General features: G+C 42.0%; 7 protein-coding genes across 17 annotated transcripts in view; 2 read left to right on the top strand and 5 right to left on the bottom strand.

The window, feature by feature from the left end:
- The first annotated feature begins 26,349 nt into the window (after nt 1-26,349).
- glis3 (GLIS family zinc finger 3) lies at nt 26,350-45,634 on the top strand. Of its 3 annotated transcripts, none has more exons than XM_047161069.2 (11): nt 26,354-26,575; nt 27,743-28,130; nt 29,339-29,516; nt 29,683-30,850; nt 36,864-37,025; nt 37,120-37,230; nt 39,984-40,116; nt 40,202-40,307; nt 42,483-42,631; nt 43,175-43,354; nt 43,465-43,603. In XM_047161069.2, exons 2-11 carry the CDS (start codon nt 27,794-27,796, stop codon nt 43,473-43,475), a joined length of 2,535 nt encoding a protein of 844 aa, XP_047017025.1. In that variant the 5' UTR covers nt 26,354-26,575; nt 27,743-27,793; the 3' UTR covers nt 43,476-43,603. The 3 variants fall into 3 exon arrangements, with proteins under 3 accessions (XP_047017027.1, XP_047017025.1, XP_017344737.1); XM_017489248.3 differs by having other exon boundaries at nt 26,356-26,575; nt 43,451-45,634; XM_047161071.2 differs by lacking the exons at nt 43,175-43,354; nt 43,465-43,603 and having other exon boundaries at nt 26,350-26,575; nt 40,222-40,307; nt 42,483-42,620.
- A 782-nt stretch (nt 45,635-46,416) lies between these two features.
- On the top strand, nt 46,417-72,127 carry rfx3 (regulatory factor X, 3 (influences HLA class II expression)). 5 transcript variants are annotated; one of them, XM_017489253.3, is made up of 17 exons: nt 46,417-46,573; nt 58,120-58,244; nt 58,333-58,421; nt 60,358-60,625; nt 61,507-61,581; nt 62,082-62,263; nt 62,343-62,462; nt 62,545-62,669; nt 62,756-62,871; nt 63,102-63,217; nt 63,330-63,484; nt 63,659-63,756; nt 64,192-64,341; nt 64,770-64,978; nt 66,694-66,847; nt 67,595-67,637; nt 67,806-72,127. In XM_017489253.3, exons 2-17 carry the CDS (start codon nt 58,125-58,127, stop codon nt 68,042-68,044), a joined length of 2,259 nt encoding a protein of 752 aa, XP_017344742.1. In that variant the 5' UTR covers nt 46,417-46,573; nt 58,120-58,124; the 3' UTR covers nt 68,045-72,127. The 5 variants fall into 5 exon arrangements, with proteins under 5 accessions (XP_017344742.1, XP_017344745.1, XP_017344741.1 ...); XM_017489256.3 differs by lacking the exon at nt 46,417-46,573 and adding an exon at nt 46,581-46,936; XM_017489252.3 differs by lacking the exon at nt 46,417-46,573 and adding an exon at nt 48,618-52,649.
- Nucleotides 72,128-72,695: 568 nt separating this feature from the next.
- Nucleotides 72,696-81,974, bottom strand: smad4a (SMAD family member 4a). 2 transcript variants are annotated; one of them, XM_017489261.3, is made up of 12 exons: nt 81,658-81,974; nt 80,142-80,485; nt 79,255-79,423; nt 79,127-79,156; nt 78,754-78,963; nt 77,559-77,681; nt 77,288-77,395; nt 77,144-77,194; nt 76,036-76,219; nt 75,579-75,747; nt 75,228-75,366; nt 72,696-74,741 (listed from the first exon to the last, which is right to left on the bottom strand). In XM_017489261.3, the coding sequence occupies exons 2-12, from the start codon at nt 80,379-80,381 to the stop codon at nt 74,530-74,532; spliced, it is 1,635 nt and encodes a 544-aa protein (XP_017344750.1). In that variant the 5' UTR covers nt 80,382-80,485; nt 81,658-81,974; the 3' UTR covers nt 72,696-74,529. The 2 variants fall into 2 exon arrangements, with proteins under 2 accessions (XP_017344750.1, XP_017344748.1); XM_017489259.3 differs by having other exon boundaries at nt 79,249-79,423; nt 81,658-81,973.
- Nucleotides 81,975-83,229: 1,255 nt separating this feature from the next.
- Nucleotides 83,230-87,574, bottom strand: LOC108276621 (bone morphogenetic protein 10). Of its 2 annotated transcripts, none has more exons than XM_017488424.3 (2): nt 87,025-87,574; nt 83,230-86,426 (listed from the first exon to the last, which is right to left on the bottom strand). In XM_017488424.3, the coding sequence occupies exons 1-2, from the start codon at nt 87,380-87,382 to the stop codon at nt 85,504-85,506; spliced, it is 1,281 nt and encodes a 426-aa protein (XP_017343913.1). In that variant the 5' UTR covers nt 87,383-87,574; the 3' UTR covers nt 83,230-85,503. The 2 variants fall into 2 exon arrangements, with proteins under 2 accessions (XP_017343913.1, XP_017343912.1); XM_017488423.3 differs by having other exon boundaries at nt 83,232-86,492; nt 87,025-87,572.
- Nucleotides 87,575-92,664: 5,090 nt separating this feature from the next.
- On the bottom strand, nt 92,665-103,903 carry npffr1l3 (neuropeptide FF receptor 1 like 3). Its single transcript, XM_017488427.3, has 4 exons — nt 103,746-103,903; nt 101,766-102,147; nt 100,506-100,605; nt 92,665-97,879 (listed from the first exon to the last, which is right to left on the bottom strand). Exons 2-4 carry the CDS (start codon nt 102,094-102,096, stop codon nt 96,934-96,936), a joined length of 1,377 nt encoding a protein of 458 aa, XP_017343916.1. The 5' UTR covers nt 102,097-102,147; nt 103,746-103,903; the 3' UTR covers nt 92,665-96,933.
- An 8,661-nt stretch (nt 103,904-112,564) lies between these two features.
- On the bottom strand, nt 112,565-128,115 carry arvcfa (ARVCF delta catenin family member a). 3 transcript variants are annotated; one of them, XM_017488321.3, is made up of 17 exons: nt 127,900-128,115; nt 122,521-122,679; nt 121,518-121,628; nt 119,857-120,799; nt 119,525-119,708; nt 119,217-119,334; nt 118,622-118,790; nt 118,253-118,270; nt 117,936-118,007; nt 115,993-116,120; nt 115,665-115,815; nt 115,119-115,311; nt 114,361-114,472; nt 114,111-114,198; nt 113,818-113,894; nt 113,547-113,650; nt 112,565-113,184 (listed from the first exon to the last, which is right to left on the bottom strand). In XM_017488321.3, the coding sequence occupies exons 1-16, from the start codon at nt 127,918-127,920 to the stop codon at nt 113,558-113,560; spliced, it is 2,637 nt and encodes an 878-aa protein (XP_017343810.1). In that variant the 5' UTR covers nt 127,921-128,115; the 3' UTR covers nt 112,565-113,184; nt 113,547-113,557. The 3 variants fall into 3 exon arrangements, with proteins under 3 accessions (XP_017343810.1, XP_017343811.1, XP_017343817.1); XM_017488322.3 differs by lacking the exon at nt 118,253-118,270; XM_017488328.3 differs by lacking the exons at nt 121,518-121,628; nt 122,521-122,679.
- Nucleotides 128,116-138,799: 10,684 nt separating this feature from the next.
- zdhhc8a (zinc finger DHHC-type palmitoyltransferase 8a) overlaps nt 138,800-143,688 on the bottom strand; it is a 13,866-nt gene continuing 8,977 nt past the window's right edge. Inside the window, exons 3-10 of the mRNA XM_017489865.3 lie at nt 143,568-143,688; nt 142,281-142,453; nt 142,012-142,114; nt 141,771-141,862; nt 141,544-141,673; nt 141,058-141,172; nt 140,832-140,932; nt 138,800-139,743 (exon numbers count right to left, since the gene is read on the bottom strand). The exon at nt 143,568-143,688 is cut by the window's right edge and continues 37 nt beyond it. Of these exons, the coding sequence (XP_017345354.1) occupies nt 138,892-139,743; nt 140,832-140,932; nt 141,058-141,172; nt 141,544-141,673; nt 141,771-141,862; nt 142,012-142,114; nt 142,281-142,453; nt 143,568-143,688 (1,687 nt within the window). The 3' untranslated portion in view covers nt 138,800-138,891. The remainder of the gene's footprint in view (nt 139,744-140,831; nt 140,933-141,057; nt 141,173-141,543; nt 141,674-141,770; nt 141,863-142,011; nt 142,115-142,280; nt 142,454-143,567) is intronic.

Below are 143,688 nucleotides of genomic sequence, written 5' to 3'. Positions count from 1 at the left end.
GTGTTTGGGTCCCTATGTCGGTGCTGTAGTGTGTGTGTGTGTGTGTGTGTGTGTGTGTGTGTGCGTATTCACATGGAGCTAGCATGGACCCAGGCGATGACAAGGCGATCACATTGCACGTGTCAAATATAAATTGCCTTGACCTGTTCCCTCTCGGACTCGTGGCTCGGTGTCAGCAAAGGGGAATTTTTAATACGGACCCAAAATAGTGCTAAAGTCCGCAAAATATCAGCAAGACGAGGAAAAAAAATAATAAATAAATAAAAATAAGGTGCCATTTGCCCTCAAACTTGTACGGAGTTCACCTTGAACGATAAACTATAATGCAGCATCAGCTAGAAGATGATAAACACTAAATATGGCATTACAGCTAATGAAAGAAAAATGAAAGATTGTGCTTATCGAGCAAATGGCAAACCAATTAGAAATAATGACCACGAAAAATAAATAAACGAATGAATAAATAAAAAAACGCAATTTATTGCTGGGCTTTGTCCAAACGGGTGGAGAGCACTCCTCCAAATGAAAGGCCATTTATAATGTATCTATATAGATCTATATTCCTTTCTTCTGTTCTTATGAAAAATGCTTGCCCTTGATATCCAGCGATATTCTCCAGAATGAAGCCTCGTTTTCAGAAGCCCATCGATTTGTGTGCTAGAATAGCCAATACCAGGCTTCGTGTTTAAAGGCTGCCGGGGAAGCCTTGAAAAACCAAGTGCGCACTGTACAAATGGGCCACAATTTAGGAAATTGCAAGCCTAAAAAAACTCCTCACCGGGCCGTGGAACTGTTTTGCTGCTGAATTATTTTAGTCTGGTTGTTTTGTGCTTCGGGTTGTTCAGGCTTTATCCGTGTAAAATTGCACAAAACTTAAGTTTAAATGTGCAGAAAGTCATTCGGGAAGCCGGTTAAATCTCATTTGCTGCCACTCGATCAGTCAGGACTATACAAATACAAGTGGTGGTGAATAGGAAGAGCCTCTTGAAGCCAGCAGCGGAGCATGTCGAGGTCATGTTTTCGCTAATGTGTCTGGATTAAACTCTCTGAGAAGAAATGCTCCTCTGGAACGAGAAATCCTTGGGCACGGATGAGATGAGCGCAGCAGCAGCTTGCCCAGGTGAGTGGTCTTCCAGATTTCTGTAATTAATACAGAATACAGAACATTCCTTCTGAAGGTGAGTTGGTTGTCTCTTCTGACTTTTAGCAGAAGCTAAAAAGACATCAATATAAGGTTTTTGGGTTTTTTTTTTTGTTGTTGGTATATTATTTATTATAATAAATAAAAAACAAAATAAAAGCAGATTCGGTAGATTGATTTGGAAAACCAGTCGCAACAAGCGCCTCCAACGGTCGCAATCAAAATACACGGTACGGTTTGAAGAAGCGAAGCTGGGGCTGATTTCTTCCTAGCCCGGACTGTTGATTCAAGTCATGTCCCGTGATTGCACAGAGTGAGTGACACGTCCTCCTAGATTTACGTGTCCATGATACATCATCGGCAGTGATCGAGAATACAGTCGCAGGGGTAATGAACCGTATCATCGTTTTTCCCCCAACAGAATGCCTTTGGAGGAGAAAGGAACAAATTCATATTAGAATCCACATTCCAGGCCGTTCAGTTCAGAGAACAGGCACATAATATAATCCAAGAGTAATCTATAATCTGTTTATTTTCCCTACCGGTTATCCTACACAGGGTCACGGGGGAGCCTGGGAACTCGGGGCACAAAGCCAAACGCATGTCTTTGGACTGGGAAACCGGAGTGCCCAGATGAAACCTCGGGGAGAACATGTAAACACCCCGCAAACAGGGTGGAGGCGGGATTTGAACCCCCAACCTCGGAGGTGCGAAGCAAATGGTGAAAGCCAGGAAGTATGTGGAACTAGCAAACAAGGAGCTGGGAACGAGGGCTCAGTATCATAGACAAAGCATAGGCAAACCATTTGTGAGCTAAGCACAGAACACTGGGAAAACACCACAAACAAGTGCTCCACATCAGTCTAATTACGCCATCAATCGCACCGCAGGATATAATGCATTGCCGAACACTAATAGTTTAATTGTCCAGATATTAATAAATATTACAATTTCAGTCTCTAATAGCACAAGCAGTCGTGCACCGTTCTCTAAAGTTTTTTATTTTCTGCCAATGTATAGTGTTTTATAACAGACCTGACTTGACTTATGAAACAGCACAGAAGAAGAAGAAGAAGAAGAAGAAGAAGAAGAAGAAGAAGAAGAAGAGAGTGAAGACATAGTGCATTTGACCAGTGGATGGCTGTTAAAGTGGCCATCACTCAAGCCTGGCTCTGCAATTACTATAGTAAGTGTTATTTTCACTCCCAGGCCCCTGTGCCCAAATACACAGCTATGGTTTTTCTTCATACATTAGTTCCATTAGATGTAGTGCATACTCTCTCCTGCAAGTGCAGCAAGCTTCTTTTTTTTTTTTTTCTTCCCTTTCCTCTCGCTCTCTCTTGGCCATGTGTTGCCATGCCAACATAGCATCCCTCAACAATCTAGGGAAGATGGATTTGTAAGGAGTGTTTGGGCTGTGAAGAAGGTTTGCCTGTAAGGCCAAGACTAGAATCGAGGGCATTTTGAAAAATGAAAGAATGAAAAGAAAATAAAAAAAATATAGAGAGGGAATGAGAAAGCAACTTTCCTTCATTTGGATTTCAGTCTTCTTGTTATCCTTGGAATAAAAGGACTTCTCCTCGATGCATTATTTGCGGCTGAAATAACTGACATGAGCCCCGACGTGATGGACTGGTGTCCTATTCAAGGCACTTCATGCCCAGAGTTCAGCATGGCCATGACCAGGATAAAGTGTTTTCTAAGAATGAATGGTAAACGGATTAATAAACAGCTCAGCCAAGTCAATTAGATCTGCAAATCACATAAGGAGCCAACGTGAGCTTACTTTAACCGTCCAGAAGGCTGTGACAAGAAAGCCAACAAGTGTTGGCAGTGGACCCATATCTTAAACTTTTATTCAAAGTCTCATAAAGCTCTGACATAAGTGCACTCGTCGTCTTCTGTGGCCATCTGGTCCAGACGCCTGGGTATGAATCCATCCAGGCCTTGCTATGGCTGACACTGTATTTATCAGCTGCGATTACTGCCTCGGCCTTATACAATATTCATGCAATAGACCAGACAGACGCCGATGCTCTCTCTTTCTCTCTCTCCTCTTCTCGTGTTGCAGGCAGTAATTGAAATTTCTGAGGTGAAACGTGTTTAATAATGGAATTAATTTCCCATGAAAAGAATTCAGACTGACAGTCAAGAAGAAAAAATGCTCCCTAGACTATGCAGGGATTAGGAAGACGGAAAGAAATGTAAAGACTTTTGTGTTTTCTTTCTACCACTTTTTTTTTTTCTCTCTTTTTTTTTTTCCAGCGAATATTTTATAGCAGAGTTCGCTATAAAAGGGTCAGAGTATGGACTCTATGTGAACCATTTCTTCTCTTTCAACTTTTACTGTGTTAGCGTGTCCGCTAGGAAATGCTCGGCTCAACCCGGGAGTTTAGTGCGGATTTGTAGACAGCGCATTAATACAACGGAATTTACCATGAGTTCATCACCTGCTCACTTGCATTAAAAAAGTCTCTTTTTTTTTAAAGAAAAAAAAAAAAAAACAGCACAGTGGAAGCTTTCTCTCACCTTCACTCTCTTGTTGCACTCTAGACTCAGATCCCTCATGCACCAGTGATACCCATGAGGACACTTCAAAGACTGTAATTCTAACTCTGGATACTAACCCCAGGATCTTCTTTTACTTTGTTCCTATCACATATTTCCATTCATCTCAGCAGCCGCAGAACTAAATCCGATCTCCTAGTAACCCGTGAACTCACGTCCACCAACCGGCCTTGTGATGAGAGACATCGGAAGGTGAAATTGGATCTGATGAAGAATGGGTGGCTAATGTAACGAGAGCAGGTCGGAATTCGTATAAATGATGCGCTGAGGAAAGCTATAACCCTTGAGTGTACTCCTTCGTAAGATTTTCGGTTTGACATGGTTTATAGGAAGACACGCAAATGTGCGAGCCTGGTCTGGGAGAGAAGCAAATCTGGTGCTCTCGTCCATCCATCCATTTTCCGTACCGCTTATCCTACACAGGGTCTTGGGGAAACCTGGAGCCTATTCCAGGGAACTCGGGGCATAAGGCGGGGGACACCCTGGACGGGGTGCTAACCCATCGCAGGGCACAATCGCACACACTCACACACAACAGACAATTTGGAAACGCCTGTCAGCCTACAGTGCATGTCTCTCGATTGGGGAAGGAAACCGGAGTACCCGGAGGAAACCCCCCGAAGCACGGGGAGAGCATGCTAGCTCTGCGCACACGTTATACGATATATAACGTATAATGTACTACGTTAAAAGGTCTTATGTGATAAGGCTCCTTATTTAATACTTTTTAATACTTTTATTCAAACTAATTTACGAGCGAAACAGAACTCACGAATGTATCTCGAGGGTCTTGCTCCAGAACCCGTTAGCGTCTCACTGCCAATTTTTAATAAGTAAAGAAACCTAAACGCTAACGTTCTCTGATCTGACCATTCTGGCATGGTAAGATCAAGATTTGTTGTTGTTGTTGTTGATGATGATCCCCCTCCCTCCCCCATCCACCCCCTCCCGATTTTCTCCCCGATATGATCTCGGCCAATTCTCATCCACCAACCGATTCTTTCAAGCATACGACTGTTGTTTGGGAAGACGAGGGCTAACACATGCTTCCTCCGAGATACGTGAAGCCAGCCAACCAGATCTTTTTTGAACTGCAGCTCGTGCTGCGTCACAGGGCAGCATAACAGACTCTGAGGAGAGGATGTACGCCATGCATCCTGTTCAGTGAGCATGGCCAGTTTTGCTCTTTTGGACTCCAGGCCATTGATGGCTGGGGTATTGTCTGGAGTCAAACTCGTGATTATTAGATTATGGGGGAACGCTTTTTGGTTGTGCCACTAAAGCACCCACTAAGATCATGATTTATTTATACATTTATTTATTTATCTATCTATTTTTGCATTTGTGTGTAACATTTTTCAGATATGTTCAGGGGCAAGCAATGAACATTTATTTTTTTTATTTTTTTTTTATGTATAATGTTATTTATAATTATTGTATATAAATGTTAAAACAAACTAATTTTGCACAAACAAACCTTAAAATCCTAAAAAGGGTCTTGAAATGCCAGCCTCAGTTGACCGTTAGCTTTGCTTTTTCTCTGCCCATTGCCTTAAACTCAGGCCTTGACTGGTGAAGTGCTGTGATTTCAGCAGCACCAACAGGCCGGAAGCAATTCTTGTAATAAATCCAAAAATAGGTATCTGACTGAAAGCCTTGGTCCCCCACAACCGAAGCTAATAATCAAATTCACTTGACCTTTGAAACAGTTAATTCCAAGCAGCTTTTTCCTTCTGTGTGAGTGCCTGCGATGAATAGAGTGCAAATTAAAGAGCATCAGCATCCTGCCAAGAAAAAAGGAGCTCAGCCTACGGAGGCTCTCTGCACAGCGTGATTTCTGAACAGGAAAGAATTCTGGGAGGGGAGGGGAGGGGAGGGGGGAGAGGAGGGGGTGAGTACCTGGGCCTGGTAAAAAAAAAAAAAAAGTGTAAGGAACCTTGAGTCTGCATTCAATCACATTCACACCTTAACTGGTTCGGAAACCAGAGGACGAAGCCTTTTTTCTGCTTTTTGTTTGCCCACCACCTGTTATTTAGCGCTGATGGCTTGTCTAATGTGGCAGCATGGTTAAGCAGGCAGCGGAGAAGAATAGGTTCCAGCTGGGCAATGTGTTCACAGCACTCTGATCCCGCACAGATATTAGTTTAATGAAATGTGTGCAGATTGTAATTGTAGTAATGGAGGGGCCTTCCCCTGAGGCGGCTGGGGAGAAAAGGCAGAGACGCCCATCTGGAAAAAAACAAGAGATAGAGGGGGCGCACGATGGCTTAGTGATTAGCACGTTCGCCTCACGCCTCCAGGGTCGGGGGTTCGATTCCCAGCGTGTGTGTGTGCGGAGTTTGCATGTTCTCCCCGTGCTGCGGGGGTTTCCTCCGGGTACTCCGGTTTCCTCCCCCAGTCCAAAGACATGCATGGTAGGCTGATGGGCGTGTCTAAAGTGTCCGTAGTGTATGAATGGGTGTGTGAGTGTGTGTGTGATTGTGCCCTGCGATGGATTGTACCGCGATGCTCCCTCCAGGTTCCCCGTGACCCTGAAAAGGATAAGCGGTATAGATGGATGGAAGAGTGTGTGAGCATATGTGCATGAATGTGTGTGTGTGTGTGTGTGTGTTTAGAGGCGTGTGAAAGAAAACGAGAACGGGAGTGAAAGTAATGCTAATGTAGAGAGTTTATAAGTACCCTGCAAACACAATCAACGAATGAATCATCTTGCCGGGCTTAACTAATGCGAGCCACATGTAGAGAGCTGGAATCGAGCGCTTTCTCCTCAGTATTCATATCTTTTGGCTTTGAATACGAGTGTTTCACACTCAATTGAATCCTTTCTTAATGTTTAATAAAGCAGAGGCATATCGGATGTTCAACGCTTGTCAGGGAGTAATAATAAAAACGTATCTGCTCCTTCTGACTTTTCACAGCGGCGGCAAACGCCACCGTTTATTTTCCTGCATTAAAAAACGAAAAAAAATGTTAATCTGGACAGATTCACTTCATGGTAGATGCTTGGTTTTACCCTACAGAGAAACATGTTCTGCGCACTCCTACACTCAAATTGAGTTAATGCAATATATATATAGAGAGAGAGGAAATAAAACAACGCAGGGATCCTGTAGAAACCGGGATTGGACGAGGCGGAAAAATGGGGGGAAAAAGGGTGGAAAGGGACGGAACGAGGGTGCAGGGAACATGAGGGCGGACTCGGTCGCATCCTAATGCACCGTGATTGCATCTCCTCCTAAAATGTCAAGTGCATTTACATTTAAAGTGCTTGGCTAAACACCCATGAAGTGGGACACACACACACACACACACACACACACACACACACACACACTCGAGTCTCATTGCATAAAAGCATTATTAGGGAGTCTCTTAAAGCCCTGGTGGCCATAAGCAAATCACCTCTCGTCCCCTACTGAACAATGCCTGCTACAGTTGCACATCCTCCGTAAGGTATCAGGGAAGGTTCGCACTCCTGGTTCCACAGCTGACTGAAAGCAAACGAATAAAAAAAGTTAAATAAATCTAAAATGCAAGTGCCGAGGGCAAGCTCTCGAGCTGAGATGAATCATCCGTGTTGAGTTTGTCACTCGAGGAAAAGGACATCTGTGGTCTTAACGCCGTTTAACAACGAAGAGAACGAGCGGCACTGGGTCTGGTACGGAATTTTATGAAATACTAGACGCGTGACCGGAGACGTGTGCCGCTTGAGCAACAGTGGCTTAAAACAACTGCATATCAAGCAATTAGTAATGCATGACATTCAACACGCAGCCTTAGATCGCATGTGTCCAGAATGCAAAAGGGCCTCTCGTGCCATCCATCACCCCACAGTGTCCTTCCTCCTTTCCTCCTGCAGCCCGTAAACAACATAAATAACACACCATATGGACACATCATAATAGAGATTTATTCAGTGACACAATTCAGTTATGCATCGGCATCCTCGTTTGATTCGTTCCATTTAATTAGTTTCCGCGTGTAAGAAAATGTCGGGTGTAATGAAAAGGTAAAGAAGCGCACGCACGTGCTATAAATAAGGCAGGAAGGGCTAAACAATGACAGGAGTTTAATGTTCAATTAGGTTAAAAGGGTCCAGGAAACAATGGCAGGATGGCAGCGTTGTAAGCACGTCGCTCGATGAGGCCTTGAGCGCCATTGATTAAAAGCTAAACAGATCCATTACTACCATCAGCGCATTGCTTATCAACAGCTCTGTCCATCTTAATCACTATCTCGCACTCTTGCCTGGTGTGTTTCTGAGAAAGACCCCGAGCTCTGCGGTGCTGCTTTAACACCTTTAGAAATGTTGTAGTCTTCTACATCTTCTACACCGCTTATCCTTCCTTCAGGGTCACGGGGAAACCTGGAGTCTATCCCAGGGAGCATGGGGCACAAGGCGGGGTACACCCTGGACATCGTGCCAATCCATCGCATCACATACACACTCACACACCCATTCATACACTACGGACACTTTGGACACGCCAATCAGCCTACCATGCACGTCTTTGGACTGGGGGAGGAAACCGGAGTACCGGCGGAAACCCCCTCAGCACGGGGAGAACATGCGGACTCCGCACACACAGGGCCACGGGAATCGAACCCCCGACCCTGGAGGTGTGAGGTGAGCGTGCTAACCACTAAGGAATTTCAAAAGCAATTAACACTGCTTCCCGGAACAGGACGGAAGTTAGTGGTTCTCAGGAGCTCGTATTTGTTTTGGTTTCTGCCCTGTCACTGGATTGTTGCCTGATTGTGTTCACCTGTTTTGGGTTAGTTTTTGATTAGTTTGTTTTTTAGGTAAGTCCACTCTGTGTCAGTGTTAGTAATGAAGTCTTACCGCATTGTTGTCCAAGCCTTGGTGTCTGTGGATCAAAGTGTTTTCTAGTTCACTGTTCTGTGTTTCATCATTTGCCTGGTTTTGATTACGCAATATCCCTGTTAACCACAGCGGCTTTGCATTCTGAGAGTCATTTGGTCAGAAGGCGCTAATTAATTTTTTATAAAAGCAGCTCTGACAGATGTTCTGGCTGTTAAGGATTCATCTAATATGTTATTGTTTCGATAAGAACAACTTACACAGGGACTTGCATGACGGATGCTTGTCATAAATGTATAAAAACAAATTTGCGTCATTGTTGTTTTTAATGTTTATATAGCATTTTTCGAAGGAGTCTCCAGTATCAGCACTATCAGCACTTTGTAACAGTCCCTTTATAACAGTCTTCATTTTGCGCTAGCATGACAACACATATTTTCTAGCATTTTCTATGAGTGCATGCCCTCATCCTTTGTCTGTCTGCGTTTTGACCCCTACTTACAGCATGAAAATCATCGCCTGTCTGTCACATTTCCTATTAATTTTGCATGAGATCGACTGCATTCACAAATATCTCTGCTTGTATTACATTTTGCAACTACTGTACAGCATATTCTCATTAATGGATTGACCTCTAAGACGGATTTCTCCTCTGCAAGCACCCACTTCCTTTTCTCTAGCCTTCTTTGACCACGTCTGGAAAAGATCTTTTTAAATATTCTGTTTCTAGACACGCTGTTAGCCTGCGGCCGCGTCCCGCCGACAGCCACAGTCTACCGATCAGGACGGTCAGGTTTGAAGCAGCTTGTATTGAGCATATGTCCCTCAATGGGTTGATGGGAAAGGAAATTGCATGGCCAAGTCTCTCTGCCCCTACTCCTCCGGCTCCGTCGGTCTCTTCAGTGCCCCCGCTGAGTGATCGCTGCCTCCCTGGTGCGGCCTGTCAACACCTCCTACTAATCAAATGGCTGCCTGCACTTCTCCAAAGAGAGCTCAGAGGAAGTGGACAGCATTTCCCAGCAGCTCCACAAAGGTGTCCAGAGCTTCCGCTGGGAGAAAGCGAATGAGCTGTGGGATCCCTACAATGAAGAATCCGATGACACGTGTTGTGCTAACACATACTGCGCGGCATCTGCTTCAGCCCTGGGGGTAGCCTACAAGTTGAAGTGGAGAATTTCTGTCAGAAGTAGACTTCACAATCTGACTCTACTTCCTAGAAATAAACATCAATTCCACAAACATCAATTATCATTCTTAAATACTTAAAAGCAGTAACAACTACAACACACGGGGAGCGTGTTATTCATGTTTTACTCAGGTTTTAATAACTTAGAAAATATATCACTTCACACCATGTTCGGAACATATATAGCTGTTTGGCCATTTGAATGAAATGTATATGTGCGTATGGTGTCCTGTAATGGACCGGATTTCCCATTCGGCTTGCATTCTCACCTCACGCCCGGCGTTCCCTGGATAGACTTCGGAGCCACCACAACCCTGCCCAGGAACAAAGCTGTTACTAAGGACAAATTAATGCATGAATATATGTGTAAGAAGGGTGACTTTAGAATTCATATGCAGCAGTTAATTAATTAACTTCCAAACACATAAGCCAAGAGGCAGTCTGATGAGTAATATCATAAAGCAATAGACAAATCCACAAGCAGACAGGAATAATCCAGAACCATAATACTTACTGGAGAAAGCAAGTTTAAAACCCAGGCAAGGCAGAAACAGAATAACCAGCCTCAGTACCTACTGAATACAATTCTTTGTGCGTTGTCTGTGTGGGTGTGCGAAGTGAATAACCAGACCTATGGACTGACATTTAAAAACAATAAATAAATAAATAAATAAATAAATAAAGCAAATAGTATCGCGCTGGCTATGCCAGGTGAATAGCAATATCCAACGCACACCACACACACGTTTGATTAAATACAAAACTCACTGCTTTATAGTAAATCCAAAATACCATTTGAAAGCAAAATCAGAGCATTCCACATGACTTCTGGGATTCTTAATCCTCTTAAACTTCTCAAACAGACAGAGTGTGGTTGAAAAACTGTTTGTGTTCATCAGTCCACGACCTCACTGACCTTTAGCCTCACCTCTGTCTATTTCCCCTAGATCTAGGAATCTGTGTGCAGTGCCCGGTATGCCCACACGGGGCAGGTTTTTGTGCAAGTACAAAGGTAAGTATTTCGTCTCGTAGCTAGGTGAACAAACGACAACCACAATTAAACAAATGTTAATACAACTTAAATTCAGTCTCCAACAAATAGTATTTCAAGACTTCCATCTCAGACTGTGCTGTATCAAATTCCTAATTTCTTATTTCATGGCAATACCTCGGGTGGAGGAATTGAGGTATCTGAGGGCTTTGCTCACGGGTAATCGGAAGACCGCATGTTAGGTTAGATTCACATGTAGGTTAGGTACAGTGGTGGGAGTAATGCAGTCCCAGTCCCAGATCATAGTCATGGAGAGAGATCTGACCTCAGACACCATTACTTTCAGCTTTGTCAAAAGATTTGTGGTAGTGACCACATGATTTAGGTCAAAGATACAAGTGGACAAAATGCGTTTTATCTGCAAGGTTGCTAGAATCACCTTTTGCGATGATGTCGCAAGGAGTTCTGCAACCCTAGAGGAGCCTGGAGTAGAAGCCAGGTCAGGGGGTTCATCATTTGAAGGTATTCAAGACCCTGGTTTGATCCAGAATTCGCTGGGGGATTATATTTCCCAGTTGAACTGGGATCCATGGGGAATCTGGAGGAAGTTGGCAGGGATAGAGATAGTTGCTGTGCTTCTCTGCTTCCATGACCCTGAATAATAGTAGTTTGGAAGATGGAGATTGTTGGGAGTTAACAAATTTGAACGGCAACTCCAGGCAATCTGTGGCCTGAAGTTCAAGACAGCCATGCAGTTTCGCAAGGAAGCATATCGTTCTTCTTTCTCCTTTAAAACAAAGTGATGCTGGCCAGTTACCGGTGTCTGGTGGCTCACGTATACAAAATAGGGCTGCTTTGTGTCGTTACATGAAAGATGGGGTCATCACATATTAACCTTTGCTCTACAGGATTGTTAGATGTAGTGTGAAAGGGAAGACTCAGCCAGTAGGCGCCTGGGAGAACACTGGGGAGAAATAAAAGAGCATCACACAACATCCTCCTTTTCTCTCTGGCTTTCTTTCTTGGTTCTCAAACCTAGCTCTAGTGGTCTTTCATTAGATACTTATACTGTTTATAAGCTCAGAATCAGACAAGCACTGGCTAAGCATTCACATTTACTCACCAAAGCATCACCAAGGCAGTTTTGGTATGTATGAAGGGGTTCTCTATCTTTGGCATTTTACAAAGTCAAGATTTTGCCTTCAACCGTGCAGTGGCTCCTGGATTGTGCATTTCCTGTTCTTACCGTACTTCCTGCAGTTTCATATGCTTCCTGGTATAGACCACATCAGTCTGATATAGTCTGTCTAATGGGACTTTTTTTCTTTTATCAGAAAAGAACCAAGGCAGTGACTCACATCTCTAAAAATACCCAGAATCATCATTAATTTTGTCATGTCAGAACACGAGCCCTTGGCACAAAACGAAATAACTCATTTCTAAAATTAGCCCTGTGATGAAACATCTCATTATTAAAACGGATGAGTGTTCAGTGCGATGCCATAATCTTCACTTCAGAAGCAGCTCTTCGCAGGTCCCGGCACTAGACGAGTTCTCTAATCGTAATATTAAGTAATTAAGCCGCACGTCCCATAGGATGCTTACCAAACAGTGCTTCACAACCTGGGCTCTGACGCGTCAGGTCATAGCAAAGATGCGCAGTTTCCGTTTCCTTATGATTACTCGTCATGGATAAAAGAGCTGCAGGGGGACCTATAGCGAGTTTTAAATGCACTGTCAGTTAATTATTCTTTGTAAAACAGCCTCATAGATGGCTCGAAACTACTTGTTAATAGCTGTGGAGGCTGTGGTGTGAAGTGAGAATGTTGATTCAGTGAAGCACCTCTGCTGGGTTAATTACCACTCGTGCTTTATTCGTATCAGCTCAGACAACAGGCCTCTTCATAAATCCTGTAAATGGCATTCCACAACAGCGGCATATTGGTGTTAGGTCTTCATTTGCAATTTCTGAGTGACTAGATAATTCAAGATGATATATGAACTCGGATCCGTTGGAACAACCTATTAAAAAGGCTCGGTACTCCTGAAACCACATTCATCATCCATCAAAACTCTGTAAAGCAGCACGTATACGTGTACAATTATACACTAGAATAATCCCAGAGTGGAAATAACGGTACAAGAATTACATTTCATACTCTTGTTTGTTTCTTTAATGCCCTTGAATGAAAAATCATAAGCCGTGAATCTCAAATGCCATCTCCTAATCAAAAATCCTGTCTCGTTAATCAGGCCTGACGATCAGGCATAAAAGACTCGTTTCGCCGCAGGAGTAGAAGAAGGCGACGTGGGGATAGGAGGAGTCTTTAAGACCTGCTGAAGCTCCATAGGCGATATTGAGCGTCTGAGATGGGGAAACATGCGATTCAAAAACCGGGAGGGGGGGAAAAAGTTAATTACCCAGGTAAGCCTGAGGGTGAGCATGGAATGCCCGTGGAAGCAGGAGCAGCAGGCGGTAGATGACCCCGAGCTAGTACGGCCCTGCTTACCGAGTCAGAAAATTTGATTGCTTTTTTTTTATTATTATTTATTTATTTTTTTAAATTTCATTGCAAATGTTCTTATTTTAGCCCTGGGACATGGAGTCACCCAGAACACATTAGAATAAGTGCATGTTTCTAAAGTGGTGTTAGCAAGGAAAAGGCAGAGCACCGTTACTTGACGTGCAGTAGACGTGCGATGGAATAACAGTGAAACCGCTATTAGAAAGGAATAAAAGACCAACTGGAAATGTAGGCTGTGTGTGTTAATAACCAAACGGTCTCACACACAGTATATTTCACAATATACTGTATATTCCAGTGCTTGTGAAGTATGCGAATCTTATAGTTATAGGAATCAATAGGTTCCCGGCTCATGAAGACTCCAATTTAACTATCCCAATTAAACTTTGGTATATTTGGTGGTACCAGTAATGCAGAATACCTTACTTGTTTTCTACTGTAATATGTGACTTATTTTGCTCAAACAGGCCTATTGATGGATCCACTAAGCCCTCGACCAAAACCAGGCTAGGAATATCTTCTCCTGTTTTCCCCCAAGGTGGCAATGCTGAATGATTTATCAGGCAAGACTCGCTGTAAAGTACTGCTTTAAACCCTTACCAATAAACCCAGTATGAGCTTGCAGTGAGCAAATAAATAAATGAGCTAGCCATTTGCCTATGTAGTTTTTAGCCAGTGTAACTATTTAACATACATATAAAATGCTTTTATGTCTTTCGTTTTAAGAAAAAGGCATTTCAAGTGAAGTGAAAGCCTGCCGATATAACCTGCCCCTTCAGACCCTAATGTCATGAGCTCCTTGGTTCAAGATATGCAAGAGCCAAGGGCTGAACAATATTTTCTCTCCAAAATGCATTGCTTTGCAACGAAAACAACTCCACTGACACCATGTTGGTGGAAATTCTTTTACTACCAACGTTCATACCCATGGCCATAACAATCTTTGCTGGAGAAAAAAAAAGAAAACAACCATGGATGATCAATGACCCCAGGCCAATTTGAACAAAGAGCATTTCTAAAGTGTTGTCAGTCATCTCATGGAAAATATACCAGCCCATCCATCCATTTTCCATACCGCTTTTACGACACAGGGTTGAGGGTGAGCCTGGAGCCTATCCCAGGGAACTCGGGGCACAGGGCAGGGGACACTCTGGACGGTGTGCCAACCCATCGCAGGGCACATTCATACCTACATTCACACACTATGAACAATTTGGAAATGCCAATCAGCCTACAACACATGTCTTTGGACTGGACGAGGAAACCGGAGTACCCGGAGGAAACCCCTAAAGCACTGTTAGAACATACAGACTCACAGGGCGGAGGTAGGACTCGAACACCCAACTCCGGAGATGCGAGGCAAACATACTAACCACCAAGCCAACGTGCCACCTTTACTTTTTAGATCTCCCTCTTGTATTCTAAACATGCCATGTCATTGTGTTTATGTCCCTGAACTTGCCAGCTCTTGGTTGTCACTATGATCTTTCACTAGTTGCCTGATATGTTCTTCAAACAGTCCCACATAGCCAGAAGTACAGTGACTTGGATCTGTCTTGTCGAGCTTCATCAATTCTGAAAAGCAAAGGACTTCACAAGTCCCTCATCCATCAATGCGACAGTGTGCAGAACAATAAGCAAAAAAACACATCAGCCTCGTGGCCTCCCCTGCAGTGAGAACACTGACACCCAGCACTTTGCGAAACCTTAACAAGCCAAGCTTGCCTCGTGATGACCTCCAGAGTCTGTCAGCTTCTCTGGGATTTAAGCGTCACTCACTCGGGCTAATGCAGAGAAAGTACAGAGGACAGACTTCCATCTGCTGTAAACTAAAATAGCTGATTAAGATGGAAAGCTGACAGCGAGCGTGCCTTGTTCTCCTCCGATGTATGATTAAATCAACGGAAAGAAGCGAAACAGAAAGGGAACCTTCCAGAAGCTTTAAAGCACTTGCGACATTTGTAGTGATTAGCAAGAATGATTGATTCTTGATGAGATTTTCATGCACAACAGTCTCTCACAGAATAGTGCAAATAAGCAAAAACCGTCCAGCGTCCAGCTTTAGGGCAGAAATGCCTTTTTAATGGAAGAAGTCGGAGGAGAATGGACAGACTGCAGGTTTGATGGCTACCGTAACTCAAACGACCACTCTTTACAACTGTGGTAAGCGGAAAAGCATCTCAGAGTGGAAGACCACATCGGGTTCTGGGAATCGGAGGATACAGTGGGTGCAGGATCAGCAAAACCGGACACTGGAAAAAGACCAGAAGTTGCTTGTGTAATCTTTAACTAATTCATTCCATCCCTATGTATCGTTCTCCTTCAAGTCAAGATGCAATGGTGACGTTCTTGTGAATGAAGGGAAAGCAATAAATCACTGTAGATGAGATGTGAATTAGTAGAACATTAAGCTGACCTCTGAGAAGACTCGGGTCAGGTCAAACGGGTCGAAAAAAACAATTAGTTTTTAAGGAAAATCCAGAGTTGATGGGTGAGGTGCCAAAAAATATCTTCATTTAGTCATTACTCTTCAAGCATCGCCTTCGCCCTGTGTGAACAATGTACTCCCATGAACTGGAACAGCCTTAGGGCCACTTATCATGCCTTAATTCAGTTCCTGCCCTTTCAGCTGCCCTCAAACACCTGCCCCACACACACACACACACACACACACACACACACACACACACACACACAAGCCCATCAAAAAGTAAGAGGGAGAAGAGAAAGAGAGATCAGAGCTAAGAACATAACAAAATCCATCTAAGGGTGGACAAAGTCTAGACAGACTCGATGCGCTCAGTCTGCTTCTCATCCCCTGGATTACAATAATATGGGGAATTTTTTTTTTTTACACGTCAGCAAAAAGACAGGTAGAAGGAGGTTTTTTTTTTTCATATATTTCCAATATTCTAGAAGACAAGTGTAACTAAATGAAAGCACAAACACTACATAATGTAGAAAGAAAAACAAGGCACACTGTATCAAATTGTGTGTAATGTGTGAAACCACAGTGTTTACACCACAGTGCTGCTGAATTCTACCTTCTGATTGGTCTTGAGGTATTGATTCATTTTCTATAACAGCAGCTCTGACAGCCAGTGTTGGCTATAATGAAAGTCACAGGTTTATATTAAAGCACTCGATCCAGTGATGTGCTAGCACTTCTATAGTCACAGCTCATTCACAGGGACATATATGGAGGAAGCTGTACATAAAATCTTTGAAAAATACTCTTCGAAAGGCCGAGCTGGCCGAAATGGTAGGAAAAAGAAATAAAAAATCTTTGCCAGCTAGTAAATGCTGGTACAAAGGAAGAAAAAAAAAAAGTTTCCTCATAGGCAGGTTGTTTTTTTTTTTTGCACAACAGGAAAATAATTAGAATTAATAAGGATTTTTTTTCAGCAGGGAATCGATAATTAGCATGCTAGTCACACTTGTGCTTGCTAGCTTCATCTAGCTGTTTAAGTTTAGCTTCTTCATCGACAGACTGAAAGCTAGCTCTAGCCCAGTCTGACAAGCTACCAGAACACCTTTACAGCATTTGGCAGGTTCCCAACTGAGCACATTACGATTTAAAGCTTTGCTCAAGGGTTCAGCGGGAGCTGCTTAGCAGTGCTGGGATTTGAACGTACAATCTTCCGATGAGTACTCCAATGCCGTAACCACCGAGCTACCACTGACAAACATGTGCTGCGTCGTTTTCTTTCTTGCAGCTTGACTAGCTTAAGATGTGTTTTGGCCTCTGGTCAAAACAAGCTGGATTTTTCAGGAGAGTTAGAAAACTTACTCCAATGATAACCCCTTATTTCAACTCTAGATAGCCTATGTAGAGTAATAGCCAGTTAGTTATAGCAGCTTAAGTCAATCTTGTACATAAATATAATGCCTGTGTAATGGACATTCATGTAAGCAGGGCAGTTAACCATGATGGTGATTTCAGCCAGTGAACAGATCTACAGTGCGAATAGCTCAACACGTGTGGGCAAGACCACCACGATTACCACCAGCTAGCGCCAAATGGATCACTGCTAAAGATTCCAAACCTACGGACACTATAGTGACACTATTTTGTCGCCTACCGACTGAGGAAAATGCTAAAAATAAATAAATAAATAAATAAATAAATAAATAAATGCCGCTGTTACATAAAGGAAGTGGAAATCTTTTGTGTACCCTTGAAAGGTCATGAAAGGTGTTTGAATTCATCTTAGCATTCATGAAACCATGCTTGAATCTGTTTAGCGATGCGTACACTACGGGGGCATTATCATATTGAAATTGGGAAACAACATGTCTGACAGCAGACACTGTAAGTCAAAGAGTGAAAGATTTCAATGCGGGTTTTGCGCTCTTTGCTCCAGGTAATGTGTTGTGCATATAAGTAGTTTCCGAACTGAAGTCCTGCCATACATTTCAGCTTTGAGAATGAACAGTCACAGAGGTCTGGATTCATTATCACGACTATTTCTGAGGCTATAATTTTGTGTCATTTTTTAAAAAAAATGATCTTGTGTCCATTTCTTTCTGTCCACGTTTTTTTTCTTCTTCTTTGTACTTTGTCCATGTCTGGCTTGTTGCTTTGCTTTATTAAGCACTGACAGCTTAGATCATTTTGAAGTTTTTTTTATTTTTTGACGTTGCCTTGCATATTCTAACTTGCAAATTGATTGTCAGATCGCTGGTACAGGCTGCAAATTAGCACGCAAGCTAATGTGACTCACCTGATTAGCCAGCCTGTAATTATGATTAAGTTACTTAGATGTTGGATCTTTTTCTCTTTTTTTTCTTTCTTTTTCTTTTTTTTTCTTTCATGTTTTAATTTTATCCTATGATTTATAGGATACAGTATATGCAACTATTGCTGAGAAAAAGTTGAGATAATTATGACATTTTGCACAGGAATGTGGTGTAAAGTTTCCGAACACTTGTTAGGTCAGAAATCTTGTGTCTGCTCTAAATGTTATATAAAGTCGTTATGTGGTTGAAATGGATCTAAACAACAATCTGGCTCAGTTACCTGCTAAACAGCTTCTTGGGCACAAGCCCAGATGTACTTAAATGCTGAACCTTTAGGCACAAAACTGTCCGGCTGTTGAATGTCTGTGCAATATGTCATGCAATGTAGATGTCTGGTAGATATCCCAGCGTGCACATGCTGCAAATAAATAATTACTCAATGACCTCATTTCCAGTATATCTGAAGCAATAATCAGCCTTCAATTAAAATCATCTACTCAAAGCTTAGTAGAAACAGAATGTAGGGTCAGAATGGTGCATGTGTGTGAGATCCACTTGCGTTCCAGCGGGGTTATGCCATGGTACTGCAGCTATCTCGGGGTGACGCGTGACCTCCAGGTAGCGTCCCCTGGCCAGAGTGGGCACGTTAATGACCATCTGCTCAGTAAGACCCAGTCAACATCTCTTTAATGAAGACGAATGGGAGGACCAGGAGGCGACCAGCAGGGGGCTAATGACACACCTTCAGCTTCTAACCTGCCACCCTACTGTGACTGATGGGTGGATGCACTCCAGGCACTGTACTGCTACTTCCAGAACCTCTGTTAAACTCTTCGGGCCTGTTTGTTTAGACGCTCGAGGGCTATAAAACCGAGAGGAATAGTTGTTTCTCCACAAACCATATAGCATATGTCCTTCCTGAAACCTAAGGTGCTTTGCTGCCCTTTAGCAGGTTTTTGCAACTTCACTTATGTTAGAAGATTATTATTGAATTGCAAGGTCTCAGTGTAATGTACAGTACACACAAGTGTGTAAACACAGTGTGGGATTTATTCATGGCAATACTCAGTTGTGGTTCATAACAGAGGTCAAAAGATTGGCAGCAGGCAGCATCAAAAAAAAAAAAAAAAAGAACATCGATAATAGAAAAAAGGACGAAAACAAGAGAGGTTCAATCTTAGAAACACAGAAAATTAGAAAATAACAGGGAATAAGCTGAAAATGAATCAAAGGCTTAACACAGAACAGGTGAACACGTTAGGGTAATCGAGCCGTAACAGGACAACACAGGCTTGTACCATGAAGACAGTTTAGGTGGCTAATCAGGTAAGTTTCCGTTTAGTTTGTGCCAACCCTGGGTTTTAGGTACAATGAAAATGGCTCGGCTTTTACCAGTGTTCATCGCCATAGTAACCTACGCTCCACAGCTAACCTGGTTATGTTCTGGGTAAGAAAACTCAAACCCAACTTGGACCAATCAGCTGTGAGCAAAGTGACATATACAGCGCCGTCCAATAATATTGGCACCCGAAGCCACCGTAACCGGTATGTGTTTTGCGGTCCGTGTAGGTTTAAATTCCTCATATTTCCACATAAAAAATTCCTTCCTCTTCAACCAGAAGTATGCTGTGTTTTTCCGTGTCGAACGCTAGTGATTGTTTAGTGCTGACGTCAGGCTTTCGCGCACACACGCTCGTGGACTAATCCTAGCTTAAGGATCAAAGACTGAGCTGATAGAGAAAGTTGATAGCCAGCGTCATACGGTACCAATCACTCCTGATTGGAGTGGTTCGGTTTTGATAACTCGAAAGTAATCCCGTAACCCTGGGTTTGTTCAACTACCTTCGCAGTACAGCCCCCTGGACTAAAGCGGGAACAAAAACGCATGGCATAGCAAACGCATGGAGTGAACTTAAACGCCGTGCTACGCACCATATAGTTCAGACGGGGAAATCGATCGTGACGCGTAGCAGGCACTTTCCGGGCCTCATTGTGGGATTAAGGTCGTGATTGTAGGAAAGGCTTCATCTCGGGAAACATTACATTGTTACGTGTGACTACACGGTTTCAGCTGGATAAAGGATAAAGGAACAACGTGAGCTTACTATAAACATTTCCTCAGCATAAACCTGCATTATACATTAGATCAGATACCGGTAGGAGGGAAAAACAGTTCAAGAATAGTCGTGGCATTTTAAGATGAGCTAAATACATTTTCAAACTTGTCTGGACATGTCCTTAATATGAACAAGGCTTCTATCCAAACCTATTATCATATCATATAAATCATCATATGTAAAAGGAAAAGAATTGACCATTTTTTAAAAAATAAATAAATAAATCGTTGTTCTAACCCTTACCACTTTAGAACCAGCGTGCTGATATTGGAACGCAGGACTGGAAATTGCAAAACACTGCTACTGCTTGGATTGCTTTAATTGACATTGTTTTACATTTGTTTCTGAGCCCTGGACCACAGATTTGTCCCGCTACTGAGCTGTCAGAAAAGCCGTTCCATTGTCTGTAAAATATGGCAGGCATCACGAGGTTTATTATTTGTTTTGCCAGATTTGGGCCTACGGGTAAACACAAGGTAATAGTACGAATTGCTGACCTGAAATCCCAACGCACGAGGAAGGTCAGTTGTTGTCAACGACGTGGTTTGCGATGTTGTTAATTACAAATAAAATGTTAGGTATAAGTTGAGAAAGAATGAGAGAGAGAAAGAGAGAGAGAGAGAGAGAGAGAGAGAGAGAGAGAATGTTTTCTGGAACAATACGTCTGATAAATAGCCCCCACACACACACACACACACACAGATATTCACGCATACACACAAACACAGACTCCACATCTGTCCCTTTTAAAATATCTGTCTACTTTATTGCGTTTTATGAAACCCGAGCTGACGTGTCTTTCCGAGCTTTATGAGAAGTGTCAGCATTGAAGCAGAGATTTTCACAGGATGTTTACTGTCATTCTCAGATTTCACCTTATCGTTTCCCCCCACAAAATTCACCACCATCACACACACACACACAAAAAAAAAAAAAACATTTTTTTACAGCTAGCAAAGTGACTTTGATCAAGCAGTGGCATGTATAACACCAGCTTAGTCTTATGATATGTCTTTTACTTTGATGTGTTTGATCTCACATGAATCGCTATTCATTTGTTTCTGTCTGCGACTGCGGCGTGACTGCAGCGCGTTACTGTGTCGTTTTCCCTTTGCTCACACGTAGTTGCAAATCCTTACGTGTCGATAAAGTCAGCGAGAGACGGAACCCGTAATCGCTGGTCCGTAGAGTGAGCTTCCAGAACACAAAAAATGGGGGAATTACTTTTGAACTTCGGGGCAAAAATCTTGAGCGTTCACCGAATGAAAAGCGACGGCTGTCTAAACAACGGAGATCATGAGTCAGCGCTAGTCCGTCTGTGTCATGCACTCAGAAAGACATTAGGTAGCAAAGCATGATGGGATGGAAGTATGGCTTCATCAGTATGCCTATTCACTGTGTCCAAAAACTGGCTGTTGCTGCAAAAAAAAATGGAGATGTTTATTAAAGGAAACTTCAAAAAATGCTAAAATGGCTAGATAGCAGGGGCGTGTTAGCCTGATCGCACATGCAGAATGCAGACTGGACAGTATTCCCTTCAGCAAGGCCTTTTTTTTCCCCTTTCATTCTCTCTTTCTTTTTGCAGACGGACAAAAAGGAAAAGGCGGAGAACGTTTCTTGATGTCTTGATGAGAATATCTGAACAGAGCTGCTGCTGCTCATTACCTTGACATTCACACAGCAGGTGACATTAGCCATGCTAGAGAGAATTAAGCTCTCTGAACCTTTCAAAAGTGGGGGTTGCTCATACTGCTAATCACTTTGAAATCTGTCGCTGTTTCTTTAGAAACGCAGAAACACAGGTAATGAGGAAGAGACCTCTGGTTGTGAAAGGTCACGGGCTTAGCCGACGGAGAGTGGGGGACGTCTGAGAGGTCACTCTTTAGAATCCATGGATAATTTCACAAACACAATCACACTCATGGATGCGTCATGATGAATCCCGACACACACGGTGATGCTGTTATCCAGCGCACGTTCAGTGAGGGCTGACCGCTCAGGTGCAATGAAAGAGACCGAAATGAAGGAATTAATGAAAACACAGAAATTGATTAGCTGCCTCGCGTCTAACACCACGTGCCCCAAAACAGACTCACAGTCTGCATTGGATGTGGAATGGGAACAGAGTTGAATAATAACAGCCTGTATTTTTTTTTTAATGCTGTTAGATGTGCCTGCCAATTACCAGTTGTCATTTTCATTAGCATTGAAATGGATGAATAAGATGATTGGCCACTTCCTGAAATGATACAGTAGTTATAATGACCCGCTGCCGTCTTCACCCTCACTGTCTCTCACCCTAACACACTCATCCCAGCACCGTCATCCCAGACTGAGGCATGTGTGGAGCTCAGACGGTCGAAGAGTGATCACTGCCATCCCATAGCCGTCCGACGTGGCTGGTTTCTGTACTTATACTGCACTCTGCTGGACAAGGCCTTCAGTGTCATCCTTTACATTTGAAGACATGAAGACATTCCATAGCCTTTCGGATGGGAGGAGACGAGACATTTCAGGATCTTGAAGTAGAAAAACAGGCTTCTGTTTTCCTACAGCGATGATTAAATCCATGTTCGGTGAAATTACAGAGGAAGCCCGGAGAACACGAATCGGACCCCGCTGTAATAATAACTTCAGAGTGAATTCTGACAGCGGTATGGCGTCAGCCTTAGAAAAGCAACCATGAATCACTAAACACATAAACATCCTTCCTGGAAATTTCCACTAGAGGTCACCGTTTATTTCAAACCCTTATCATCATCATCATTATAATCATCATCATGATGATCATCATCCTCATCATCATCATCACCAAGCCTACAGGGCTTCAAAATTACAGCACACACACACTGTAACATGACTTTCTCCTAAAATCACGCATGTCACACGTCCTTCATATCAGTTACTCCGTCATGACAAGCCGGCGTTTGAGATGCCCGTTTTTTTTTTGTTGTTTTTTTACCCCCTCAAGCCTCTGTTCGTGAACAAGTCCTCCCAAATCACCCTAGAATAAACAATGAAGTTGCCATGACAACAAGGAGCAGCACTCACTGTGCAAACATGCAGAAAGGCAACTGCAGCAAAAAGAAAAGGACCATTAAGCAGGTATCAATTCTGTATGGCACAACCAGCATCCAGGACACAGTACGGGGGCGTGGGGGGGGGGGGTTGTTGGGGGGGGGGGGGGTTATGAAATTTGTTGTGAACCTTGCTGTCATGTTCACAATTAAACACTACGAATGTGTAAATGTCTAGCAGTGGGCTCTCGTTCAGTCAGGACGTAAATGTTTAACGGAGAAATCATCTACAGTGTTGAATTAACACCTACAATGTACATATAGACCTATACGTATATATGACTACTATATATACTAAGTGTTAATTCAACTGTGGAAATATCTCTGACTCTCAAAAGCCTCATTCGATTATTCGTTCATCTTCAGTAACTGCTTTATCCTGGTCAGGGTCACGGTGGAATACATTTCTGTGTACTTAGAAAAGACAGACGTCCTGTTGACTGGAAACTGACGTCGAGTAGAAATCTACAGTAAATCCGAACACTTTCCGGTCCCTTCTCATTCCAGGGAAATCCTAGCGCATGGTAATCATCCTGTATGTTATTGAGGATACCTTTTATAGGAGCTCAGACATTCCACGCAAACTAAATGTATTCGTTTTTAAGCATCCATCACTGAGTGGATCATTTTACTGCTATGAGTCAGTCAATAAGAAACACAGTCTCAGCCTAATACAGGTCAGAGAGTATGAAATGGCCGAGAATACGTCAGACGCAGATGCAGCACACACACTATTTTACCAAAAGTTTATGGACACCAGACCATCCCAACCATGTGTGCTTGTTGAACAAGCCATTCCAAATTTAGTCCTCCCCCTTTGCTGGTATAATAACTTCCATTCTTCTGGTGAGGCTTTCCACTGGGTTTCGGGGCGTGGCTGTGGGGATTTGTGTTCATTCAGATACAAGAGCATTAGTGAGGTCAGGTAGTGATGTTAGGAGAGGAGGTCTGAGGTGCAGTCGGTGTTCCAGTTCATCCCAAACGTGTTCAGTGGGGATGAGGTCAGGAGAAGGAGGTCTTCCACACCGTCCTTGTCAAACCATGTCTATATGGAGCTGGCTTTGTGTACAGGGGCATCGTCATAACGGAACAGGTTTGGGGCTTTTAGTTACAGAAAGCAGAAATGTTAATGCTACAGCATACCGAGACAATTTTGAGCTTCCAAATTTGTGCCAACAGTTTGGGGAAGGCTCATGTGTGGGTGTGATGGAAAGGTGTCCTAGACTTTTGGCTCTGTGTGTGTGTGTGTGTGTGTGTGTGTGTGTGTGTGTGTGTGTGTGTGTGTGTGTGTGTGTGTATACACTTCCATCTGCTGACGAGCTTTATGGAGATGCTGATTTCCTTTTCCAGCAGGACTTGGCACCTGCCCACAGTGCCAAAACTTCTAGTAACTGGTTTACTGACTATGGTATTACTGTGCTTGATTGTCCAGCCGACTCGCCTGACCCGAAGCCCGGACTCGCCGGACCCGAATCTACGAGACACCAAATATTTCACTTTGTGTGCAGTGAATCTAGAATATATGAAAGTTCCACTTTTTGAATAAAATTACAGAAGAAAAAAAATCAACTTTTCCACGATATTTTTGAGATGCACCTGTAAATATATTTCTTTTCTTTTTTTTCTTTTTTTTTTTTTTAAAGAAAAAAGTCAGACAAATAATAAAGACATAATAAACTAGAAGTAAAGTATTGGATAACGCAAGAACTTTAATAATAAATTCACATTACATTTATGGCATTTTGCATCCATCCATATAAAAACCCGAAACGGAGAGAAAAATAAGAAGAAAAATAATAAAGAATAAAATAACATGAACAAACACATCGTTGTGTCACGGTGACAGTTTCCTCTGGGTTCTCCGGTTTCCTCCAGCTGCAGGTAAGCAGGGTGCTGCGTTCTCCCGCATCGCTCTCAGTGTTCCCCGGACTGCCTCGGGAGCCACAGCAACCCTGATTCTAGCTGATGATGAAGATGAATAGATAGATAGATAGATAGATAGATAGATAGATAGATAGATAGATAGATAGATAGATAGATAGATCAGTAAATAGATAGATAGATAGATAGATAGATAGATAGATAGATAGATAGATCAGTAAATAGATAGATAGATAGATAGATGATAGATAGATAGATAGATCAGTAAATAGATAGATAGATAGATAGATAGATAGATAGATAGATAGATAGATAGATAGATAGATAGATAGATAGATGATAGATAGATAGATAGATAGATCAGTAAATAGATAGATAGATAGATAGATAGATAGACAGATAGATCAGTAAATAGATAGATAGATAGATAGATGATAGATAGATAGATAGATAGATAGATCAGTAAATAGATAGATAGATAGATAGATAGATAGATAGATAGATAGATAGATAGATAGATAGATAGATAGATAGATAGATAGATAGATAGATAGATTGATAGATAGATAGATAGATAAGTAAATAGATAGATAGATAGATAGATAGATAGATAGGTAGATAGATAGATAGATAGATAGATAGATAGATAGATAGATAGATAAGAAATAGATAGATAAGAAATAGATAGATAGATAGATAGATAGATAGATAAGAAATAGATAGATAAGAAATAGATAGATAGATAGATAGATAGATAGATAGATAGATAGATAGATAGATAGATAGATAGATAAGAAATAGATAGATAAGAGATAGATAGATAGATAGATAGATAGATAGATAGATAGATAGATAGATAGATAGATAGACAAACGAATAAATAAATAAATAAATGCATTTTAACACGCGTGCAGAATAAAACTCAACAATTAAGATGTGAATAGTAGATTTAAAAATAATAATAAAAAAATTAATGCCGAACTACAAAACAAGAAGGAAAACACTCGACTACAGCTGTTCGCTTGATTTCCAGTTAAAATGTAAAATTTACTTCGGAGCCTCTAATTAAATGTCCAATGTCTAATTAAAAGTATGAAATGAAATGGAAAAGTTTGTGGTGGTGAGCGTGTGTGTGGTTAACGAGTTGAAATATGGAGGATTATTCATGTCACTGAGGACTGTGTGAAGTTGTGAGAAGCTGCGAGAGGGAAAGTGTGTAAAGTGTAAAGAGTGACCCGAGCTGAAACACTGAACTCCTTACCCGCCCCTGGCAACGCGCGCGCGCACACACACACACACACACACACACACCGCTTAATGTTTCATTACACATCCTCATCATAGTTAGTGATCAAACAGCGCCAGAACTTTTCCCTTTCCAGGTTTGCTTTTCATGCGTTTTGTCTCTAAAGAACTTGAAATACCCGGGGACACGTGACTCCAGACGAGAGAGAAGTTCTCATCAAGTTCTCTCACGCGCTCTGAGTTGAGAAAGTTCATCTCCAGATCTCCTGAAGACCGTCACAGGTGAGACACCTTCTTTCCCCACCACTTTCGCCAAGTGTACACCCAAATGTCCTGTCACATTTTAAATAAATACATCACACATGGATGCATTGGTAGTATTTTGCACATATCTTGAATATTGATGTTTATTCTATTTTTTATTGTCGGGAATTTAATCAGCTAAAATATATCATATATATATAATAAAAGAGATAATGCAGATTGTTTTACAGCAGACATTCTCCAAAACGCATTCTAAAACGCACTAAAAAAAAAAAAAAAAAGTATGTCCAAATACGCCTACTGGTAATTGTGCACTACTTTAAACTTGCCTACTAATTAGGAAGGTAGCCTACTGTTTTGGGCCATTTGTATAGGCTATGAAATGTGATTAAATTCAATTCCAATGAAGAAATCAGGAGTGGGATTCCTGAGTACATGAATCAAAACCGAAAATGTATGAAAATAAATCAGTCAATCTTGATTCCAGGTGGCGAGGTGGCACAGCGGGTAGTGTTGCTGCTTCACAGCTTCAATCCTGAGCTCGGGTCATCGTCCGCGTGGAGTTTTGCATGTTTTCCCCATCCCCACGTACGGTTCCTTAAGGTTCTCCAGTTTCTTGACTTCTCTAAAAAAAGATATGTGAGCGTGTACATCGTGCCCCGTGATAGACCGGTGTCCTGTCTGGGTGATATTCTGCCCCGCACCCATGTAATCTTATATGGGATTGGCTCCACCGCCATTGCAAGCATGAATGAAAATGAATGAAATCATGATTTTGAAAATGCTTTACTGATAGCATGCACGTACACATCGATGTGATTGTAGAAGACCAGACATATTTCATTCATTCGTTCGTTCGTTCTGGTCAGGATCGCAGAGCATCCGGATCCTATCCTGGGAACACTGGACCTCTACAGCTTGAATGCGATAACATCCCATTGCCAAAGTCAGACATATTTACAGACTCATTCACATGTAGGGGCAATTTAGTGTAGCCAATCGACCTTCTGGAGGAAACCCAAGTGGACATGGAGAAACCATGCAAAACGCACAGGCAGTAACCCGAGCACGGGACCCTGAAGCTGTAAGACGGAAATGCTACCCGCTGCATCTTCAAAGCCCACCAGCATAATGTCCATGTGCTACAATTGCTGCTATTCTGACAACATTGACATGTCTTGACAGCATGAAACCTCTGGCTCATCGGTAGTTTTGCCTGAAGCAGAACTGAAGGAAATGAATGAGAAAGGCTGCAACCTCCTGGTCTCTCCCACCAGCATGCCAAAGTCTCTGGGTGCCATAACTGGGCAGCAGGTGCCTCACATCCGAGTGCATGCTGGTAGCTCCCGCTCTTGCTCACATCCTGGCAGTGGAATGGACACTGGAGCTGTAGCTCCTGGGAGTACGGTACTTCTACCTGCTCTGAGCCTGCGCAGGCAAGTGCTGACCAATGGGAAGCATCATGGCACCTTCAGCATCCCGCAATCTTCGTGGCAGCAAGTGTCTTCACTTCCTGTCCCACCTGGCAATTCCAATACAGCGAGATTAACTGGCTCACAGAGTGGTGTCAGAGGTAAGAAACTGAAACACTGATGCTGCCATGTAAACTCTTCATTCTAATATTTTGAGATGCTGGATTTATGATTTCCGTGAGCTGTAACCTTAATCATCGAGATTAAAACAGCAACAACAAACAAAACAGCATGAAATATTTCACTTTATGCGTAATGAATCTGGAACATGTGAAAGTTCCGCTTTTTGAATTGAATTACGGGGAAAAAATGAACTTTTCCACAATATATTTTGAGATGCACATTTCGAAAATCGTGAAAGAAAGAGCACTTTTCAAGTTTTTCCATGAGCAAATATACCGCCACGTTGGGTCCACTTGAAAGGTGTAGCTGATGTGTAGCTGTTCTTCAGCATAACTTTGTCACTCAATATGTTCCATAATAGAACATAAATACATGTTTGGCCACCTGCAAGCGATGTGGCTGACAAGTAACTGTATATAACTTTAGGAATAAACAGATGCTGAAAGTATTGAGCTCGGTGAGAAGAATTTCCTTGACAGTTCAGCATTAACCGTGTAACTCTAGACCTGTTTTCCATCTCATTTCACACCACAAGTCTTATCTTCCCAAGACCACTGTCGAGTTACATAATGGAGTTTATATTTGACTTCACCTTACTATTATCCCCTAGCCCAGTGTCTTCTGTGTCAAAACTAACCAATCAGAATGCTTTCTCTCTTTCTTTCTCTCTCGGGCAAAAGAAGGAAAGAAAATTAGTTATTGATTAACGGATCAGACGCTGTTTGCATGCTGTACAAGTTTGGGAATTTCACGAGTACGCGTGTTTCCTTTTAAGGGGAAATCCAACAGACATCCTGTTGTGTATCATTCTTCCAGTAGCATTTATTTTAGAGGGCAATGGTTAAAATGTGATCATTTTTTTTTGTCCTTTTAGACTCTCTGTGGGTGTTTGCCTTCTTTAAATCAGGGTGGGATGAAAGTACCGTGTCTGACTATGTGAGATAAATGCCCTATCCATGACTTTAGGAAAGATTATGCTTGTTAAAAGTGGATAGTTGCATTTTATTCAAGGTGCGTTAGGTTTGAAATGAACTTCCATAGGACCACTGGGTTATTTTTGTTCTCTATTAGTCTGCGTTTTAATCATTAATCTCTAGGCTGACAGACAAGATCTCGTTCATGCTGTAGAACGTAAGATCAGGATTAGTATTTTGTGCGCTAAACACAGATCTTCTGCTGTTCGCAGGTTCTCACACATTGGGGCCCAGCAGAAAGCTGTTGGGCGAGTATGGCAGATCAAACCTGCAAGTGACAAGCAGTGCTATGGTTGTACAGAGCGTGAGTCCAGTGTCCACTATCCAAAGCTCTGCTTCGCACTGCCCTCCTTCCTCTCTGGGCCTTTTTGTGCCCTTCACAGATGCCAGGTAAACTAGTTCAAGAAGGCAAGGGATTCAAGATGTCAAAAGAAGTAGCAAAAATTGACAGTTTTTTTGTTTTTGATAAACCATATAAAGGTTATGAACTGAATTGGATCAGTCATCAGTGTAACTGAGGAACCGAGCTCACACTTGTGTCAATGTGCTGGTACAGGTCGGTGTTGTCCAGAGAGTCCCTGGCTTCCACTACACTCAGCATCGCAGAGAGCCAATCTATACGCAGCAGCAAGTTGGACTGGCCCTATGGCTATCGTGTGCTGCCACCATTAGGTCAGCAGAGCAGCTTTAGCCAGACAGCTGAAGGTCCAGAACTTCTGAACCTCCCACCAGGTACTGCCATGTCCGGAGCCACCAGTAGCTCCAATCCAACTTCACTTCCTGCTTACCTGTTTAAGGAAGACTTCAACAGCCCCCATCAAGCCAGCCGTTCCAAAAAAAGAGCCCTCTCTATCTCACCTCTATCTGATGGCATTGGCATCGACTTAAACTCCATTATTCGGACATCACCGACCTCTTTGGTGGCATACATAATTGGTTCCCAAAGTTCTCCATCCTCACAGCATACTCCCTCACCACTGCAGTCTGACGTATGTGGGCATCTCTTGGGAGTCCGGGGAAACTGTATCCCCAATCCCAACTTTGGCTACCACGGTCCCAAAGCCAGTTCCTCTCTTGGTCAGACCTTTATACGCAACCACCATTCTGAAAGGGTGAGTGTCTGCATGCAGAGGTTAGAGGAACAGGGTACACATGACAGCCACATGGGAGGAACTAATCTCGTAGTGGAGCATCAGCTTCTGCCAGGACAGGAAATTCTGATAAGCAACATTTCAGAAGGGGATAATGATCCTCATAACAGTCTGGAAAGAACTACGCACTTTCAAGTTGAAATTTCAGCCATTGTTAGGTCCCCAAGCCCACCTATGGGACCCCCACCACCCTATCACTCCCACCATGAACGCCGACTACCAGGTGGCCACCTGGGGTGTGCTCAGAATCCCGCAGACTCACGCTCTATACCTCCTACAGACAAACCTGGTGTTCTGCCCTCGGCTCTGTGCCCAATGTTAGAGGAGGAAGACGGGGAGCTTGATGATTTTAATGGGGTACACTGTTGCTGTTGGCTGGATTGTAATGCCACATACAGTCACCAAGAGGAGCTGGTCAAGCACATCGAGAAACTACATATCGATCAGCGCAAAGGCGAGGACTTCATCTGCTTCTGGGCAGGGTGTCCACGCAGACACAAGCCTTTCAATGCGCGTTACAAACTCCTAATCCACATGCGGGTTCATTCGGGGGAGAAACCTAACAGCTGTACGGTATGCAGAGTACAATCGAGTGTTAGTAGAGTATTAGAGGAGTGCTTGTTCAATTCTGGTTCGCATTAGCATATATCAAGCCATAGAGCCTAAAGATATCATGTGCAAATATATCTTTAATGTCTCTGAATCATGTCTCTTGGAAAATAGTGTAGAAACCTCACTTCAAGGGTTCTTTAAAGTGCCCTTTTAACAAGGCTGCCAAAGCATCACAAGGGGCTTTTACTTTAAATGAAAGTCTGCCACTCTACATCATTTAATATGGCAGTTTAAAGTCCATTGTACACTTTGATGTGTTGTCATCGCTAGGCTCAGGCAGGATGACGCTTCAGCTGTGACACAAAGGGCCTTCACTTAAGCGCTGGCAGAAAAATGGTCTGCTTCCTGCTAGCAACTTCTCTTAGCTGAATAAGCTGTCAGCAGTCAAGAGGCTTCCAGAGGGCGTGACATAGCCTGAGATGGACTGTTAGGTACAGCGCTAGTGCTAGGTTACCTCTGTGACCGTACTTACTCACACACTTTAAGTAAAAGGCTTGCATAGGCCCTGAAGATAGCAAATTGGCCCTGTAGCTCAGTCCCTGCTGTGACAGTCCACAGGTACAGGTTAGAAAAGTGGCCATTTCTTTTCTCATCTGATCTTGGCAATCATTAATGGTGCACATACCTATGGTCGACCTTTCACTCCAAACACTTACTCATTACTTAAAACTGTTCCAGTTGCCATGGAGCCTGGAACAGTTGAATGGTTTTGTCGAGCACGTAATTATAGACCGAAGAGGTAAAAAAAAAAATACATGGTCACAGCCAGTTCTCGCTGAAAACCTTAGCAAGACTTCATATCTGCCAACTCTGAAAACTTTTCCGTTTCAGAAACCTTCTGCAACATGGCTACTTTTACGTAAGAAAATCAGAAAGTAACATGTTGAAGCACCAGGTTAAGTATGCTATTAATAATAGCAATTTGTACATCACGTCAGATGGCCTCAAAAGCCAAGCTTTTTAAATGACGTTGTTGTTAGTGGCCATGAAAACACAAATACCGCCCACATACTATACCAAGAAATAAAATAGGTTGGCAACCTGACGGGCATTTAGGTAAAGCTGGTTTATGTATTATATTTGTCCCAAGGCAATGACTACCAGTGTATTTCCAAGAACACGAAATGGGGAAGCAATTAATTCCAAATATCCTTTGGGGAGGTTTAGAGCAAATACCTTGTATAATCTCTGTGTTCACTGCAAGGGTTTGCTTTGTTTGTTTTTTTCCTCCCACCAATGTGTATTCCGGTAAAAAATCTTTTTATGATATAATTAGCTTCAGAAAAGGACTTGAACAACATCAACAAGTATCACTTAGCAGTGTTAGTTTCTCAGGATGGTGTGTGTAATGTCTGTAAGATATCTTTACTGTGATAAAGCCATGTCATTCGGGTGACTACAAATTAAGAGGCGTGAGCACATTTCCGTATAAATCTGAATAACCTAGCATAAACCTAAGATCATGTATAATTTATGCAATGCTACAGGCAAAGTGCGACGTTGTTTTTACAGAATTTGTTCGTGCCTAAAACGTCGGCACTGTGCTGAAGAGTAAAGCCACTTCTCTGAAGGCTGAGTGACAGACAAACCATTCAAGAAAGGTCTAAACCGATATATGAGCTTCAGGATCATAATCAAACCGGTCATATTACACGGCATAATTGTAGGGAGGTAGGCAAAGCGTGTTCCAACTTGTTCTCGGGCGCTATACAGTATCTGACAGCGGTTTTTAACCGTTTTTCCTGCGGACGCCATTTCCGGATATTTCACACGCTTAGGCGTTCTACACGGTCCGTTCTCCTGACTAGATGTAACGAAGTTTGGCTTTGTCTTGTCTAGGACAATTACAGGAAACTTCCTTTCTTTGAAGGCGGTATTTAAGTTGAAAAATTATACCTTCATTTCATCACGTTAGTTGTTATATGTGTTCCTTGTAGCCTTTATGAAAATTACAGTGCAGCAGACAATAAACTGCAGTGAAGAACTGACAGCTGGAGTTTTGTACCCAAAGAGCAGGTATTCGTGCTCAGAGTTACCATAGTAGCAGGGAGAAACTCTGGCCTGTCCACCAGAAATAGCAGACAGCTAGGATCTTTAAGGATTGCTTTTAAGTTGTTTGTCTCTTCCAGGAACTCTTATACTGAGTGCTTTGTGGATTTTATGTCTTTAGTCACCTTCGGCAGCCGTGGTTAGTCCTATTTCTTCGCTATTAAGGAGAAGGAAAGAAAGAAAGAAAGAGGTCTTGCTTTTCTCCAGATTTCTAACCATAAAAGATTTGTTGTAAAGCAGACAAATGCTCCATCTTGAGACACTTGAAATTCAAGCCTTGTATGAAGTACTGAATGCACTGATGATCATGTGACCTATTGAAACTTTTGGCGGCTTGAAGCAGTCGTATGGCGGGAAGGTGGATGGCTTCTACAGGCAACGTTGCCCTTTTCCTCTCTGTAGTGATTCGTGTAGCCTTCATGTTCAATGTGAATATGACAGCATCCTTATTGCCAATTTTAAGACCAATTCAAGACAATTCACGTCTGGATAATTGAGCTTAATGTACTGTAATAGTCGAGCATGAAACACAAGCATGCTGGTTACATCGTAGGAAAATAATCAGTGGCGTGACGTGGTGCGACGTGAAGTCACTGTTACTGACTGTAACTAACTCCTTACTAACACCGTGACGTGTTTCTTCGTTAAATCCATTTCTTTTTAGCCCTACGTTACGTGGAGAGTCCGTCATACAAGTCCCTGTGAATTAGTTGTTGCTACAGAAACGATAACTTAATTAGAGCATACACAATAATATAAAGCTATGATTTGAAGAATTCGATGAAGAAATTTTCATCAACAACCCGATAACAACCTCACAAGTACCCTGTTACTCACGCCAATCGAAAATGTCGAAAGACCAAAGACCACGCCATGGCGATCAAAGAAAAACGAGAAAAATGATGTTGTTTAGTAGAAATAGGAGGAGAGGGAGAGATGTTACCAGGCTGACTGCTGGCATTGGGATGGCACTGGCATTGTGTGTCATTGTGTGGATGGCGGGCTGCCATAGTTTTTTGACTGACTGCAGAATTGAGGAGACACGCTGCTGTCTTTTCAGGCCTTCAGTCTCTCAGAGGAGCCAGCACGGTCCAGGGCTTTATTAAATAAACCTGAAAGGCTACTCCGAGTGCACCTGCTTGATGTTATATTTGTTCTTGGCCCTAGCGCTGGGCTGAATGCTGACTGATTTGAGTCATTTTCTTCCACCCTGTGTTCCACTTAGGCGAGAGTTCGTAGGGCAGCCTACAGTGTAAATGATGATTAAAAATGTCAGTGCTATTATTTCTATCCCTAACGCCTTTCGAGGGGTCTTTGGAAGAAACGAGAAAGGGGATGAAGAGCACTGTCACACATTCGATGCAGTTAGTTGTTTGCAGTTGTTATTTAGAAGTAGACCTTAGGCATAATTGCTGTGGGATTTTCTTTTATTGGTGCTTTGAAAAATTACTCTTCATTTGTAAGAAAGGACTGTGAAACAGCAAAGCCTTCCCTTCCCCTGGCTCCTTTGTTGAGTAAGTGTTTAATCCCAGTCCAAGACACTCGGCTTCTCAAACAAACACGTAATGAGAGGCCAATCTAAGCGAAGACATAATGAAGAAAAAAAAGCCAAAAAAAAAAAATAAGAGAGAAAGAGAGGGAAAAAAAAGCCAAGTTGTAGTAGTACCCACTTTAACTTCCAGGCGCATGAGCTACCCAGTTATCATTAAATGTCAACAGCACAAATGCTAGTTTGTGCTGTTGAAACACAGCTATAATTTGATGCCTTTTCTTTTCTATGGGGGGAAAAAAACAGCAATAATTGTGGGAAACAGCATGAAAGGATTGTTCTTTGGAGTTCAGATGAGGTTTAGTGAAAATGAGGGTTAATAATTCAGTACAGGAACGGTGATTGTAAAAAGTTATAGGGGAAAAATGTGGCCAGTTCTTGAGGTCCCACAAAAATGGGTAATTTCTCCAGAAAGATACAGATGGATGACAGTAGTTATGCTATAGGGGGCATTTATTTTTGCTGCAACACTTTGGGTCCATTTGTCCCCTTTGAGAGAAGTGTCACACCAAATCAATACAAAGTTCTTTCAACTTATCACTTTCATCCTACGATGAAACTTTTCCGTCCTAGATGTCTCCGCCCACATCCGGCCGGAGCAGGAGGACTCACCGAGTGGTTCAGTGATATGTTTTGTCTTTTTAGAGTTTCCAGAACTCGACCGAGTTGACAACCGATGGGGCATTCTGGAGTGACCATCATCAAAACAAAGACTGGGGGAAAAATCTATTGGAATTATGACGTTCATTGCTCCAGTAGAGCTTCTAAGAACTGTAGACCTCCTGATACCAAGGAGTGGGGACGTGGTAGTTTAGTGGTTGCACATTTGCCTTGGACCTCTTGGGTTAGGGGTTCGAATTCTGCCTCCGGCCTGTGTGCGTGGAGTTTGCACGTTCCCATCATGCTTCGGAGGTTTCCTCGGGGTACTCCGTTTTACTCCCCCAGTCCAAAGACATGCTGATTGGCATTCCCAAATTGTCCGTAGTGTGTGAACGTGTGTGCGACTGTGCCCTGCGATAGGTTGGCATCCCGTCCAGGGTGTCCCCCACCTTGTAACCCAAGTTCCCTGGGATAGTCTCCAGGCCCAGCAACCCTGTGTAGGATAAGAGGTATGGAAAATGGATGGACGCCAATCGATAGTAAAGCTGGTTTGTCAGCTTGTGGAGGCCCAACTCCTAATTAAGGCCGTTTACGTTGTTTATTTCCTTTGCTTTAATTTGTCATCCATTTGTTATTTTTTCCTTTAAAAATCTGAAGACTTGAGAGACAGGGCAATGAAGAAAAATGGCAACCCCCACCTGATAAATCATATCATATTGTCTTTATCGATACTTTAAATCACGCTATTATTTAAGATTTACAGAAAATATTGCCGTGGACATCTCAGGATTTCTATTTGGCAGTCTAGAGAAGATAGCTAATGTAGACATCAGCGTTGCCAAATGGGATTGAAGGTTTCCAATCTAATCATGGTTTAAAGCCTTCCAGATTGACTCTTCCAAACATCAAACTGAGGTTTCTAACCCAATTACATCAACCAAATTGTATCTATCAGGGCAAGGTTATTTGTGTCCACACCCAGGGGATTAAGGATTTAATGCCATCATTTGAATTTTCTCATTTCACCACTGATCACAGCCATTTGGGCTGCGGCGTGCTCTCACACTCCCGAGTACTTATTTATATTTAGCCCGCATTCTTGTCTTATGAAAACAGGAAATCAATATTATTTGACAAAGGATCAAAGCCCAGGCAAGCGCTGAACGTGTAATGAACGCATGAGAAAGAATCTCAGCCATCCTAATTGTGCCAGAGCACACAAATAAGACGTAATGTAATAATAGATAGTTGTGTTTCCATTGCAATTCTAAACGAGGTCATAGGTTCTCAATAGCTTTTATGCACTCTCAGCCAAGTTAATAGACATTCCAGAGTTGACCATGGAGAGGACAAAGAGCAGAGGCTTTGCATACCTTAACGGTGAGCTCACTGAAAAATTTTGCTAATACTGTGGGATTTTAATTTTTAAAAAAAAATTTTTTTTTTGTAATGAGGAAAAGGGGAAATCAAAACCTGGTCACTAACGAGTTACTTGCATTAATGATAAACAGCATTGTTTTAATGCTAAGGACTAGAAAATGACTTCACGTCGATGTCAGTCGCCGGATCTGTAGGAAGTGGGCAATGAACTCAACGAGAAGACTCACAAAAAGACGGGTTAATTGATTTGAACAGTAAAACACTGACCCCTCCTGGTTAAAGCATGTGGAGACAATACTGGTTGGTCCTCAGGTCAAGTGCCTGTTCTGTTCAAGAAACTATTTGATATGAACATTTCAAATGATCCCTCTCTTCTCCTTGTTTTAATTATGCCAGTTTGAAGGCTGCCAGAAGGCGTTTTCTCGCCTAGAGAACCTCAAAATCCACCTACGGAGCCACACAGGAGAGAAACCGTACACATGTCAGCACCCCGGCTGTCAGAAAGCCTTCAGCAACTCCAGCGACCGCGCCAAGCACCAGCGCACGCATGTCGACATGGTGAGTCTGCGCTCGAAATACAGAACTGAGCACGCTGATGTCCTAAGGTGGCGCAGGTGCACTCCTGAATTACAGCACCTGCTATCTGTTTCAGAAACCTTACGCGTGTCAGATTCAAGGCTGCCAAAAACGCTACACCGATCCCAGCTCTTTACGAAAGCACGTCAAATCACACTCCACCAAGGAGCAGCAGGCCAGGAAGAAGGTGAGAAAAGGCAGTAGGGGAATGTCACACCAGTGCTGCACTTGCTAAACTTATATGACAATCTGGACACTAAATCTGCAATAAAAACATGTTGGTCACTGCAAAAATAATAAGTCTTTAGGTAATGTGCTTTTCTGTTCTGTCTACATGTTTTTCGTTTAATGTGCCATCATATGCTTATGATACATAACAATCGTTTTCAAGGGCAGACTTCGAACTCGTGTAGGAGCTGTGCTCATTATCACGGAAAGGAAAAACAAATGGCATCACCATAGATACAGCTGCTTAGGGGTATGCCGCTTTTGGACTGGAAGAGAAAATGAGATTTTTTTTTTAATTATTATGTTTTTTTTCTTCTCGAGCATATGTTTTGTCAGTGACATGCTTCAAATAGCCTGCGTTTAATTTGAGCATGTAGGCTATGCCACATGCCAGGCTCTTTATAGAGATTTGCTGTAATCTATACTATAAAGATGTTTATGAATTCTTCAGTCTTATTAAGCTTTAAAGCGCAGTGTAGGCAGTTGTTCCTTAGGGTCAAAATAATGCTCACGTATATAGAGAAAAGCATCAGGCTTCAAGCGAGCCGAACACCGTCTCTTCCCCAAAGCCCTCACGACATACATACTTGAGCATGAATATATCCTCGATCCTTCTATTTATGGCTTAAAGCTGTAAACCAGGCATCCTCGATATTATCTGCAAAGGACTGATGGATTTTCATTCCAACCCAACAGGAATCACACTGGAGTAATACACTTTTGAAGACCAAGATCAGTTAAGTAAATATGTGGAAAACAGGCGTCGCTACTATTGTAATGAAAATATACAGCCACGCTCGCTCTCTCTCGGGATGAGACCGAAAACAGAATCAGAAAACAGGGTACTAAACTATATCATCAAGCATCCACCTTTTGTACTTCAAGAATTTATTTATTTATTTTAGAATTGGAGCGTTCATACTTTGCCTTACAGCTTCACTTGTATGAAATCATCTGGAAATGAAAGTCCGCTGTTAATTACTCCTATTTGTACGAACTTCCCATGAGTTCGTGTTGTTTTGACGATGACCTTTAAAAGGTTTTTTAATTTTTAAATAAATATTTTCATAAATACTTTGGGGGTGCACGGTGGCTTAGTGGTTAGCCCTCACACCTCCAGAGTTGGAGGTTCGATTCCTGCACATTTGCACCTTCTCCCCGTGCTGCGGGGGTTTCCTCCCCCAGTCCAAAGACGTGCATGGTAGGCTGATTGGCGTGTCTGAAGTGTCCGTAGTGTATGAATGGTGGTGTGGATGTGATCGTGCCCTGTGATGGACTGGCACCATGTCCAGGGTGTACCCCGCCTTGTGCCCGATGCTCCCTGGGATACACTCCAGGTTCCCCGTGACCCAGTAGGATAAGCGGTATAGAAGTTGGATGGATGGATGGAAAAATACTTTGGGGGGTCAGCATTTTACCAGACCAGGGGCCATGTATTGAACCCCCGGCTTTCTCCTGTTGGTGGAATATCTACCATTAAAATGATGGTACTATCAAAAATAAACAATATTTAGGGCAGTCTGACAAAAATCCCTTAACAGGATGATATTTGGACATTTTCTCCTATATCCATCCATCCATCCATCTTCAACCGCTTACTCCTTTTCAGGGTCACGGGGAAACCTGGAGCCTATCCCAGGGAGCATGGGGCACAAGGCGGGGTACACCCTGGACAGGGTGCCAATCCATCACAGGGCACAATCACACACACACTCACACACCCATTCATACACTACGGACACTTTAGACACGCCCATCAGCCTACCATGCATGTGTTTGGACTGGGGGAGGAAACCGGAGTACCCGGAGGAAACCCCCGCAGCACGGGGAGAACACGCAAACTCCACACACACAGAGCCACGGGAATTTTCTCCTATATATATATATATATATAAGCTCTATAATTTTAAAGTCTGGTTAAAAGTGAAAAGGGCAAAAATTGCATTTAAAGATGGCATTGTGGGACTCGGGCTGTGACGGACATTTCGACAGCCTGTATCCGATTACAAACTGAACTATTTAGGCGTACATCCTGTTCACAAAAGGTACATAGGTATCCAAGTAGCTATCCAACTTGACGTGTGAGGAAATCACACTTCACTAAGATTTTAGGTTGACTGGCAAGTTTTTACCTGATATTTTTGCAGGAAGACAGCCTTGACAGGATTGAAATAAAACCATTACCACATCAAATATATTGAAGTTGAAACGTTAAATACGGTTATAGGCAGAAAAAACAACAACAAAACAAATCAAAAACTTTTTGGCCGTTTGCCAGAATTCAGTGGATTCAAACAGTGACATTCGATGGATTTTCTCAGACCACCATATAGGTCCGTTACAGTTTAGATCCCTGTCCAGCCTTCTCCCGCCTGGTTTAAATCTCTAAAGCCTCTAAGATCTCAAAGCTTTCCTGGAATCGAACCTAACAGCACCCTGTATTGTATTATTTCCACGTCTAATCCAGAATCATAGCACGGGGAGTCGATCAGGTTCTTGAACTCCTACAGCTTAGCTCTGTCATGTATTATGTAAGAAAGAATTATCCCTTAGGCCATCGTTATTAACATTTTATATTCGAATAAACTCCTGTGAAATGTACAATGCAGCCTACTTGCAGTACTACTGCATAACCTATAAAAAGTCCATCTGGAATTTAGATTTCAAACCCATTGTGTAGTATATAATTACATTCTCTTTTCTGTATAACAGCTGAGGGCAAGCACTGAGGTCTACCGGGATGGACTTTCTGAATGTTTAACTATCCAGCCTCTGCAGCACAACCTGTCACCGCTGGAGCTGACTGAGAGCCGTTCTCCTTGTCTTCCTGCTGACATGTACACAGGTACACCGGTTACTGTATGCTTGCTTTGCGTGAGACTTTCTTAAATGTGCACTGGGGACTTTGAGTGTGTGTGTCTGTTTGCTAGGTGTGTTCTCTCTCAACCAGTCCAGCCAGGTGACTCCTGGTCAGGTTCAGCATTCCGCCTGTGGCTCTCATGTCCCATTGTCTGCACTACCGCCATCGAACAGCAGGTATTTCATCATTCTAAAGGAAATGTGAAGCTTTCTTTTTCTGCATTCGATCTGCACAAATGTTACTTATTCACTAGTAAAAAATATACATACACATAATATTTGTTCGGTAAAAATATTATTTTATGGATAAATGGCATTTCTTGTTGGATTCTCAAATCTGATTGGTCGGAAGGTTTATATTGATTTCCTATAACAGCATCTCTGATGTTAGCGCCCGCCGTGATTCAAATCACAGGTTTACGAGTGATTGGTTTCTCTGCAACGACACGGCTGCATTTATTGCTGTTATAACATACACATACTGGTCACTTTAATAAGAACACCTGATCTTGTGAGTGAATGAGCAGGCATTCCAGTGTTGCTATTAAAGTGTCTGGTGATTCTTTAATACACCCACTTGCATGTTTAATTCATTTGCAGTTCATACAGTTCAATCCTGACCTTGCATAGTTAACTCTGATAAAGCCCGTCCGTTCACTGTTAGACGTGGTGATGAACTATCTCTCCAATTCACAAACATTCTTGCCGACAGGAGCAAGAGCAAGAGAACCTGAGCTATAACTCATAAAGGCTGCCAACTCGAATGAACACTCTAATGAGGCTAAAAATTTGTAAACGTCAAACGAAATAACATGTAATGGCTTTGAATTCTGCCCAAGAATTCATTCATTTGTTCACTCGCTTGTCTCCAACTAGCGAACAAGAGCATTTCCATTCACAGAGGCCATTATAGCAAATGAGCAATAATGAGGGTTTTAAACCGAGCCCTTCGAACCACAGACTTCACGCTCTTCCTAAAGGTTCCAGCTGGGCTTAAAACTGCTCGCTGCCATGGAGAAATAAAGAGAGAAAAAGAAAAAAGAAAAGAGTCTGCTCATGCTAAATCGCATCAGGTACATTATTATTCGCTCAACAGGTTAGAGCAGACACACACATTTTAGACGCCACGTTAAGCTGGCATCACTTCTATACGTTTGTGTCTGTGCGTCTTTGCAAAGGGTGATGAATTGGTCCGCATAATCCTCTCCTCTCCTTTCTCATCAATGCGGTATGTTTTTTCTCCCACCGCCGCCCCTCCCCAATACTATGTTTTGGTCCACTCTCAATGAAGGAACCTGCCATGGACAGAATTGTTATTTAGTTTGCATTCTTCTTGTGTTCACCTTGGCAAAGCGGGTTGCTATGACAGTTTGAAATGCCCCAACAATCTTTCTCTTTCTCTCTGATCTGCAACAAAGTCCTTGGTCATTGGTTGTCATGGCTTTATGGCAACAAGCTCATAGTTGGAATAATCTGATCAAAATAAAGTGCCATTTTTCTGCCTTGTGAAAGACACCAGACGGGCTTTTGTGAGTCGTACGCGTCTACTATGGCAAAGCGTTTATTTATTTATTTATTTTAAATGAAGTTTACAATTTAAGATTGCCAGGGACGCTCTTAGACAGCCAGCCCATGGAGATCTGTTTCTTTGGTGCTGCAATTCAAAATCAATGAGCGGGAACCGCTGCGGTATTACCAGAGCCAGATGCTCATGGTTACGCTCGGCCCACGATTGTTGCTGCACCAGCGGTACATGCGCCATGCCATGTGCAACAAAAGAGAATCAGCTACTAAGAGCAAATTGTCCTCTGCCTCATTGGTCTTAAGACTGTGCTTTGATTGAAGCTATAGCCTTTTCCCAGAGGGAAGCCGAAATTCACTAATTCAAACAATCTGGAAAAAGGGGGTGCGGAGTGGTGTAATTGTCACTCTGTGTGTTAAATCGGTTGTAAAATTCTTGTTGTAATAAGAATCTTTTGAAACCGTTTTCCGTCTAATTCATGAAGCATTTTAGCAGGTCCTAAACCTAAAAAAGTGATCTTTAATTAAAGATAAGCTGCGATCCTTGACAAATTGTTGAGGTATAAATATGAAGGAACAAAACACAACCGCTACCGTTACGTTACGAAGCGCTGCCACTGGAGACTCCTTCCATCAATGTTAAATCGACGTCTCTTTGTCAAACCACAGAATGGATTATATGGAGCGTTTGCAATTATCGGATTTGATAATTAAATGATAATTCGTTTGAATTACAGCCAGTGCTGTTACAGGAACACCTTCTAACCAATCAGATTCAGGATTTCAGCAGCGGTATAAAAATGGATTCAAGTTATTATTATTTTTTTGTAGGTTTGATGCTCCTGTGACACAGCATCCGACCCACCAGGCCACACCTTCAGTTCCTCATTCGCACCACCACATGGTGGCAGCACAAATAAACAGCCGACTTCCAGGATACCCGGAGCACACCGCAGCATCCCTCCCTCCTCCTCAGGACAGTAAGTTCACAGTCAATGTCAGTTTCTTCTAATATTTTTTTAACCTGTTTCTTATTGCCAAAATGGTATTTAGAAAAAGAATATTCATTCCAATTGCTAATATTTTTCAACAAAGAATCTCGGTAACCTTTGGGAGTTTGCACTGAGACAAAACCCAATGCGTATTCAAGACAGCATTCCCGATGCATATTGACTTTTTGTGGCCAGGCCGAAGAAGTCCAGCTGAATGATTCATGAATTCGTGCTTCCATTTCAGGAGCAACAGATGGCTGTCTGTTAGGCAAAGTCAAAAATAGGTCTGTCTGATGTAGACCTTATCTTGTGTTGGCTAGGGTGGCTTCTAATGTTTTTCCAAGCTCAGAGGAAATAATCTGATCAAATTCCACGCCACGCTTGTGCTGATTTGAGAGGCATGGCACAGCGGTGGTTAGATAAATTCTAATGAGCTGTTTAAAGAACAGCTTTCAGCTCCAAAACCTATTGTGTGTGTGTGTGCGTGTACGTGTGTGTGTGTGTGTGTGTGTGTGTCACAACACTCCTCAGGTTTCCCGAGTCATGCGCAGACGGTGTGCTCGCCTTCATACACTGGGTCGGCGCGGACAGGAAAGCAGATCTCTGCCTGTTCCATGATGCAGATCCCCGTGTTCGAGGACAGTCTGGGTTCCTCGTGCACAGCTCAACAGGAACCTGAGCTTATCCACCGAGCTCTGTCGAGCATCGGAGGTGCGCAGTCATTTACATGTAATCATATACAAATGCACCGTACCATACACAATTTTCCATTCATCTTAATGACCTGAATGTTTTTTATGACTCCAGAGTTTGATCCACAGGGCAGATCTGAGGATTCTTTAGGTGATCCGGAGCATTCCGTGTCAGATGATAACTACCTTCACATACGTGCACATCACTTGGACCGACGCCCAAGCCAGCTCTCATGCGTCTACACGGAGGGGTGATAGACGGCCAACTTTGATCATACGTACTGTATATCTACTCGCTGACCTTTTTGTAGTCTTTGAGTCATGGGATAAATAAAAAAAAAATGAACAATTTTTTTTTTTTTTTTTTACATGAATGTATCTGAAGTCTCATAACCGAATGAAGTGAATTGCAGGCTTCTGATCGGGATTTTGTTTTTATATATTGTAACTTTTGAAATTGTTATATATATATTTTTTTTATCTAAATTCTCAGTCCTGTGAAAGAAAACTCGTGAAATTTGTGAAAACCTACGAGGACACTGGAAAAAAAATGGACACCAAGCTAACGATTTATTCACTGAGACTAGCAGCATAGCTAGCTAGTGAACATGTACACATTAAGTCTTTTACACGGATATTATAAAGGGTAGTGACCATGAAAACTGTTTAGGAAGATCAACATTTCTCTCCGATTTGTTGGTGAATTAAACAGAAGAGGCTTCTCGGTGACTAAAACGACACTAATTACACTAAGCATCAACTGCTAACCGAACGGCCGCCAGTTGCTCTCACAAAATGTAAACATTTAGTCATGAATACCACGGGAGCAGTCTGTTTAAAAACATGGTAAACACGACCTCGTCTGAATGTAAAATTCATCCAGTTATCTTTGAAAAATAAGGTATTTCTTGTGTGGAAATGTATATAAACAACAAAACCGTCTCAGACATGATCTATTGCATCAAGCGCTAATCAGTTACATAATGAAGGCTTTAAATATCACCATTCTGTTTCTTTAAAGCTGCAATCATGACAGTACTAGTGCTTTTTTATTTCTTTCTCAAACACTGAGGTTAAGGGCAAGTGGTTCAGTGAAACGACGCCGAGAAAACCGTAAATGCAAACGTCAACGGTGACTAAATGAAATTGAGTTTAAAAGCTCTAATTACGATGTTTTGCATAACCGGCAGCATTAGAGTCAAAAGCTTCATTATCTTGGCTCGGAGTGTGGTATATCGGTTGCATCTTAGGGGGGGGGGAGGTGTAATCATGAAGAACATGGATAGACGACTGTATCTTGTGAGGTCTTGTTTTGCTGGAGGGTAATACAGTTGGGTAATTTTCCCCATCATGCACTTGCACACCTTATTATGAGTCAGAGAGTCTGCTTGTTCTTCTGTCCTAGTGACCAGAAGGTTATTTCAAATCATACCAGATGTTTATGAGGTCGTCCCCCCCCCCCCCCCCCCCATAAGTACTTCCGTACAACAATATCACAGGAAGGAGATACTATTTTTGGTGTGTGTGTGATTCTTGTCAACAAGAGCCACTTGCAACAAATTCAATCGAAGGGTTGTAGAGCAGTTTTAGATGATCATAATGATGACGACGATGATAGGTCTTTAGAGTTCTTCACACGACCGCTTCGTGGTAAACAAGAAGCACGAATCCGTCAGGAGTAGCCATTGCCTTCTAGTCTACAGTAAATTTGATCTTGCCTGAGCAAACCTTCATTGAAAAAATAAATTGTGATTTTGATTTATTGAGAAAGTCTATTCACATCTATCTGGCATGCTTATCTTACTTTTGTCTAACATAAATCTGCAAACCATAAATCTAGAGAGAATTTGCGTCATCTGTGTGTGTATGTTTGTGTTTGTGTTTGTGTATGGGTGGGTCGGGGGGTGTGTGTGAGGATGATTTACTGCCCAAACTAATGTTTGTTGTTGATTTTTCTATAGGTTGTAGTTAACTTTGACTTTCACCATCGTTATCAAACCGAACTGTGACACTACCATGATTTTACAATGGTGCCAGATGGGAATTATGTTCATTACGTATTTGATACCCCATTTTTCCGTTGCCAAATTATGCAAAACAACCAGAGTCACGATGGCAGCTGATTATTGAGACAAATTATGTCCTGCGTTCATTTGCATGATGTGTGTTGTTTCAGTCCATACTGTACGTCAGAACTCAGTAGCTGAGCGATACAACCCTAACCATGATACTGTTTTTCTATAGTGGATCATGAAAACAATGTGTCCTACATGTGTTTGAAATAAATCTGATACTAATATCGTTGACATTTTTTAATCCACATTTAACATGATTTTACTGTGGTGATTATGATAACTATGTGTGTTACATATTTAAGCATGATGATACAGAGAGAGGAGTTCAGTACAATATCTGATTATTGAAGTTCCAAACTTTATCATTTCAGGTGCTAGGCTAATTATTATTATTATTATTATTATTATTATTATTATTTTTAATCAAATTAAAAAACAAACAAACAAACAAAAAAAACCTTAGAATATGTAAGTGCATACTACTGTACTAAACAGTATGCATTGCAACCTACAGGTAATAGTCGAGTACTATCTTGGCATGCTGCTTAGTAGGGTAGTATGCAGGTACAGACGTTGCTCAGTTCCTTTCTCTGTTCGTTCTACCAACCTTGATTATGGCGATGACGTTGAACGGGGAAGTCCCGCCCTCATAGAGCTAAACAAAAGAATTTAGCACTCATTTCGCCCAAATGAATCCATTGTTAATGACTATTTGTGTGAGGTGTTGCTAAAAGATGCAGCTTATCCGAAGAGTTTAACGTTTTTCTTATGATAATTTATTTGCTTACAATATCTAAAATGGAGGCTTGTCTAAAAAAAATTTTCATAATAATAAATAAATAAGCCCTTAAAATCGTCGCTTTCTTTATGTTTTTTAATGATTTGCGTTCGCCGAGTTGAATTTACTCGACGCGAAATATTCCGGTCGAATATTCTTTGCTGTGCGTAGTGGCCCCGCCCCCTTCGTGACGTATACGCTTCTCGTCACTCTAAGGTTAGGTTGTGTTCACGATGCGCTTTATAGCAACCGTTGCCCTGCGATCCGGCGCCATAGTCACCGTAGTCGTGGCGACTGTAACCCACCAACAACAACAACCAGCACCTCGCGCTCCATCCTTACCGCCTCTGCCATCCTCATCCTCATCTCCACACACACCGTTCAGGTGAATATCTCGCGGCTGCTTGGTTTTCTTTCTGGGGTATTTTTTCCCCCTTCTTCTCCTACAGCTTGTACACGCTGACGCTTTGCTACACAAATGAAATATCTGCTGTATTGTTAATTGTGGCCACGTTTCCAGATGCGCTAGGCTGCTAAGTCGGCTAGCAACACGGATATGATTTCATCGGAGCTAACGCTAGCTTAGCCACGCACAGATGTGTCCGTCTCTCTCTCTCTCTCGCGCGCGCGCTCTCTCTCTCTCGCGAATACTTTTATGAAGTAAAGATGTCGTTCATTTCTGGATTGTAATTCCTGTCGAATATAAGGTCTAATAGCGAACCAGAACTTGTTTCCTGACTTGGCCGAGGTGTGTATTGTTTCTGCGGATGTGTCTGTTTAGACGCTCCCGGCATGGTTTCTCCTGAGGGCGCAGGAGCAGGTGTTCTGAGGCGCTCTCCGCTCCGAAGCTAATTGCTAGCACGCTGAAGTTGACGGATGCTACACATGCTAGTTTTCCTTGTTTGTTTGTTTGTTTGTTTGTTTGTTTATTTATTGCTCGTTAGAACCTTCACGCGACGCTTTAATTTCTCTAAAATGGCTGCTTTTTTGTGTCGTTGTAATAACAACTCTTGGTGTTCCTAGCTAATACGCGGAGTACCTTGACACTCTCGAGCAGGTGTCTTAATAATGCTAATTGAACCAGGGACGGATTTGTTGACCGTATATAGGTTATATGTAGGAGGAATTAGGCTGAAATGTAGCGAAGAGAGATGAAATGGTGTTAAAGCGCGTTAGGGGAATGGCAGGCAGATAGCTGAGGGTTAACCCAGCTCAGGTTTTGCTCCGGTATCTATTGTTATAGCGCTGTCTTATAGCTGCTGTTAGCTTAGCATAGGCTAGCCTAGCTGTCCAGAGTTAACAATTTGGTCTTTTGTTTTGACGCTTGAGAAATAAGCTCGGTGTTATTATGATGTCAGCACTTCAGCAGGTTCCTCAGGGTTGAAGGCTGGGAGTTTTGCTCAGTTTGTGTTCGTCTCGTGTGGATATGATACGGGTGTAATATTGTCCAGTTCACCTCCCGTTCGTTTTTGAGTTTCTTGTCTTGTTCATGACCTGACATCTGTACATCTGCACAACAGCTGGATCATTAAGTAGCCTCATACCAAGGCCTGTGTGATGATTGGATGGATCCTGATACAGTTAGTTTCTTTGGGTGATCCTATAACAGTAATTTTCCTACCACTGAATTTCTCTGTGTGTGTGTGTGTGTGTGTGTGTGTGCTTCAGGAGAGAGTGTTTGTGTAAATCCTTGCTTTAGAGTTTGTTCAGTTCAGTTACACATCTGTATTGTTCAAGGCCCTAAGTGTGTGTGTAATGCAACATCTGGATCATTAAAGGTGTAATACTGTGGGGTTGTTGGTTTTATTTTATTATTCCTTATTTGTGCGAATAACCTAGATGTGTGAAAATGATTGATCGTGGAAGTGTATTAAGTTGCTGAGAGAGCGTCTTTGGAAAATTAACTTGCGGTCCGAAATGTTTTTGGTTTTGGGGATTTTTCGTATGCGCCTCCTGTCAGTCATTTTAAAGACATTCTACTCCAAGGGCCACTGTAGATCCTGGGGCGGAGCTTCGTAAACATTGGAGGGAATTACAGATCACTAGATCCTGGAGGGAGGAGCTTCGTGGACATGGGAGGGAATTATTCAAATGTTGAACACACCTAACCATAAAGACTAATCTTACCAAATGCACCTGGTGTACAAAAAGATACAGAAACTTCATCTCGCTTCATGGCTTTTCTACGTATCGGTCGTCCTACAGCAGTGACTGTGGTGTGCATTTTTGCGTGTGAAATTATCGAACGAATATAAAAGGGATGTCATCTGTTAGGAGATCAGTTTGAACACTCCTCTGTCTCGTGTGATTTATAGCGATCGCAGCATCTCTGGCACTGGAATGAAAGTCTCTTGGCACCTAAACTTGACAGACAAATACAGATCAGTTTTTTTATTATTATTAATATTAATATTAATTTATTATTATTTCTCCCCTCGATCAGAATTCCTTGCCGTCTCAGTTTTGCGAATGGTTTCTCAGGATTGCATCAGAATCCATAGTGAGACGTGCCGCCGCCTCTTCGGTCCCCCTGTTGTCTTCATTAGGTGGAGAAACAGCTGTGCACCACACGCAGGTTGTAAGGAGCTCGACAGGTGCTCGCTAGGCTGACCTGGAGGGGGAGGACTGGCAAACGAATCACTCAGACCCACTATTTCGATGTGTGATGCTTGATTGTCAACAGTAACAGCATTTCACTGTGGAGTCGCTTTAAGCGGTTGTTCAAGTTGTCAGATTTGTGGACAATTTTTTTTGGTTGGGGGGGGCGCAACAAAAATGTAGCACTAGTGATTGCGTCACAGAATCGTCGATTAGGAAGAGAACGTGAAAATTGCTTCCAGATTAATTATGTAAAGTAGTAGGACTAATGAGCAGCTTTTACTTCTGTTATTTGTGTCACAGAATAGTCGGGGGGAGTCTCTCTTTCGTTCTCTCTCTCGCTCGCTCTCTAACAGACCAAGTGTTTTTGGGGTGATTGAGTTTTTTTTCAGCCCGCCATATTCCCCCGCATGTCCGCACCTGAGGACAGGATGTCAAAGGGCTGGTTATCAGATCTCGTTATAGGGCCGCACCACCTGTTCTTTGTATCCTGTTTTTTTTTTTTTTTTTTTTCCCCAAATCGCTTTATGAAGGTTAATACTTCATTTTCATTATCAGTCAGTTTTGGACTTTTTTTTGTTTGTTTTTTGCTCTTATGACTGTCAAGTTAGGAATTTTTTTTGTTAGCTTGTATCTGATCTCTTGTGATGCGGTGTAAGAAGAAAAAAATGTGCGGTTCGGTCGGCGTTAAGCGTGCTTGCGTTTAACAGGTGCTCTTGTAGCATTTGATTCGCTGGAGTAACAGCCTAATGATGTAAGAGCATTTCAAGACAACCTTCCAAGCAGCTGTAAAAAATTTGTCTAGGAAGGGGGTTGCACACGATGAAGCCTCAAGTGTGTGTGTGTGTGTGAGAAACAGGGAGTGATGGAGGAAGGGAGGGAGAGTAAGAGAGAGCACGCTGCCCTCCTCTTGGCCCTTTGTTAGCACTTGGCTTTTGAGGCAGGCTGAGTTCGGGACATAAGTGGGCCACAGGGGAGCACATGAATGCACGGAAGGTGCAGAGGGCCTCGGGGATCGGGCGGGGGGGCAGGGAGCATGCTGGAGAAGCCGGGCAGGTGCCTGTTTGTGGCAAGTTTTCCGCCACTCCTCATCAGGGCGAGCCAGGGAGCAGGTGGCCTTTGTTTGGAGGCTGTAGTTTATTGTGCATGAGAATTCTGCAGGTCACGGCTACGTTTTCTTTTCTTTTCTTTTTTTTTTTAATAGCTTTAAATCTGTTTATTTGTTTTATCAGTAGCCTAAAATCCAGTTTTATGTGCACTCCCAAACGCAGAGTGAAAATGACGACTTCCTAAACATAAGACTTTGGAATACACATGCTCCTGAACACAACAGCACCTGTATCCTCCAGGTAAATGATAAACAGGAGGCGAGGAGGAGGAGGAGGGAGACGTGTTGCCATGAGCTCAGCCTCTAGGGAAAGTCTTTCGGGCTGTCGGTAAGCTGAGGGGATAATTAACCAGGAGAGACTTCGTATGTAATAAGTCTTTCCGACGTCATCCTTAACTTCATTCCACATGAAACTCGAGATGAGGCTGCAAAGCTTTTACGGTACACGTGCTCGCACGGGTTCCACGAACGCGTAGTGCTGACCGAGCGTGATTGCAGTGGCAGGTCCAAACCAAGACACTTCTATACGGAACAACACGTGGCTTCTCTGTCGTGTGACGAGGTTTCCCCACGCTGTGGAGGAAGATATTTGAAATATAAAATCCACACTTTTGTAACTGTTACAGGTGGGGTATGCAGGTCATGCAGGTGAACTGAAGGTGATATTCCTGCGGCGCACACGTCCCTTTATTCATATCCTCTCTGGTATTTGTATTGGTGTGGCGAGCGTCTGCGAGAGGCCTTCGCTCTCACACGAGCGCTTCATCGAGGTGAATCACGATCCAGATTTTTCCAACACACTGCGCCCAGTAGGCCGTTTGATGAATCATGGGGCTTTGTGATAATCTTGGAATTTGTAGACGTGTCATTTCGGGTAGCCTGCAGCCAGTTCAGGCGAGGGGGTTTATAAAGGCTCAGGAGAGGCGCGCGAGACCTGAAGCGTGGAAACGCTTAATTATTAACCGCCTTTTATGACTGCGACAGGGTCCATTCATTGGCAGCGGTCAGAATGTGTAAAGAGGCCTGGTTAGTTTCAGTTATTTTATCCATGTACTAATTCCTTCCAGCAACCTTCGACATGTCGGTTCTCATCAGAACCAAAACATGATGAAACCTTTCACGGCTTGAGTTTCGAGGCCGTTGATGCAGAGTAATGGGTGAGTCACGGTTGCCGCTGCTCTCGAGTAGCACAGCTGGGCCAGGTGTTTCGGTAACGTCACAGATGCAGCGATTCTTCAGGGCTCGAGCAGATGGACGCAGGCTGATAAGCGCTTTCTCTTTCTCAGCCCTGTGCTTTCTGCTCCATCTTCTTTTTAACAAACATTTACACCGTGTGTGTGTGTGTGTGTGTGTGTGTGTTTTATGCTGCTGCGAGATAGATGCGAGGCGTAGGCAGTGTAGGTAATCTTTCTCGTTGCGTACGCCTAATTTGATTTTAGCTGCAAACTTATAGTTGTTTTTCTTAATTTAGTAATCAGACGCCGTCGGGTCGTTAAAGGAGCGAGTGTGGGGTTTGTGCGCAGGTTTTATTATACGTTTCTTATTAATTGGAGTCTGTTTCGGTGCGTATTTTATTGTGCAAAGTGTTAGTGTGTTAAAGATAAGTAGTAAATTATGCAAATAAAATCCTTGCTAGAGAGGGAGAGGAATAAGCTAGGAGAGCAGAATTTGGGCTGAAATGTTTTTATTTTGATTTTTATTCCCTTAAAGGAGAGCTGTAGCATTAGTAGAAATGTGCAGTGGGGCTCCTGTATTACGACATATGACGACTTTGTACGATAATTCACGACTTGATGAATTATAAGAATCGTGATCGGTTTGTAAAATGGTTAGAACTCTATAACTGGTATTCTGGGGTTTGTTCGTTTTTTTTTTTGTTTTGTTTTTCACGACTAGAAAATGATTAAATGATTGGTACAATGATTGGTACGCCTATATCACCACCCTTGGTAAATTTTAGCAAAGAAGGCTGTGAAAAAATCCTTAAAAAAATTAAATTTCACAAAAATACTCATGGATATCAGACAATTGCAAATAAAAAATAATTAGCTTTGGTTAATATAGACAATTTAAACAATTGTTTAATAAAACAATTATTGGAACCCCATGAATTCATTTGAGAAATGTAGTTGAAGTATATTCCCATTGATATTTTTATTTATTTATTTACTTACTTACTTACTTATTTATTAGTACACCTGGGTGACTAGGAACAGGAAATTTGTTCGACTATGACTTCCTGTTTCACAGGGGTATAAATATGAGGTAACACACAGGCCAAATTCACTTAGTCATTCATAACAATGGGTAAGAGCAAGGACTGTAGCTGTGAAGTGCGGCAAAAGGTTGAGCTTCAGAAAACACGAAGTCCGATACACTTCTGTTTTCACACTTCCGGGGCGTGGCCAGGCTGCAGACCCAGAGCTTCTCTGTTTGTTTGTTTGTGCTTTTAAGTTTGTCCAAGTTGTTTTTCGTTACGATTAAGTTGCACATGTGGTCGACGACTCGACGGGATAGTGAAAATGAGAACGGAGTTGGCTGGAAAATCTGCGTTCACGTGCATTTCGATCTTCTCCTTAATTCCGGAAAACCTTTCGACCCCTGGCGAGAACGGTGTGGGCGCACACGTGAGGATTTACTCTCGGGGATTTGTATCATCGCTAAGAGAGCACCGGTAAATCTTCAGGAACCCCTGCAACGCTACATTTTCTATCCATGTCAAAGGAGGGACAAAGGAAAGTGACTCAACATAAAGGTAAAATAAAAACGGGGCTCAAGGGGTGGCATTAAAAACAGACAAGGCGCCTGTCTCCTGTGATTATTCTTTCTTATGTCTGATCCCTAAATAACAAACTTGATGAACTAACCAATCGGGTTAAGACGGAAGATTTGTTTAGGTGCAGTAACTTAATATGCCTTAATAACAGAAACGGAGAATAACCACAATATTGACCTGGATGGTTGCACCCTTATTAGACCGGATCGGGACAATAGAGCAGCGGGAAAATCAATTGGCGGTGGACTCTCTCTATATTTGGACAATAACTGGGCAACACAATATAAAAAAAAATAAAAAATACCGGACAAGAGCTGCCCCATGGTTGAGATCTCTGCTGCAATAAGACCCTTCTATTTACCTCGAGAGTTTGGGCTGATTCTTATGGTTCTGATTCACGATTACGGTGCCAGGACCAAAACATACTGAAGCGCTAAGAAAATTACAAAATGTTTCTGTGACGCTTTGGACCAGCCGGGGTTTATTCTTGGGGACTTTCATACCCATGATTATATCTGCACATCTTCCAGCTCTTCAGCAATACCTCACGTGCCCGACGTGCCCGACACGCATCTTGGACAAATGTTTCGTGAATGTTTTTGGGTGTCTAATAAAGCAGTGTCGAGATTGGTTTTAAATACAGGGACACCACAGGGTTGTGTGTTGTCGCCACTCTTGTTCTCCATATATACTAATGAGCTACAAATGAAGAGTAATACAGCTGGTCTGTTTAACTATGCTGTTGATATGGTTCTCGTGCAACTTTGTTCTAAACATCAAGTAATGAGTGAGTAAGCTTATTTTAAAAATGCGGTTGTTCGTGAAGACTGGTGTAAAGCAAGTCAAAGGTTACTTCTTAAGCGTAAAATTAAGAGTTTTGATGTTTTGGAAATGGTATACAAAAGTAATGTTGAGAGTATTTTAATGTTTAATATTACAGCCTGGACCAGTGATCATTAGAATATTAAATGAAGGGTAAGCAACTCTTTGTGAGGAGAATCTTTATATTAATGTGTATGTGTATAATTGTGTGTTTTATGAGAAGCCACAAGAAGAATTTCCACATTGGTGGACAATGAAGTCAAATCAATCAATCATGTGTCTACAAGAAAACAGCACAAGCATTGAAAATGCCCATTTCCACCATCAGGGCAATAATTAAGAAGTTCCAGTCAACTGGAAATGTTATGAATCGACCTGGAATTGGACGCGTGTCTGTATCGTCTCAACACACTGTGAAGAGGACGGTTCGAGTGGATAAAACATCTCCAAGGATCACAGCTGGAGAACTGCAGAAGTTAGTTGTGTCTTGGGGTCAGAAAGTCTCCAAAACTACAATCTGAAGTCACCGACATCACCACAAGCTGTTTGGAAGGGTTTCGAGAAAAAAGCCTCTACTCTCATCCAAAAACAAACTCGAGCGTCTTCAGTGTGCAGACACTACTGGAACTTCAAATGGGATCGGGTTCTACGGTCAGATGAAACCAGAATAGAGCTTTTTGGTAATAAACACAGAGGTGGTTTTGGAGCACACAGAGAGGTAGCCGTATGGAAAAGTCCCTCATGTCCACGGTTAAATATGGAGGAGGATCTTTAATGTTCTGGGACTGTTTTTCTGCAAGAGGACCTGGACATTTTGTTAGGATACATGGCATCATGGACTCTACCAAATATCAACAGATATTAAATGAAAACCTGACTGCCTCTGCCAGAAAGATTCAAATGGGCCGTGGTTGGATCTTCCAGCAGGACGATGATCCAAAACATAATCATCAACAACACAGAAATGGTTTACTGACCACAAAATCAAGCTCCTGCCCTGACCATCCCAGTCCCCTGACCTGAACCCCATAGAGAACCTGTGGGATGAACTCAAGAGGAGAGTCCACCAGCGTGGACCTGAAATGTGAAGGATCTGGAGAGATTCTGTATTGAGGAACGCTCTCAGATCCCTCGCCATGTATCCTTCAAGCTCATCAGGCCTTATAGGAGAAGACTCAGAGCTGTTATCTTGGCAGAGGGAGCTAGCAGAAAGTACTGACTAAAAGGGTACCATTAATTGTTTCTCACATGTTTAACCAAGATATATATTTTTTTTGATAAACCTGTTTTGTTTGCAATTGTTTGATATCCATGAGAGCAGAAGAAAGGTTAAACAATAAAGAATTTTTCACAGCCTTCGTTGCTCATGTTTACCAAGGGTGGAGGGAACTGTAAGAAATAGTGTTATTGGATATAAAGGTTAAACCAAAGTACCGATATGCGTCATACATTCAAATAATAATTTAGCACTATATCTAACATGTTGCATTGCCCAGCATTAGGATGAGCCACTTCTTAAAGAACCTGGCTTTTTATCTTAAAAACACTAACAATTGTTGAGACCCTAAAACACTGTACGTCTTCTACTGCCTTACAGAATCACGAGACATTTCCTTCCCGTAAATATAGTTTTATAGCTGTACACTGCAGTACGCTTGACGCATGAAACACGGCTAACCTGCTTTATTTGCTTATTTGATGATTTTAAACCAGTCCACTGCTTCCAGCTACTTATCAGTGTTAAAACGAACATCTGTGGATTCCCATAATGTGGCGTAATTGGTATACACGCAGTGTTTGAGGCACTGAGGCAACCTCTTATGAACCCTCGAAATAATGATCGTCAAGGGTCCCAGTTACACCCTTCACCATCAGGTAGCAGTAACATTGCTACTGAACCGGAGGCTCAGGCAGGTGTAAATGCAGTCTATACAGTGCGTCAGATCAGCGTTGCATGAAGGAGTGATTTATCCCAGTAAACAAAACAAAAAAAACAGTGTTGCAAACATGGACTGTCAATTCCAGTCTAATGCACACGTAGATAACGTATAAATGCCAGGTGTAGATCTGAGCGTGAGATAAAATGATTCATGATCTTGATATTGATATCATTTTTATTGTGTTCTTAGCGTTCAGACGTTCATATATTTTAAATAGAGAGAGAGAGAGAGAGAGATCGATAGAATTCTAAACTACCAGCAGTAGGCGAAGCCACCGGAAGTGCTCTGGTGGCCATTTTACGATTCCCTACCGACAGGGGGCGCCGAGCGCCAACGGACGAAAACTGTCAAGATGACCCCATGTGCTGCTTTTAACTGCAAAACAGCGTTCGCTAAAGGATGTAGAAGTGCCCACAGGCTGTAATTTATGCAGACCGTGCAGAGATTAAACACAAATGCATCCTTATTCCCATGTAGAGTGGGGGATAACGATCCTAATCTCTAATAATCAACAATAAAAATACCCCCGTTTTAAAGCAGAAGTACCCGGTACACATCTGCAGATTGTTACAGGATACAGAGTTTAAAAAGAGTTCTGATCACTGATCGCTAATATAAATGACTAGCTTTGTGTTGATATGGTAACTGTTCGTCAATTCGATTTTATTTGTATAGCGCTTTTTTTGCAATAGACATTGTCTCAAAGCAGCTTTACAGAAACATCAACATGGTATACAGATATGAAAAGTGCAAATTTATCCCAATTGAGCGCGATGGTGGTGAGGAAAAACCCCAAGATGTTAGAGGACGAAACCTTGAGAGGAACCCGACTCGGAAGGGAACCCGTCCTCATCTGGGTCACAACAGATAGTGTGAATAAAGTTCATTATGGATTTATATGGAGTCTGTTTGGCATTAGAAGCAGCCGTGGTCCCAGCAATCTGGAATTGGAGAAGATGAGAGCTCCATCCAGAGGCAGGACATCCTAAACGGGTCCGGCAGGTCCGGAGAGGATCGGGATCTCCTAGTATCTCTATAAAATCGTGTGGGGCTCGACAGAAGAGAGGGAGAGAGGAGATTATTAGGACTGTGCTTAGCGTAACAAAGTCTAGTCAGGGTAGGCTTGAGTAAACAAATACGTTTTAATCCTGAGTCTGAGTCCCGAACACTAATAGGAAGACTGTTCCATAACTGTGGGGCTCTATAAGAGAAAGCTCTTCCCCCTGCTGTAGCCTTCACTATTCCAGGTACCGTCAGATAGCCTGCATCTTTTGATCTAAGTAGGCGTGGCGGATCATAGAAAACCAAAAGGTCGCTTAGATACTGTGGCGCGAGACCGTTTAGTGCTTTATAGGTTAATAATAGCATTTTATAATCAATGCGAGATTTCACTGGGATTAGAAAGTAACACTTTAGAATAAACCAAAAGAGCCAAATATAAAGATGGAGTATAGACACTGATCTATCTATATATAATGTGTGTGTGTGTGTGTGTGTGTGTGTATAATATATGGATGTTTTACTTGCTTTTCTTTCTTTGAAGAGCCGTCTGAATGCGGAAGTAGCTCGGGTCAAATTGAAAAGAAAGAGCAAAACCTCCATCTTCTGATCATCTTCAAAACGTGTCCTCCTCTCCCGCATGATTTCTCACCAATGTGTTTTTTATACTCTGGGAGAGAAGAACTAATTCTGTGAAGACGAACAGATTCCGGTTTCCTACGTGCTGTGAACAGTGGTGTTGATCTGTAAGCAGATATCCAACTTGACCACAAGCTAACTTGCTGTTAACCATGTGCGGTTCTTTTCCTAAGCTAACGTTAGCGCCGTAGCTAATATTCGTTTCAGAAAATGACCACAGTGAACGTTCGACGTAACCAAAAGTTACGCCGCATAATTTTATATTCAGAATAGACACTTTAAAGCCTGCAAAACATGTGTTTGTAAAAGTCTACTGATATATCTTACCTCAGTTGCTTAAACTTGGTTTTTATCGAGAGAACACGTGTGACGCTGCAGTAGAGAGTAACATAACCGACTCGTATGCAAACGTTTCTCCTTATGGCTTGTTTCGGACAAGCCGTATTTAAAGGTTTACTCTTTTAAGCTGTTCTTTGCTGTTATTGTGTAATATTTAAACCGGGAAGTCATTTTGACCCCATAACATAATGGATCTAACTTTTTTTTTCCAAAATAATAGGAGAGCTAAGTGACCTGGATGGGTAAAAATCACTCAGCAAAAACAGATGATTTCCCATTACGACCCCCAGTGCGTTCAGAACGTTGAGGGGTCAGAGATGACTGCGCTGTAGCTTCATTGTTGGTGACGCCATGAGCTATCCAGTTTGTTTATTTATTTATATATACACAAAGATCAGTGATTCAGACCTGTTCGAAGTTCCTGTGAGTGTTTAATTAATTGTGTGTGAGTTTGTGCTCAGGCACCGTGAAACCGTAACAACCCTACATGTGATGTATATCATGAGTAAACTGCATGTCGTATCAGATATCTGCTGTGTAGTAACATGAGCGCCATTATTCATTTTTAACCAACACCAGTCGGATGTTAATGTGTGAAGAAGTCATGTTGGAACAGATTTCGTATTTAAATATAATTTTTAAAAACACCACTGCTTTTTTTTGTTTGTTTGTTTGTTTATTTGTTTGTTTTTGCCCCCCGTGCCGTGTAGGCGCCATGCAAACCCCAGAGGCGGGCGCTGACTCCTCGTCCACGGTGCCCCTCCAGACCAGCGTGCCTGTGCAGCCTGCTGTTACCGCCCAGCAGGTGCCCACTCAGGTGCCCGTCCAGCAACAGGTCAGCTGGTCTCCGGTGCCGACATCACCACCGGTGCTGCTGTTTTTAGCTTTTATATGTTTACACGTGTGCTCTCCGATTCTCGCAGGCACAGACTGTTCAACAGGTGCAGCATGTGTACCCGTCCCAGGTGCAGTACGTGGAGGAGAACAGCAGCGTCTACACCAACGGAACCATGTGAGTGCGCCGACATGGCAAAATCATCTCCATATATCTTAAAGATAAAATTTTCAGAAAAAGAGCCAAAACTGCTCTCATGTACGATTTGATATGGTTCAGGGGTGAACAAATTATGAATTTATTAGTTAGTCCGTCAAGCAAGGAAAAAAACTCCAGTCCTGTGATTTGGTTGCCCAAGAATCCGAAAAACGTAGTAGGTATCAATGTAAAAAAAAAAAAAAGAAAAAAAAAAAAAAAGTACGAGGCGCTAGTTAAATAGGGTGATTGATCCCCTGACTAAGGGAAGCAAATGAGAATATGAGCGTGTAGCACGTCATGTTTGCTACCTTGACAATAAAGATTAACCTACCTAGCGTCTTTATCGGCGTGAAATATGCATAACTGCGTGTGTATGATGGCTTCGTGCTGCACTTTTCATCCTTTCACGATAATTTAACCTGTCTAGTGAAAACTCCACATCTGCAATCACATTGTATTCCAGCTTAAAAGCATAAAAGCACATGGGGAAAGAAACCCGCATCTGTTTTTGTCAACAAACACAACAGCAAATCGGGCCGTTAGGGTGGGAAAAAAACAAAAACCACCGCGTCACCGGTCGGAGAGCCCGGCTTAAGGGTCGGTTCTGTTGCCCAACAACAAGAGAGACAAATCCGCTCCCTGTATTTGTCTCGAGTGTCTTGCCTTGTGTTCCGGGCTGGAGCGATGAGGAAGGCGAGAAAGCGTCTTGTCACAAAAACATGTTGGTGCTGACGGCACTTGAGCCCCAGCGGGGGTGTAAATTGTGTGCGGTCACCTGACGATGACTGCATGTATTGACAAGAGGTCTCAAAGAAGCCGTCTTCTTGCCGTGCCGGGCCCGAGAGCTAGAGAGCTCTTCACTATGCGCACGAAGTGGAGGACATGAAGCGGATTTACACCTCGTATAATGAAACTCCTTCACTAAATGGCACGTCGGACCTCCTTTTCCTTTTCGTTCTTTCTTTTTTTTTTTTTATTTTAAATAGTGTGTATATACTATAGGATATAGCACACATCTCATAGAGCGTACTTCGATTTTATTTCATTTATACTACTCCCAGGCAACATGTCAAGGATATGCCTTCAGAAACGCAGTGAAAGCATAGCGTAACGTATTAACGATCACACCCGGCATACTTCCTGATCGAATCTCTACACTGTAATAAGAATCCGTTTTGAAACAAAATTAAAATGTTCTGCTGAAGAGCAGGGTTTCTAAATGTATTTAAAGTTGATCTTTGACAAAGGTTGTCATCGTATTAAAGCAGAGCGAGAGCGGTGATTTAATTAAAACATGCACCGTGCGTTCTTTCAGTATCCATGAGAACCTGTTTTTAGAAACAAAGATTGGATGAAAAAATGGCACAAGCAGTCAGATGCTTTTAGAAGCGTTATTTCTGTGAAGAGAGGCGTTTGGGGTTTTTTTGGGGGGGCATTTTAAAATCATATCGGGTTAAAATAGGTGGGTGGTAAACTGGTAGAAAAGAGATACCAATTAAAATGTGTCAGCTGGTAGAAACGGTCTACAAGGGAACCTCGTGTGTGTGCTCTAAAACGTTACTTGGCACAAAACCGCCGTTGCAGAGAGCAGGCGTCGTGACTGCTTTGGCTTGTGCTTTTTCACATTTAAGAATCAGGAAAATGTGCGGAAATTTCTGCTATATTTATACCCACGTTATTCTACTATTATTCACCCACCAAGATAAAATATTGGTCAAGGGAGGAGGGGAAAAAAAGCTGGATCACATTTCCATAAACATGTGTAGGAGATATCGTGACGTCGTCATGGCACGTCTGTAGCTGGACTCGGAAGTGTTCATATGGTAAGATGCAGATGTAAATCCACACAGAAAGATGCTCATGCCTGCGTATCAAATTGTACCGTACGTCTGCTTGTGCGCGTGTGTTTCCTTAGACGCACATACTCGTACTCGGAGCCGCAGCTGTACAGTCAGAACAGCAGCGGGAGCTACTTTGACACACAAGGCGCCGCACCTCAGGTGAGCACGGTGGTGACGAGTCACAGCTTGGCCAACAACGGCAGCACTAACGGCGGGCTGGCTATGGGCCTCACGGGGGGTCAGATCATCAGCAGCTCAGGGGCCTACCTGATCGGGTCCAACGCCATGGACGGCTCCGCCCCTCACACTGCAGCACAGACCACCAGGGCCTCTCCAGCTACGGTACAACAAAACCCAGTGATCAAATCCTTATCACCTGCTTTCTCTCACTGTTAAGGGAGGATGAACACTTAACTCTTATGTTCTGTTTGAGTTAAGAACAAAACTAGTGACCATAATGAAATGATGGAAACTGATATTCAATTTTAATATCATGTTGTATTTACAAAATTGGCTGAAAAGGATTTTTCTCCCACCACCCCCCCCCACGGATGCGCATAAATAGAGAAGAGATTTGGGAATTTTTCCTGAAATATTTAGATGAGAAATTAATGTTTCAGTTCATTTTATAAGTGTATAAAATAAAAGGTCAGCTCAGCTGTACATCTGCTTTTAAGTAATCAATAAAAGTACTGAGCGGAACATAAGGGTGAACCTAAATTTTAAACATGTAGAATTCTAGAAGATTTTCCCCACAAGCGGTGAGCCGTAAGATGATTGATTTACTAGATGAGTTTTGCCCTCTGCTGGTCAGGTGTGGTAGTGTTCTGTGAAAGACCGCTGTGTGTTGCTTTGCAGAAATGTTGCATGTTTCAAACCTGTTTCAAAGAAACACTTCTCCCAGACATGTTTATTTGAATCAAAACTACACCTGCTTGCACTGTTCACATTTTTGGGTGAATTATTCCTTTGAATGTGAACGGTTTTATTTATGTGAATCTGCTGTGCCGTCTCGCTCCGTGTCTCGTTTGGTGTTCGGGAAGCTTGACGCGGTTTTATTTTCTGCTAATCTGTACTGATTACTGCATATCATGGTGGTTTTCAGTATGGGTCTCTGTCGCTACAGCCTTTGTTTTTTTTGTTTTCCCCCCCCTCTGTGTTTTTATTTTATTTTATTTTTATTTTCGCCTCCGTTGTTTTCCTTTTGCTCTTTGGTCTATCAGATTGAAATGGCGATTGAGACGCTCCAAAAGTCTGAGGGTTTGTCCAGTCAGAGAAGTTCACTGCTCAACAGCCATGTAAGTCACAAAAACATGACGATGGTTCCTTGTTCTTTTCTTCACTGTCCTCCCCATTTTTGCGCTCTGTCTGTTTCTCCCTCTTTAGGTGGTGGGGCTTAGGCAGCGTTCTTTCTTTCATTTTGACACTTTCCTGGATGTCTAGTGTATCATATTTAAAGATCGAAGTCTTGCAAGTAGTGGTGGGCGATGTATATGATTATATAAAGACGCTGCTCGATTTTGCTCGTTTGTAAATCTCAGCAGATTTGCTTTATTAATAACGTGTATAGCACGATTTCCAAAATTGTAAAGATGTTATAATGTGTAAAATTAAATCGCACAGCCCTGCTTGCAAAATTAAAATGTAAACAATCACACTAGGGTTTGGAAGGGGGGAAAAAAAAAAAAAAAAAAAAAGTGTCTCACCCTTTGTGGATTCTGATGTTCATCAGTTAGAATGCTTTACAACGTGTGACGCGATTAAAATAGCTAAACATCACACCCATGCTCTCCTATAGCTGCAGTGGCTTCTGGATAACTATGAGACTGCTGAAGGGGTGAGTCTGCCTCGCTCCACACTCTACAGCCACTACCTGCGCCACTGCCAGGAGCAGAAGCTCGACCCGGTCAACGCCGCATCATTTGGGAAACTCATCCGCTCCATCTTCATGGGTCTGCGCACACGCCGCCTCGGAACCAGGTACTTCAACCTGTGGCCTCCTCGAGAGCCTTTACGCGTTCATGAGCGTCAGTCAGCTAACGCCGTGTTTGGATTGCAGGGGGAACTCCAAGTATCATTATTACGGGATCCGGGTGAAGCCAGACTCGCCACTGAACCGGCTGCAGGAGGACATGCAATACATGGCACTGCGGCAGCAGCCTGTGCATCAGAAACAGAGGTACGCGCCGCTATTAATGTTAAGCATAAATAGTAGTTTAAATTATGATTTTAATTGCTCTAATATCATGCGATTTTTACAGGTTCAAGTCTGTGCAGAAGGCGGACAGCTTTTTAGGAGACAACTACCCGAGCAGCGGGCATCACCATCCCAATGCCGCCGAGCAGACGGTCCTCGCGCAGAGCCAGCACCACCAGCAGTTCCTGGGTAAGGATGAAGAAGTGGCGCGTCATATGAATGCGTGACCTTTTAAACGACGGAACGATTTTAACCAACACGATCCCAACTTGCAGACGCGTCTCGGGCCATCCCCGAGTTTGTAGAGCTCGATCTCGGAGAGAACGGAGTGGACGGTGTCGGCATGGAGGACATCAAGGCTCTTCAGATACTGTACAGAGAACACTGCGAGGTGAGAGGGTTTTTATAGAGCATTACACACTTTATGATTTTTGTCCTTTTGTAAGTGTAGTATTCGTGTAAAGTGTTGGCATTTCCCGTCGAATTTAATTTCACTCCACAATTTAGAGTTCGCTTCAAAACGTTGCAGGAAAGTGCTGTGGCGTTGATGTCGGAAAAAAGAACATTTGTGAAAACATCTGAATGGAAATATGTTTTGCTTATGTCCCGCTGGCTCACAAGGCCATCTTGGATGTGGTGGTAAACCTCCAGTTTAGCTTGATCGAGAAGTTGTGGCAGACGTTCTGGCGCTATTGCCCTTCCAACTCAATAGAAGGCATCACCATGACTGAAAACAGGTGCGTTGCTTTCCATTACTACCGCCCATGCACCGGTGGCTCAATCTTCTTCTTCTTTTTTTTTTTTTTAAACGCGCAATCTAAGGTCTGTGCGGGGTTTTTTTTTGTACAGCGGGATGAGTGAGATTGAGGGGCGTCTGCCACGTGCCAGGCTGTTGCTGCTGTGCCAGAGCGAGGCCGTGCTAAAGTGGATGAACACCTGTGATCACCTGATGTACCAGGCTCTAGTGGAGATCCTCATCCCTGATGTCCTCAGACCCATTCCTAGTAAGCAGTGACATCATTGATGGTCCTACTTGTTTTGAGTGATTGAATGGGTTTAATCTAAATATCAATGAGCTAATAATCGAGACACATCGAATCACTGAATGTTATTCTAAACAAATGGACAGTAAACACTGTGCATACTGTACCTACATCATTCCTTTCCCTCCTTTCCAGGTGCCTTGACTCAAGCCATCCGCAACTTCGCCAAAAGCCTTGAGGGCTGGCTCACCAACGCCATGAGCGCCATTCCCCAGAAGATGATCCAGACCAAGGTTGGCCAACACTGCTCGCTAACTGCATGTGTTCTGTAAACCAAAATCCTCCTCTCAGTTCCTTGCAGTCATCAGTAGAAATGCTGCCGGGTTTGAAGAATTATTATTGTATAGTTACTCAGTAACTTAATGCAAATTATATGAATAACTTTATATAAGTGTTTGTAGGGCTAGTTCTAATAAAAGGTAATCGTGAAGAGTTAACTAGATACGCAAGGATGGGAAAATAATTAACAATAAGGGGGTGCGACACCATTACCACCTGACTTGAAAGTGGTTATTTTTCAGTACAAGCCTATCCTGAAGTGTTTCGTTCCTCTTCGGCACTTTGCTTCCATTAGCAAGGAAACGTCAGCCAGCAGCCGATACGACAGGTCACATGATGTTCATTTGTAACACCCTGTTCTTAACGTAACCCTTTTTTCCGTGCCTCAGGTATCCGCTGTTAGTGCCTTTGCGCAGACCCTGCGCAGATACACGTCTCTGAACCACCTGGCCCAGGCGGCGCGTGCTGTCCTGCAGAACACCTCACAGATCAACCAGATGCTCAGTGACCTGAACCGCGTGGACTTCGCCAACGTGCAGGTTAATCACGGTTCCCGTCTCCTCTAGCTTGCGCTTACGGGGGAGTTTTTCAACAATCAGTTTCCGGTGCAGCGAAACACTCTGCCTCCAGCTGTATTAGAGTATAAACGATAATGCCCACATCTGAGATTGATTCACCGTTTGTGTTATTGCGCTCGTTATTAATGACTCCTTCACAATGAGTCATCATGTAAGAATCAATAGGTCACGTAGAGTACAGCAGAGCAATCCTCTGACTGAGGCGAACTGCATCCGTGTGTGAAATACAAGCTGCGATGATGGATTCAAAATGGGAGTTCACCTCTTTGACAAATTACGGAGTAGTGTCTGGATTCTTGGTCCATTTCTATGAAAACCGTGTCGGCAGGAGGCTGTAGCCTTAGCAGTACTGACGTATGTGTGTGTGTGTGTGTGTGTGTGGTGTGCAGGAGCAGGCATCATGGGTCTGCCAGTGCGAGGAGGGCATGGTGCAGCGACTCGAGCAGGACTTCAAGGCTACACTGCAGCAGCAGAGCTCCTTGGAGCAGTGGGCCACCTGGCTCGACAACGTCGTCAGTCAGGTCCTCAAGCCCTACGAGGACAGGCCAAGTTTCCCTAAAGCGGCCCGCCAGTTCCTGCTCAAGTGGTCCTTTTATAGGCAAGCTGGGGTTCCTCATGCCACACAGCCTCCTCTCTATTGTTCTTCTATTGTGTCGTTATTGCCACCATTTTTCTTTTCCTATTGAGTTTCACTGGGCCTCTTATGTGGGTGCCTCGAGCCAACTTTATCGAACATATAACGTTAGTGGACTTGTATTATATACTCTGGCCTCTAAAGGACTGTTTTATTATCGTATCTCGGGTGCCGATATCTCAAACAATTTAAAATGCAGGGAGATGGCCTACAATGATGTCTTTTCTCACTCTCATTCCATTCCAAGATGTAGTTTACCTTTTGGAAGTTCATAAAGAATTTTAGGACTGATCTAAAGAAGAGCTAATGTGTTTCAGAATTATATATAATTTTGACACAAGTGAGAACTGGCAAGATTGTCCCAATTGTAATGAAGCAATTTCCTCTAATAGTGGCTACAGATATGAAAATACATGTTTTTGCAGCTCAGCATTTTTACAACCTCAATTCTACAAAAGCTGGGACAGTAGGGAAAACGCTAATAAAAACAAAGAGGAGTGATTTGTAAATGTACTGATTGATTTGTATTTAAACAAAAGACGTCAAAAGTTAGCTTTTTTTTGGAAGATAAATATTTATTTTGAAATTGAGGCATGCAACGCATTTCAAAAAAGTTGGGACGGGGCGATTTAGGACTAATATCGATGTGAGAAGTTGAAATAAGAAGGTGATGTGAAACAGGTGAGGCGATCGTCTAATCATAGTGTATATAAGGAGCCTCCAAACAACGCCGAGTCCTTCAAGAGCAAGGACGGGTCGAGGCTCACCAATCTACCAGATGCGTCAGCAAATAATCCAACACAGAGATTAAAATTATTATATCATGCACGTGTAGAAGATCCTATCGATTTGTCTTTGGGGAATGTTCTTCTCACAGTGTCTAAAGGGTGAGGCTGAAAACCATGAGGAGTCTGTAATGGGTATCCTGACATGGGCTCGGGAATACTTTGGTTGATCGACACCATTCGCCGCTGCATCCACAGATGCAGGTTAAGGCTTTACTATAGAAAGAGAAGTACACATTTTGGAGCAACACATTCTGCCCGGATTACAAGCGCATGGTTGCGTGAGCAGAGTGCGCGGGTGCGAGCGTGGCCTGCTGCAGTCCTGACCTGTCTCCCATTGAGAACGTGTGGCGCATTATGAAGCGCAAAATAAGGCAACGAAGGCCCCGTACAGTTGCGCAGCTGAAGAAACGCATAACGGTCGAATGGAGGAAAATTCCGCTTGCTCAACTTAACCACCTGGTGTCTTCCCTGCGCAAACACTTAAGTGTTACTAAAAGAAAAGGTGATGTTAACAGTCGACTGTCCCAACTTCTTTGGAGTGTGTTGCAGTCATCAGATTTGAAATGAGTGTATATTTTCTGAACAAAATGAATTTCACAAAGTAAACCATCAAATAACGTGTTAGTCTTTTCAATATAGTACGGCGTGAATTGTATTTTTGGTTGGAATTTGGGGGGGTTTTTTTGTTGTTGTTTTTGTGCAGTTTCCATACTGTCCCAACTTTTTCGGAGTTGGGGTTGTACAATTTACACAAGTTCCATTTGATAAAAAAAAAAAGCACATTTTAAGCATGTTTTACTGCATTATCCAACAAGAATATGTTAATAAGCGTAGCTAATCCGTAGTCTGTTTAAGTTTTAGATTTTAAACTGTTATTGTGTTGCCGTGCAGCTCGATGGTGATCAGAGACTTGACCCTGCGCAGTGCTGCCAGCTTCGGCTCGTTCCACCTGATCCGTCTGCTCTACGACGAGTACATGTTCTACCTGGTGGAGCACCGTGTCGCCCAGGCGACCGGAGAGACGCCTATAGGGGTTATGGGAGAGGTATGTATTTTCCTCATTTAAAACATCCTTCTAATTTTTATTTATTCACTATTTAGTGAAACTTTTTTTTTTTAATTGTCAGATTAAATTCCATTTTGGTCTGATGGGTTTGTGAATTGATGAGTCATCCGCTCCAGTAATACCACAGCACTCTTGTATTCCTGAATCTAATTGGTCAGAAAATGGTTAACAGTGGCTCTGATTTGTAATTCTTGCTGTTGTTTCGACAGCATTAAATCGTTTATCATGTTGTCCATAATACATTCAGTGTTGCAGTCATTGGGATGTGTTACACATGGAAAATAATCCGCTTTGGGTTGGATCACACCATGCTGCTATTGATTTGATTATTTTCCTTTTAACACGATACCTCTAACTAAACCAATTCTGTCAATTATCTTTCCCTGATAACTCCTCACTAACTGCCCCATCGATCCCTGACTCGGCCGTTGGAAGACTTGACGCATCAGGTTTTGCTTGCCTGTCTTGCTGTATGAGCTGTCTCGTGAACAGATTTGTTATTTTCCAACATTTGTTGGCAGCAGTACCAACTGAATGGCATGAGTGGCTGTTTTGGCATATTAATCAGACCGCTCATTGCGAGCATGTAAATCTTAGGCTGTTCCCGTGCGCGAGATAAACTTTTGTCCTTGATACACATTTGAATGCCCTAACATCATAAGAGTCCTGATTTGAGTGTGTCGTTTTGTTTTTGTTTGAACCATTTACCCTTCTGCCCTTTTTCAGTTTGATGACCTGAATACTATGTCACCTACCAACATTGATAAAGGTAAGCGTGCTTAAACCTCGGCCTGCGAGCTAGGTTCTGGTTTCTTCGGCGCTCTGTTGTGCGTCAGACCTAACCGCAGTGTCTGTGGAAGTTAATCACTAGTTCTGGTAAAAATACTGGGAATCTTAAACCATCATACTCACTTGAAGCGTTTCTTCCATATACCAGACGAAGTAAGCGAGATGGACAGTGAGCTGGACGAGGAGATGCAGGAGGCAGGGGAGCCGCTGGCCAAGCAAGAGAAAGCGGAGGCAGAGGTGATTCAGGTGTTGCAGGTGGGGACTATGGAGGACGGAAGCAGCGCTGTAGTGGGTGTGGTACAGCCAGACATGCTGGGTACAATGGGGATGCAGCAGTCCACCATCCGTCACTGCAGTGGGGCTGGCAACGCCTATGCCTCTGTGTGACACTTTCACCAGCGCTCTCTCGAATCTTTTTTTTTTTTTCTTCTTCTTCTTATCCCTCCACATGACACCTAGTTATATTCATTTTCATCTCATCTGTCGACATGTAACATGCGCTCTTCTGTTCAGCAGGGTCTGATCACGTCACTACATCAGCAGATGCTTCAGTCCTGCACTGCCATTATATGAACTTCATTTATGTGATCAGTCTATTTGATTCCGAGCAGCCCTTGAAGGAGAGAAGGTGCTCAATGTTAACGTCCCTGCTCTGAAAAGAATGGGTCGTTTTTATTTATTTAACCCCCCCCCAGATGACCAAGAACTCAAATCCATGCCACTAGCTCCACAGGAAAAAACACGCATCACTGAAGCTCAATGTATTTGTACTGTTGGTCATTGTTTACGTTTGCCCCCCCCCATGTAGCTTTGTGTCAGAGTTGGAAATCTTGCTGTGTATCGTGCTGCTATAATCTCAAGCGAGCTGTCCAGATACGTCCAGCCTCCTCCTTGAGCTGTTCTCCTTGCCTTCTGTTTGTCGAATCAGTCTCTTGGTCTGAACTTAGGAGAGGATTAATTTCACATCCTGTACAAGTATGTATTCAGTGCAGACCTTTTTTTTTTTTTTAAAAAAAAAAAGGAAGTGTTGATATTGGCTGTTCCAGGCTGTCGTATAGCTTCGCATCCTCTCTCGCACCTGTGCCGTGTCATAAAACCGAGCTAATGTCAGGGATTTAATGTACCTCGGGTTCATGCTAGTGCCTTAACCCAGCAACAGCTTTTCCGTTTTGTTGAAACTACTGTATCGCACTGAGGGAGGCTGTTCCTTCTCTACTAGAACACTCGCTGCAAAGAAATATTCACTGCTAGATATCGAACACCTGGACTAGTGGCTGGATTTGTAATCCGTCATCAGCGTGAGCTGATTCGAATTGTCGATTGATTGTTTTTAGTAAGGGATCTGTGTGCGTTTCCGTGTGCGTGTCTGTTCTGTTGTCTGTGTAACCGTCACCCTACCTCACACCAGTGGTGCCAGCCGTTGGACGAACGCCCCACAAGTTTTGATGTGCGTTACGTCGTACTGTTTAATCTCGTCGATTCATCGTTCATTCCCTTCGTTACACACTGGATATCTACCGGGGACCAAAACTTGCTCTTTGCTATGATATATATAAAAATATATATTGGTATAAATATATATATATATACATATGATAAACCAATTCATAATTTTGTGTCGTATAGCTGCTTCTGAGCAGGTGGTGTCGCTTTTGTAGCTCTTTATTTTGATTGGTCGATCCGTGCACTGACTGTGAAGGGAGTTCAGACTGTATGCCATTTTACTCAAGAGGAGATTGTGATGCATTTCATTCAGAGATTTGTGGGTTGGGGGAAGCATCCAGTACATCTGAGATTATTTATATATAAAACTAGTCTGTGTAGCGGCACTCCTGTAAAAGCCACAGACTATAGCATGGACTGCTTTTATTAATTATTATTATTATGGTATTTGGACTTACTGATTGTTGTGTAATAGGGAGAAAAAAAAACCCACTGGAAAACAATATTTTCTTTACTACTGATCATGTTTTCATTTTTTTAATTATGATTTTGTCTGCACAATCTTCACACACTCGTTTCTGACTCCTACAGCGAGGTAAAGTGTCAATCACGGTCTTGCATAAAGTAATAACTGACTCTTCTGCCGAAGTAACTGAAGCGGGAGCTTGACTTTCTTTTCAACTCCGAGTGCAATCTGTGAACTGGAATAGGAAGAGTGGCTTTCTCTACAGCAACAAGCTGTTCACCACCACACCTGAGGCAGCTGACAGGAAATACAGAGATTGTGAAACTGAGCTGTGTGATTATCTGCCACTTTTTCCAACGATCATGTTTTTAATTTAGTTCCTTTGTATGAATGTGAGACGGTTTGTTGTATCCTCTTGTGCCTGGAGTGAGAAGAGCTCTTAACCATCAGTTAGTTGTAAACGAAAGTGCTTTTGGTCTTGCATGCTTTTTGTGCTGCTAGAATGTCAAGATTTTGCAGTTGTTTTTTTGTTTTTTTTTTACATATATTATATATATTGTGCCAGCGCACAATAATGTGTTCTATCTTGCCTGTTGAGTTTCTGCCATATTAACCACAAGCCTACTGTTCTAATTCAATTTACAAACTATTTATTTGATTAATTCCCCAAATGCCCTACCCTTGTTGTAGGTCGCACTGAAGTTGGCCTTGCTAGATTTGACGGCTGTGTCCCAAATCACATACTACTGTGTTAAAAGCATTCAGAGGTCAAACATTGAGAGCAAACTCACTGGATGTTTGTTTTTTAAAAAAAATTTTTTTGCTTGCACTAGTGTGTTATTGAGGTAAATGGTCATTTCTCTATTTTTTTTTTTTTGGGGGGTTGGAGGGGGACGGAGACACGGCTAATTTCTAAGCTAATTTTCTGTACTTGAATTTAACTCTCGACAAATGAAACAGCGAGCCAACATGTCCTGTATAGTGAACTATGCAGATTAGGATGTAACTGAGCCATTTAGGAGTCACCTTTAAAATAACTTTTCCAAAAAGGCCACATCCCAAATTGCATACCACAAGATAGGGTTGGGTTGTGATGACCCATATCTTAATTAAATTCTACCACAGTATACTTGATATCCCATGTTCTTGATAACCTTAACTTTTTTTTTTTTAAACATGATTATTTTATCCTCCTTTTCAGTGTGTGTTTATTTTTGAAAACATTAAGTCCAGCAACCTTGCACTAAATAATGCATAGCGTGTACCATAGAACTGTCTTAGAGTATTATTTCCGACCCCCGGCTAAAATAGGACGGTATGCTGTTTGGGAAGTAGCCAAACTCTGCGCCCTACTATACTAAACCGTGAATTTTTCACCCCTCGAATGTTGCGTGAGATGTTTTAGACCTGCGCTGACCCTAACTTGATGTAAGGTATGCATCACTTAAAGGCTGTGAAGAACACGTGACTTAAACATATCAAACCCCCGGAGCTGGAGTGAACAGGAAAAGGCTCTTCTAGTTCTAGCAAGGCAGCTTCACTGGTAGAGAGACTTCAGTGCCTTCAATTTCACCAAGACCTCCTGGAGCAGACAAAACGTTTGCCCACTTCTGCAATTATTATACCTATGAGAGCGAAACAGTCGAGTTCAAGCTGCATGCTCAAAACAAGGTCTACTCTTACACGTGGTTCAGGTGTCCCTACTGTAAAACATCCCTCACCGTCATCGACTCGCACACACCTACCACAGATATGCACATTCAGAGGAACATTCACGACTTCATCTTGCCATTGTGCTGACTAATAACTGTATTAAATCTCTTAAAATGGGAACCGTAGAACACCTGGGAGTCTACCATTATGACCGCTGCACTATCCCAGTCACTTCTTTTTCTTTCCTCTTTCTATTATTTGTAGCGTGGTTGTGATCGTTTTTCATTTCTTAATGCTTCGGGAATCTTTTAAGTGCCATTTGACAGTTTACGTAGTGCGCCGTGGCCTGCTGTAGCGCGTTCTAATGCAAGCACAAGCGTTGTGGTACTCATGAGCAGCGACCCTGCTCGGAAAAGCAGTCTTAGTTGTAAATATTGAGCTAAAACCGATGGTTATTTATTTACTCGCCCTTTCTTTAACCACTAAAGTGTACATTGTGATTCTTTTTCTGCCCTCTTTCTCTTTTTTGGACAAAGTAATGTACTTTACATATACATACAATTTGTAACTTTTTTTTTTTTGTTGTTGTTTTTTCTTTTTGCGTGTTGTTCCAATTTCTCTTAGTAAATTATATTCTCTGAACAATTGGTACGAGCTAACCAATATGTGTAGAGTGATTTGTATTGTGTATTTTACATGAAGGATGACAAAACTGGGGAACTTTTATATTTATAAAGGCATATATTAACATTTTAGTGTGTCGTTTACGAGGAAAAATAGAAGAAATATCCAAGACACATGTAGTTTGGTTTTTCTGAATATTTCAGACTTGAGCTCAGGCTAGCTTCTTAGTGTTGTTTACTTACTTGTGGCTTGTCTTTCAATTAATAAACTTTTCCTTGTTGAAAGCTCTCTGTCTCACTGCTGGTGTTGCTAGCGTTACCCATGCTTAAGATGCAGCTTTTCATGCTCATCACCCTGGCCTCATGACAAAGCTACAAAATGCTACACAAACAGAATATAAAAACAGATTGTTGATTAATATTATGGAATTCTTTGCACCACATTAATAGGAAACTTAGATGCTTTCCTGCTCACCGTGGATGTAAAGTGCGCTTGAGTTACCGTAGCCTTCTTGTCAGCTTGAACCAGTCGGGCCATTCTCCTCTGACCTTTCACATCGCTGCTGCGCACTGGCTGTTTTTTGTTTTTCGCACCATCCGGTGTAAACCGGGGGACGAAGGATTTCGACGCCCAAACAAACGCTTGCAGTGATAAACAACGGAGACATAACGTCACAGGGCTTCACTTCATGATGTTAAATTTTGCTTTGCTATAATACTATCACATCGCCCAACCCTGAATGGCTACCTCTCGAGTTAACGTAGCAGGAAACGTGTAGAAGCTTGAATCAGACCGAAACTCTTAAAACATGAACACGTGTGTGAATGACAAAAACACACAAGACAGCAGAAATTGTTCAACATCCTAGTTTGAAATATATTTCGGTTAACTGATAAAATCGATTATCTACCTGAAAGAACAAGTGTTCCTATGGAAACTGCAATCCTCTTTGTTTTCAATACAAATTGCTATAGCATACATCAGGCTGCATAATCGTAAAAGTAGCAAAAAGAATCATACTAGGTAAGACTACTAAGACACATGCCGAGACGATTGTCTAAACTCGGTCAGTTTGTACTTAAAGCAAACGGGCCGAGACGTACACGCACAGGCTTTAAGTAATACTGACGTTATTCGCCGTTCTCTCTTTTCACATGGCTTCATGAGCGCATAGAAAACATGTTCGTTTTCCAGTTTCATTCTAATTAACACATTGATAAAGATTTATTCACTGAGAACATGTCAATTTGGAAACGTACACATTTACGAGTTTGGTGTGAAAGAGAGAGGGGGGTTATGAGGCTTGCTTCAAGGCCAAGTCTGTATGAAGTGGAATCACCACAAGCCCTTTCAACATGCATTTAAACATACAAAGCACAGAAGTATGGCTATTATTACTATTATTATTACGTTTTAATCTGTTAATTGTGTGAACAAACCCTACTGAAGGTTTAATGTCCCAATAATAAAACATTAACGTGTCGGGATAGTTGTGCTAAATGTTAGAGGAGAAATTCAGGAAGGGAGGGAAAATTTAAAACAAAACAAAAAAAATCAATAAAGTGCTATATTATTTGATAACGAATGGAAAAAAAATATATTGCGCCCGTCGTAACAGCTTTATATTACAAAGTACATGTATATAATTTCCCCTCAATCTTCCTATCTCTTACCTGTAGTAAAACCTGTTTAAATGATGTATTAGGAAATAATCAGGGTCAAAACTGGTTATAATTGCTTTACTCCCTTCCAACGAGAAAAATAATAATAAAACGCTACATGGTTAATAAGCTAAGGGATGGCTCGAATTTTGAAACAGCAGTTAAAGGAGCAATCTATCATCTCCAAGTGTAACAATCCTGTATTTTTATTTTAAACTATATTGTCATTGGGGCTAATTTGTTCATGTTAGGTTTCTGCTTACAGTTTTCTGTTGTGAATCTAACTTGGATCCCTGCTCAGTTTTCTGACTCTAGAAGCAAACATGCAGGATGAACGGATGATGTGGGGGTTGGGCTGGGGAAAAACAAGCAGAAAGACCGCAGGGGGGGAAGAAAAAAAAACAAAAAAACAAGTGGTTTTATAGTTAATGAGAAAGGCCTAGTTTCTGCACTATATTAATACACAGGTCAGCAACTTCATCATGGACCAATATGGCATAAACGTAAATCATTAAACATTCCTCTGTAAAGCGGTGATTAATTTCTGGCAGCGCAGACATGAAACGTCCCTGAACATCTTTGTGTTGCAGACTGTAGAAACTGCATCCATGGAGTCTGGAAAAAAACACCTTCAGTCGATATAAAGACGTTAAGTTCGTTATGCACTTCCTGGGTTTATAATATCTGCATGTGAAGAGTGTTCCTCCCATAACGCTCACACAATTTAATAGTTCGTTAATACAACCTTCGCGCCGTTGTCGGGGCCTCGAGAAGAACAGCAAGAATAAGGTGTTTGTGGATGAAATCAATCATGGAGCATCTTTCCACTGTTATTACCTATTAAAAAGTCTCATGTCTGTCGTGCCAACATCCATGAGCTCGCCTTTTGTTTAACAAGAGGCTGAGGGTCAGCTTTGAACTCGTCCACGCTGTCGCACAGTTCATCGGCATTAGTTACCTGATTGTGGAAAAACAAAACCTCGGTCGGTTCTGTGCCTGGCTCTAACGGGGAGAAAACGCTGCGCTCAGTCCAGCGGCTGGGGGTCTGCTATGGGCATGGTGTGCAGCACCTCGTCCAGCAGCTGCAGGGCCCGGTGCAGGTGGATCTCGATCCAGCATGGTGTCTCCTTAATGCTCTGCCTTGGATAATCGGGACCCCAGCCTTTCACGAAGCTCATGCGCAGGATGCACAGCCTGCGCAGGTCGTCCACGCCGATGCCAGCGGCTGCAGACAGACCTAGAGCAGAGCACAATACGCTGTGATCAGCAATAACACTACAATCATTTATAACTTCATTATGATTAGAAAAGGTGTGTGTGTGCAGTGCGCTTCCTGTTGTTTTTGCCACATTGCTCATTTCGATTCCTAAACATCAAACGCAAAACAAATGCAAAACGCAGCAAGCACACAGATAGTTTAGATAGGCGAAGAATATTTTACATTTGCATGAGTATGACTGATGACCTGAAAAGGGAAAAGAGTGTGGAAAACCTTTTTATGCAAATGTTTACAATGTGAATGATATCTTTATGTGCGAGCTATTATTACTAGTGCTAATTATTAAAACATCGGCTCGGGGACGGTTTAGGAGGACAGGAGAAAGATGAGCATGCGGTATATGGCAGAAGTATGGCGACCAAGCTTTCTTCGTTTAATAAAAAGGTCCATGTTACCAAGCTTTAATCACGAACCATTTTAGAAAAACCAAAGGCCGTTACTTACTGATTGCGGGGGCGATGCCGCCCACAGATCCGGGCCCAGGGATGTTTCCAGCCACCGCCGCTGCCTGAGCTGCAGCCGCTGCCTGAGCCGTAGCCGCCTGCTGCTGCATTTGCCGGTGACACTGACGCAGGTCAAACACCTGCATCACAGCAACAAGGGAATAAAGCAGTGCCATAACTTATGAGGCGATGTTTTGATCCTATAAAAAAATTTTTGGATGAATGTCACTCAGCTAACAAGAAAGGAATTGAATCTGAGGTCACCAAACATTCCACATCAGTTGTCGTTCCCATAAAAACAGGATAAAAGTGTATAGTGCAGAATATCCTTACAGACACAAATCAGTCTCACCTTGATGTACGCGCTCGGGTAGATCTTATGCACGGCGTCTCCAGGGGCACGGCCAGCCTCTCGATCCAAGTAGTAGCTCTGCACGAAGACGGCGTGGTCACTGAGGCAGCGCACCCACACATCACCCTCACCTTTACACTCCAGCTGGACGCCTTTACCAATGTGCAGCCTGGAAACCAACAAATCCGTGTTAAACCCTACTGTTACCCCTTCTGCTCCGGTTAAAATGGTGCATCTGAATTTATTAAACGTGGAATAACAAACTGGTCTTGGAACAGAAAGACGACATTCATGCAAAGTCATATTCCCTCCACATTCACGTCTCAAGACAGACACACACAATGCACTACATACAATTCAAATAACTGAACGCGTTACACTAGTGTAATAACGAACGGTAAATAAGGACTTTGCGAAACAGATGATAAGTTGATGTCATTTGAAACGTTACTCAGACCTTGCTCTTTCGATGGCCTCGGTTCTGTGCACGTTGCTTAGCTGGCCCAGACAAAAGCGGTCTCCTCCTGATGGGTCCACATAGCCATCCACAGTCACGATGGGGCAGTTTGAGGGAACCTTAAAAGTCTCGCCGACCTGCACGTCCATCTCAAAGTAGGCGATGGAGCACCAGTACTCAGGAGCTGGGTCAGGAAAAAACAAACATGCACTCAAAAATGTATTCGTTTTCATTTGATGTAACTGTAACAAATGAGGGTGACTGGACTTGTATAATCCGGAAGACATTATGCTTCTCATCCCCCAGGGGGTGTAACATTACTTCAGGGGTAATTCCATTTAATACTATCGAATAACTAATCCAATAACCTGGATAACTGAAACCCGTCATACTCACTGAAGAATGGACTCTGGGCACCCACTAGTCAATTCCAATTCAGAGTGCCCGAGTAATATGATTATAAACGTATTCTTTAAGCATCCTGATGTAGAGCACTCTTATTTCTGTAGCTTACATTGTGCTCCCCTCCCCAACGTATTCATTTCTTTCATTAGTAAACAAAATTTTTATTTTTTTTTTAAACTGATGGCTCAGAGCGAAATATTCCGAAAAGGAGTCGATAAGTGTGCAGTGTAGGTGTGAACTCCTTTAATACTGTTTAAAAAGCATCCCAGGGAAATTCCTCAAGAAATCGGTCGAGAAAATGCAAAGAATACATTTCTGGAAATTCTCAGTTTAAAAAAAAAAAAAAAAAAAAAAAAACGTGTCTACTTTGAAGATGCTAAAATATTATTGTTAAGTTATTTTGGACTTTTTATCACAACATAATTCACATAGTTCCATTTGTGTTTCTCCAGAGTTTTGATGACTTCATTATTATTATAAAACGTGGGGGGGGGGGGGGGGGGGGGGGAATAAACAAACATAAAGAATGAGTGTTTCTAAACTATTGACTGGTAATGCGAGTGGCTCTCTCTCTCTCCATATACATCACATACACACACATGCCTACACTTATTTTATTTAATCAATGTCTATACCATAAAGCCAGACTATCTAACATGTGTCTGTGAAGGGAACTTAAAGACACTGAACAACAAGTGCTTACCTGGGTGGTTTGAAATCGGTGGCTGAAATGCTATTTCATTGTGTACAGGCCCTGAGGGGAACAAAAAACAAAACAAAACAATCGATCAGATAAACAGGGCTGAGCTGGGAATCTACTCCAGCACTATCAGAGATTTAAACTTACAGTAGTGTCCTGGATGGTGCATGGGTGGATGATGTTGTATATGCCCGTTCTGTTGTGGAGGCACACCGGGAGTAAAACTGCTGCTTCTTGTCCAAGTGGAGGTGGCATCTAAAGGGCACAGGTGAAAAATACAAGCTCTGAAGCAAAATTTCCTCCAGCGTTTGTGTTTTCAGCTAAATGAGTCACCACATCAAAAGTAAAAGGAGCTTTCGCTCGTGCATAATGATGCTGAATAGATGCCGAAAAGCTTTCCGGTCGGGAAGAAGCTTACTGTGATGGTAAGTGGAGGAGTTGCCTGGGGGAAAGCCGTTCTGCTGCGTCCCCTGAACTGTTCCCGAAGCAATCTGTAGCAGCCCCTCGGTGCTACGGCTCCCTGAGAGGATACTGGGCTGAGCTGAGGAAAGAGAGTGGGATTTTATTTCTTCTATATGGTTAAGGACACAGGACCAGAGTCATCAATATCAATTACTCACAAGGATGGTAATAGTTTAGCAGAAAATAATACATTCAGAAATATGTCAATTTTACTACACAAATACAAAACATGACCAAGAACACCATCCGTCCTAAGTAGAACACTCTTGCTGAAAAGCTTAGTATTGATAACACGCCGAAACGACAATCTATGGGTGCTTCTCAGTAATTCAACACCTTCCCAATCCTACAACTTCCTTCAAATGTTGACTCAGAAATAGACAGAAGCAGAAGTCCTTCTCAGAATCATTATCAAGGAAATAGCAATCATTTTAAAGTGATCAGAAAGCCAGTTTTGTTTTTAACAGTAAAGATAGACAGGTGCTTCTGACACCTAAATATTTCTGATATAATTCTACGACACATTCTTTCCTTTTCCAAAGGAAGGCCAACAAATGATAATCAGCAAATTAACAAGGACATCAAGATCAATTGGTACAAAAATAAAACTTGATCACGATGTGCTAGTTTGCATAACGCTTGCAGACATTAGGTTGACAACAGATTAAAAAAAAAAAAAAACTTAATTGTACGTTCAATATTACTGGATTACATCATCCGACACATGCTTCCTCCGAGATGCACGGAGCCATCTTCAAACTGCTGCTCATGTCACATGGCAGCTGGAGGCGATTCTGCTCACAGACGCCCACGATTAGCTAGCATCGCTTTGATCCATGGAGAAGCGAGAGCGCAGTGTTATCCTTCGATCCTTGACATACACATCAAGCCACGAATAGCTATTTTATAGCTGGGATTCAAACTCAGGAGCCAGTACATGCAGATCTTTTACACCCAGTAACAGATGCTACAGCTGAGAAACCAAGCGACACTGCCTTAAAGTGACTGTTTACTCTCATTTGGCAAACACGTTAAGTGTTGACTGCTCTGTCCTCGTGCAGTCAAGTGGGTGGGAGGCGCGAGAAAACACAAAAAAAGGATGTAAGAAAAGGAGAAGGGGAAGTGCGATGAAAGAAATGAGAAGGTCTTACTTGAGGATCCCACAGGGATACTGGAGAAGGCAGAGGTGGAGGCTGAGCTGCTGCCTTCAGTAGGAGGGAGTAGGGCAGGACTGCTGAAGGCCGGCTCAGGCATGGGTCTTGTAGGAGGGTGCTGGATGGTCTGGATGTGGCCCTCAGAACTGGGTAAAGACGACGGGCAATCATAATCATACTCGTCTTTCACCATAAGGCCAGAGGAACCTGGAATGTGTAAGACATAGCTTGTGTTAACACAGCTTTTAATAATGAGGCGTGTTGGGTATAACATCTTTGGCCTGTAAAACTCGACATAAACTACTAACACCAAAAGGAGTGAAAATCAGGATGAAATAGAAGTATATCAAGAGACAAACGTGCGACTCACCTGTACCAGAGAGTGTAAGTCCAGACAGGTCTGTGGAGGAAAAACATAACGCTCGAGCTTAACACACGTATAGAGGAGACCACAAACCACGGCATGGTTACAATGCGAGCTCTCTGACTGACCTATACCTGGTGAAACCACTCGCTCGTAGTGGTAAGGGTTCACGCAGACGCTGTCACACTTCAGGTCGAAGGCGAACTGGCAGTATTTGACGTGCTTTAACTCGTTCTTGTGGAGGTCGGGCCACCGCCACAGGCGGGCGTAGATCACGTGAGGGAAACCTTTACGTCCAGCCACCTTAAAGACAATAGAGAAGACACTTGAGCCTGGAAACCAAAACTGAGAAGCAACAGAGGAACAGAGTAAACATGGGGATAGAATTACAAACAGCATGTGTTACTGTATACACATGCTCGAGAGAGAAAAGGTTTGGTATGGAAAATTCACACTACGGTAATTGTACATCATGATTTCCAGTTTATTACGTGATCCGAGAACATCGACTGAGCAGCTGCACGGCGCGAGATAACTTACACGGTTAAAGAAGCTACCCTACAGGACTCGTCACTTTTAAACGTTTTTGCTGTACAAACAGTTTGTCTTTCTCGGTGTCTCTCTCGTTATTTATTTACAGTTGTTGATTATCTTTTTACACAGCAACTCTGACAGCAGTGCATTCACAGGGACTTGGATGGCGAATGCTCCACATAAACCGAGTCTAGTAAAGGAACGACTTTTAATATAATAATGGGAACTAACCTGCTTCCAAAATATTAAATATAACTATAAACACACAGACATTCAATAAATAAATATTTTTTAGAATTAGCAAATTGCTGTGGTATACCACAAATAAAACCCTTAACAGTCCAACCACCGGGTCATTGTAGGGAAATAATCAATGGCATGTCTCGTTATGTTTTATTCCCTAAATAGCACAACCATATACTGTAGGTATAAGTAAACCATCATGCTCCTAGTCTGGTCAGATGGAAACATGCAGGTCTTCATGCACCTGAAGCCGTCCGTCCAGAGTGCGCTGGATGGTCACACACTTGCTGGGATGAGCTCCGTTGGTGGTGATGGCAGTGATGAGCGAGTCAAGTTCATCCTTCTTCTCTTTCAGCTTTTTCACCAGGCTCTCGATGGCTCGTTTGGCGAACGTCTCGCTCTCGCCGCCCTGCCTGTGGCACATCAGGCTGTGCACGATGCTCAGGCAGGCGTCGTTGCTGGTCGGCGTGTTCGTGATCGACATCCTGACTGACCTCGCTTGTCGCTGAGCCTCTTTAAAACGGTCTCACCAGATGTTCAGAAACGCATCAACAGGCTGCGTTCTGGTGCGTCCATTCAATTCTCAACCTGAAAGAAACGCGGTTTGATTAGATAACTGTAGAACGGGGGGAAAAACGTCAACACAAGACATACCTGAGATGCTGTCTAGATTTATTAGAGTGCGTTTTGCACTTCAGGGAAACCATCATTAATATTACACGGAAGGACAAACCCACCCTGAACGACTTGCTTATAAATATTTACATTCAACACGTACCTATTTATTTTATGCTCAAACTCTGAATTAACTTTTTTTCAACAGGGGTTGGTTCACATACATTTGGATAAAATGATACTAAACTGCCCAAAATGTTGTTCAACTAGGGAATGACCCATTACCAATTACCGTTTCCATTAAAACCATTACAAATTCTATGATAGGTTCTATTGGTTTTTAGCAACAGACCAGGGATATCATTGCTGAAAAACAATCCACAAGACAAAAAAGCTCTTGCTCTTTTTGTTTTTAGGACCCGATTGTTTAAATAATGAGATTCAATAATCAACATCTGTGATGCGTTTCAGGGTGGAATTCTGATTTATTACCGTGAAACCGTGATCTTTATGTCGATTCGGTTATCATACCGTCCACTATTCAAACCGTAACTCCAACAGGAATACGTAACTCAGTCAAATCAGTTTAACAAGGTGGTGAAATGAATAAACATCCGTGAAGCTCTACTCGTTCGATTAGTCTCAACATAAAACTCGCTTTAAAAAAAAAAAAAATAAAAAAATGAAAAAAAAAAAAAAAAAAAGGTACTAAGAAAAATAAAATCAAGCATACACAGCGTTAGCCAGAATGCTAGTGGAGGTTAGAGGACACAGTTGGAAGTGTATTCCCATAGCATACTATTCATTCAATTACTAAATAAATAAATATTAAATACTTTTGATAAAAAAAAAATAAAGACGGTGACTCTTATTAAATAAATTACTGCATAGTTTCAACACTGTGTACCCGAGGTTATCTCAGTTATCACACTCGCTGCTAGCTAGCCGCCCATCAAGCTAATATGAATAGCTAGCAAAGGGTTCGTTAGCTAACGTCAACAAGCTAGGACTTACACAAACTTTCAGTAGCTTGTGTTATGTTACTGTGGCACTTCTGTTCAGTTTCACATATTTAAAAGTAATTATTCCTTAACTCCCCTTCAAGAAAACACAATGTTTATCAGCGTTAAAGACGGTAACGTTACCTTGGTAATTCGCTGCTGAGTGAGTAACGAGTTAGCTAAACTAAGCTAAGCTAAGATAAGATAAACTAAGCTAAGCTAAGCTAAGATGGATACGTCCACTCTCTCGTTTAAAATAAAGTCAGTAAAACAAACAAACCAAAAAAAAACTCACGCCCTACATTTGCGTTGGAGTGATATCCGATATATGTAGAAAATAAAAAGGCTACATTAAGCATAAGCGAAAAGAAGTGGTACTTTTGAACAAAAATAAACACGCGAGCCTCGGAGCTCGTGCACCATCTTACGCCCAGCAGCTGCTTTGATTTTCCATAGCAATATGGCGAATTGCGCATGCGCAAAACTGGCTAGGAAAACTAGAAATAATACGGCGAGGAGTCATAAAGCCGCAGGCCGCTAGAGTGCGCTCGTGTGATAGGGACAAGAAAGAGGTGACGTTCCCTGATGTCTGGAACTGAGATTATGTGAAATATAGTCAGGGTTGTTGTTTTTTTAATCTTCACAACCCAATAATAAAAATGTTAATATAATAGTACCGACTATAGATATAATAAATGATAGATTTATTATTAAGTTGGTATAGTTATGATGTGGAAAGGTAGAACCAGTATTAAGTTATGGCATAAATGCAATCCGGGTCATTTTGAATTTTTAATTTCACAATTTAGGGCAACAGTATTAATAGATAATCTTTCATTTAATCCAGGTTAAAGTTTAATCTACTAGTATAGTATTAAGTTTGCCAGCACTGCATTTGGTTTTTTATTTTTTATTTATTTATTTATTTTGTATAGGCAAAAAAAGATTGCTACCAAAGTTTGGTTAGTTACCAAAATATAACCCCTATGGATTAAATCTACTTTCCAGTATTGTTTTTAACATACCCTTGGTTAAACTCCACCTACTATTTCCGCTTAGAGGAACCCATCACCATCAAGGGCTGGACTATTTCTTTCAGTGTGATGGAAGTTTTTAAAGCTAGGACTCCAGGACTCAAGGGATCAATTGAACATGTTGAGACTTAAGCAGAACTTACCCAGAAGGCATTGTGATCTTTTTAAAACAGAAATAAAAGTGTTAAAAACAGTAGAGCCTGCCAGGCCCTGGCCCAGTTCTTGTTCTAAATCCTAAGGTCCTCCGTTAGACCCATATTTTGGTCACAGAGCAGGTGTACTAAAGGTGTAATGGGTTTAGACTGAAGGGGGGGGGGGGGGGGGGTGACTGGGACATGGTGAACATGTCTTGTTGCTGAAACAGCAGATGTAAAAGGGTTTCAATCTTCTCACTGTAGCGCTATTGAAATTCAGCAGTTTTGTTAGCTTTCCTCGAAGGAAATTACTGTAATTATGTATGGGAAGTGATTGATGTCAAAAGTAGTGAACTGCAAAACCTTAAAGAAAGTGCTGAGTGTCATAATTACACACAGGTGTTTAACAATGTTAGTAGCATTGTTTTTTTATTATAAAATATATAATACCTAAGCACTATTGAATTCGCAAAAGTGATTGGTCAAAAGGCGTTATTCATTTTCAGACAGTAGTTCCGGTTGCCAGGTTGTGCACAGGTTTATTTTTAATTCTCTCATACGTCAATGTTTTCATAGCAACAACTCATTACCAGAGACTTGTACAGTAGATGCTCCATATAATCTAAGATTAAAAATAAATGGGTTAAAACATTTTTTTATTTAACCAGATTGAGCCTTCAAACCTCAAAGCATTAAATGTTGAATGGCCTTGCCGGATGACAAAAAAAAAATCCTTCAATTATGAGGGATGAATGGCCTTAATTTGTGTTTTTGCATAACAATACCACCACATTTGAATAGAGATACACTCAGGGAAAGACAAAGGGTCAGAACATTGGATCAACCTTATCAGTCTTATTTAAATAAATGCTTCTTTAGTTTGGCATGAGGGTGCTGGGTAACTCATTGGAGGACAGAGAAGGAGATTTATGGGGAGGAAGTGGTCATAGGTGTGAACACGAGCCGAAAACACACTGGAATCCGGCGGCTATGTGCCATGGCTGGACCCCACTTGGGTTGAGATCATCATCTTGAGTGATGGCGTGCAAGCTTCCCAGCTCTGACACCTCGTTATCACAGCCATGTGGAAGAGAGTGTGGCAGAGGCTCGCATGGCATGTGGCGCTTCGTGACTATGGACAGCTTGGGTAGATTATGGTCAATCAATCAGAGGAACAAGCAAGAACTTAAACGTCAAGTTACACTTGCAGGTACACTCATTGTTATAAGTGTTACAATAACAGGCAGGTCATTTTGTCCTGTAAAGAGAATGAAATGGTGTAACGCAAGTCAACGATTAGAAAGATCATATAGAATTTCAGGCCTAATATCGAGCATGTCTCAACCTTTTTGCTTTGAACAATTTTCCTAATACCACAAAATTGGAATCGATAACAATTAGACGAAACACTCGGAGATGTGCTGTCCCAGGAAAATAATCAATGACAAAGTGCTGTGATGTGAAGCTGAGCTCCTTTTACCACCCTGAAGTTGATTATTTCCAGCATATATATATACAGCATATATACTATACTTTCTCTCACTCTCTCGCTCTCTCTCGCTCTCTCTCTTTATGTAACTGAGAAACTGCAATGCCTTTGTCCTCAATTAATACACATCTTTCATTTGAATGACAGCCAACCTCTACTGTTCAAGTTGTTGCTATAGAAAATTAATCAACGTTTATGTACTGTAACATTGATGGAAGGACTCTCCAGTGCCAGAACTTTGTAACAGTCAGAGGTAAAGCTGTAACTTTAGGTTTGTCTGACATGGAAAAGTCTTCCTTTGTTTGTTTGTTTGTTTTATTAACTTCAAGAGAAACAGAGGGAACTATTTGTAGCTTCTATAACATAAGCGATAACAAGAACTAACCTTTTTTTTTGTGGATGTCCCACAACATTAATCCATCCATCCGTCCATTTTCCGTACCGCTTATCCCTACACAGGGTTGTGGGGAGCCTGGAGCCTATCCCGTGGAACTCGGAGCACAAGGCAGGGGACACCAGGGACAGGTGCCAACCCATCACACACCCATTCACACACGACGGACAATTTGGGAATGCCGATTAGCTTACAAAACGTGTGTTTGGATTGAGGGAAACCAGCAGACCCGGAGGAAACCCCCGAAGCACGTTGAGAACCTGCAAGCTTTAAATGTAACTATAAATGGATAAAGAGTATGTTGTGTCATTGCTTAATAAATAAATGATCATTGTTGTGGTATAAGAGGAATAAAACACTTCAGGACTTGCTGTTATAGGACAATAATCCGCTTTGTGGTACTAACCGCACCCCCGCCTGTCATCACACCAGCCAATCGTTGGTTATTTTCCTATAACAGTACATCCCAAGTGTTTTACGCCTTACTAGTCCAGGAAAATGATGGTGTCTTGAGTTTTAAACCAAGGTTATTTTTCTCTTTATTATAATTATGAAATGGGTTTGAAAGCACTATATTCTAGACTGCAGCAAATAATTTTATACAATAAAAAAAGCACTAGTCTACGTTATAAATAGCAGGTACATATTAAGTGAAATTTCATTAATGTCTCTTTTGCTCCATGATGTTCATCAATTCCATGCCAGGTTACAGTGTCTGTATATTTCACATAGCAGCATGCTACTCACAATACATTTTTTTTTTTTTAAATACCTCTACAAAGAGTCGCTAGATAAGTTGTTAATTATCACACAAAGGCAACATCATTGTTGATCACGGTGCATTTATCTGTTCATATTTATCATCTGATCGGGCCTCTCAATGTTGTCTATTTGGGTTGTCAGCCAATTGTGGAGAGAGTTTATGAGAGCTTAACGATCTCATCTGCAGCCGCACTCGGCCACCACCATGCCTTCGTATTTGTGCTGGAAAATGACATGGCCGTTCTCATTTTCGTACAGCAGAGATATCGGTTCCAGCTTAGTGGGCACGCAACATGCTTGTGAGACCTTCTGAGGGCTTTTCAAATTGACCAGTGTTTGGATAATGGCATGCTTGGTGGGTGTCACTTGTGGAAGTAATGGATAATTGCACACCCCGTGACATGTGTAGGCCTCGAAGCCTGGTGGTGCAACAATCCACGAGTCCCAGCCTATCTCTTTAAAATCCACATAGAGTGCAGTCCTCTTGCATTGGCTTCCTTTGGCGTTGCGGCGGGTTCGCGGCGCACTGTCGTAGATCATGTTGGAGCGCATTTGCATTAAAAGGGCCTCGTTTTGTTGTTTGCCGCTGTCGTCGTTTTCATCCAGCAACAGTTCACTGAGCTCTAACAGGCCGGTGTTGTCTTCTGTTGTCTTCTTTGACTGGTCCTTATCACTTTCGTTATCTGAGAAGACAATCAGGACTGGTTCGTGCTTTCCTCCCACGCTCCTTTCAATGTCCAGGCTGATAAAAATAGCACTCTTGTCTTCATCCTGTAGCTCACTGTCATTCTCACTTTCCACCTGCAGCTCAAGCCACTGGCTCGTGCGTTCCAGGTCTCGCCAGCGCAGAACAGCGTCAGTCAGATCGAACACCTCCCATCCGCTCTCTTTGACCTGGCCATGCCTTACCACAATCTCCTGCATACTGGTCAAATTGGTCTCCACGGTTTCACCCTCAGAACGCCGAAACGAAGGACCGCCTTCCACTTGCCTCTCAAAAACGGTTACCTTCCAGTCAACACCATTGTCGCGCTGAGGATCTCGATGTACCAGCATGTAGAGGCGGAGCTCGGCGGCAATAATGCGCTCCTGACGTGGGACTGAGATATTGAACATGAGAGGGTACATAATCACACCTCTTCTTGTCACGCTACAGGGGGAGGAGTCTGTAAATAACAAGTCGCTGCTGATTACTAACAGTAATTGTATATGATTTGAATCAGAGTTTGGTATACAGCTTTGAAACTGGAATTCAATTCTTCTATTTACACAGAAAGGCAATGATGATGAAACGAAACAATAAACAGTTTTCATCTCTTGCAAAAGTGGATGATGTTTAGCGTGAAGCAGAAAGGAGAGTGACAAGACGAGCAAAGCTATGGCAACAAAATGGCCCCTTTAAAACGGTGATTATTCATGTTGAAGTGGATGTTAAGGGAGGTGGTTATGAAATGTCAACGGTATTAAAAAAGAACAATTTGTTCTAGTGTGATTTTAATTACAGGTTTTTTTTAAAAAAAAACAACAAAAAAAAACAATGTACTTAGTAACATTGTTTATCAAGTAGAAATATTCACCAGCCAGATAATGGCTTTGGGAATAAGCGATAATAATAAATATAACCAAAGTGAATTAACTAATGATCTTAAACACATCACATGCAGCTAATGAAGAAACAAACATCAAGAATGAGCGTACCCTCATTCTTGAAACTCCGTGCAATATTTGCTGCAGGTCTGGTGCTGCGATCCTTAGTGTAGTGGTTGTACATTTCCAGCATGTACTCCGGTGGCTCGATACGGGCAGCCCGGGGCCTCGGCTTCGGCTCGTGCGCTGTTAAATTTAACACGTTGAGGAACTGGCCTAGAAGTGCCTGAACATCTACATTATCATCCCGGTCCAGCGTAGATGCATCCACCGCTCCAAGACCTCCTGAAAATGCCTCGTCAAGGGAAGGGATTGGACTCGTTTGACCACAGCGAGGTAGCAGCAAGATGCAAAGGATTAGAGACCTAACATACCGAGTCCCGAGCACGGACATCTCTGAGACAGCCATTAGTCGAGATCAAACCTTCTCCTCTAGGACGAATATAGAGATAAGGTGAATAATCTTGGTCTCCTGGGTAGACTTGTAAACTCGTCCCACGTTTTCTGTCCAGACTGATGTGGGTGGATGTGTGTGTGTGTGTGTGTGTGTGTGTGTGTGGGAGAGAAAGGGGTGAACAAACAACCATGTCCTTATAGACAAGGTCGTTGCTGTCAACCTCATCGTGCTGACAAGTTTGGAGATGTTGCCACTCGCTCGGGCCCTGGCCCTCTTATAACACGGGTGGCAAGAGCCGAAGAGTTCACCACTCATCCTGTATCTTCTTTCCATGCATACCTTGCTTTGTGACTTTCAGCTCAACCCCGTCGTCTAACCAGAAAAAAAGGTCTTTCAAAAGATCGTGTTTCATCTGATATTGTACATTTCACTGTGACTGCTCATGTTATAAAGCCACCTACGTTCATTTCTCTACAACGCCCGTCTTATCAGCTATTTTGTGTTTGTGTATTGGTTGCGTAGGCAACTGCAGGCCACTTATGAACAACACATGACATGAATACAATCCATGTACAAGCGTGCAAACAACATGTCAGTAGCATAAGTGTCATTCTTTTACACCTTCGCACAGGTGAGATTAAATTTACACGCATCCAAAATTTACTTCGTTCATTCTGCGCAAGTTTCGGAATGCAATGATTTGTAACCGTTAATTAGCGTGTACACGGTATTAAAAAAAAGTCTACACACCCGGGTTAAAATGTCAGGTTTTCGTGAAGTAAAAGAACGCCACTAAGATCATTCGCGTCAGATATTTCCTCACCTTTAATGTGCAACTGCCACGTATACAAATAAAGTTTTTTTTTTTAAAAAAAAAACAACCAGAAACTTTTTAGAGAAAAAAATACAAATAAAATACTTACAATAACCCATGTAGTTGCAGAAGTGTGCACACCCCTACACTAGTACTTTGTTGAAGCACCTTTTGATTTTAATACACCACTCGGGCTTATTAGGCAACATTCTTTCGGCATGGTACAGCTTGACTTGGAAATGTTTTCACACTCTTTCTTCCAAAATCATTTTAGATCTGTCAGATTGGGCTCAACCCACTTCAGGTCATCTCACGGATTTTTAGTAGGACTGAGGTCTGGACTCTGGCTAGGCCATTCAAAAACTTTGATCTTCAGTTGGTGAAGCCGTTCCTCCGTTGATGTGGATGTATGCTTTGGGTCATTCTCGTGCCGAAAGGTGAAATTCCTTTTCATCACCAGCTTACTAGTGTTGCATTAAAGCTGACTGGTATTTGTAGCTATTCATGATTCTGTTTACCTTTATAAAAGCCCCAGTTCTGGCATTTCTACCAAATTAATTTGAATCAATCAGCTCTCTATATTGTGTTATGTCAGAAGATTAATTTCTTTGCTTTTAAATGAAAAAAAAAAATTCTGATTGTATTCCCCCTTTTTTTTATTTTTTACAAAATGTACCTGTAATCTGATTACTTTGTTTTTTGACTGTAACGGATTACGGTTCCCAGTGTTTTATATCCTGATTACGTAACCCTGTTACATGTATTTTGTTACTCCACAAACCTTGATGTTACTGTGCTCCATTTTGTCCACTTGTTGATGATGGCTTTTACATACATCTACAGATAGATAGATAGAGAGATAGATAGATAGAGAGATAGAGAGATTGATGGATAGGAATCATTTCCCCAGTCATCTAGTTTCAGTGGCTGAAGTGAGAACTGAAGATAGCTCAAACTCGTCTGGCTCTTTTTGACTCACTTGTGCAAAGAACTTTCTCATTAAACATAGAAATCATTTCTCAACAGACATTTCAATGCCATTCTAAGAAAGCGTACATAAATACTTGGTTTCTGAGCACCAAAGACGATAAGACATAAGCTGAAAGACAATAAAGCTAACCATGAACACAATGCAAAGACAAATGGAAAAGCACTCATGAGGAACACCGCAACTTCAAGCATGAAAACACATTTCACATAAAGCACAATGTACCTGTAAACAGCAGCGTGAAAGCATGCTGACAGCACTTGGGGCTTAATGAGAAAGCACTTCATGCAAGAAATGATGGTGGTCAGTGTGCAGCAATTTAAGTGCAATTGCTCATCCTGCATGGCTTTGCCATGGCACTGATAAATGTGAGTCATTTTCACTGAGGGTCTATTACCAGCTTTCTCATTGTTTGCTAAATGCTTCCACTGACCGTATGAGCCGTGAATCCGTTGTGTCATCTCACCTGGAGTAATCACGGGAAGTGAGTGATATTAATATAATTCTAATACGACTTCATCCCTCAATATGTCTCCTGTAGAAGTGAAGTTTATTAGATGACTGGATAAACGCCTGGCGACGTTTTTAAAATGCTGCACTTGTTTACTGTATAAAATGATGTTAGCAAAAAAAGGGGAAATCAGGTGGAAAAAAATGGAACCAATTAAGATTTTGTGTTTAATGCCTCTAAAATTCACCGGCAGTAAAACTGGAAAACACTGTGGCATGGGTACTTTATCTCCATCTATATCTTAATCTTCTTAAAGGTAAGACGATCATGGTGAGAACCCAAAAAAGAGGGTCACTCTAAAATGACAAGGGAATTAGATCTATTCAAATTCACAAACAATCGGCAACACTGTGATCCTGCGTAGACTATTATGATGTTTTATCTAAAGTAACGTGCAGGATTATATCAGGTGTGTAGATGATTCTTCTCATTTCACAATACTGGCTTCACAATTCCATTCTCAATATTTTTTAACAACATTTTAATTAAGAAAAATGATGACTGAAAAAGACTCCTTTTTAACCTCAGTTAGAGCTCCAAAGTCGGCTAAAATGCCCGGTTTCCGTGGCCTCTCTCTCAGGTACTATAGATTGCAGCGGCATGGGGCTGGTGTTATTTAAAAGCTACTGAAAAGCTTTTTTTAATGCTCTTTAAAAAAAAAAAAATAGAACATGGATGCATAACCGTTTAACCTATAATGCATATTGGTTGTTGTAATCCAGAGCTATCAGTCACTTCACAAGTGCAGATGATTGCTGGTAATGGCGCAGGCTCTGGTGTGCAAACAGTGCAATTGCATTAGATTCATAATTAACAGAATGATGATTTCCACGTGAATGTGGAATCACACATTTCCATGATGCTTTCACATTTATGCACAATGCATCTTTTCATCCCTAGTGTATACACATTTGTATATGAACCTATGTTTCCTACGTTACCTAAACATGTTAGATAGAAATACAAGGTCTCCCAAAAGTCTCCATACACAGGGGACTATGTTTACCAACACCACGTCGGTTGTGCCTTCGTCAGTGGATGTTTGTGGACGTTCACTCTTTTTTTTTTTTTAAAAGCCAACACATTTTTTACACAATGTAGAACTGACTTGTGTCCAAAATGCAAAACTATATGAATATATTAACATGTGAGTTGAGTATCATGTCTGTCATGTCTCACTTTTTATGGATTTCATTATAACTCATACTTTAGTCATTTTATTACTCATATCATAACTAGATATCCAATATCCATGATGCATCTATGAAAACAAGGAAATAGTGTGATCTTCCATGACACCGCACACTTCTAGCACAAACTCGGACATGTGATAAAGTGACGTCGGGATTATTACACAAGAAGAATCACGAATAAATAATAAAACGTAGAAAAGCCAGCATCAGGAGGACACACAAACAACAAAATAACCCACCTCCTGAATATCACGATGGCCCATGTACATTCGTTTTTTTAATTTTGAATTTTCACGTTAATAAACATGCTTCGAAACAACAGATGTTACAAAAGAAAATCTCTCGTATTTCTCCGTCGCGTGTTCTTCATGTGGTCTGATCATGTGAAATGAGCTGGATGCGTATCAGCAATTACTGCGTAGCTAGTAACGAGAAGGCTAGTTTAAAGATCACCATTAGTCCGTTACTGTATGTGATGCCAATATGGATGCTTTTTAAAATTAGGGTAAAGGAGGATCTGAAAAAATCAGCAGGATTTCCCCTACGCTGCGATTAAGAATATTTTAATCATTCAAAATGTTATTTTCATGTGTGTTTTTGAGGCCACAATTTTTCCGAACATTTGAATGCCGGACACTTTCCTCACACGTTCACAAATCTATTATTATGGCTTCGTCAGTTCCTATGGTGCAAATATGACCTCTGCAATTATTTTGTCAATTCACCAGATCCAGGAAGACTGCAAAAGTGGTCTGTGCTGTTTGTGAAAGACTTTTTTTTTTTTTTTTCAAATTGATTTGATGATTAAGAAGAGAAGGTGCTCCTTTTCACCCAAGAGATCGTTCGTATGATTACAGCTATTAGCGTTCGTTGGGCACCATGACTTCAGTATCACCCTTACTGAAGTGTCTGTTTTTTGTACAGGTACTGCGTCATCTGAACAGAAATGTGGTTATATAACATCTTATAAAATCAATAAAAACAGGCAGCAAAAAAAACAAACAAACAATACAATCATGATATTTTCTACACTCTCTTATGCTTAGTGTGCAAAAAACACAGACATTCACATAGTTATAACAATTATAGCTTGTGAGCTTAATACTTATCCTGATGGGCACTTAAAAGGTTTTGCTATTAATTTTTGGCACACACACACACACACACACACACACACACACACACACACACACCTCAGTATTGGGCATGCTTAAAGGATTTATTTAATGATCTGTTGCCGGAAAATCAATAATACTGGTATAAATGTTTAAATTTTTTTAAAGACAGCGAGAACAGATATAATGTCTAGAAGAGTTTTTTTTTTATTTCCAAATCTAACACACACATGACTAACCAAAACGAACTGATCCAGTTTAACTTTAATGATTGTTTAATCGACAACACTGACCACTTTTGCTTAATGTTTTTATGGAGCTGTCCATTTATTTATATTGTAAGTAAACTCAGACCATGCTGTGTAAAAATCCCTAAAACAGGTAGATAAGTGTACATCTCAGCATGACTAATGCAAACGTCTGACAGTGAACATAGAAATAGAGGTTTAACACAGGATATTGAAAACAGCTAATGCACTTCCTATATCATCTATAAAAAAAAAAAAACAACAACAACCTCGTGGCATCTAATATTTTATTCCATGGACATTCGAAAGAATGTGTGGAAAAAAGGAAACCAAATTTATATATATATATATATATATATATATATATATATACACACACACACACACACACACACACACCCTCGCTCAAAAGAAAAAAAATAATTATCCTCTTTTGGGAAAAACAAGAATATGGGCGCTCTAACTTTTGTGATGTGAAAGTTTTGTCATTATTTATTTATTTATTTATTTTATTAGAACAAATCCAAACACTGAGCATGTTTTTAAGCTCTGAAATAAGCTCTAAAAAAAACAAAAAAAAAAAACAAGTATTTTAGATCACATTGCATTTCTCTTGACTTTATGTACACGTGTGGATGACCTTGAAGTAATCCTAAAATAATCAGATTACATGACTTCCATATTGTGAGACGTGGACTACGTTTCTGATTGACATTTTTTATGAAGTAATTTGTAACTGTAACGGAATGCATTTGTAAAGTAACCCTCCCGACAGTGCCGATGTTTAAATGTATTTCACCTTTATGTTACATGAATGTTTATTATAAATGTAATATCAGTAATGACACCCCACAAATGACACCCCAGTCACTGACTCAAACTTAAGCACTTAGCACTTCTATGGAAATGTGTTTAATACTTTCCCTGTGAAAGCAACAAAAAGCAGAAATCCTATTCCATGTCATTCTTGGTTGTTGCTATTTGGTCTACACTCACTTCTGCTCCGAATTGGTCCTCTTTCCTGCTTAGCTGGGGGGGATAAATAAGCCCGGATCCCTCTCCTGGGAACATGTGTGTATTATAGGACATTGTGCTTCCACACAGTGACCCGTGGGTTGGAGAGAAGTAGCGCTGATGATGGCAATGGCCCATTATTTGGTCTATCCTACAGGTGAATGAGTCATAATCCATTCCATGGTAATGGCGCGCACTTTAGCTTTCCTTGGGTGCAATGTGACCTGGCAGCAGTCAAAAAAAGTCCTCGAGAAAGGACAAAAAAATGCAAGTCCTCGTCCATGTCAAAAACTTTGTTACAAAGGTTGTTCTTTGTGACTCAGTTTGTGTAGCGCTTCCGGGTCCGGGTGTATCACGAGAACGCAAAAGCAGACATTAAAAATGCCTTCATTTGTGTTCCGAAGATGAACGAAAGTCTTATGGGTTTGGAACGACATGAGGGTGAGTAATTGACTGACAGAATATTTGGGTGAACTATCAGCTTTACCTTTGGCTGTTACAAAACACCGATACTAGAGATTCCTTCCTTAAACGATCAATAATAATAAATAAATATCCCCTCACAAAACACTTCACTGTCAGCAATTGCACACTTGTATATTACTACAGACATGATAACGTATTAGAACGAGTATATTAATATAGACCTTGCAAGCAGAAATGCTGTCAGAGAAAACGAATCAACACCGTCTGGCCAATCTGAATCGAAAATGGTATACATGATTATCCCTCTAGTATTATATACAATGCGTGTTAAATCACCATGAAACATTCCAAATGAAGTCTGCTATCACAATATTGTTATTAAAAATGAAACCAAACAAACCATTAAAAAAAATTTTAAATACAGTGATTTTTTTCTTTTCGTATTAGCACATCTCACACAGCTTGTTGGATAATAAGGACACGCCTTTTATCTTGCTCATGCATTCTTCCAGCACACTGCGACTTTAAACTTCAACAAAGATGAACTCTATCTGAACGTTCCTAAGCAATATGTGACTGTGGCTTGTCCAATTAATCCCCCCTCCACAGTCCAAGGAGAACGTTTCAACCCTGTTCTTCATAGTCAGGGGTATGCTTAATGGGTCCACATTGACAGCGTTGGTGGACAAGCTGGGCGATACTTCTCACGTAGGAGGTGTCAAGTCAAGGTGTGGTACAAAAATTACCTTTCCGTGCTTCATAGCAATCAGGAAAACACTGTGTAGGTACAAAATATGACACAACACCATAATCAGGTGAGGTAATAGCCTCTGGAACATCATGATGTGATTTATACACCATGCAGCTGATGCAAAAGCAGTGAAAACACCACTGAGCTGAGCGGAATGTTGAATAATGTCCGGCCAACACCAATTGGCAACCCACAATGAGCATGGAAACATCTAATTGCAATACAACAGCCAGTGGTGCAAGCCATAATGGAAAATAAAACTTCTGCAACAAACAAGCAGTTCCACGTAGCAAGTCGATGGAGCAATCTAATTGTAGAGCTAAGACCTTTGCCCTTGAACTTCAGTTCCCAAATTCATACGGAATATAGAGTGGCAAAAAAGTATAACTATTAAAATAAATACCTATTTTCCCATCAGACGCTAATCTTTCCATTTCAGACCTGTGTTCACATTACCAACATTAGTGCTCAATTCCAAATTTTCCCTTCTGGAAAATTCTCTGTGAAATGTTTCAGTGGCTATTCAATTGGAACCCCATTGTGAATCAACACACACACCTTGAATGCTGGATAGTGTGACTCAGGTTGCTGTCTGTGTGGAGTTTCCCATGTGTGTGAGTGTGTTTTCTCTAGATTCGCTGGTTAATTGTCACCCCCTGAAAAGCTACGATAAATTGCCCCTATAGGTGTGAGAAGGCTTGGTGTCAATCCCAGGGTGAAGTCCTGCCTCTCACACAGCGCTCCCAGAACAGGCTCCAGATCTTCCAACCCTGAGCAGGACAAAGTGCTTGCTGAAGATGAATAAATAAAAGAGTATTGGATTTTAATGGGATTTCATAGTGAATAATCGCTCACGATGCAGTTATAGTTTTATAAATGAAACATTGGAATATAGTCTGATTTCTACAGGCTGCCTGTTAGATTTTTATGCATAAATCATTCATTTGATAAACAGTTTACATGGCATTCTATTATACACTCAGGTCTAAATGGATGTTTATGGGACTTTCATGGAAGACCCATGGCATCCTTTTGGATGCCAGACATTCATGGCTTTTGATGTCTTCTAGCAATGTGGACATTTTGGTGGGAGTGTCATGAATTTTCATGAGGTCCAATATATGCCACAAGAATGCACATTATCTCACACACCTCATAGCCCATCTATTTGTATAAGATTATTTAATTTGTATTGAACAGACCTGTCATTAATGCAATTTCACCTGTCATTACTGCGATTAGACCTGTCATTACTGTAAATAGACCTGTCATTACTGCTACTAGTCCTGTCAATACTGTGATTAGACCTGTCATTACTGTAAACAGACCTGTCAAAACTGTTATTAGACTTGTCATTACTGCTACTAGTCCTGTCAATACAGTGACTAGACCTGTCAATACTGTGATTAGACCTGACAGTTCTGTAATCAGACCTGTCATTACAGTGACTAGACTTGTCAATACTGTGATGGGACCTGTCATTATAGTGACTAGATCTGTCATTACAGTGATTAGACCTGTCATTACATTGACTAGACCTGTCATTACTGTGATTAGACCTGTCATTACTGTGATTAGACCTGTCATTACAGTGACTAGACCTGTCATTACAGTGACTAGACCTGTTATTACTGTGACTAGACCTGTCAACACTGTTATTAGACCTGTCATTACTGTACACAAACCTGTCATTACAGTGACTAGACCTGTCAACACTGTGATTATATCTGTCAATACTGTGATTAGACCTGTTATTACTGCAACTAGTCCTATGAATACTGTGATTAGACCTGTCGTTAGTGTGAACAGGCCTGTAAATTGTATTGAACAGATCTGTAATTACTGCAGTTAGACCTGTCATTACTGTTATCAACATAGCTTTCATTATTTTAACCAGGCTCAAAAAATACACACCAATGTTTACATTTGCTAATGGTTTTCTGATGCATGAGAGAAGGGAAAGCCAGAGCAAGGCAGGAAAAGTGAAAGGCTTGCTACCGAAGCTAATGAAGCACCACCTATGAATAATGAGTCTGGTGGGAAGCATATTTTTCTCATTTGAAAGTAAATACATTCATTTTGTTCTTATGTAATCAAAGATTGGACATTCATTATGTGTAAAACTAACATTATCACACTATTTGTAGCACTATAGGAATGAAAAATGGGTTGTGAGACCCATGATGCAAATACACAATTCCATTTATCCATGAGTTTATATTCTGTTACCTGACTGGTAAATTATGTGATAAATTATCTGCATCCAGGCATGTTAGGCCTGGTCTGCTATATACTTTACCAGTATGAGACTTGTATACAAAGGTCGTCTTAATAATACAAGCAATTTGCTGCTTGTTTTTTTTGTTTGTTTGTTTTTTTGCTTACGTTGCATTTCAATTTAATTTACATTCCTTTCCTCCATCATTGGTAGGAGTAACTTTGCTCATAGAAACCTGATGTTCAGCATCCATTATGACCATGTGCCTCGTTTGAGGCGGACCGCTCAAAGTTCCCAGGCCACTGTAGGTCCCGTTGGAGAAATCCTCTTGATGTCTTCCAGAAGCTCTCTTTTGATCGCTGTTCCTCGGTTTCCCCCTTCTGCCCCTGAGCTTCCCGTTTCTTCAAACACTCTCCTGTGATCCATCTCCAGACACACACAACCTGTTAGGTCATTGTCAGTGTAGATTTTGTTTCTTACTCCCAGGTTCAGAGCGTTGGAACTGAAAGCTTTGTCCAAGCGGGAGCAAGTCTTGTTGCCCCTCTTAACCCTCCTGAGACGGGCCTGTGAAGACCCGTCCAAGCAGCAGGATGGTCGATGAGTCCAAGCGGCCTGAAATCCGTGCCTGAAATTTTTGTTGTAGTAGCCATAGATGATGGGATTGACACTAGAGTTGGAGAAGGCCAGCCAATGGGAGACAGGAAAGATGTAACCTGTCAGAAGATCCAGTTGGTCTCCTTCAGGACGTGCATAGTCAGTCAGCAGCATCAAGGTCCACAGAGGCAGCCAGGACAGCATGAAGAGAAGGGCCACAACAATGAGCATTTTGATGACTTTGATCTTCCTGTGCGATACAGGTGACTTCCCTTGAGGAGTACCGTCAGGTTGCTTCACCTTGACCAGGAAGGTGGTCGAGTACAGTTTAGCTCCAATGCAGCCATACATAAGGATGATAAGAATGAGGGGAATCAGGTAAATATGGGCAAACAGCACTGTGGTGTACACTTTCCGCATCTCAGGCTCAGGCCAGGTCTCATAGCAAGAATAAAGAGGATACGTCAGGTTGTAATTGTCATCTTGAACCATAAAGTGGCTTCGTTCTTGCTGGACGGTCAACATCAGGACCGAGGGGAACATTATGACCAGAGCCAACAGCCATATCATCCCAATGATTGCCTTTGCCACAAAAAGCGTTAGTTTGGGTTTAAAGGGGTAAACTACACAGCGAAACCTTGGGTTGCAACAAAGAAGTGGGGAAAAAAGAAAAACTCGAATCAGTTATAGATTCATTTTTATAGTTTCTCACAAATTTGACAAATACTAAAACCCTTTCGTATCTATTCAGTAGAAGTTTCATTTCGAATCATATTTATAGATATGTACTTTACAAAAGGAGTTTTCAAATATTTGCATATTTAAAGCACATTTAAAAGCAACACTTTCATGAAATATATCCTTTAAAGGCTTCTTTTTTGTACTGTTTTCAATCGACAAAAATTCTGGCATTCACATTTAGCTGACTACCCTACTAACCCTGCTAATTACAGTACGTAGTGTGTTGAATCGGGTGTTGTTAAGCAGGAAAATCTCCAAACTCTGGTCTCAGGTCCTCCTGAAACCTCATGCACAAATACAAACTGTATTCTCCATAGGACCTACACTACTCCATAGGGCCTACACTACTCCATAGGGCCTACACTACTCCATGGGACCTACACTACTCCATAGGGCCTACACTACTCCATAGGGCCTACACTACTCCATAGGGCCTACACTACTCCATAGGACATACACTACCCCATAGGGCCTACACTACCCCATAGGGCCTACACTACTCCATAGGGCCTACACTACTCCATAGGGCCTACACTACTCCATAGGACCTACACTACTCCATAGGGCCTACACTACTCCATAGGACCTACATTACACTATAGGGCCTACACTACCCCATATGGCCTACACTACTCCATAGGGCCTACACTACTCTATAGGGCCTACACTACTCCATAGGGCCTACACTACTCCATAGGGCCTACACTACTCTATAGGGCCTACACTACTCCATAGGGCCTACACTACCCCATAGGGCCTACACTACTCTATAGGGCCTACACTACTCCATAGGGCCTACACTACTCCATAGGGCCTACACTACTCTATAGGGCCTACACTACTCCATAGGGCCTACACTACTCCATAGGGCCTACACTACCCCATAGGGCCTACACTACTCCATAGGGCCTACACTACCCCATAGGGCCTACACTACTCCATAGGGCCTACACTACACTGACTGCTCTTTTTTAGTATCGTAAACTAGTCCTTAAATAACAATAAAACTCTTGAAGGACTTAATATTTAATATATTTCAATATAAAGTGTGGTAATGACTGGAACTGTGGACATAATTGATATGTTATGATTAAATTTGGCAAATGCAGTGCATGGTAAATTATTTTTTTATTATAGAAAATATCCTTTTCTTCCCCCCTCCATTGTATGTTTCAGATGAAATAACACTAATTATGCAGTAGTGGAACTTGTCAGAGGATTTTAGTAGTGTTCTGTTTTTGTTAGCGCAAATACATTTGAAAAGAAATCAGGCATTTCATGTCCGGTTCTCTCACACCATATTCTCGACTAAAATAGTGTCACAAGTGTTTGGCTGTACTGTAGCTCGAACAAGACCAGAGACGGGGATTAATGTTGTTAAAGATAAAGAAATGATCTATTTAAGTCATTAACATGTCTCTTTGAAATCATGGTCTGTCTATAACTCCATCATGTCCTATTTGCCAGTTCAGAGTTAAATAAATAAACAAACAAACAACAACAACAAAATCAAGACAAATGTTAATGAAATAGCTTTATTTATACAACTTTATTGAAACAATTCTGTTTAAGATTTTTTTTTTTCATTTGTACTATTTTTTTTTTATTGTTTTAAAATTATAATGAAAATATTAACACTACGAAGTAACATATATAATATTGTGCGGTGACCAAGTGTAAGGCCACACTCAGAGACCCACTCATCCACTCCACTCCTTCCACAGCCATTTCCTGTGTGTAGGTTTATAAGCCACGTGCTTCATTAGACACTCTGCGAAGTATTGCCGGTTGACCTGTCTTACCGAGCGTTTGTCGAGCTGATTTAAGTATTGCGTCCTGTTATGACCTTTTTCCTGTGTTTTTGGATTTACGTTATGGATTACCCTTCTGTCTTGCTTGCCTGTTGGACTGTTTAACCGTTACTGATCCCTGCCTGTTTTTTTTTTAATACGATTGAGCCTTGTGTTTTAGATTTAGTGATTAAAAGCCTCTGCATCAAGAAAAAATGTAAACAAATTATCTTACGTATATATTTGATACTCTTATAATAACCCCTTCCTGCGAGATCTTTATCCAGGAGGCATTACCTAAGGTTCATATATAGCATTAAAAAAAGAAAAGAAGTTAATTTAAGTTTTCTTGATGAGGGTAAAAATGTAGATGCTTTTGGGCCGTTCTCCAAAGTCGTTTTATCTATGTGTTTACATAGGCCTATATGCGTTTTTTAAAACCTTTTTTAAACAAACAAAAGAAAAAGGTTAGGTTGTATTAATTAAAGTGTATCTAATTTGGTCAAATAATTAAAAAATTACAGATTACAGTATGGTCAGGAACACTTATATTACTTATACACACTTATCAAACGCATTTTGGTAGAACTTTCTCTTACAGCTTCTGCCATCATGCTAAATGGTGCATCGATCCAGAACGAGAAGCTATTAGAGGTAAGTGTTGAAAATGTCATACCAGTCTCTCATGGCTCTCACTTGTGGTGAGAAAAAAAATGATAGTTTGATAGTTACCTGTCCACTGAGATGGCCACCAGTGTGAAGACGGACGCACAGACAGACATTCCTTGCACAAGGCCGCTCAGCTTGCATATTATGTTACTGAATGGCCAGCCTGTCCAATGACAAAAACATTGAGAGTTAACGGAAGAGGGAAAATAATTACTCTTTTCATTCCTGCTTTTTCACACTTCAGGGTACATAATGTTACTTTATCTCAAGAAAATGAAAAGAGTTTTCACAAGCACCATTGCATTTTTTTCATATCAGGCACTAGATTCTCGTCATCTTCAGTAACCCCTTTAGCTTGGTCAGGGTTGCACTGGATCCGGAGACCGTGCACACACACAACCAACACGTTCACGCATACTTCGGGGAAGATGGTAAGAAACTGGAGAGCCTACAGTATATGAAACCCATGTTAAGGTAGGGAGAACATGGAAACACCACACAGAAGATAACCCACGCTCGGGATAAAACCGGGGACTCTGGATATGTGAGGCAGCAGCGCTACCCACTGTACCATGGTATGAAATGTCTACTGCAGGTATATCTCCCTCCTTGGGTGGGGGGGGGAGGGGGGGCTTGTGCACATCAATGGGAACATTAGCACCTCCTACTACTGAACAGATCTGAGTGGAGAGGTCAGACAAAGAGCAATCTTAAAGACCCTCATGAAAGGTACAAAAAAAAACATGTCCCCTAGGGTACCTGGGGATCCTTCCCTGGAACCAGTCGTGGGGATGATATCTGCAAACGCGCCCGTGGTTACAAGGCCACATACATAACCAAATTGATTTCAGACAAAGATTAAGGGAGACTCTCTTTCCACATGTCTTCAAGAGCTATGTGTTGAAAACCCTTTGCGGACCCCGTTTATGTGTGTTACTTGCCACATTATTACAAAATACTCTTCATCAGCTTGCAGAATTGTATCGTTTATAGGCATTGTGACTAGCATTTGTAGCACTCCGCTGTACTAGCCCTTAACCTATCATTTATGTTTAACAGTAGCCCCTTCATTGTGACTGTAGAGCTGTTCTTTCTACAGTTATCTCGCACTTGTTTCTGGAAACTTTCATTCTGCAGCACTTGGATCAACATCAGCTCTTTCAAAAGTTCTATACTTGCATTGGATTCTGTCTCACTAAATTGGGCGCTTGACAAATAAATAAATAAATAAATAAATAAATAAATAAATAAATGCATGTGTACAAATGCGACTAGAGACACTAGAGTTAGTTCTCCTTCCAGTCCTTCCAATAATACACTTGCCTGTTATGAGATTGTCCACCAAAGTGGTGGGAATGCAGAAGATGCCCACAAGCAGGTCACTGATGGAAAGGTTCAGGATGAAGATATTAGTGACTGTCCACATGTGCCGGTTCCTCAGGACTATGAGACACACCACACTGTTACCGATCATACAGAGCAGGAAGATGAACAGATAGGCCAGGACGAACACTGCAGCCATGCCCAGCGAGTGCTGGAAGTACAGAGAGAACAGGATCTCCTCTGTGAATCTGGTACTGTTGGTCATGTTAATGTCAGGCAGGAGATCTAAAATCATGTACACTGTGGGTAGCTCCAATGTCCCTTCACCCATATCAGCTTCGTCTCTCTCAGATTCTTCTTCTATGGGTTGAGAGGAGCAAACCTGACGAGAAAAAATACATACAAATATGAAAGGGAGAAGGAGAGATATCGAAACACTAAAAATGCAATTAAGAATAATCGACGTGCACACAGACTGTATTGTTATGTTATTGTTATGGATTTTCTATATATAGACTCACCGCCCACTTTATTAGGAATACTTGTACACCTGTACATTCATGTAATTATCCAATCAGCCAATCAGCCTCGTCGAAAGTGGACAGTTGAAGAAAAGACCAGGCAATGTTTTTCTGACCTTCAAGGGTCCCGTTTTGGTGAGCATGTAGCCTCAGATTTCTATTCTTGGCTAACTGGAGTGGCACTACAAGTGGTCTTTTAGCCCATCTACCTAAAAGTTCGACATATTGTGTCTTCTGCTCAGTACGACTGAAAATAGTAGTCATTTGAGTCATTGTCAGCGTGAACCAGTCTGGCTGTTCTTCACTGACCACACTTATCAAAAAAGTGTTTCCAGCTTCAGAACTGCCTCTCGCTGAATATATTCCGTGTAAACTCTAGAGACGCTTGTGTGTGACAATCCCAGGAGATCAGCTATGTTTTAAATTCCTATCCGTCATGCCACGGTCTAAGTCACCGAGATCCCATTGTTTCCCCATTCTGATTTTTGATGTGAACATTAATTGAAATTTCTGACCTGTGTCTGCATGATTTTATGTGTTGTGCTGTTGCCACAAGATTGATCCACGGTTGATTGGATAATTACAGGCATCTTAATCATGCGAGTGTCTTTCACAGTACACACTGTGCACTGACATGCGTATCATTTCAGCATTATCAAGATACTTGTCAAAATCTTAATAGGTCACGGAGGAGCCCAATCAATGTGATGATCATAATCAGGATAAGATGAATGAATATCAGAAGGAATATAAGATAACAATCAATGGAAAATTAACTGCTGGGTACTGCAAATCCCTCTGATTTTCTTGCATGTGATTTATGGTTATTATTATTTATTTATTTATTTATTTATTTATTTATAAGGCAGCTCCTTGATATGAACTTTTAAACTTTAGTATGAGTTTTAAACATACTAAAGCATACCAAAACATGTCTAAACTCAGTACAGTGGATACATTAATAGGATATTTATTTATTCCTATATACCAGGCTCAATCTAAGAATAAAAAAAAACAATAAATAAAGAAGGGCATATACGCTCAACACCATAATATATTTGATTGGAGGGTCATCACAATGATGCTTCAAGTCACACAGTTTGCAAGAATATTTGAAAACATCATTTTGGAGAACCACTCAGCAAATATAGAACTCATGAACATCTGGAATACACACATACCATAAATGAACGAACACCACACAATTGTGACATCTGACCTCTTGTTCAAAGAGCACAGGAGGATGCCCAGGATTTTGTTTTAAAAAAAAACCCCAAATAAATAAATAAATATCACGTTTCTAAGTCTCGGTAAATAACAACACAGCATTTCTGTAAGCTGCTACACTTTCTCCCACTGTGTCAGTGCTGTAAATGATGAACAAGCACAAAAACTTTCACTTTTAGCCGAATATGTGAAATATTTCCATTCTGAGGAGAAACAGAATAAAGATACCTACCTGGGAGATTTGAAATAGAAGAGTATAAATACTTGGTAAGGGGATAAAAGAGAAAGAATGAGTCCTGTACACGATGATGTTGATGGAATCAAGTGTCTCGGACTGCGCGCGCTCTGCCGCAGCGCCTGTTTAGGGAGTGCGCGCTTCCTTAGCCCCGCCTACTCATGTCTTGACCACGCCCACAATACAGTTGTCATTTACCGAAAAAAACAAACCCAGTTGAGAAATGAAACAACATATAACCCAGTGCCAGTACAGATCAGGACCAGCAGAGATGTTGATGAAGAGCCTGCTTCTTCTGATGATGATGATTAGTGTTTAACAATAACAACAGCAACAACAACAACAACAACAACAACAACAGTAATAATAATAGAAGAAAAAGAAAATATTGAATTTAATATCTGCTATTTAAATCATAGAATAAATATTCATGTACTGTAATTAACAACAACAAAACAACAACAACAACAACAACAACAATAATAATAGTAATAATAATAATAATAATAATAATAATAATAATATGCTATATCTGCAATTCTTTGTAGTTCTTGCACTTGACTGCAGTTCTCTGTTATACTACAATGATTTATATCAGGCACATTATTACTATTTGCACATCTACATTTACTGTAATCAACTGTAGATGTCCACTGTATCATAATACATGCATCATGCTGTTTAACGCTCTCTCTGTATACTGGGAAATCCAACCTACTGCACCATGACTCCTATTTATTTAATTTTAACCTAACTTCTGTTTCCATTACTGGTATGCATCTTATTGTTTACTTACACTGTTATCCTAACTGAATAATGCCGTAATGATAACCTAATTTATTACATTTAACTTATTTGCTATTTACACAACTGGTTGGATGCTGACTGCATTTCCATGCATCTGTACTTGTACTTAGTGATTACCACGTTCGCCTCACACCTCCAGGGTCGGGGGTTCGATTCCCACCGTGGCCCTGTGTGTGCGGGGGTTTCCTCCGGGTACTCCGGTTTCCTCCCCCAGTCCAAAGACATGCACGGTAGGCTGATTGGCGTGTCTAAAGTGTCCGTAGTGTATGAGTGTGTGTGTGATTGTGCCCTGCGATGGATTGACACCCTGACCAGGGTGTACCCCGCCCTGTGCCCCGTGCTCCCTGGGATAGACTCCAGGTTCCCCGTGACACTGAAAAGGATAAAGCGGTATAGAAGATGAATGGATGGATGGATGGATGGATGGTTGGCAAGTCACTGTTGTATAAAAGGGACACTTCAAACACTTCAGGACTTGCTGTTATTGAAAAATAATCCATTTCAGGGTGAGAATAATAACTCGATTTTGTGTTTTGCTGCACCGCAGCATTAGCATGTATTAACAGAAGAAGCAGATTAAAATGAAGACAAGCATACAGCATGATGGACTTGTTTATATTCTTTCTCGAAAGTCTTTTACTGTGTGTATATCGCACACCGAATAAGAGCGTCAACTTCAATATAGTTCTAATTCCTTAGATTTATATTATACTGCTTTTCTAGGCACTCGAAGCGCTTTACATTGTTCGAGAGGGAAGTCTCCTCAACCGCCATCAGTGTGTAGCATCCACAGAGACGATGCGACGGCAGCCATAATGCGCAGGAACGCCCACCGCACACCAGCTATTGGTGGAGAGGAGGGGAGGGTGACATAGCCAATTCAGTGATGGAGATTATTAGGGGGCCATGATAGAGAAGGGCCAGGACACCGGGGTTATACCCCTACTCTTTACGAGAAGTGTTCTGGGATTTTTAATGATCGATAAGGTCGATCGTGACGTTCTCATTGATCGCCTAAGAGACCAGGTTGGTATTCAGGGATTAGCCTTGGATTGGGTCTTCCCATATCTTAATTGTAGAACCATTTCAATTTGTTTAGAGAACTGTTCTTCATTGGTTGTTCCATTAACGCGTGGGCCCCAGGGCTCCATCTTGGGACCTGTTTTGTTTTCACTTGACATGTTTCCATTAGGAAAGATCTTTGATAAGCATGGCATACACTAACATCTGTATGATGATGATTCTCTTTACTTTCCTATTAAACATGAGAAGCAATCCTCTGAGTCTCTGCATGTCTGATGTGACGTGTTGGTTGGCAAACCTTTCGGATGTGGGGTGGATTTAAACGACAACTTGTCATTGCTTCCAGGGGGAAAACTCTCCTGGCTGTTATTTTTGACACTGAACTCAGGTTGGGTTTGTTTTTTCGATCTTACATCTATAGCAATGTTGAAGTCCATCCTCTCTGTTGATGATTTGGAGAAGGTAGTGCATGCCTTTGTGTCTTCTCATTTGGATTACTGTAACGCTTTGTGTCTGGGTGTGAGTCAGGCCTCTCTCTCTCTCTCTCTCTCTCTCTCTCTCTCTCTCTCTCACCTGCAGCTGTTCCAAAATTTTAACTGGCACCAGGAAAAGAGACCATATTACCCCAGTATTGATTTCTTTACATTGGTTGCCGATTCCATACAGAATCCAGTATAAAGTGTTGCTATATGTATTTAAGGCTCTTCATGGTCTAGGACCAGAGTATATCTCAGACTTAATAAGTCTGTATCAACCTTTAAGGTCGCTTCGCTCTGGAAATCAGCTGTGTCTGTCGGATCCTTGATCTCATCTTAAATCTCAAGGTGATAGAGTATTTGGAATACAGTGCCTAGACTTTGGAACGAGCTTCTGTTGGCCATAAAATCACCTCAGTCACTAGTGACTTTTCAGTGGGCCTTAATAACGTATTTATTTTGTCTTTGTCTGTTTTAAATTCTTGTTGTATTCTCGGCTGTATGTATGGGATCATTTTTGTAACTCCATGTACAAAAGTTGGTACCCATTGCGGTTTTTGAAAGCGCTCTCAAAGTTGAGCTAAGTTGATCACAGAGAGTCAGGACCTCGGTTTAACGTCGCATCCGAAAGACTGTTTTTACAGTATAGTGTCCCCGTCACTATACCGGGGCATTAGGACCCACACAGACCACAGAGTGAGCGCCACCTGCTGGCCTCACTGATACCACTTCCAGCAACAACCGTGGTTTTCCTCAGGAGGTCTCCCATCCAGGTATTGGCCAAGCTCAACCCTGCTTAGAATCAGTGGGAAACAAGGCGAGAGCTGCAGGGTGATATGATTCTGGCAATAGTTCTGCTGATGTTCATGGTTATAAAATGGATGCCATGGCTATAACTATTGCTCGAAACATTTCTTTGATATTCTTTCAGAGACCAAGTAAAACTGCAAATAACTTCTTTAATGAAATCGAATTCATCCATATTCTCCACACATCCTGTGAAACAAAAGTATCCATCTTTGTGCAACACTGCCATCCTATGGTCACTTATAGCAAATACAACACGTTGATATTAATATACACGTGTAAAAATGGTGTCTCAAATCAGCGAGTGCACAGGTTTATACCCGTTTATACCTATTGTGTAGGTTTATACATTGTACTGTCTGACAGAGATTTAGAATTTCTCTGCATTTCTGTGTGATTAGGTAGCTCAGCCATCGTCGTCTCCATTGCTTAGTCACTGCTGGAGTCGGCATGCGTGGCTGTCTCCTGCTCCCTATAGACAAACAGCCAGCTCTATCATTTCTGACAAGTAAACTTAAACCTATCTTTTCTTACACCACAGCACTGTCGAATGCTCCATTAAGATTGGTCAGAAGGTGCTGATGAAGTTTCCATAACAGCAGCTGCAGTCTCCATAATAATGCCTTCGTTAAAGAATACTTTCTTGTTTCTATAGCAGCAACTCACACAGGGACTTGTATGACAGATAGACATGTTTAAAAAGTGTACACAGTTGTTACAGAGTTTTCTGTAAGTTTATTTACCCTGTTCTGAACGTGTCTCCAGTGTCAGAGATAAAGCTGTAACTTTAAGGTTTTTTTTGAGTTTTTTGGGAAAGTGCTCAGGGCAGACAGCTGTTAAACACACATCAGCCATAACATTAAAACCACCTGCCTAATATTGCGTAGGTCGCTCTTGGGCTTACCCATTTTTCCTTGCTTGCATCACATCAACTTCGAGAACTGACTGTTCACGTGTTGCCTAATAAACCCCACCCCTTGACAGGTGCCTCTGTACCAAGATAATCAGTGTTACTCACGTCACCTGTCAGTGTTTTCAGTGTTCTGGCTGATGGGTGTACGTGATAATAGGAAATAACTTGTTTTTTTTGGACGTTCCACAACATTAAACTTAACTATAAACCAATAAAATATACGATGAGTCATTCTTTAATAAATAAATAGAAAGTACGGTTGCAAATTGCTTTGATATAAGAGTAATAAAACATTTTGGGATATGCTGATATAGGAAACTAATCAACTTCAGGGTGGTAATCCTAACATCTTATCATGTTTTATTCTTTACTTTTTTGTGAAAAATTATAAGTATTTTATTATAAGTATCTTTTTTTTTTTTGTAAATGTAATTTTCTTTTCCTCTCAAGATTCTGAATTTTGTTAAATACAAACCAATAAGATACAAAAAGGAGATTCAAGTAAATACAAGTGAAACACTCATATCCTATGCTTCTTTAGTAATCTGACCATAATCTGATTAGCAAACTCTCATCTAAGCTCTTCTGACAAAGTGGATCCGGGTTGAATTTGGGATTTCTGAATGGGTTCCACTGGCTCGAGGATGGTAGAATAGTGCTGGTGTTCTGAAATGTTTGCCCTCTGTCTGTTGGTCTGATTGGATCGCAAGCCAAAGGACGAAGAGTCAGAGTTAGGACTTGGATAGCAATTGATGCTGATGAATCTGGCCTCAGATTCTACTGGCTGTGAAGACGCTCGTGGCACTGAATATGGCCTGGGTGATCTCTGGGCTGGAGATGATGGAAGGCTGTTCTGGAGTATGTTGGGTTTCTGCTGTTTGACCCTATCAACTGGACTAGACATGCTTGGAGCTGGGTCCTGATTGTCTATTAAACCATATTTGCCATCAGGCTTGTTTTCATGAAAGGACTTCATTGTGAACTTCTGGCTTGGCGTTGAGTCATCGCAGAGATTTAACTTCGCTCGAGAAAAGGTCCAAACCTTGGAGATTCTACATGACCATGACGGGAGGAGAGCCGAGAAGGCTCGTTCCGTTGGTTTGTTCCGTTCTTGATAGTTAGACCTGCCCACAGCACCAGGCCTTATATTCGTGGATCTTTGCTCAAGAGCTTTCTTCCATGTTAGAGATTCAGGAGATTCTTTTTGGTCTCAGAATACCTGGTCTTTGAAACGTGTTTGGGCAGGAGTCTTCACGTTGTCCAGAGTCGCATAACTTTTCCTGGCATTTGAAAGTCCTCTGTGTTCTTTTGAAAGCAGGAGGCTTCACTGATCTTTCGAGCAGTGGTGTCTTAAACAGGACTTGGGGAGAGGTCTCTGATCTTCTTCTGAGTTCTTGAGGCACACAGAGATATTCCTGGCGTCATATCTGACTTTTCTGCTTGAAGCTCCCCATTTGTCTCAAGGTTTTCACGCTGAAGCTTTTATGTGGTTGCGGCAGAGCTTCTGGGACATCTTGTTAGTATCTTCCTGGATTTACAGACATAAGGAGTGCTTGGGTCTTCTGACTGTTTTTGTGAAGATACATTAAAGCCTGACTTGCTGACCACCTCAGACATCTGAATGGTTGATACACTAAGAGTGGATGGATCTGAGCTGCTGCTGTCTAGCTGACAATAACAACAATCTGCGATTAATCCTCTCAGAAGCTTCATTTCTGTCTTTAATTTATTTATTCATTTTCATATGGTTCATTTACATGTGATTCATTTGCATGTGATTCATTTGCATGTGATTCATTTACAAGCTTCATTTCTGAAGGCTTTTGGGTTGATGGTGAAAATGTCTTTCGTTTCTTTCTCTGATGGGTTAAACTGAGATTAACCTGATCTTCTGCGGCGTCTGTGTTAAGCAAAAACAATGTACATGGTGCCCTTAATGCTGAACAAATAACACGACGTGATGTTGAAGAAAATTAAAGGTTGTTAGTGAATGCAAGTGAATGACGAAATGTTATCTCGGACTGTTTAAAAAAATATCTGAATGGACCGACCGTTCAAAGAAGAAGAACCTGCAGAAGACTCTACAACCTGATTTGGACAGAAATTATACAAATATACAAAAATCATATTCTTCCAAGCTCCATATTGTGTGTGCTTTGTTTATGCAGAAATGAATATGACGTATCCAGACTTGGCTTTTCAGCCTTCCATTAATATATTAATATTTGAATAGTTTTCCTTGAGTACCCAATTTTTATGGATGAATTGCGCATTTATTTCATCTACCACGTTAAGCCTCGTATATTTAAAAGCAAACCAATTCACCTGACCTATATATAAGCAAAGGACACATAAAGGAATACTCTACTGTTATTCAAACCTAATCTCTAATCACTCCATTTGTACCATGTGTGTAATTAGGATGGATATGAACTACGCCATTTCCCAAAGAAAGAAAGAAACCTCAACAATATATTATCAGTGGAAGTCTGTGGGCAGTTGTTGGTTGCATGCTTTGTTGTTTTTCTCGCCACTCTGGAGAGCCCGATACCACAACAGCTGGGTCCTGTAGCAGTGGGTGCGGTTGCATGGATGGACTTCTGGAGGTCGTCCAATGTGGCAGGAGGGAAAGGGGATGAGTCCAAGCTTAGGATGCGTAGCTGCAGAGACCTCGCCAAACACGCTAATGACATGTTCACCTCTCTCTGGAATGGAGGGCCATGCTGCTGGGTTTTCCATTGAGGCATCTCTGGACAGGAACTGATCTGGGGTCATTTCTCAAGCGTGGCCCTTGTGGTGTTTTTGAATGTCCTGCACAGCAAAATCCCCAGTGTTGAATTCACACCTAGAGTGCTTCTATATGTCCAAACGGACACAAATGACCACAAGTCAAATAAACACTCTAGGTGTTAATTAAACACTGGGGATTTTCCTGAGCGGTGAGATGAGAAAGGGCCGATTGTCTTAATTTTCAAGATTAGTTGTTGGGTCTTCAGTTTTTGTTGCATTACTGACTTCTTCACTGAATGAGGTGAATGTGTGCTGGCATTTTTGGAGGCCTGTGCAGAGATTAAGTGAGTTAACGTGAACAGCGGGGTCGAAACGGTGGTCTGACGTCGTTTTTCGATTCGACGGTCGAAATGACGGCGGTTTGACGTCGTTTAGCTCTTCGGAAACGGCAACATTTCAAAGCGAACGTTCCAGAATTCAGCGGCTCATCTCAGTTTCTGAACGATAAATTTCATTTTTAAACTGCATAGAAATCCATTGAAGTCACACAATCAATCTTAATCGTAATCTACAAAGATGTCAAGATTTGCAACCTGTAGATTTATCGGAAAGTGTTTGTATGGTAGTGATACTCGTGGATAATCTGGAAAAAACAAACAAACAAAAAAAAACAATTTTAGTTGTATTGTAATTATAGCTTGCCCAACTTAGGCTGTCCCAATCCCAATGTTTCGTTTACAGAGTTGTACAATATGAGTGTTAGTTTTCTTGATAAAAAATGAACACACTATCAGGTCTTTCGTCAGTCCCTCATTTCACGAGTTTGTGATCGCAGAAATAAACGCAAAGTCAAGCAAACTCTACAATATTCCGAGGAGCTTGCAATTTTTCAAAATGACCTCAGATCGTCCACAGATCTGGGCCAAGACACGTCATGTGACATCATCACAACATGCGTTCAGCCAAATCCTTCTTTGATTCACATGCACTGAATATGAGCACCGCTAAAAAGTCTCATCTACCGACAAACATCACTGCGAAAGTCCGTGCAAAACAATTTCCTGCTATTGCAATTTCGCCAATTCAAGTAGCTTTCCGCAAGAAAATGATGACAACAACAACAACAACAACAACAACAACAAAAACTCTGCAGCAAATCAGGCATTTACTGTATGGCCTCAACAATCACACAAAAAAAAACTCCACAAAATCCTTGCAGTGTAGATTGAACAGATTCAGCTAACGATTCTGCAGCACATCCAGGGTCATTTCCGCTGCGTCATGTCCAGTTTTTGTGCTCGTACTGTATAGAAACAATAAGCATTAAGTGAAAAGGAATAATCAAATCTTTCCTATGGTTTTCTCTACTACCTTAATTACCCGATTCATATAGCCAGTCTTCCATCCATCCATCCATCGTCTACACCGCTTATCCTTTCTTCAGGGTCACGGGGAAACCTGGACACCTGGAAATCGGGCACAAGGCGGGGTACACCCTGGACAGGGTGCCGATCCATCGCGGGCACAATCACACACCCATTCATACACTACGGACACTTTAGACACGCCAATCAGCCTACCATGCATGTCTTTGGACTGGGGGAGGAAAACGGAGTACCCGGAGGAAACCCCCTCAGCACGGGGAGAACATGCAAACTCTGCACACACAGGGCCACGGTGGGAATCCAACCCCCGACCCTGGAGGCGTGAGGCGAACACGATACGCATGTCATAGGCCCATAAAGACAACCTAATTTCTTTACTGGTTTTCCTTCCACACTTAATTTCCCCTATTAAATGATTCAGTTAGCCAATCTATTTATTGTAGGGTGGATTAAGGCATTATGGTTTATGGCTCATCAAGTAATGACATACTGAATTAGGGTTTATGGAATATGTATGCCATAGTCCTTTAAAGACAAAAACGTTTCCTACGATCCCTTCATTCAATTTCCCACTTAAATGGTTTCAATTAGCCTGCGTATTGCCTGTGCGTTGCTCCGAAGCTAATTTTCTGTTGATCCTTTCGCTTAGAAAAGACAAAAAGACCAAAATGATAAAAAGCCTTTTATTGTCAAGCAGTTAAAACACTGACAATGAAGAAGCAATTCAATCCAGTAAGAATTACTTGTTTGACTAATATGGCACAATGACTTTTGTCTGTGATTTCCATAGACTGCTAGTCACATTTAATATCCATAATATACGCTGGTTGCATCTCTTTGCTGTACATAAAAAAAAAAACAACAAGATAGAATACTGGTCTGTGTTGCATACAGTTAAAGAATATTAGCACTATTATACAATATGTCTTGTTGACAAAAATGAAATAATACAAGGATATATATGGTTCATAATCAAATATTAACCAGTACTGGGATCATATAATATCTGTACGTTATTCTGGAACAATGGAGCCGGAGGTGCTAAAAACAGAGAATATTTTAGCAGGAGAGCAAAACACTGCATGGAAAAAGAAAAAAATAATAATACCACAGGCACAATCAGTCAAATTCTCAAAAAAAAGAGAGAAAGAAACGAAAAAAAAGAGTCAATTTTCTGCTTTCTGAAGACGCTGGAATAAAATCTGTGGTACGCTTTACTTTCTTCTCTTTCACAAACCCTGATCCTAGTGCAGATCCAGTCACGCCAATATCTTATACAAGTTGTACCTCCACCTCTAAAAAGAGAGAGAAATAAATAAATAAAATACACTTCACACACACATTAGAATTACGAAATCTAACTAAAGTCTGGCTAAAGATTGCTGCAAACGTCCTCCGTGTGCTGAAAGAAGAAATCATTTCTTAGGTCTCGGTGAATATCTGTGTTTAGTCAATGGTTAAGAATTTACCTTATAAAATCCTTTGTGTGTGGGAGAACGACAGTTATTTGTTTTGCCACCAAGGAGAGACTTGATTTTGAAATAAATAAATAAATAAATAAATAAATAAATAAATAAGTCTGTCCTTAGAGACAGAATCTATGGAAAAACACACAAAAGCGTCTATTTTCATCTGCAAACTTGGCAATTGAGCTCACCAGATGGGGCATCAGACCCAAGAGTCCAAGGGTTGAGGAGTGCGTTCCACTAAGCCAACAGCTGGCCTACTAGTCCTGATGAAATGTCGCTTATCATTTACCGCCTGCGAAAACAATATAATGTAGCTACAGATTCCCTGTAGTCATAAAACCCCCCTGCAGTCCGCTCATATTCGTTCTAAGAACTGAACATGAAAATATTTCTAGTGTCTAACCCGAGACGAATGGTCACGGATAGTGTCTTATTACCATACCATGAATGCAAGATTACCTGGAAGGTTTCCCGCTCTATCATATGGCATGGCCCGTCTCCAACTCTGTCACTCTGATCAGTGCTGCAGTATCCATCTGAAGAAGAGACTCATATGTGTATGTAAGCAAGCACAAGCATGTGCCTTAAAATGTCCGTAATATAAAAAGCATGAATGAACGAACGCACCCACTCACGCATACACACACACACAGACACACACACACACACAGACACACTCTTTACTTGTAAGTAGGGCATCATGAGTGTGCATTCTGAAAGTAATCAGGACAAAGCCCAAGGATAGCGCTGACCTTGGTTTTTTTCCATTAAGGGAAGTGTGATGTCATCGTTGCCTAGCTTTGCATTCTTCTGCTTTTTGGGGACTCCAGATACTGCTGGCTGGAGATATAAACCACATCCAACCTCACAATCCAAACTGTCAATCACACGTCATTCATTTTACTTTGACCAGCTAGTGATTTTCTATTGAAGGGTTTTGTTTATTTGTTTTTGTTTCGTTTTTTGGCAATATAAAGGCCTATATTATTGAAAGTGTAATACCTTAAAGTGAGATTTATTCCAGCCTCCCTTGGTCAGTGTGTGCCTTAAATCTTTGTAGGCCCACACAGTCTGGAGTACATGCGATGCTGCTTTGTTCTCTCTCAAGGACTGGCTGTAGAATTGAAATTGCGAGTCAGTGACATGATTGAACCGATTTCTATGCTGATGACGTTCATCTGAATAACAGAATCTAACGCATATCCCATCAGTTCAAACAAACATAAAACATGGCAGGGGAATGCTGATGTAGGAAAATAATTCACAATGGGGTGCCCTGATACTATACTATGTATATACGTCCTATAACATTTCATCCTGAAGTGTTTCATATCTTTTATTCCACAGCAAAATACCAACAATTAAAAAAAAATTTAAAAAATCAGGTACTTTATTTGTCATACTACAGAGAAACTGGAAAATCCTCTGTCCTCCAGACTTTCCTGTGGGGGGAAAACTGTTACAAAGCGCTGACACTGGAGACTCCTTCCTTCCATTCTATTAATGTCTCTATGCCTGTTGTATTGCTAAACCAAAGGGGGTGTTCCTAGATCTACAAGATCAATGCACTAATAATGGAAGTCTATGTCGCACAAAAAAGATTCTGGACACCAAGCTTGCCTTAGCTGGTCCATTACATTACATTGTACATGATCTACTACCCCGCCTTGTGCCCGACGCTCCCTGGGACAGGCTCCAGGTTTCCCCGTGACCCTGAAAAGAATAAAGCAGTATAGAAGATGGATGGATGGATTATCTACCTTGTCTTGTTTATGGCCACCAGCTTTTGGATCCCCTGGCCCTGAATAAGGAAGCGAGTATTCTCCAGGTTGTCAGTGATGATCTCGTGTATGGTATTGAGGATTGCCACAACTGTGTCCTCTTCCAGGTTTTTGGCAGGACGTTGCTGGCCGCTGGGCAGATTGCTGACCAGGTCCCTCATGGCGTAGCTCCCTAGCAAAAGCGAACGGCGAGAATATTGAAAAGCATCAATCATACAATACAGCAGCACTGGTTTAAAACATTGTGTTTTAAACATGTGTACAGCAGGTGGGAATGAATTCATAAACGCTTTTTAAATGACCACAAATGATGATGAAAAAGCATAAGAAGATCCTTTCTTCCTGTCAACAGCGATTGTTGGCAATCACGCGCCTCTCTTAGAACTAATTGTGCATTTCCTATGCAGCTTTCCCATAAGGATGTGATTTTCAGAGCAGCCTCTGTGCCATGAGGAGAACCTAGATAGTGGATGCAAATTACAGATTTTAAAAAAAAAAAAAAAAGGTACCTGATTCCATTCTTACCAATGAGATCTTTGTTTTTGTGGTCAATGGCCAGGTTACGGAGGGCAATAGCAATAGCCCTCACCACTTTATCTGCATCTGAATGGAGCAGCTCGACCAGAACAGGCAGGCCTTTCTCTTTCCGTACAGTTGCTCGGATGTAATTAGACCACTGACAACCAAGAGAGGCAGAATTATGAGTTATTAAAACATGCAAAAAATACAGAGTGAGTCGCATTTGCATGTGTGGGTCTTAGAAGATCATTTCATCCTGTTGTAACACAGGTTCTCATTCAGCCATGGGTTTATATTCCTCCAAAAAAAAAAATGTTTTAAGCATCCTACTCACAGCCCAGAGTCCTGCAGACAGGTTTTGGAGGGCCCCTGCGGCCGCCTCCAGAGTATTCTGGTTGTGGCTCAGCTTGAGGAGTGACAAATACAGCCTCACAACCTCCGGCTGGTAGAGCAGCTCCAGACCTGCACAGACGTACATGCAGACACTACATCAAACAGCAGAGAACGTCGGCATGAGTGATTCAACTTGATTTGATAATCCAACAAGTGAACCTCTGTATGAGATGGATGTGAGAGACACTGAGCATGTGCAGTAAAAACAGCAGTTTACCATGAGAGTAAAGCATAGGGCAAAACAGATGCAATTTCAAGAATTTTATGGTAATATGTACGACGTTAATAATGGTATTGATATGCTATGTGAGCTCCATCTTTGCTGGCCCTGTTTAAAGTCTTCCTGCTCGACGGAACCTTCTATCGAGCATCAGATGCCCCAGACAGCGTAAGTGAAATCCAAAAAGGCACAGTGGCAAGAGACGACCCAAGGCATGTTCCCACAAATACGGATGAATACAGAGCTGAAACTCTTAAGAACTTTTTTTTTTTTTTTTACAAGCTCTCAAGGGTCTTTAACGATTCAGCCAGCACAGCAATGAGCCTAGTTTCTGATCCTCTGAACCAAGCCTACTTATCTCCACTGAAGCTTTCCAAAGGATACGGATGGGTGACTCAAGGGACCGAAGTCCAAATAAAAACACTGTTTACCTTTGTCAACATCCGCTCAACCCCCCCCTGGTGGTTACGATGCATCGATTAAAATATATATGAAATAAATACGGTAAGTTATGATTTGTATTATTTATGCTCTCAAGCTCTTCTGTGTAAGCAACTTTTTCTTCTTCTTTTTTTTTCATTTCTCAGGAACCACTCTGAGGTTATTTTGGATTCCTGACAAATCTGGCACTAAGAAACCTTAACAGCTCGCGCAATCATTAAAACAGGCTCGTCGGCATGCCGACAGGATGGCACACGCGCATACACGGGTAGTGCTTCGCTGAATTCGCTGATAACAGACCTTTAGGTATTGCCCGATACCATTTTTTGCTGCGATGGTATCTGAAAGGATTTCGATAACAGTGTGTTCAGATATTCAAGTGCACCAGAGATACAGTCACTCTTACACTCAGTGACCCAGTTACATAAAATTACAGGATGCAAGTCCTTAAATACACAGCGATCCTTTCTTCATCCATGTAAAAAGCGCTCGTCTGATCAATCTATGACGTTTCCACGCAGAGGCAAAAAAAAACAAGAATCCAGCATGACGTGTTGACACGAAACACGAGCGTAACAAGTGTCTCAGCGCATCACGGCACCGCTATTTCTCTCGTCTTAAAAATACCTTTCTCTGCATACTTGACACAGCAGCTAAAAAACACTTAATTACCCTCCTACACACAACGAACGCTGTCTTGGCTTGGATTTCATCTCCACTTGGTGCGGAACACTCGCCTTAGCTTATCTGTGCTTCCCTGGTTCACCTCCCTCAAGGCCTCCCTCAGAAGCTTTGTCGTCTTCCTGTGACCCGCCTGCTCTCCTCAGCAATGCTGCTCCCACACTCTCTCCATCTGCCAAACTTAACACACATTTGACTTCAGGCTGAATGCAGACTAGCAAACTACATATGGTGCCTACATCTCCACAAATTTGGTCCTGAATTTAACACGCTGCTTAACCTTCGGGTCTGTCTCTTGGCAGTCCGCATGCATTATATTTAAAAAAACAAAAAAACAAAAACAACAACAACAACAAAAAAAAACCAACTAGTGCCTGCTCTTTAAAAAAAAAGTTTTACTTTTGAAATATTTCATATTCCACATGGGGAGGGGATGGATTAGAACTCCGTGTGGTGAAAGGATCCAAATGGAGTATGGGTATGGATATAGATGGTTTGAATAGAATATACAATTCGAAGGTGAAACTAAGGGAAATGTGCACCTTTCGTCGGGAGCGTGCGCTTGGACATGTCCAAAGTGCTGTTTGTTTTGTCGCTCGTTCCGTGTTTCCGGCCTGGAAAAGGCAAACCACTATAAGCATTGCAAAGGCGGCGTGATTCAAAAAAATCTCAAGCATCAAGCATTTTACACAGTCCAGAGCTTGAGTATATGTGTGGGAGGCACTGTGGGTGTTGGAGAGGGAGTGCTGGAAAAAAAAAAAAATCAAGTGTATGTGACATGACTGGAAATAAAGCATCAAGGTTTTGCAGCACTGTCTACTGAACACTCAAAGCAAGGCAGGAACAGAAGCACACTCACACTGATTGAACCACTCCTCTGCAGATGAAGACAGTCGGACCAACAGTGTGAAAGCAAAACACATAAAAAAAAAAAAATCATAAAAAAAAAGACACATTCACAATGGCAGAATATATGTTGACGTGTGACATTACAACGGCTGGGATTACCCAGATCCTGTTTCAGTACATCATTACAAAATAGCAATTATTCAAACTGGCCATAATATATTATGTAAAGAAGAGAGCTTTATTGCCATTCTAGCCATATACAAGTATACACTAGACAGAAACGCTCTGTGAGCTTCTGTTGTTCGTTTGCTCTCCTCCTGCAACGCCTATGGAGACTGTGGGAACTGATACTCAAAGACATGTCCATTAAATACCTAACCTTTGGTACTACGTCCACCAAAGCAATCGGGCACGTCCTTTTTCTTCTGGTAGCTCCTTGGCTTTGTGGTCTGAATAGTTGGGGCACTGTAAAATTTCTCTGCCCCTGGTACCTCTTTGTGCACATGGTAGGATAGATTACGTAGAATGCAGACACAGTTCTCGACAGACTGCGGAAAGCACAAAAGAGACTGAACAAAGTAAACAACGATCTTGACTGCTTCATTTCAAATCCATTGTGGGAGTATGCACAGGCAAAATTATGAAAATTGTGCCATTGTCCAAATCCTTATGGACCTTGTTGTAGATAGACAGGCAGACAGACAGATAGATAGATAGATAGATAGATGGATGGATAGATAGATGGATAGATAGATGGATAGAAAGAACACCATTTTTGATTACATTTTGGATTGCAGGATCATTCCTCATGGGAGTACAGACTTTATATTGCAAGGCAATAAGAAGGTAATATTACACAATATCCAGGTCCAGCTAGATAGATTTCAGTATAGATTTTCATCATGCCTTTGTGGGGTTTGTTTTTAATCTATTCTTCTTTTATTGGCCATCTTGCCCTGTTCTAGTTATTTTACCTTGTTATTCATATCCCTCCTAGCCACAGCAGAGTAAAGGGCATGGAGCAGAGCATCCACAAGTCCCTCACACTCACGCATCTGCTGTCGAGCCTCAGCCCCATCTGAACTCACATTCCTGCAGGGGAAAATGCTCTTGTAAACATAAGCTACACACTACCATTAATAAAGGAGAATCTCAAAACCAGATCACAATAAATGCTTAAATATTTTTGCATGTGGTTCAATGAAACTCCAACCACATTCATGGAAGTATTAAGCTAGGAAATTGAGGACTGACACGGTAAAATATATACGGCAAAAACTACCTTAAACATCCAGATGTGTTCTTGAAAACTGTGGTCCATTCTGGTGCTCCTGGTCTGGATGGGTCATTGGGATCCCCTCTTAAACCCGAGTGTGGGATGATGATCTCATCGGTCAGTGTCTGAAGCCCATTGTTGATGATGGCCATCTTCAGGGGTTCGTGAGATGAGAGGTTCCACAGGGTTCCTGAGAGGGCAGATTATGGCTTTCACTTTTGAGTGATAGAATGATCAACCATGAACGTACCAACGTATCTTCAGTACCATGTACATTCTCAGCTCAACAGCTCAACCGACTGCCACTGAATAATGGCTGAATGCCAAATAAAACAAACCTGTAACTAACTCTCGGACCTCCATGTCACTAGTCTTTCTCAGCAGCCTCAGCAGTGTAGGAATGCCATCACTGTTTTTGATGGCCACCTTGTTGAAGTGATCCCTGCCAAAGGAAATATTCCTCAGGGCTCCACAGGCCTTGCGGTACACCTCGGCTTTGGGGTGGTCCAACAACCCCACCAACATGGGGATGCCATGGAGTTGCCTCACGTCCTGCTTCACCTTGTCATTCTCGTAACAGAGGTGCTGCAGATAGGCGGCGGCATTAGACTTGACGGGGTCCATGGGGTGGCTAAGCATGGCAATGACCTCCCGCAAGTTAGGGTCCCTCCACCGAGGGTCCTTGCGAATGGTGTCCAGGCTGACCATGCTGGCACGTTTATGAGGAATCAGGGTCTGCATCCTGTACAGATCCTGCAGGAAGGGATGCGGTAATGGACCAAGGTGATCGTCAACCGCAAGATCCAGTGTAGGTCTCAAGGGGAGGGTTCCACCCATCATAGGATGACTGATCGCAGGGATTCCTGACCTCAGGTCAGCACCGTCCTGATCTCCCTTGGCGGCGCCATTGCACACCGGTCCTCCAATTCGACCGAAGCTGTCTCTGTGAAGTGGGAGGGTATAGCAGTTCTCTAAGTAGTTCCTGGATGGCAGGTTTGTGTAAGAAGGAGGGAACAGGAAAGCATGTGGAATGGTGCCATGATTGCTGAGGTCTACCCGAGGACTTTGGAGAGTGCTATGCCTGACAGGCTGGTCTTTGATGTTTTCAGCCGGAGTGTCAGACGACGTGTTGGTGTCAGAGTCGGGGGTTACTGTTGCAGTCTGAGATGAACTACATTCATCTTCTTTCTCCACTGAGGCATTGGAAGTAAGAATGCCCTCTGAATCTTGGGAGCCCTCACAAGCTGTCTGAAATGTCTCTGTTGCATCAGTTATACTTTCCTGAGAAGGAAGAAAAGGACATTGAAAGAGTTATTCTCTCGGTCCTATTTCCAATTTTAACCATCGATTCATCAGCCCCTTTTTTTTTTTATTACTCTTAAACCTATTTGTAACATTTTTATAACAATTTTAAGGGACTAAGGGTTCCTAAATGAAAGCCAAACCTAAAACAGGGATTCTATCTGTTATGCTGTTAATCCTGTAATGATTTTCTGCTGTGCTGGCAACAAGGGCTGAATTTATATTTAGCCGAGTACTTGACATGCACAACTTACACAGAAACAATTTCTCACTCAGCTGAAAATTACTTTAATGTGGACTTTGAAATGAGATCCAGAGGAGCTCCTATTGAGCTTGGAATATTGCCAGCAGCAGGGAGGTTTGACGCAATGAAACGGATCCTATGTATACGCCGATCAATTTGATCAAATCTGTAGAGTGTTATGTCCATATCTAAAGACATAAGACAATGTAGCACAATATCCTGTCAAAGCATGCGATGTGAATGAAAAAAATGCAGACATGACTCTGCACGTATAAGCACACACGATGAACTAAATACAACCTAGAATCAAGACCATTTCGGCAGAATACAAGTGACGCTTGCAGAATGCCAAAATGGCCGATGCCTACATCAGCACTGCATGCCGTCGAGTTGTACAGAGTTTTTAATGAATGCGAGTCTGTGTATCTGTGTTTTGTAGGTTGGCATCCTCACCTCCAGCTGTTTTGGCACAACTTCCTCGTGAGAGCTGGAAGCACTGAGGGGGTTCAACTCAGTGTCAGGGCTGGAGGACTTCTCTGTCCCTATCCCTGAGCTCTCGTCATTCTGCAGCAGCATCCCAATACAATCACAGCATTGTTGAATTAATGCGCTTCATTAACATGACATGGCATGTTCTGAATCAACAATATGATATATAGTAATGATATGCATCACATGGACAAAGCTATATACCACTGAAAATAATACACACTCACTGGACACTTGATTAGGAAAACCTGCTCATACACCTACTCATTCATGCAATTATCCAATCAGCCAGTGCAAATACGGGTCAAGAGCTTCGGATAATGCTCATCAAACATCAGAACGGGGAAACGACGTGATCTCAGAGAGGTCAGAGGAGAATGGCCAGACTGGTTCTAGCTGACAGGATGGCTACGGTAATTCAAATAAGCACTCTCTACAGCCATGGTGAGCAGAACAGCACGTCAGCATGCACACCACATCAAGCCTTGAGGTGGATGAGTCTGTGCTCACAGTAGCCTCGGATATTTCTGTTCTTCTATACTGTTTAAACTCTATGGACCGTTGTGTGTGAAATTCCCAAGAACTCAGTTTTTTTTTTCTCTGAAATACTCAAACCAGCTCTTGACCTGCATCTGCATGACTGTATGAATTGCACTGCTGCTACAGAATCGCTGTTTGGATTATTTCATGAATGAGCAGTGTATGTGTGTTAGTAATGCAGTGGCCAGCGAGTGTATATAACGGCACCTCCTCAGTTGGTAGACAGATGGATAGATAGACAGACAAACAGTATATTTCTATTTGTGCATTTTAAACCAAGCATGTTAAAATCCAGCCCTAAATCATATTCTGACATATCACCTATTACTTATTAGCCGGTACACCACAGGGCAACATTCATAAAGCTTTCCTCGACTTCCATCGTCGCAACTCTTCCATTAACCCACTGCTCAGAAACGTGACCTACGTTAGTCTCCGTGTTCTGTGCGCTTCCATTGGTGGACGTGAACGTGCTCAGGTCAGAGGACGGCGTGTCCGGTATGTCTTCTGCAGATGGCACCTCTTCAGTTGGCTCTTTGGTCTGCTTAGTTGAGGGCAAAGCTGCAGGATCTTCTAGGCTCTGCTCCTTTGGCCCAAAGACAACGGGGGGTGGGGGGGAGGGTCAGTTGAAGTGGCATTAGTAATAACAGACGCTGACCAGAGGAACAGAAGTTGACCTGGGTAAAATGCTGATCTTAGCAGGCCTAAAGGCTAACGTGAGCCTGCAGATACGGATTATTCTTTAAAGAGGACATTCTGATGCTTTATCTCCCTCTTATACGTGAATGTAAGCAAAAAAAAAAAACGAGTCTCAGATAATTAAAACGTCTCTGAATATCTCGTGATGAATTCTTAAAAAGGGCCCAGGGCGAATCTGTGAAATGACTCTCATCTCACTGTACATAACTCACAAACATTCTTTCACAAAGAGAAAAAAAGGAAAGAAAAAAAAATAAATGCACAGCATGCTCCGATACACTTAGGACTGGTGAATAATGCACGAGTTTCTTTCAGCCAGAACTTTCTAGACACAACAAACTTTAAATATATTTAGCGTGTGTGTGTGTGTGTGTGTGTGTGTGTGTGTGTGTGTGTGTGTAAAGCCAGTTCACGAGAAAGTCCCCAAATTGAACAGGAAGACAGTCGATATAGAAACGACCCAGTTTATAAGTACAGTCTTATGTAAACGTGCTTAATTCTGTGTCTCCAATGACCTGCTTAAACATATTTGCTTCTTTTCTTCTTTTTTTTTTTTTAAATTACTACTAAATGCACAGCCAAATTCAGCAGCTACTCTTATTCACAGCTTCACTTATTAAGACTTGGCAATTACAGCCTCGTTTCCCTGGATTATCTATTACAACACTTACAACTATAAGTGTCTGCTGCTTTCCAGGTATAGATGTTTATCATTAGTAAAACCCGGAGTATCAATATGGTCTGACATATTATGTCTCTGTCTGTACTGGAGATATTGGAATTTATGGAAATGCAAAAATAATGTTCTCTCTCTCTCTCTCTCTCTCTCTCTCACTCTCTCTCTCTCTCTCTCTCTCACTGTTACTTTCTCTTTGCGCTTGGAGCGTTCAACACGCATACACTCTCACAGCACAACCTGAGAGATGTTCGCCTACACACTCACTAATGGTGGAAAGAAAAAAAGCAGTCGAAAGTAGGGTTACATTTTAGTCGAGTTCATGATGACAATGTTCTTGCCACAAAATGCAATAAAACCCTTTGCTGCTAATGTTGTTATTACTGGAGGTAATACTGGCAGCGGTGCAGAACACCTTGTGGATGTGCTGTAACTACTAGAACCACAGGTACAGAGTTTGCTAGGACAGTATTGACATTTTAAATAGGCTATTAAATAAAAAAAAAAAAAGAAATAATCTCAAATTCTAAAAATAAATAAATAAATAAATAAAATCTCAAAGTGCTTTAAGGACAAAAGTTTAAACGATTAGACGAAGTAACTTCACTGTGCAAGTAACGCGTTTACAGTGGGGGTGGGGTAACGTGAAGTGAGGATAATACATTAGCCACTAATGCATTTTTAACATTTGGGAATATTTGATATTTTATTCGTTTATCAGATACACTTACATAATACCTAATAGACAGTTTCTAATATATAGTACTGTAGGTACCTAATAAAATGGCAGCTCAATTGATAGTGTAAATCAGAATAATCAAAAGGTTCATGTAAACACCTCACGCGAAAGCGAGTAAGCCCAAGTGAGGTCAATTCGAATGAAACTTCACCCTGCGTGACTGTAAGGAAGCACGTTATGGATTTGAATTTGCGGAAAATAACTGGACGTTGGATGGGATGTGAGACGGGCTTCAAACTAACACTCTGAAGCAGACGCAGGATGCAAACCGACATCCTGCGTCTGATTGAGCGTTTAATAATCGTTAGACATTCAGTGAGCATGCACAACATTCTGTAGAAATGTTTTTCTGTTGTTTTTTTTTGTTTTTTTTAAAAACTCGAGAAAAAACCTGCGCATTTCTTCCAGACAGTTGCTTTTAGCGTCGCGTGCATTTTGTATTATTTTCAACAACCAAACAAACTCTTCTTATCGCTGGCCGTACAAAAAAAAATAAAATAAATCACACTCCTGCGAAGATGGAAATGATTCAAATCTCCTTAAAAACACAAGCGGCATGATTTTTAAAAAAAAAAGCCCAATGTGCTGCCTAGACTCGTCAATGCTGACGCTCAACCGCTCTCTACGCATGCGTTTGATCGCGTTACATACGGCATGGACGTAAATGACGAGGTTCCTACCGACAATTCGTTTGGGAGCTGCGATCAGAATCGCTGCATGTAAACACAGCCACTGAGTTGGCACTTCGTTCGGTATTAGATAACGAACGATAAACCGAATAACGACCCGATGTTGATTCCATTCTTAATGAATTGCGTTGTTTTCTTGCAGAATAATGGGGGGGAAAAAACGACAGAATTCGAGTAGCTCTACACTACCAAACTGATAAGCGGTATCACTGCTGAGAACGCTAGTATGGATGACATCCTACTGTTTTCCATCCGTGTTCCTAGGCTGCGGTCATATCTCTCAGCCCCATTAGAGTAATTACTGCACTGTCAAGCCGTTCGTAGCTTCGAGTACAGTTGCTTTGTCTTCGAATCATAAAGCAATCTTTTTTAAATTACAGTGCATGATGAGACAGTTAAGGGAGGCAGCCATGCGTTTATAAAAAAGGACGGCCGGACTATCAGTGTGACAGTGTGGCAACAAACGCCTGATTGCTCTGGAAACAAGCATCGGCCCTTCACCGTCACACTAAGCATGCCAATGAGATGCTCTTTCTCTTTGAACAGTCCAAGCTCTGAACCGAACCACCACCATCGAATTCTCCGAAGCAGTGCGACTCGAGGATCAACAGACTGATGTGACAATGATGCCGATCGTCGATCCATGGAGAGAGAGAAAAAAAAAACACAAAACTTTGCACACCACTCGTTAAAGAAACGTACACGTACGCGAACTCACGTGATGGCGCTGTCGGATCCTCACACACTTCTGTTACTGTGCTTGTTTAAACTGCCTGATGCTCTACTTCTGCTTGAAGATTTGTATGCTTGTGGTTCACCTGCCGCTGTAGATGGTCCCGTGTGGATACAGCTTTGCTTCAGTGGACAATCGGTTAAGAGCTGCTGCTGTAATAATAAAAGTCTGTCCTGTGCTCATCCCGGTACTCACAGCACACTAAGTACTGCTTCATTTTACAGTACACAGTTGTAGAAGAGTAACGATTTATTATCCTTCTATCCAGTGTCACCTAGAGGAGGATGGGTTCTCTTTGGAGATTCAAGGTTTCTTACTCATGTCCTCTCAGGGAGTTTTTGCTTGCCACCGTCGCCTCTAATCTTATTTACGTATCCAACTCTACATCTGGGTTTCTGTAAAGCTGCTTTGTGTTAAAGTCTCGTCAAAAGTGCTGATATTTAACGGACGTGGACGGTGCTTTTCGTCCTGCGCACCTCGTAGTGAATTTGTACACAGCGCTCGCTTGTAAAAGTCTAAGGGCAGTTGTTGAATCCCGCTTTTGCAAAACAAGTCTTTTTCGACAACACTTTCATGCATACTTCTGTCAAGTGCTCGACTTTGGTGTCGTGTTTCTCAAAAGGCTGAGCTCGAAATCTGCTTATTTTGGACTTTCGGGGAGTGTGGTTACGCGTGGCTAATGTGAACACATCAAACAACCTTCAGGGAAAGTGCAACTGGGCTTTATACTGGATAAAAGTCACAGAATTCACTTTTAAGGCTTTTTTTTTTTTTTGCATGTCAGTATCAGAGTACAAGATCTCATGATACGGGGCAATGGCTGTAGATTTGATATCTCGAACTGATGTATCGACTCGGAGCGTCCACGCTCTCAATCTGACGTAAATAGGTCTGAAATGGAACGGCCGAAGGGAAGAAGGCAAAGTGTGAGAGCTTGTCATAAGGGATTTGCATTAGAGCTCTCCACAGCCGGCATGCTTTCATGCCCATAGGCCGTGGGATTCTCTGTGATCCCGCAGTCCTCCTTGCGGCATTAATTCCCAATCCTCCTCTGCATAAGCTCTGTAACACTCCAAAATGTGGCACGTTTACGGCGCCACTCGTCACCCCCCCTGCAATCTTGTGACACCCTGTAATAGTGCTCGTGCAATCGGCTTGAGTAAATGCAGCACTAACTCTATCATCCCCCTCATCCTTTTCTCTCTCCCCACTGGCCACGGTGCTCAATCACGCCGTCAAACACGCTTATCAGTTTAACCGCACAGACCGAGGGACAACCGGGCTCAGCGTTCCTAACGAGCACGACCCGCTCAAGGGCACATCAGAGGCACGCCGGCCATAACGTCTTGTCAGAAACCCGAGTCTGACAGATGAATCATTCACTGATGACAAAGCCGAGATAGAACTGATATGCACTGTTTGCATCACCTCAAGTCTCGGCCCGGGCAGCTGTGGACCAACGTTGATGCGTGAGGCAGATGCACCATGTTTGGGTCTTCCACAGTTGCTTCACATCCTCTGTGAATATTCCTCTCCCCTAATTCCGCTCACCTTCTCCCGATAAGCATGAACGATCAGAAGTTTTTCTGCATGCTGTCAGTGGCTCATGGAAAACACACACAAGCGCACATGCGCCTGCGCGCGCGCGCACACACCTATGCCTCTGCAGTATTGCCTGCTAGTCTTAGCAGGAACCATCATCCCAACAGACACCCCCACCCCCCCTAACCCCACCCCCCACCAACACGCTCCCTCAGAGCTGAGCAGCGCACCGCTTCAGCAGAAAGCCAAAAGCATCTCCTGCACGCGCGCACACACACACACACACACACACACACACACACGCCCTGCAGCCTGATGATAGTTAATCACGCGCTAAACCCGCATATTTACATCGGCTTCCGCTTGGGAGAGCGTGCGTTTCCCTACAGAGGATTTCACTCTCGTACAAAAGCGTCTCTGCGGGTGTTTATACACCTCGTTATCCATAACCAACCAGAACATCTTGCAAATCGCTGCATGTTGTGCGTGCATGTGTGTATGCGCGCGCGCCTGTGTGTGTGTGTGTGTGTGTGTGTGTGTGATAGAAAAATCCAGAGAGCGGTGATGCGCGCGCTGGTTCGTTTTATGATGATGATGATGATGATGATTATTTTAAAAAGCAGCAGATGCGATGCGGCGCGTGAGGAAATAAAAAAGGTCGAAGGGAAACAGGAAACAAATAAGAGGAGAAAATGAAGGAGGGGTAAAAAAAAAAAAAAAAAACTCACCTCTTTCACCTCCGCCGGCATAATGAGTGGCGAGTGGCGTCGGGTGTAGCGAGCTAACGTTTCTCTCTCTCTTTCCTTCTTGTCTTTCTTTCCTTCACCTCTTCCTCCTGTTCTGTTCTTCGGGACAGAGTTTTTAAGCGCTAACGGCTCAGGGGAGCGCAGCCATCCTATCTGCGGCTCGTGCGTGCGTCCACACGCGCGCGCTCGCTCGCTCGCTAGCGCTCACACACTAGAGTCTCCGCCAACGAATCGGCTCTTTTTGAACGACTCTTCTGAGCGAATTCAAAGTTGCGGCCGTTCTGCATGTATATTTGTTAATTAGGCTGTGTGGTTTTGCGTTGTGTTTGATGAGTAAAGCGCGAATTGTGAAAAACAACAACAACAACAACAACAACAACAAAATCTACAGGATGAGGTGACAGACAGGACTGTGGGCACGTGGGTGGTACAGGGTGGCACATGCCATCCTTGCAACCCCAAATCTATCCTCAAATCATATCACTGTAATTCACACAGCACTGTAGTATTGCGGGCAGCACTAAAAAAAACCTGCTGAAAAAAAACCTAGAAATAAAAATATATTATATATATATATATATATATATATATATATATATATATATAGAGAGAGAGAGAGAGAGAGAGAGAGAGAGAGAGAGAGAGAGAGAGAGAGAAAGAGAGAGAGAGAGAGAGAAACCTCCAAAAGTCCAAAGACATGCATGGTAGGTTGATTGGCGTGTCTAAAGTGTCCGTAGTGTATGAATGTGTGAGTGAGTGTGTGTGTGATTGTGCCCTGTGATGGACTGGCACCCTGTCCAGGGTGTACCCCGCCTTGTGCCCGATGCTCCCTGGGATAGACTCCAGGTTCCCCGTAACCCTGAAAAGGAGTAAGCGGTATAGAAGATGGATGGATGGATGGCTGGAGAAACCTTCATAGAATTTGTAATGGTTTTAATTGTTAAATTGGGAATTGTATTGGTTTTAATGGAAACTGTAATGGTCACCGTGGGTCTCTACTGGTCATTTGTTCTCTTCTATTGGTGTCGTCATATGTCTCGTGGATACCATTAAGGACCAATAATGGTAATTATGCTGGTTTTAATGGTTAGGTGATGGTTTGTAATGGTATTTGTAGTGGAAAGCATTATAATTTCTGTGATGGTTTCTATTCTTTGTTGTTGTTGTTGTTGTTTTTAGCATGGCGGTGGTTTAATCCCGAGCTCAAGATACTGACTTTGAAGTTCCGCGTGCGCTCTCATTTCCCGCATAGGATTCCTCTGGGTTCACTGGTTTCCTCTTTGTTTTTTCATAAAAATGGCTTCCTTGGTATGAAGGTACAGAGGAAAAACTTTCTGTCTCTGTAAATAATATACCTAATTTTTAAATTGTTGGTTTTCTGATGAAGTCCATGAATTTTTTTTTTTTTTGTACTATATATAAATAGATGGTACCACCACTTATTTGGATTTTGCCCCCCCTATCTTTGCCACCCCATGCTTTGACATGTCATAAACTAAACGTTTTCAGACTTTGCTTAAAAAGAAAATAATAAAACCCTCTTTCATAGCCATAAAATAAGTTGTGAAAGTGGGTTAGGGGATGGGATTGTATCCTATAGTATCGAATAGCTCGACTCACTTGAACAGGTTTTGTTCAAAAGAATCAAATCACTAAAGTGAGTCGTAAGGAACATCATTAGTGTAAAAAGAAGGCAGTATCCGACACAGCTAATCAGAAAGGAGGCGTTTCCATGTTAGATACTGTATGCATGTGGAGCCAGCTCTCTTTCTCCAGAAAAGGAGTGAAGTAATGAGAGAAGGAGAGAGGGAAAGAAAGTGTGAGTGAGTGATGGAGGGAGAGAGAGATAGACAAAGGGAGCTCAGCTTAGCCTTACCAAACACACAAGAGTGAAGGACAGATAAAAGCAAGCCAGTCAAATCCACAGTCACACTCCAGCTAAGCCTCCTCAATCCATCACAGAGAAATACTGTCTACTAATTAAAGCGATACACAAGCCCCAGTTATAAGGTCCAAAAATGTATTAGTCTTTTCAGCTGAGATGCCAAGATGTTCTGCTCAACTGAATATATTGGACTTTTAAGGATGTGTGGAAGCAACACGATTGAGTTATCGTATAAATAAATATACCAGAGACAACAATCTATTTTTACAGTATCAAAGGTCTACCAACCCCACTTAAGGAAGAAAAATAAATAAATAAATAAATAAATAAATAGAAGTGTGACCGAAGTTACTTCAATAAACAGACAAAGGACGTTACAAACTTTGGCAAAGTTCTGCATTTCACCATGAAATTATATGATTTTATATTGATCTCATCACTGGTGTGCCTTTGGCATAATGCCGCCCCACTTGTATATCGTAGGATATATTGTACAATATTGTATATATGTGTCAATGCACAGTATTGCTTGATATCCAATCAGCTGAAGTGTCTGATGAACCACAAGACATTTCTTCTTTATGGCCCATTTGAACATCATCAGCTATTACTGCTGTGACCCTTTAACCTGGGTTATTTCTGGCGTTATACCACAGATCTCACAGGAAAGTTTCTCAAAGCAAGAACATGTTCCCAGAGCACAAAGATGCTGTCATTTCCTATATCCTTCTGATGGTGAATTACCTAGTCAGGTCAGCACACTGGAAATTCACTGAACAGTCGAAAATTAAACAGCAGTTTAATGTACGGGACTTGAAAACGACCACACTCTCGAAAGCCGTTTTAGGTTCTTTGTAACTAGACGCCCGGTTAGTGGGATAATTATACTTAATTAATATTGGGTGGCACATTGTCACAGTAGGTGGCATTGCTGACTCACAGCCTCAGGATCCCCTCTTTGATCCTGAGCTCATTACTGCATGAGTTCTTGCATGTTCTCCCCGTGTCTGCATGAGGTTTCTTCATGTCACTGGGTAGATCAGTGACTATACATTGCCTCTAGGTGTGAAGGAGTTTGTGAATGTGTGTGTGCATGGGGCAATGCATTGGACTGGCGTGTCATCCAGGGTGTATTCCCTGTTGCTCCCGGGATAGGCTTCAGATCCACTGCAACCCTGACGAGAGCAAAGTCAGTTAGTTAAGATGAATGAATGAACGAATAAATTAATGAACTTGTCACTATGAGTGCATCTCTGGGTCATTTTCCACTTTGGGTGACATTATACTTTGCCATCCATCCATTTTTCATACCGCTTATCCTAGACAGGGCATGGTGGCTTAGTGGTTAGCACATTTGACTCTCACCTCGAATTCCGCCTCCGCCCTGTGTGCATGGAGTTTGCATGTTCTCCCCCTGCTTTGGGGGTTTCCTCCGGGTACTCCGGTTAACTCCCGCAGTCCAAAGACATGCACTGTAGGCTGATTGGCGTTTCCAGATTGTCTGTAGTGTGCGAATGTGTGTGTGATTGGGCTAGCCACAGGTCCACGGTGTCCCCCGCCTTTCTTGGGATAGGCTCCAGGCTCCCTGCGACTCCCAAACACTTAGCACCATGCTTAGATTGGATCATTTGCAAGTTGTTTGTATAAATATAAAACTAAACGCTTACTCCGTAGGCAAGCATCAAAGACTTGATGTGAGCAGCTACGGGGTGCCAGTGGAGGGAGATGCAGAGGGGAGACGTGTGTGCTCGTTTAGGTTGATTGAAGACCAAACAGACTGCTGCTTTTTATTCATGCAACAGTTTAAGCTGGTAGATCAGCAGGCAGGGATCTGCTGCTGTCGAGCTGTTAGATGATGAGATGAGGCGTTGTGACTCTCTGACAGGTATGGTTTGATCTTATGTTCACCACAATCATCTCAGATAAGGTTCCTGGGTGAACTTTCATGTTAATAACCAAGCTTGTTTGTGTTGGTTTCCTCCGATGGATGTTCCTCGTACCCGAATATTGGATTAGCCTAAATAATGGTTTGCACATACATCCAAGCACATTTGCTTTCAAGACACCAGCCATAACCCTTTACTCATTCCTGAGAGACAAATTACCACCAACAGAATAATTCAGCCTGTAAATTAATTCTGTTCAAATGGTGATTAATCCTCCTCAAATGGCACATTCACATATGTTAAGTAAGCCACTTATCAAAATAGTAATTAAGATTATACACTGTGTCTGTCTCATTCCCTTTCTCTGCCTGTCTCCTTTTTCCCAAAATGCCTTCTTTTGTAATATTAAAATCCCTACAAGAGATATGTTCAAATTACTGAGAAAGAGAAGAGAACTACAGGGGGTAAGGTTAAAATAAACCAACCGACACTGAAAGGCGTAAACAGACACCCACGCTTAGAGTAATGGATCTATTACCATGGCAAATGTATTATGTTCCATTATTCGACACCTTTCTCTTTTATGTGATAATACCTTATTTATTAGCCTTCCAATTGGTGGGCCAGGGTGGCTCAGCTGGTGCCGTCCAATACAATCCTCTGCTTTTACCTCGAGCTCTTTTCTATTTTCTTTGAAGGGAAAAAAAACATTACATGCCATTACACCATCAGGAAATTTCCTTCAATATTCAGACAAATACACATTTGTCGTGCATCCTTTCCCCCCTTAGCATCACTAGACATTCATAAGCAGTCTATTCGGTAGCAATCCAATTTCATTATTAAATATGCTATATATCTTCACCTCAATTACTCGCAAAATAACACGAAGTGAAAAATCAAGCACATAAAGTTTTATTACCGCACTCTGAGAGAGAGAGAGAGAGATAGAGAGAGAGAGAAAGATTTAGCAAGGATCTTTAATTTTTAATAATTAAGCGTTCTTGGTACTCTATCTAGTACGAAAACCCCTCTGTTTTAGTGTTGGACATTTAACACAAAATTTAAGATTTCTTCTAGAAGGTACAAACTAAAGAAGCGATTTTGAAGTGAGCGATTCCACGTCCAAGTGTACAGCAGGATAGAAATAATATGATATCTAACACAGCTATAATGATGTATAATATACAACACACAGTTTCTCCAGCTTGAAATAAAACATGCATTCCAACGTTACAAAAATATAGTCAAAATGCAACTTGGCGTTATTGATGCTAGCTGGAATAGTACTGATGGTGCCTCTGGAGCCTAGATAAAATTTCCCCTTTCCCAACTGAGAACATTAATAAACATTTATGTTTTGCAGGTTTCCAGGGTTTGGGGTTCGAATCCTGCCTCTGCCGTGTGTGCACGGCGTTGCATGTTCTCAGGTACATCGGTTTCCTTCCCCAGTCCAAAGACATGCGTCGTAGGCCGACTGGCATTTCCAAACTGTCTGTAGTGTGTGAATGTTTGTGTAACTGTGATGGGTTGGCACCCACCCCATGTCCGCCTCCAAGTGCCCCGTGTTCCCTGGGATAGGCTCCAGGCTCCCCCACAACTCTGTGCAGGATAAACGGTATGGAAAATGGATGATGGATGGTTTGCAGATTTGCTCTTGGACCTAACGTAGTAGGAGCTGGTTTGTCCTTCAGTAAAGACTTTGTCACAAAGCGTGCCCCGGGTTCTTTGGTCGGTTTTAAAACCAGATTAGGCTGAAATGTGCTGTGCAAAAAATGTGTGTGCCGTCTGGTGTAAAAAATAATAAAATAATAATCCCTTTGAAATAACACTTTAACATGATGAATAACCAAGCGGTTGTCATGGCTGTGATTGAGAAAAACAAGTTGTCCTCGCAGAGTAGTTTCTAAAAATGGATTGCACAGCCGAGCGGGTCTTTTTAAAAAAAAATGTATTTAAATAATGAACAATGTTAGCACAGTACAGTAAAATTCCTAATCCAAAAACAGCTAATATGATCCAGGTTTTAATTATATGGCCTCCTTTAAAAAAATTAAATCCAAAAGGTTCATTTTGACCTGAACAGAGCACAGGGGTTAAGTCACGATCAAGGCCAAGTGGTTGAATCATAACAGTAAATGAGCTTCATCAGACTCCATCACAGAGAATAACAGGCTAAAGGCACTTGTTGAATAGTTTTCCCCTCAGGTGGTGTACCTCTGGATGAGTATCCCAGTGCAATCTTTATGATGAATAATGAATGGGGTAGATTCTCCCTGAATTGTGATTAATAATACATGTAAGACAATGTTCCCTGTAGAGGAGCTACCGGTGATGATGATTTATCTTCTTTTCTTTTTTTCCCCCCGTCAGCTGACGTTGTAGGAGGAATTTCATCATCAACGCCAAAGAATTAATTCATCCGGACAGCGATGACCCTGATGCTCTGGCAATTTAATTAGAGGGAGAAGGGGAATTGTGTGCGAGAGAGAAACTCTTGAACAAACATGTACTGATAAAATTGATACTTAAGGAATAAAAGACAGCGGGGCGTGCTGTAATAGGAAAATAATCAATGACGGGCTGGTGCGAAGTGGAGTTACTGTTACTACCTCAGAGCCGATCGATTTCCTACAACAGCCCCGAGGCTGTCCCGAGGTCCCGCATTCATTCCTCTGATGTCACACGTCATACTTTCTTAATCATTTATATTTAAATTTAACGTCGTGCAACATGGACAGGAAGCTATAAACATACAGACACAGTAATTCCCTCCCTTTTTCCTCTAACTAGAAGTTAATAAGACAACAAACAAACCACATGTTAGTGAGAAAATGGAAAAGTCCTGAAGATTTTACCACTTACCGACTGTTACAAAACACTCGCACTGGAGACTCCTTCCATACATGTTAAATAAACACATCCTGACGAGAATAAAAAACAAAAAACACTTTTTTTTCCTACAAGTTCAAGAACGTGTTTATCATTAGCTTTAGGTTATGTTGAGCATCTGCCACACACGTCCCTGCGAACGAGCTGTTACTATAGAAACAATAACACGTTAGAACACTAATATGTGCATCAATATAAACCTGCCTGAATTTGTCATGCAGCTGGAACTATTGTCATAACTGCTGTTTTATTAAAAATAGAAAACACATTATGACTAATAAAGAGCGCTCTTGCATAAAACCCGTTAAAAAAGAACGACGTTTGTTTAGTCGCTGCAGAGATGTTCTCTGGGAGATCTACACAAGATAGAAATGTCGACAAAATGATTTTGCTGACCTCAGTGTCTCACGGCTTTTACAGTGCGGTGAATAATTAAGCCAGCGTTGACCGTGTTCCCAAATCAGGGGAGAATCCCAAGTGAGTGCTTCCCAAATCAGTCCTTAAGAACTGCCAGCCAATTCCTGTATTTGGTCCCACTCCAACATTACCCCAAAACAGAAGAGCCAGTCACGTCAGCATTATCTGGTTTCGGTGTGTTGGGAATAAACGTGCGGATACTCGGCACAGCGTCCTTTAGGACTTGTCTGGAAACTTTTATGTAATAATTAAGACCACAGTAGAGTTATTAATTTTCAGCACAACCCCCTAACCACACAGCAAATTCTGCAGCGTTCAATGAACTCTCGCACTGTTCATTTGTGTCCAGCTGGAATGAGAGGAAACGCCGGAGGTGTTAATTCAGCTCTGTAGCTGTTAATTTATCACTGGGGGATTTGCTGTGCATGTGCAGCACGTGTGCGTTGAAATAACACTCCAACGTGGTCCGACAGCACCAGCAGTTAAAGGCACAGTGCCACCGTCATCTTCTATGTACCGAGCATGCTAACACTTCTCCAACCTCAGACTGCCCTGAGCTCCAGCAGTTCCCTTCATTATCATTCCACCACAGGCCTGGCGTTCACTCTATGCCTCACATCAGACCGGCTCCCCTAAAAAAAAAACCCGTCTCTTGAACGTGCAGATAACAGGCTGCGAGTGAGCCTGCTGCTTTTAATATTTGATCAAAGGCGGTTTAAGCAATGCTGTGCACTCTCCCGCCTCCCGACGTGTCTTAAGTGTTCGAATTGCTGTCGATCCAAAGCAACCTTTACCTCCTAATACCCTGCTGTCCTCATATTAGGGTGTCAGATTTCTTCACAACTTCTTTGTCTATATATCCTCATGTGTTCGGGACTCTTTTCCCAAACGGTTTTTATTACTGTACTAGACGAACCCAAGAATATTTTGGCCAAATCACATAACCAAATGTGAGACAACATGGGCTCTCTATGGAAGAACCTCTAATGTTAGAGCTGGAATGAAAGAAAACTGCTATTTTCAGTTTACGTAATCAATCGGTCCAATGCATAAACATTTCTGCTCAAAATAAGTGTATATTTATTTATCTATTAGTGTGTTTTCTTTACATTTTGCCATTGCCACAGCCCTTTTTGTAGCAGTCCAATAATTTTCGGATAATCCTATGCAGTCCTCATTTAGGGGACTAACTCTCCCTTATTACATGACTACAAAGTATAAATCAGGAAGGACAACCACGTGTTGAACCGCTGATCATGCTACATCACTGGGAAGTGTTACACACTCGGAGGAAAGTGCTATTTGCCCTCTTCTGCATACTTATGCTTATAGTTGCCTGCGATTAGCTAGTGTCTGCTCTCCAATCGAGAGAACATGCGCAGTTTTTGCTCTCGACTCCTGGCCATGGATGGCTGCTGTCTTTGGTCACAATGGCGCTAAAGACCAAGACCACCGATCTTGATTCACAACCAAAGAATTATCTTACAATGTGCGATTTTTGTGGGCAAAATCAGGCTGATAATCATAGAGTGTAAAGCTGTCAATACTGTATGTTTTGTGTTCTGTATGTTTTGAAGATTTCAGAACACCAGCTGACATAATTCCCAAATTCCCAGCTGACATAATTCCCAAATTCATTCCATATATGAAAGTTTCTCAATCCTGCTTGTGGTGCATTTTACACAGTTTAGTGTTTTCCGTGTTCCCACATTCGATTCATCTCATCAGCGAATTACCAAGTCTGAACTGGCTTCAACACAGAAACACTGCCTTCTATGACCTCATATAATATCTAGATTTATCCTATTGACCCCTTCCATTTAGTCCGTATATATATATATATATATATATATATATATACACACACACACACACACATACACACAGTATATGTATATATAACCAGTTATAACCAGACTCTAAAGGGCGACATCCCAGCGGTGTTTTTTCATTTGGTCAACACATCAAATTCAGCTCATAACAGACTTACTAATGAGTAAGTTACAGGGTAGTGGTATGCTAATGCTAAACTCTCCAGGACTGGAATGGGACACCTATGGCGTTAAATAACAAGAACTACGGCCACTTGATGACACTATAGCTCACCAGACCGTTACATTTTCTTTCTTTGATGGGGGGGGGGGGGGGGGGGGGGGATTCAAATGTAGCGCCTGGCTATAGACTAATTAGAGCTAGTCTTTTGATCACTGTGTACTCTGCTCCAGCTTCGCAGAGCGCTCTGTTTTGTCTTTGGATAGATTTTGGATTTCAGAGATGAAAGATGTACTGGGAAATTGCATCTGTGTATTTGCACATGCAAGGAAACAGACAATTTAAAGAAGGATAGTTTCTTGACAGCTAAGCCATGGTAAATAGCATTCAGACTGAATCATTTTAAAATCTACCAATGACAATTGAGCTGAGATAAGTATCTGTGGACTGTCAGACTATCATTTTAGTCTGTAACTGGCGCTTGCTGGAGAAACAGTGGGTCTTTGATATTATGCAGATGAACACCAAGCTCTATAATGACAAATACCACTGTAACATGTCAAAACCGCCTTTAAAAATGAGCGAACGTCTTCTTCGCAATCCTATCCTCCAACAGCTGGCAGCCCTTATCGCAAGATGATGGATCATCATTAGACATAATAGTAATAGATGGTATATGTGTAATCGAACAAAATATACATCAAGACTAATAATGAGCATTACGCTGTACTAAAGAGCATCACGCTTCCTAAGAGAACAAGTCATGATCAACGTTTACTTCCACGCATGAACAGAAGAGGGAGCTCTAACCACGCAAAGGCTAATTAACGATAAGCTAATAAAATATTGTCATGGACAGGATGAGCAGGTTGGTGTTTTTTTTTAATAGAAAAATAATGTAGAATTTTGTGAAAAGCTAAAATGCGGTGTAGCTACGTGGTGAAACAAGTAGCTTGGTACTTGGGGGGAAAAAATACACATTTTAGCAAATAGCTTAGCTACTTCAACGCTTCTAAATAATGTAGCTAGAGCAAGGAAAACACTCGAATGTTCAGGGTGACGGCTACAAACCGCTGACCTACACTGTATATAAAACTATAGCTAGTAATGTTCACGGAAGTTAGCTGATGAAGCTAGCTGACATTTTGACCTTCAAAATTCAAAACAAATTCTGCTCCTTCCTTCAGTTCCCTTCAAATCACGCTTCCAAACCACATGTATGTGCGCCGCCTCGACGCTAGTGCAAAAGCGAAAGCTTCCTGTACTGACAGGCAATACGTTTGACAGGCAATGACAAGAGATGCTTTTTTTTTTGTCCTGATTGTTTGGATGTTGCTAATCCACATTCATATTATCTCCTGTTTGCAGAGGCTGGGATGCCACAGAGACCAGGGTTTAATCTCCGAGTAGACATTTTATTGACAGCAATAAAAATGTGATAAGAATTTTGCCAAAATTTACAGAACGTGTTCCAACTTAACATTCATGGAGCGTTGCTTTAAAACAAAAAAGAAGCAAAAAAAAAAAAAACCCAAACAACAAATTACACTGAGCACACTTAACTACTAAAATGAATTCATGAATGCATGAAACTGTTCTCACTTCCTTTCAGAAGAGAACAAACAGCAACTGTTATATGTCTATCAATCAAGCTGATAAGGTTTTCTGCTAATGGGAAGTATTGGTAACGAATATCTATAATAAATCTGTAAATATATATATATATATATATATATATATATATATATATATATATATATATATATATATATATATATATATATATATATATATATATAGACATATTTTGGTGAATATTTGCATATGAAGTCAAACAATGATAAATGGGACATGATAAATACTGTACATGCTGTACACAGACTGGAGAATCAGGGACTCGTACTACGGACCGGAGTCTTTTCTCTCTGAGGTAGTGAAAGCCAGAGCTTTCTGAGCTGTGTAGGAGGAGCTGGGCATCGGGCAGGGAACAGACGAGGTTGAGTGCTGAGCAAGGCGCTCCAGAGAACTACAGGCCGAGGGCGAGAGTGAACGACTCTGGAGGGCCATGTTGGCATGCATGGACGAGCTGGAAGTCCTGGATGCCCGTCGAAGCGAGGAGGCATAGCCGTACGCTGCGCTGCTCATGAGGAACTCTCGAGAGCCATAGGCAGGTGGAGTGGGCCTCCGGGATGGCACGCTGCACCCACTGGGCGTATCGTAGACAGACATATCCTGAACGGGAAGCAAAGACGGCTGCTTTTCTCGCTCCTCCAATTCATGCCGTTCCTGGATAGAGCTCATGGCATGTTTGGGAAGGCTGTCATAGTGCACAGGAGACTGCCTGCTCATGCCAGTGAAACCCGGGCTGCAGGTACGGGAGGGTGCGTGCTGGGCATCTGCCGGGCACCTGACGGACAAACCTAGATCTAAGGGAAGGAAAGAAGGCAGGTAGCTCACTTTGAAATTCCCGCATTGTGCTGGGCTGAGGAGGCTGTCACAGGAGAGGCTGAGGATGCCCTGGGTGGAGGAAGATGCCACAGAATCAGGACACTGATGGCTTCGTCTGCAGTGGGCCTGTTTCAAAGTGAGCGCGCGGGAGTTCAGAATGAGTGTGTTCACGGGAAGTGTGCTGGACTGCATTGCCAGGTGGGTAGAGATGGGAGTCCGCTTCTCCATTTGCCACTTTCCAGATTCAAAAAAAGGATCCTGGGCAAACCCACTAATGTGGAGCTGGGGGTCCTTCGTACACTCCATCTAAATAAAGACGGAATTTATCAAGAAGACGTCGCAGTGATCAGGCCCAAATTTTTACTCGTGTCAAACTTGCATCAGTCTAGGACATTTATGATTCGTTTGGCCTCGAGCATCACTAAAAAACAACACTCGTCTCTACATAAATCTGTAACTTCTAGATTTAACGTATTATGTGATGTTTTGAACGCTTTACTTGACCAAACGTCACTGCCCCGTATATCCCAGTTGCACCAATCCTTTAATACGTTCGAACTCATCGTACAAAGTGAATGAGGGACGTTCATAGTCGATGGAGCTCAAAGTGAATGGGAGCAGAACGTGGTCTGTGCACGTCAATAATAAAGTGCGTGCATGAAATGCTTTAAAATCGAATTAAACTGGAAATGAACAAGGAACCAGGCGATGTGACGAAAAGAAAGAAATTGCCTTGAATTGGTAAAGGTCTCGCACTTGAAAACGTGAATCGATGGTGTCGGGATCGAAAATTACCCCAGGTGTTAAAAGGTTTAAAAGTGTTCCTTGGTTCTTTTCATTGTAGACCTTCATTATTTCTGTTTATGGAAATATGTTGAAATTTCTGTTTGATGCAGTCACACGTATGCAACAAATGCGGTAGGTAAGGATACGGTTAAAACCATTTACATTACACTTGGCTGACACTTTACCCAAAGTGACTGACACGTGGTACAGCTGAGCAGTTCAGGGTTAAGGACTTGCTTAATGACTAATGACTACAGTCTACCACTTCCCTGGCTGCTTGAACTTGTCTTTTAAGGCCTGGTCTTGAAGGGGACTTGGTCAAGGACCCAAAACTGGCAGACTGGCAGCAGCAGGATTTGAATTTACAAGCTACCAATCAGCTCAAAGCCTTAACCCCTGAGCTACCACTGCCCTGGATGCTGGATGCTGGAACAATCCTTCTGAGGCCTGGTCTTGAAGGGGACTCAATATTTTGCCTATCCTGGTCTTAAAAGTTCTTCCTCTCTTTCAGACGCAATCTTGGCTCAGTCTAGTCTTTTTTTTTTTTTTTTTTTTACACTTCCCTCAACCTGTTAGATTTCTTGAGTTCAGCCCCATTTTCCACTCACCTGCTCCCTGGGAACTTGATAATGCACTCTGGAAGACGACTCGACAGTCGGACCGATGGTGCTCTGGGCGGACGGAACTGCGGTTTTGCATTGGAAGCTCTCTAAAGCAGAAAAACACGTGTGTGACTTTCTATTATAACTCCAACTTGAAATTTACGTGTGCGTTCTGAAACACCGCCAGTGATTAATATAATATCAAGGGTGCAAAAGAGACAGGAATGTCCACCTTGCAACGTGCCCAGGTGGCTCTTGAGCAGAACTGGGTCGGGTTTGGGTGCGAGAGGAGGTGGTGTGTTCAGCTGTTTGCACTCGGGGACATCTCGTTCTCCTGAAGACCGACGCTAGCAGAGTACAGACACGGACCTATCCGTTATAAGTGTAGTAAATGGGCCTTCACGTCTACAGTTAAGGCACCATCACAGACACTGCGATATCTCTCTCGTGCAGTCACGGAGGAAGCAAAAGCAACCGGGCAGATGGTTAATGTCCGTGTCACGTTCACATGCCTTGATTAAAGTCTTTGAATAGGCTCTTCACGAGCTTATAAGGTATAATTTAAGAGGACAAAAAGAGAGGTGGTAAATATCTGTTAAATTAGGGGTTTCAATTCACACAGTTGCCCACTCATATTCCTAACGTGGCTCATTGGGTTACTCATGCTCGATTTCATTTTCGAATCGTACATTAAAATAGGATCGGGAACGTGTATTACCGTTACAGAAGTCATTTCAGTTTGGAACCCATTGTCTTCAACTTTTATGGGGGACATTTTCAGGGACTCTGGTGTTTGGAATGGTGGTTGTATACGGACAGTCTGCTTGTTTCCCACATCCCTGGTGTATCTGCCAGTGAAAAGAAGCAGAAAATGGACATTTACAGCATGGCACATGACCAAAGATGGACTGGACACTACAGAGCCACACGATGACAGTGTTGTACCTTGGAGCAATAGGACTACACAGAACAAACTCCACATTGCCGCAGCAGCCACGCGTAAAGGGATTTGCCCCTCCTTGGAACTTTCTAGTCACCTGTAACGAAGACTAATTAATTTTTAGTATCTCTGCATCAGTGGATTTCTGCCCAATATCTCGGTAAACCAGCCATTTCCCCGAGTCCAAACTATGATCTTAGGTTCTTATGGTTGTAGGTGAATGGTCACACATTTCCCTCATCTCACCTGTTCATTTGTGGTTCGTCCTGTTGCCACCAGGACCGTATGGAAGCATGCCAATCCCATCACGGGGATGAAGAAAAGGCCTGACGTGCTCATGATGGACAGGCTGACCCAGTGATGTCAAGGAGCAACTGGTGAAATGATCCAAACAGAACTAAACAGTTAAAGCAATGTGTTCATGCACGCGCACCGGCGCCGTTTGCTTAAATGTTCACTCGTCGCATTCCTGAAAAGAGATCGTTAACTGATGGAGCTGTACGGAGTCAGGATACGTGACGGTTGTACGTGGCTCCCACAGGGCTTCCAGGTGGTCCAGTACATACAGGAGACCCCCAGAGAAAATGGCCACCATGTGCATGCTGAGAGACAGCAGGAAGAGGAAGAAGAAACGGTAGTTCCTTCTCCCGATGCAGTTGTTCACCCAGGGGCAATGATGGTCAAAGTCCTGGGAACAATTTATTTAGCATGGTTGAGAATCCAATGTCATATCCAAGCATGAAACACTGAAAATGAAAGACAATTACAAAACACAGTCAAATTTCATGTTCATTGGATGCGGTCATAAAAGCGGAATTAGCATTATCATAATAATAATAATAATAATAATAATAATAATAATGCTAATTATTATGATAATGCTAATTGTATTTGCAATCAGTTTCTCACTTATTTTGCATTTCTAATGCATGCAAACAGCAGGCTGCTGTGAGGAATTTTAAGCAGCTGCAGTTTTCTCCTTCTTCTTCTTCTTCTTCTTTCCTGCGCACACACCGGCTAATGAACGGCACACAATTCATAACACTGGGTTGGTTTCCGAAACGCGGCTGACTGTGTGCAGATTGTATCTAAAAAAAGAACAACATGATAACGGCAAAGTGGCTTAACCTGCTTGTCTGACGCTCTCTTTCGTGCACATACAGTGCTTTGCATAAGTATTCACCCCCTCGAACTGTTCCACGTTTTTTGTCCTGTTACAACCTTACCTCCATGTCTAACTCCGTCTTCGCCCAGTCACCGAGTTTAGGTGGACAGCTTCCTCTAGGCAGAGTCGCCGTTATGCCGTACAGTATCCTTTTTCATTTTTAATAATGGATTTAAAATAAGGAAAGACAGAAAGGATGATTTATTTTTATTTTTTTCTAAAAACCCAGCTTGATACGTTCCCAGAACTTCGTCCAGGACTTTATTACCTTGGTCTTCATGATGCTGCTTGTTTAGGTGTGTTCTCTAACGATTACTGGGGCCTTCCAGAAGCAGGTGCATTTAAAGTACATCAACTGCAATTCATCCGAATAATAACGTGACGTGATGGTAAGTGGTTGCACCAGAACTAATTCAGGGGTTTCACACAATGGGGAGTACATACTTACGCAATCACAACTTTTACTATTCTCCCACTTTGATATTATTTGCTATTTTGTGTAGATTCATGACATACAAGTCCATTTTAGCTCAAGGTCATAACACAAAAAAATGTAGTTTAAAAAAGTATGCACAAAGGCTGTCCACACACACACACACACACACACACACACACACACACACACAGACTCACTCACCTCCACACAGTGGTCACACACACTACAGTGGGAGCAGCGAGGGGGCCTGTAAAAGTTGCAGGAGGCGCACCACTTCATCCGAAACTGGATTCCCCGGACCTCCACGTCCTTATAAAGCGGA

The sequence above is a fragment of the Ictalurus punctatus genome, chromosome 16, assembly GCF_001660625.3.
Source record: "Ictalurus punctatus breed USDA103 chromosome 16, Coco_2.0, whole genome shotgun sequence".
Lineage (NCBI taxonomy): Eukaryota > Metazoa > Chordata > Actinopteri > Siluriformes > Ictaluridae > Ictalurus > Ictalurus punctatus.
The sequence above is the reverse complement of the archived record's forward strand: the minus strand, read 5'-3'. Positions and strand labels throughout refer to the sequence as shown.

Bases quoted from the DNA above. Each gene is read 5' to 3' on its own strand.
- smad4a (XM_017489259.3), bottom strand. From the start codon at position 80,381: ATGTCGATCACGAACACGCCGACCAGCAACGACGCCTGCCTGAGCATC. The intron at 78,964-79,126 runs GTGAGTCGCACG...TACACATTCCAG, and splicing joins ACTTACACTCTCTGGTACAG to GTTCCTCTGGCCTTATGGTG. The intron at 76,220-77,143 runs GTAAGCACTTGT...TTCCTGACCCAG, and splicing joins ACCGATTTCAAACCACCCAG to CTCCTGAGTACTGGTGCTCC.
- arvcfa (XM_017488321.3), bottom strand. From the start codon at position 127,920: ATGCCGGCGGAGGTGAAAGAG. The intron at 118,791-119,216 runs GTAAAATAACTA...TGCTTTCCGCAG, and splicing joins GGAGGGATATGAATAACAAG to TCTGTCGAGAACTGTGTCTG. The intron at 113,651-113,817 runs GTAATCTTGCAT...TTGTTTTCGCAG, and splicing joins TAGAGCGGGAAACCTTCCAG to GCGGTAAATGATAAGCGACA.
- glis3 (XM_017489248.3), top strand. From the start codon at position 27,794: ATGAATGAGAAAGGCTGCAACCTCCTGGTCTCTCCCACCAGCATGCCA. The intron at 40,117-40,201 runs GTACACCGGTTA...TCTGTTTGCTAG, and splicing joins TCCTGCTGACATGTACACAG to GTGTGTTCTCTCTCAACCAG. The intron at 42,632-43,174 runs GTAAGTTCACAG...AACACTCCTCAG, and splicing joins CCTCCCTCCTCCTCAGGACA to GTTTCCCGAGTCATGCGCAG.
- LOC108276621 (XM_017488423.3), bottom strand. From the start codon at position 87,382: ATGGCTGTCTCAGAGATGTCCGTGCTCGGGACTCGGTATGTTAGGTCT. The intron at 86,493-87,024 runs GTACGCTCATTC...TGTTATTTACAG, and splicing joins ACGGAGTTTCAAGAATGAGG to ACTCCTCCCCCTGTAGCGTG.
- rfx3 (XM_047161072.2), top strand. From the start codon at position 57,993: ATGTTAATGTGTGAAGAAGTCATGTTGGAACAGATTTCGTATTTAAAT. The intron at 58,422-60,357 runs GTGAGTGCGCCG...GTGTTTCCTTAG, and splicing joins GTCTACACCAACGGAACCAT to ACGCACATACTCGTACTCGG. The intron at 62,872-63,101 runs GTGAGAGGGTTT...CTGGCTCACAAG, and splicing joins TGTACAGAGAACACTGCGAG to GCCATCTTGGATGTGGTGGT.
- npffr1l3 (XM_017488427.3), bottom strand. From the start codon at position 102,096: ATGGGTGAAGGGACATTGGAGCTACCCACAGTGTACATGATTTTAGAT. The intron at 100,606-101,765 runs GCAAGTGTATTA...GTCATTGGACAG, and splicing joins GGTGGACAATCTCATAACAG to GCTGGCCATTCAGTAACATA. The intron at 97,880-100,505 runs GTAACTATCAAA...TTGCAACCCAAG, and splicing joins GTGGCCATCTCAGTGGACAG to GTTTCGCTGTGTAGTTTACC.